Below are 109,113 nucleotides of genomic sequence, written 5' to 3'. Positions count from 1 at the left end.
CTCTGATCTCTGTTCTCTTCGAAGATGATTGATAGGGCCTCTCAACCATCGGTAGTGTCCCATACCAGGGCGGGAAGACCACCCAGTTATTTGATCATTGTTGAGGCCTTCATAACTTCCTTCAAATAGAATATTTGGAACACCATCAAGAGTTGTTCCTACTTCTAGCAAAATCACCAAACATCGGGAGTCCCTTCCCAAATCGTGATACCAAACGTGTTGTATCTCACCATCTATTCGAAGAAGAATATGTCGTTCTTGAGGAACTTCATCTCAATTGAGTCGTCTTGAAGGTTGTGACAATCGTAATGTCTCATCCAGCAGGTCAGCAAATGAAGGCTCTTGAGTTGAATCCGCTGGTTGTTGGTTCTCCATCTCCTAAGCGCCACTACTACAACGAAGCTACGAACAAGAATTGAAAATAGAATGTTATCTTGCGTAGATGTTGTTTTTTTTTAAAGAAGATTTTCATCTTGATTTTGATAGATGTCGTCGATGAAAAGCCTCCACTACCTTTGCTGCATTTGCAAGATTCTTTATTGGCTCCCATGTGCGTTCACTAATACCATATCCGCGCCAATGGATAAGATATTCTAATTTATTTCGGCGTCGCCTTGAATCTAAGACTTCTTCTACTTCAAACTATTCATTATTGTCCACTTCTATAGGAGGAGGTGGAGCTTGTCGTCTTCTTGGTATGTCCACTGTCTTGTATGGTTCAAGAAGAGACACGTGAAATACTAGATGGATTTTCATTGACTCCGGTAGATGTAAACGATATGCAACTAGATTGATTTGTGCAGAAATAGAAAATGGTCCCAGCCTTCGATAGTCCAACTTGTCACAAGGACGAGTGGTCTTGATATTACGACGAAGTAGCCATACCTTATCACCCAAGATGAATGATGGTTGTTCCTTTCGATAGACATCCGTATTGGCCTTTTGTTGTTCTTCAGCCTCTTTTAACTACGCCTTCATCGTTGCATGTAGCTCTGATAAATGAATTTTCATATCTTTCGCAACAAGATTATCAACTTTTGAAAAGTCAAAAATATCAAGTCGTGGATGATAACCATAATTAGCAAAGAAAGGTGTTTGTTTTGTAGAAGAGTGTATCGTGTTATTGTAAGCAAACTCTGCCAATGACAAAAGAGTTGTCCAATCATCTTATTGGTAATTAATGGTACATCTTAAATATTTCTCCAAAACTTGATTAACACACTCCGTTTATCCATCAGTTTGAGGATGGAATGCCAAAGATAGTTTTATATCCACTTTAAGAATCTTGAAAAGAGTCCGCCAAAATCTTGATACAAATTGAGTTTTCCTATCTGATATAATATCCTTGGGTAATCCATGATAGCGATAGATATTGTCAAGAAAGAGCTTAGCTGTTTCTTCACCTGTGATAGATTTTGTACATGGTACAAAATATGCCATCTTGGTAAAACGATCTACTATCACGAATATAGAGTCATAAGAACCTGAGATTGGAAGATCCGTGATGAAGTCCATAGAAACAGAAGACCATGGTTGTTCTGGAATGGGTAATGGCTGAAGAAGTCCAAAAGGTCGATGACGAGGAGTTTTCGATCTTGAGCAAACATCACATGATTGTACAAAATCTTTAACTTCCTTCCACATTTGAGGCCACCAAAAATCCCTAGATATCAGCTCCAAAGTCTTATTATATCCGAAATGTCCTGCTGCTGGGAAGTCGTGACGAGCTTGAAGAACACGTAAATGTGCTTCTCCTTCTGGAACAAATAGGCATCCTTCGAAATAGAGTAGGTTGTTCTTGAATTAAAATTTAGATGGATCATGAGATTTAAAAGAATTGTTCTTGATATCATGAACAAGAGGGTCTGAAGACATACAATTGGACTTCCTTAAGGAAAGTTAAATCAACAGTCAATGTTGATTTTATTACTCGGAGATGAAATTGTTCCTGATTCAAGAGAATCGTTCTTTGTTGCTCAAAAGCTGCATCTCCTTCTTTTGGTGCAAGATAAGAACGTCTAGACAAGGCATCGGATAAACCTTGTTGTTTTCTTGGCCGATAAGTGATAATGAATTCAAATCTTGATAAAGACATGCTCCAACGAGCTTGGCGACGATTTAATACGTGTGCCGACATAAAATATTCGAGGTTCTTGTGATCCGTATACACGGTGACTGGACTAGAAGCGCCTTCTAGATAATGACGCCATTCTTGAAAAGAATCCACAATTGCAAGAAGTTCTTTGTCATGGATCTCATAATTGATTTCTGTTGCTGAGAATTTTCTTGAATGAAAGGCTACTGGATGAAGTTTGTCATCTGTTCCCATTTGTGATAAAACCGCACCCAGAGCAAAGTTCGATGCATCTGTTTCCATAAAGAATGCTTTGGAAAAATCAACACAATACAAGATTGGTGCAGAAACAAACACTGTCTTCAAAGATTCAAAAGTAACTTTTGCTTCTTGATTCCATTGGAATTTGTCTTTACAAGTCAAACATGTAAGTGGAGCTACAACTCGAGAGAAGTCTTTGATGAAGATCCGATAGTAGTTGGCAAATCCCAAAAAACATTGGACATTTCTTATCGTTTTTGGGATCTTCCAGTCTATAATAGTTTGAACTTTCTTAGGATCCATCATAAGTCCATCATTTGAAATGATGTAACCTAAGAAATCGACTTGAGTAGTGTGGAATACACACTTTTTTATCTTGGCATAGAGTCCTGCATCTCTTAATTTTTGTAACACATGACGAACATGAAGTTCATGTTCTTTTGGATTCTTAGAATAGATCAAGATGTCGTCTAGATAACATACCACAAAATCATCCAAAAACTCTCAAAAAACATCATTCATTAGATGTTGAAAAGCTGCTGGTGCATTTGTAAGTCCAAAAAGCATGACATTGTATTCAAAATATCCATACCTAGTTCGAAACGTAGTCTTCCATTCATCTCTTTCTTTGATGCGTATTAGATTGTATGCTTCCCGAAGATCTATTTTTGTATAGATCTTAGCTTGATTCAGCTCATCAAGAAGTCCGGATATTAAAGGTAATGGATACCTGTTTTTGATGGTAATCTTATTGAGTCCTCGATAATCAACACACATCCGCATCGATCCATCTTTTTTCTTCACAAATAGAATTGGAGCTCCTGCCGGAGATTTAGAATGGCATATGAAATTCTTGGCTAGATTTTCTTCAATATACTCCTTGAGTTCAGCCAACTCATTTTGTGATAAACTATAGATTGGTCCGAATGGCGGTTGTGCACCTTCTTGAAGGTCAATTGAGCAATCATAGGGACGATGTTTCGGGAGTGTATCCGTATTTTTTTTTCAAATACATCTTGAAATTCTTGATATTGGCTTGGAATGCCACTTCAAGTCTTTTCACCAGTAGAAACGGGTGTAGCATAAATAATGTATGGTGATTCTTTCATAGCAGCATGCAAGAAAGCTTTTGCACCTATAAATATGGGTTTAATTGAACTGGACTTATGACTCTCTACTTGCTTAACTATACTGTTAGTTATACTTTTAGAGAAAGTGAGAGTTTGAAAAATCCAGTCTATTTGAGGGTTGTATTTTTCTAACCACGATAAACCTAAAATGACTGGATCAGAGGGAGATCTAATGATATTAAATACTACAAAACTATTATGACCATTGATTATTACTTCTATAGGAAGGGTTTCATGAGTAATATCTCCAGAAGACAATGGACGACCATCTATGACTTCTACATGAACAGGTTTAGTTTTCTTTACTAAAGATATGTTATGTCTTTTAGTAAATTCTTCATCTAAAAAACATGTTGAGGCTCCTGAATCTAACAAGGCAGAGACTTTGTAATGTTTAGGTCCTAAAATAACATTTAATGTAAAACAAGGAGAGGGCTCTGAGGAGAGAATAGGACCTTTACTAGAAGTTGTGCAAGGTTCCAGCCGCACGGTCCCTATTGTAGCTGGACAAACTCGTTTTCTGACATATTATCTTCTTTTACAGCCATACTCCTCATTTTGTCATTGCGTCGTTTCTTTGGACAATGTTGAGCAGTGTGCTTTGGTTCTCCACAATATAAACATAATCCTTCTTAACGACGATGAGTCTTTTCTTGCTCAGTAAGAGGTTTGAAACGTACTGCATCAATTTGCATATCCTCTACTTCCGAATGTATGTGTTGAAGAGGTGTTGGTGTTGCCATTGAATTATAGTAACGTTGAGGTCTACTTGTACGGTTCTCAGATCGAAATTCAAAAAGACGATTGTCGCACTTCACAGCAAAGTCAATTGCTTGACTTAATGTTTGAGGATCAGGTAAGTTGAGCATTAATTTTTTTTACCTCATATTGTAATCCGTAGAAAAATTGGCTAATAAGTGCAGCATCATCCCACTTGATATCAGTTGCAAGTTGTAAAAATTATGAAGCATATAACGTTATTGATCGATTGCCTTGTCGTAAAATATAGATCTTATTGGTTGCAACACGAATTGCATCATGTTCTCTATACATGGATCGAAACTCCGCCAAAAAAGCCTCTACATTATTCAATATTGGATCTCGTAGTTCAAGAAAAGATGAAAACCACGATAGTGTCGAACTTGAAAGAAGCGTACCAATGAATCTAACTTGTGATCCTGGAGTTGGATAGCTTTGGGGTTGAAGTTCAATCACAAGTTGCACTTGATTGATAAATCCTCGAAACTTAGATCTGGTGCCATCAAACTTCTCGGGTAGGGTAATTCTTGGTTCTCTAACATTTGAAGGGCGTTCCACCATAGGAGAAAGGACATGGTTTGGTACAGATGTTGAAGCAGCTCCAACCATTTCTATATCTTCACTTCTTGTCAATCTTGTTGCTCCTTGTGGTGGTAAATTGAGTTGATGCATTGCAAGCATTAACTCCCTCATTTGCTCTTGCATTTGTGCCATTGCACTCTTCATTTCAAGAAGTTCTGCCATGATAACACTTAAAAGAGAGAAGATGTCTAATATCGCTCAAGACAAATAGAAGAGAGGACTTGCGAACAAAGAAACTACTAAGGACAATATCAGTTTAAGAGAGGGTAATCTGCAACTTCTAATACGCTTATATCTTATCAAGAAAAAGGGGTAATCCACTCTTAATCAAGATTAGACAAAGCCCTGATATTGTAGGTGTATTCTTATCAATCTGTCAAGGACAAGAATTCGATGAAAAAACAATTCAGACAAGTGAGCCTTCAGTCAAAGAGAGGTAACAAAATATATATAAACAAGTATATATATTGAAAGAGAAACTGGAATGGCTATTGCCAAAAGACAAGAAAACTAAAGACCCTTGAAACTAGACTAGAAGCAAGAAAAGGAGTTGACAAGAGTGAAGAAGCCTTCACTCTTGTCTCTATATATACTCTCTAACTAGGGGCTACGTGGCGACATTCTATAGGACCTCCAATATGTATTGACTTTGTAGGGCACATGCCTTGACTTACAAGGCAAGTTTTTCTACGTGTGGGCCACATAGTTAGCTTGATCTTCAAGCTAATAACATGTGTGGCACATGGCCAACTTGTTGACCACGTTTCTAATCCAAAAAGTCAATTAAAGACACCTATGAAGTCAAAGCAGCATCTAGAAAGTTTTTAGGGAGCTTCCATATCAAATATTATAGAATTAACTTACTTTTATCCACTTTTACTTACTTCTACCTATTTCTATATGTAATTTTTAGCTTACATGATTATGGCCCTGACACCTTGCACCATCAATTTTATAAGTGCCTTTGCATCTTTTATCTTTAATTCTTCAAATTTTTTACAAATGTACTTAGTTTGGCTTAAACAAGATAAGAATAATACCATTCTTCTTATCTTGTAAGAAATCAATGCAAAAGAAATAACTAGGTTCACCAATATCTTTCATCTTGTAGTAGTTTTATAATTTATTCTTGTATTTTATAAATTTCTTAAAGTTTTTGTCACCAATTAATATATTATTAATATAAATAATTAATATAAGATTGTTGGTATAGAATTTATCTCCTTATCAACCATTTTTCTACTAAATCCATTATATACATATAATCCCAAGGCTTGAAATTTGAATATTTTTAATTCACATAGATATTAAGATTTAAGCAAACCAAGTTTGTTTCTATAACCTCCATCTTCTCTATTTTTGTTTTTAGAAATTGGTATCTCTCTAAAAAAATATGATTAATAATTGTCTTCTTTTCCTAATTAGAAATATTATTTTTTTTTGCCACATCTAAATATCCAACAAAAATATCCTTCTTTGCATGTACATCATGTTTTTGATGCGTTTTCTTTGTTATGTGATATTAAGTAGGATAACTTAAATAATAAGCATGATAAATATAATATTTTTTACTATAAAAAATTTCATGTAGTATTTTATTACCAAGTCTTGTAAGTGGAAGGTAATTGTGAATTCAACTTAGAAACTTAGCAATAAATGCTTAATACTGACAATCCAACTTTGCATTGTGTAAAAGTGTTTGTACTCCTTTAAAGATGGTCTATATCATATGTTCTACTATGGTGATAATTTCATGTATATATGTAAGAGTAATCATGTCATAAATGCCTTTAGCCTTAAAGTGAGAACCATACTTATAATTCAAGAATTCAATACTTTGAGTACTTCAGACTATTATTTAGATCCACCAAAATTAGTTATATTAAATTTATCAAGATTTGAAACTATTACATCTAAAATATTATTAATATACTTATATTTATCTAAAAAAGACTATCTATGGACCTTATTAATAATGCATAATTTATGTATGTCTATCTTATCTTTCTTATGCTTGATCTTCAATCCTTTAAAGCTATTCATTTGCTTTGCATCTCATTTTATGTGTATTGAAGCATGTGCTGATGCTTCATGCTATTCAATGAATATACAATCCAAGATAGATAAACTAGAAATTACAGCAACTTCTTCAATTTTACAAGGCATAAAGTAAGTTTATCAATTGAGCATGCCTTGCGTGAGTAAGTCATCCAAAGGAATAATTCAATTAATTCTATTAGTATCCAAACTAAACTTGCAATCTTTCTTGCACAAGATTACAACTGGCAATAGTGTATTATTTATTCTAAGAATCCATGTACATCTTTTATAACCACAAGAATGTGTTTTCTTTTAGAATCCAAAATTATGAGATATGTCTTATGTAAATTTTAAGATTTATTAATGCCACTATTATAACCTTGAAGTTAGATGGTTGCATTTTCATTGAAGTTGAAAAGTCTACTTATCTTATCTTCTTAGATGTGTATATCCACTATAGTATCAATACAAACATAACAACATGAATGAGACAACATTTTGATTGTTACTTGTTATTCTCATGATGTCTCTTAGATGATAGAATAATAACAACACTAGTACTTATTATACTATCATAATTTGTTTTAAGATACTCTAGATTACCTTATCATGTTCTTTTTATCCACGTATCCTATAACTACTTTTGGACTTATTAATCTTGGGCTTCAACTTTTACTGTGGATGATGCTTCCTTAAGACTTGCTTCCCTCTTACATACATCATTAAGGAGAAAATTAAAAAAACTAGTCTTCTCATTTTGTTGCATCTTCTCTTTAACAAATATAAAATATATTTTTTCATCTATATTTTTTTCTTATTTTTTTATGCAATTAATTGAATAAGCAGCTTCCATAATTTTGGCAATGCAATAAGTACAAAAAATATCATATTTTGTTTGCCTATTTTACTACTAGATTCAATGTACTAATTTATAAAATAAAAAAATTCTTTAAAAATATTTGCTTTAGATTTTCTATCAACATACTAAAAATTGTAAAGTTTCATTATTAAAATGATTTCAAAATAATTTCCAAGGACTTAAGAATCTTAGCCAAAACATCCAACATCTCTTTTGTTATATTATATTTGTATATGTGAATCAATTGCAAATGCTTGTGCTTTTGCCTTGCTTGACTTCTATTTTAATTTTTCATTCATAACTGCAAAATATTTCAATGTCTCATCTACATGCATGTAGAATTTATGTATGCACATCAAATATTTCATAACAAATGTTCATGTACCATAGTTCTTTTTATTTAATTAATCAATGCAATGGTTGGTTGAAATTGATGTCATTGCCAAGACAACTAATGGAATAGCAACAATCAAGAAGATTGTTCAACAACAATAAATTTTGTAGTAGAAATAGAAATACAATCAACAAATGCCATATAAAATGCAATAACAAAAGAAGATGATACCAATCTATAATGAAGAAAATAACACTTCTTCAATAATACCAACAATAGAAGGAATTGATTATAATAGAAATCAAAACTAGTAAAAGTACCATGCTTTATCAACATGGCAAAGCTCTAGTAGCAATTCCATTGCAAGGCTTTAGTAGTGGCGGGACATCAATAGTTTATTTGCAAAAGTTTTTTTATCTAAAAAATTCATCCAATATTATTATACATCTAAATATTTTTATCCACAAAATTCATATAAATTTATTGTAGATCCAAGCATTTACATCCAATAATTTTTATTCACAATACTTGTTTATTTATAGTATTTGTTCATCTATGGCTTTAATACCATGTCGAAAAATTAAGAAATTTATTCATGTTGCAAACATAAATGCACCAAAACAAAGGAGTGGCAGAACGTTTATGAGTTTTCATTACATGCTACACAAGTCCTAACTTGTGGAACAAACCATATGGTAATATTCAACAATATATATATATATATATATATATATATATAAGTCTTTAATGGTTTAGGATACTTTATTTTGAGGTGTTGTTAGAAATTTAAAATAATTAAAATTTTAAATTATTGTAGACATAAAATTTTTAAAGTTTCTTAAATAAAAATTAACATATCAATGAACAAAAATAAATAAAAAATAAGAAATTAAAACTATTTAGAAATCTGAAAAATGATAAAAAAAAAAAGTGATAAAAAACATTTGATAAAGATTTGAGTGTAAAAAAATTATTGGAGAAATTAAGAACTACCTGAATTATTTATAAAAAATATTTTATGAAGGTTATAAGGTTTCTATAATATTAATTTAAATTATAATATATTTTCATAGTTATTTTTATATATGAATATACATTTAGAAGTTATTATTTTAGCATCATGCATCAAAAGATACTTGTAAATGTATTATTTTTTTAATAAACTTTATTTATTTAAAATAAATATATTATAAATTTAAACTATAATTATTTAATTTATAAATTTTTTAATTTTATTCATTTTTATAACATAAATATTTATGTCATTACCTTTTAATTTAGAGATGATTTATATAAAGATTAATAAGACTATAAGTTGAATAAAATAAAATAAAAGAAAATATACTTTAATTTTTATAAAAAGGTGACTATAAAATCATTTAAACCATCAAAGATATTATATATTTGAATAAAAAGACTAGTTGATTTATTTTATTTTATTTTATTTTATTTTTAAAGGCATTTATAATTATCTTAAAATAAAATATTTAGAACATTATTATATATAGTACATACCTCCAATAATGTCACTAATGACCAAATTTTTTTTTCATAGATAATGCACCAAATGTATTGTATTTTATATTCTAATCAATAAAATAGTATTAATATAAAAGATCTTCAGCTTGATTTTTGACACAATAATGTAAGAACTTATAAAATTGTGAGTGGTTTATTTGAAAAATTTAGAATAACATATTTACAATACATTCATTGATTGTTGGCTCTTTATTTTATTAAAACACACTTAGATTTTTTTTAAACTATTTTTTACTATATTTCATCTTTTTATTGTTTTGATAGTTAATACATGATTTAAATAAATATTTTTGACATGAGATAAAAACCTTCTTTTATGAATTTTTAAGATTTTAGAATAAATTTTAAATATATTCATTGTTGTCATATTTTTGCTAATGTATTAGACGTGCTAATTTATATTGGGGTTGCTTCAAATCTAAAGAACAGAACCTTATCACAAATCTGAACTAAGATTGTGTTTTTGAAAAATATTAAATCAGTCTCACATTTTATTAAACTTTTTCAATTATATCTGTAAGGTTTTGTGTAGTTTTATGAAATAAAAAAATTTAATTATTTTTCACAAATATTTTAAATTTTTGAAAAGTAAATTTCACATATAAATACAATAAATTAATTAATAGAAGAAGTTTTTTTTGTCTAAAAAATGTATTATACTATTAAAAGAAATTGGGTAGTAGCAAATAATCTTTCCAATTATCTAAATTGGTTATATATATATATATATATATATATAGCTTCAAAATTGGATGAATTTATTAATTCTTTTTATTAGCTGATATATATATATATATATATATATATATATATAATTAATTAAAATGATTCAGTATAAAAAAGAGCTATTTATTACGTATAAAAGAAATTAAGATCATTAAATATTTTTATGTGTTATTAACAAAGAAATTGGTTATGTTTTTACTTAAAAGTTTTTGCACAATATGCACTATAAGTAAAGTTATTGTAATATATTTTAATTTTAACTCTTAAAATCTTATTTTATAATATTTTTTCTATTTCATTTTGTCTTTATAAATAAATTGTATGAACAGGGCAATAACTTTTAAAAAATCTATCATGAATATTTAGTAGAAATTGATAAAGTCTTAGAAAAAGTCAAATTTTGTACATTAAAGTATATTTTTTCAAAACACAATGCATCTTATTATAGATTTTCTTCTTTAAATGTTAATTTGATTGAATTGATTAAAGAACCTTAATTTAAAAAACAATATATAGTTTTTTTGGATATTTGATTTATTGTGTTTAAAAACATTTATACTTTTTTTGTAATGAAATCATTTTTTAAAAAAAACAAAATCAAGAAACATGTATATTTGTTTTAGTTATTGTTTAAGGACAAAGTTTTTGAAGTTGTTTAATTGACGCACTCTTTATAAATTTTGTATATATTATGTAATAGATTGTAGATTAATCCAAGGGGTGGTTGAGATTTTTTTTCAAAGTCAATTTTTAAATTAGAAAAAATCTAGTTTCCTAGAATATTTTTGATATATATATATATATATATATATATATAAGGATTTTAGATTTGTCTTAATAGTTCTTAATTTTTTTAAAATATTAGAAAGAAATTTAATTCCACAAGATTTTTTATCTACTTTAAAACTATAAGATGTTATCTAAAATAAATTAAGACTAAATTTTTTGATTGATAATTGAATAATATTTAGAAGAAAAACTATGTTGTCATGAGCACATTTAATTTCTTTTAGTTGAATAATATTGTAAGGTATATTTTTATATGACAAAAATTATTCAAATATAACTTTGGAATGTATTATTGATTTGGGATTTTTATACTTAAAATATTTTTAATGTTTAATATATGCTTTATAACTATTTGATTTATTAAATCACTAATCTCTAAATCCTAAATCCTAAACTTGATTTTAGAGAACTTGTTTTTTTAAAGATACACTTTTTATTTAATGATTTTACTCTTTTTTTGGTTAATATTAAAAAATATATGTGTTTAGATTTTTACAATATGAGCACAAACTGTTTTAGTTTGCTACATATTTCTTATATTAAGAAAAATTTATATTATTTTGCATAAAACTTCATATCTAGTATTTTTGATTATATAAAATTGTTTAAAATAATAACTTGCTACAAAATCATAAAAAATATTGAGATATACTTCTTTAACTTTTAGAACCAGAATTCAAAAATCAATTGATAGAAAATTTAATTTCTTTGTTCAATATACTTTTTAAGAACTAGTTTATTTTTTTCTAATAACATTTTTTTATTTTGATTTTATATACACCTACATTTGTCTCTAATTTTGACAGTTGGTCAGTGGATAACTTCTCTAATTTAATTTAATTTAATTTAATATTTTTTCTCTTGATGTAATAATTATTATTATTGTAGGATTACCACATAAACATATTTTACATTCACAAAAAGCATATTTCTTACTTGGAAGGCTCTATAAAATATAGGAAAAATATGATTTGTACCCATGAATTATGTTGAAATATCAAAAATACCCCTAATAGCAAATATACCCCTCACTTTTGTGATAATTGCAAAACTACCTTGAGTTTGATAAGATATAACTTTATTCCCATTTTAATGGAATCCTGGACCCAAACCGTGTGCCGTGTAAGTCTGGCCTCGCAAGTGTATCCCCAAATACGCGACGCCTAACGGCAAAATCGATCGCGGCGTACAATCCTCGAGGTGCGTCTGTACAGAATTCGAGCATGCGGATGGAAAAAGTCTAGACACCGTATCTGAATGATCAGCGAGCTTTGATGGGGTGGTTCGAGTATCGGGAAGACGTTTGCCACTCCTGCGACGCACTGGACAACTTTGACAACGCGAAGTTGATCTGTTTCACGTCGGGGCGTGACCTCGGATCCGTCTCCACGCACGACATCGGCAGGATGGCCACGCTGAGACCGATGTCGCTCGAGTAATCGTTTTGCAAGCCGGGGTCCATCCAAGCTTGCAGCTTTTACAAGACAATTGTATAGCACCCGCGAAACATGCTAAAACTGAGATCACGTTTGACACTTGATTAAATTCTTTGCCCATGCTGTGCTTTATTTTCTTTCTACGAAACATACGCCGTCACCTTTAAGTGGAACAAATGAAGATCATCGAGGTCTGTGTGTACAACTCAGCGAGTTGTAACCTACATTTGAGTATGCAAATGTTTGCATGCGCCATGTGTGCATCGGCGAAGCTTTTTCTCTCTCGTGCTGTTAATGTCAGTCTACCAAGCTTCCATTCTAGAAGGGAATTCACTTCACCTACTTTTCATGAAACCTGAATGATTCCTATAAAGGTCGAATGTGAACACACACAGGCAAATGTACTCTTATATATATATATATATATATATATACATGAAAATCATTTACGGTCTGGTAATTCGTCAAATTCAACTATTCATCAATCTTAGGGCTAATGACCATTTCTTTTCAAAGTTCCTTCCATAACACAAACAAACATAACAAAAAAAACTTTTACCAGTGATTCCCCAGATTTATCTTCAAATCTAAGTAACTGAAAAGAGTACTATACAATTCAACGCCTTACTTCAAGGCATCTCTTGACTTGACTTGAACAGAATTGATATAAATGAACACCTTCACTGTGAAAGATATGTCTCTGACCTGTGTCAATGTTACTCAGACACTCCCACTTTGTAGTCAAAATGCAAACGCTCAAACTAAGCATCTTCAAATCATCCACAACAATGTGAAAACAAACTTCAAATAAAATAGCTTGAAAAGAGCAAACAAGAATGCCGAATATGAGCCAGCACAAAGAGCCGTAGAATCAATTTCTAAAATGAAGCTAGTGTAATTCTAATGAACTGGGTAAAGACAACATATGGCGAGTAATATCACTGTTTCAAACATCTCCATGTAGTTTCAATTTGATATTATCTGGAAATCGCCACACTTGCAGGCCATATTTGCACTGCACCCGGTTAGGGTCCAGATTCATCTAAAATCGGAATAAAGTTAAAGGTAGTTTTGCAATTATCACAAAAGTGAGGGGTATATTTGTTATCACCAAGAGTAGAATATATAGGTGTTCTTAATATGTCAACATATTTCAAAGTTACAAATGATATTTTCCCAAAAATATATTTCAATCAAGGCAAAATATAGATCTAATATTTAGTATTTTATTGTTTTTTACATTATTCTTTACAATACATGAATGCATCTTTTAATATGAACAACTCAATTTTGTAATCTATTTTTTTTTTCACTCTAGTATTAAAAAATATCATATTCGATTTCAACCAAAAAAGATGCCTCTAAAATCTAATACCTACAATTTTTTCCTATGAAAATTCCTCACTTACATTACACAACACATAAATAAATAAAAAAATACATAAATATGTATGTATATATATATATATATATATAGATTCACGCACATTGAAAAGAAAAACACACTCACACACACATCGCTGAATGCGGACAGACTTCGCATGAGAAGAAAGCAACATGATTGAATCATGCAAGTGCAGAGAGCGCCACTTGAAATTTCGACAATGCCCAAATTCCACACACAAAATGGCTTGAATCTAATGTCGGTGATGAAGATCGGCACCTCTACCGACATCCATGTCGGTGGATCCCATCTCTTTCATGCCTGCCAGGGCGACGATTGAACCTCACCGCCGCACATTCCTCACTGATTGATATTCCTCATCTCACTCTTTCAGCCCTGCAATTGGGATTGTAAATAGGAACCCATTACTGTTAGTGTACATAAGGTGGTGGTTGACATGTAAGGAGCTTGCACAATGAGTTTTACTTCGATTCTCCTGCACATCATTCATTCATTAATTCTCTAGCAAAACAGATTATTTTGCATACCTGCTTTTGTGACTGTTGTCCCCTGGGGTGTCGTGAATCTGGACCTGCTGCAGCAGAATTGGGAGCGAGGTTTGGTGGAGTATGAAACAGGCGGGTCATGTCGTTGAGGGTGATGGGCTTGTAACACGACGACACCATTCCCTCACGAATGGTCCTTTCGAGATACAAGCGCATCACCATCAACGACATTGACAGACACTGGACATACAAAACCAACCTCGCATTGATCTTGTGGAAGAGAAGCTCCCTCCTCTCCTATCAAGCTGCGTGTTGCTTGCCCCCGGTGAGGAGGGAGGAGTGCGTCATGGGTGCTCCTCAGGACCTTTGGTTCTCAGTTCATGGCAACGGCCATTAATGCTGGGTCTCTGCAAAGATACCACAACACTTAACTGTGAAGATTTGCGTCTCGAGGAAGCACCTAGGGATGCACACATTTCTTTCGAGTCCGGCTTGTGTCCTAGAACGATGGCCTTGTGGGTTCCTTCTGAGGGCAACCATTCATCTCTCCAGATTTCCAGCTGCTCAAAAAGGTTCGACCGTGTTACGAATGTGTCATGGATTTCTGCAAAGGTACGTCAGACTGTAGCATTCCAAAATATACTTCAAGCACACACTCCACACCCCTCCACAGCACTGTGAAATACCTGCTTTTTTATAGAAAAACTCGGTCCACCCAGAAGCCAGCTGAGCAAACTTCAACACCCACTCAACCAAGAAGGATTCCAGAAGCATGATCTTGTTCGAAGGTCTATCAACAGGATGGGCATGACACGAGCAGCATATCCACCAAGTGAAGTTCGTTGAACAAACGTATGAGCAATGAATAGAAACAGGAAGTCGCTATGATTATGGTACTCAAATTTGTCTATTCAACCGCTGTGCATCAACGAAGACGGAAGAGATCTGCATACATACGGGGACCTCTGTTCCCGGACCAGATCACATTCCCTCGACATAACTTGGAAGTATGGGCCTGCGAATGTGCTCATGCTGGATTGTGCGAGTGGGATTGCTGTAAAGATGAGCCCCTCTATAAATAGCTCCCAGGAGGATTACGAATCTAAGAGGTTTCTTACCGCATTTGGACAATACCAGCCTGTCGCCTACTCCTGGGGGATGGGACGCGTTGCCAAGGACGCCGAATGACGAAAACGCGGAGGATGCGACTTTGGAGTCACTTTTGTAGACCCGCCACCAGTCCAGACCCTTGGGGTGTTTCGGCACTTGGAAGTGTGAAACGGAGAACACGATGCCCACATTTCGAAAAAAAGATATGTATAAATATGTTTGAGCCAATCCTAACGAAACCTAATGCATTACATGTGGTGCCGTTCTCGTTTGATAAAGAAAAGCTAACTCTAAAGGAACAGATGAATGGATGATTGTGTCTCTGCATTCAAATCTCCACGTGTATAGTGTTTTGGTGTGTTTTGATGTTTTTGTAAAATAAATGAAGGTCAAGCATGATTTCAAAGGTTGTAGCTACGTGCAACCATGAAGTCTGGCATGGCTCACAAGATGGTTGTCACCAAAAAGTCTCGGAGATCAGACTGAGTAGTGATCGTTCTTACTCAATTCTCCTCCACAATGTTTCAAATGGTTGTCCTTGAAAACGTGCTATCTCAAACTGAATTTCGCATACCCCAAGCAATCTCACGCGTCATGTGCAATGCTCAGTTAACTTCATAGCCTTGCAGTGTCCTCCACGGTTCGATGTCTCGAAATGTAACCGGATGCTGCAACCCACTTTCCATGCAATGGATTTCAAGTTAGTGAACAATTGTCCTCTTTGCATTTCAATCCATCGAAGGTTTCTAAAATGTGTCTGCTTTTTCTAATCGATTTCTCCTGTAGTATTACGCACGTAGGTTGACTTGCTTCACTTGTCCGTGTGAAATGGAACAGCGAAATGTTTTCACGCGGCCTCTTTGTGAATTAGGACCGGATATCCCCTATGGTAGACGTGAAGGCGGTTATGCAGAATGAGCAACATTTGACGCGCATACTGGGCCCAAGCTGAAAGATTCTTCCATGTTCTCGCCGCAAAACATTGTGTTGCAGTTGGTGTCGAGCACATCATCCGCAGCCCGGTGGGGTCTGTGCACTCCACACGCACATCCACAATCCACATAATTAGGGTTTAGTGAGTCACCTTTAGGAAGAGATGATAGAGATTTCATCGCGATTCGACAGCTACAGTGTTGCATCGACGGATTAATGAGCACTGTTGATCAAGCACAACCAATTCCGATTCATAATGGTTGTGGAACTTTTTGATTTTTTACTCCCCCGTAACAGGATTGCGTCACCTAACCCTCCAGCTGCCCCCTTGTTGACAATCTGCTTGATGCAAGGACAGGAACACGGTTTTGCAGGGCAGTGACACATTCGACAACAACAAATCCAATACAGTGTGCCACGATTTTCCCTGAAAATACTGTGCATCGCAGTCAGCGCAATGGTCACAACGCAAGACGTGATTGATACAAAACCAAAATCTTGGTTGCGGCTGAAACCCATCATTATTGTAGCTGAAACTGTAGCACTCACTCTGTGTGGTTCTACTTCAGCCACAGGGATCCCGGCCTTATGGTATACATCAAGACTTTTTCGTTTTTTCTTCGGTTGTTGGTGAGATTTCAGGTCACCCGGAACGCACCGATTGGCCAACGAGGAATGGTGGGTTGATCGACACTAACTAAGATGGGCTCATCCCGAAATGGATTCAATGATAACGAAAGCGAACCTTTGATGTATGGCCTCGTCTATCATCTGATGTCCCTGAGAATTCCATTTGCTACAAATCATCGTACCAAATCTCAAGGTTGGGGGCATTCAAATCCCCTTCAGCCAATTCGGCCACTAACGGCCATAATTTGCAAACCACGAGGTCACTCGAGGATAGAAATATATCCCACGATAACAGTGCACATATTTCCACGAACTATCTGAAATGTCCAGCCATGGAGCTATCGTTGTTCTATCATCACCAAATTACCAGCATCGGCTACGCAGTGATGCATGGAGGCTCGACTCGAACCAGATTCTTGTGTCGACGCAATCAATGATGCAACAAAGCAGGAATGTGAGCAAGAATGAAGACAAATCACAGCTGGAAGCAACGTTCATCCATGAGGGCACGCAGCAGCAGCAGTAGCAGTGACGAATATTGGAGGAGGGCCACGAGCGGTTGCAGTTGGCTCGGACGCACGCACCCAATCCCACGCCATCTTATCTGCTAGGCTCCAATCTGGAGCAAGGGTTACTGTCCTTGCAACTCCATCTCAATCTGTTCCCAGACTTGTCGTGCAGTTCAGGTGTCTTCATGGTGTGTGACATCCACACTCTTGATGCAGTAGCAGCAACATTGTCCGCCTCGACTCGTCCGCCATCTCCACCTTCAGCAGCTTGCACAGCGCAGTTGAAGCAGCGGCAGTAGTGATGGCAGCCCTCGCAGCTACTTCCGCGGCCTCCGTTGCCCTGATTGCACCCCAGGCCTCATCCGGTGCCGCTGTCAGCACCAGGGGTGTCTCCCTTCGCGTCTCTAGCCTCCAGGTGCGCTTGTGGTTTGAATGAGTTGGTGGGGTTCCGATGGAAGTGTGTATGTCAATTGTATGAATGTGTGTGTGTGTGTGTGGTTTCTGCGCATGCAGAGTAAGATTGTCCAATTTTCTTATCAGGGGTCGGTTTGTTGTTATTGTCGTTGTACATACATAGGGTCAGAGACTCGTAGCAGTGTGCAATAGTCACCGTGTGGTGGCTAAAGCCGCAGCCGCCCCGGATGCCGCCGCAGAGGCGCCCAAGGGTTTTACCCCGCCAACATTGAACGCCGACACCCCCGCTCCCATCTTCGGTGGTAGCACGGGTGGTCTTCTTCGCAAGGCGCAGGTTGAGGAGTTCTATGTCATCACCTGGGAATCACCCAAGGAGCAAATTTTCGAAATGCCCACCGGTGAGTTCTGAATTGAAATGCGGTTTATCCACTTGTAATTATCCACACCTACATCGCAGTGGTTTGGTTTCTGACGACGCAATTGTCTGTATATTTAACCATTACAACTAGATCATTGCATGAATTAGCATGTCTGCGAATGCGGCACTCTGACATCCAAGATGAAAGTGGAACGTCATCCACATTGTGGGTACTTGAATCTACCTCGTTAGAAGTGACCAGTGGATGTCGGTAACCGAGATCCGAGAGTTGACGATGTGTATTGTGCAGGTGGAGCTGCCATCATGAGGTCGGGACCTAACCTATTGAAGCTCGCAAGGAAGGAGCAGTGCCTTGCCTTGGGCGCCAGATTGAGGACCAAGTTCAAAATCCAATATCAGTTCTACCGTGTCTTCCCCAACGGTGAGGTGCAATACCTTCACCCTAAAGATGGTGTGTACCCTGAGAAGGTTAACGCCGGCAGGTCTCCAGTAGGAGTTAACAACAGGAGCATTGGAAAGAATGCAAACCCTGCGGAGCTCAAGTTTGCCCAAAAGCAAGCTTATGATTTGTAGACATCACTTTTTCTTGTAGAGTAGAAGGATCACTTGGTTGTAACTTTCTAATTTTTCTACAATGTCCTGTTCCTTCATTTCAATTGAGACCTTCGCCTGTCGGCATTGCTTCTCTTAGAGCAGACAAACTGGCATGACTCTTGCTTGCGTAAGTTCACTTCTGACTACTCACATAGAGAGAGTTTCAGCTGGAGGTGTTGTCATTTGGAGCCTAAGTATACAGTTCTGTTGGGCCAGATATTTGTTTTCTGAGACTTGCGGGTAAAATACTCCAATATCTTTCCATGCAAAATATTAGCTGAAATAATGGCGGGAATGATTCGCACTCTGCCCAGCTCAACCCTCGTCGATGTCATGACCGAGTGGCTTCGTGTACACTACGGAAATGAATGAGAGGCCTTGACCGTTGTTATTTACAGGGTTAGTTAACTCGAAGACAATTTCTGACAAAGAACTTAAACGAGTCGACAATGTAGTCTTCGAAAATCAATTAATTTTCTCAATATCCAGCTGAAACATTCGCACAAGTAGCTGTGACACTAATCTACTCACTATACCATTACATTCGATGAAGAAATTCTCAGCCCCGACTCTTTCATGAGCAAACTAACGTGAAGCAAACCTGTCGGAGATAACGTGTCAAAATATCACTATAATCTGACCTCTTAACAGTCGGACGATGGGGAAAGTTCTATATGTACAGAATAGCAAAATATCGCAGAATGGGGGGAACGAACGAAGGAGTTCTGTTGGGACGGGAAGCGGAGTTTGTCGTTTCTCCTTTTCCAGGGGCAGTGCTGTAGGTAACCTGTAGCTCTTGCTTTTGTTTTCCACTTCCTTTGCAGAGGGATTCCTTCGTTGCCTTCGAATCCTAGCCAACGTTATCTGTTAATCGCGAGCGTAGTTTTTTTCCCTTCTCTTAGTGTGTCGTTTTTTATTTTTATTTTTATTTTAGAAAAAAATTAGTTTCAGTTCTATCCGTTTCGTTTCGTTTTGTTTTTCCCTTTTTCTGGGTGTAATTTCATGCAAGATCTAAACCATTAATCGGGATTGTTTTGATTGTAGCGAAGAGAACTCCACCCAGTATCCAGTTTAACGAAGTCTTAGCCCACTCTGGACGTTCCAGTTTGCGTGTGGTTTTATGGGGCTCTGCGTCGAAGCCTGCCTTTTTTCAACGAAACTAAGATTTTTTGTTTGGTCATGGAATGGGAAGACGGGACGGAACAACTGCGCTTTATCTCTATGTCTTTACAGATCAGTAAATGCTTTTAGTTTATTTATTCATTTTCTTTTATTTGATTTCTTTCTTCTATTACGGCATAGTATTGTTTACTGAATGACTTTTATGAGTCTTTTAGCTGTTTAATTGGTCACGAACACAGACGTTTGTAGTTGTTACTTCAAACCATTTTGACATTTTAGAAAGAGGTGACTTCTTCCGAGCCGTTCCGATACTTGGAAAATTCTAGTGCTACAGCCCTAATTCTATGAGTTCAGTGCTCGTAAAACGGGCTGCGTGGATATGAATGTTTTTTTTATAACTGCTGCAACATGTATGAACCACCATCAAGCTCCGAAGACTCGTGAAGTATGTCCTATTTCCTTTATACGGCGTGGGAAATGTCTCTATTCTTTGTCTAAGCAATACTCAATGGACTTATCATTGATTCTTCATAGAAGTTCCGTTGACTTGGCCTATTCAAGTTCTCTCGAACTGCTCTCCACAATGCTATGTGTCTTTTGTACGATTGTTGATTGAATATGAGGGGTTATGAACCTCATAGAAACTGGTAACTCTCCAATTACTAGGATGGAAATTGAGTGCAACACAGTGCAGGGAGTTCTTCACTCAACCGTCGTTACTTCACCGATCCAGAAGGAGATTTTTGGCCTTCGAATAGTTTCGAATAGTTTCGAATGGAACTCTTACTGAGGCGGTTTTGTAAATTTTCAGAGGCAATATTTGTTTGATCTCTTCAATTTCAGTCATCATCGCCTTGTTGATATTTGTTCTTTTAGTCAATGTTCTCTTACCTTGGCAAGTGCCCTCTTTGAGCCCAATATATCTCACGCATCCCAGTGCTGGATTTGGTTAGTTTTGTTGAGTGTGAAAACGAAGTGGCCCACTGGTTGGTTAACGGTGGGTTTCCCTTAGGCAGGTCAGCTTGAATTCTGTGATTTGTACCCGCATTTCATGGATCGTGCGTCACTGGTTGCGTTTTTGTGATACAGAAGTATTGCTTATTCTGGAGCCATTGGACTTTGCTCCTCAATAGTAAAGTGACACAAGTCTTCGTACCATGCTTCATTTGATTCTGCACCTTTCAAGTTCTTCTGTAATGATCAGCCTCCTAAGCATGCACGGTCAGAATCAATGACATGATCTTCTACGCTGCCCACAAAGTTCTAGAAGGGTGGCCCTTTTTACTGATGTTCGCATGCAAGAATGCCTCTGACGAGCTTTTCGGAGGACATAACTGAGGACAGATCTGGCAGTACTTCACTGAATTGTTTCTTTTTCGCTTTACATGTAACGGCGCTCCAGATCAAAGTTACTCTCGTCGAAGCGAACCATTCTGTTGAACTTAAAGTTCAGGAAAACGTCGTTCCTTTCAGATGAAAGATCCAGGACAAGAATGCTGATGGAGGTCTGGCCGAAGGATGATGAGAGCTCCATTACTCTCCGTCTGGCCCCTCCATTGCGCCTCGAGGCAGATGGTTCGGGAACTCCTGTGGAAGTCTGGCTTAAAGAAGATGCAATTAGCGACGTAACGTTACGGTTGGACCCGTTTCAATCAATGGACTCGGATAGGTTCCCTCCAGAAGACTCAGGGAAGGGACCACCATGTAAAAACTCTAGAAAACAAGGCCCGAGGAATGACTTCCAAGAGCAAGGTCAATCATCAAACAAAAAATCTGACAGGGGATCTTCGATTGCAACTTTGCATGTTCACTCTGCATATCTTCGCAGGTAAGATATTTATTGCGACAATCGCTTCAGATGCGTGATCCACTCACGTTCTTCATTTACAACCGTCAGTTTGTGAAAGGTAAGCTTGCGTACACGTTGTTTGCCTTGATTCTTCCCGTGGAATGGGTCTGTTCACGCACTGAAATGGGGCTGATGTTTGCAGGTGCCAGTACTTCGATGCGTGCCTAGTCGAGCGGTGGTCAAACACTGATCTCCCTCTTGAGCTCACTCTCGAAGCTCGTTGCAACCCTCGTGCATATACGAGATGTATGCAGCTCTTGTATGGGCCAGAGATTTCTCCATCCTCCTTCGCGAATGTTGCCCATGCAATTGAAGTCCTCCCTGTAGCGGCGCAACTTGTGTTTCAGGAATGTGTGGATGCTTGCATGCGTTACTTGGCTGTCATGCCATGGAATGCAGCAAACTTGTTCGACATACGATCCGCTGTCGCGGCCTTTCAAATCGCTCCAACCTCTGATTTAGCTGCCCGGCTTGACACCTTCGGCACACTTGCCATGGAAAGCTCGTTGGATGCATTGAAACGGGTTCTATAGACTCTTTTGTTTAAGAGTATGTGAATGAATCAGCCAGAAATGATCGAGACCAAAGTCTTCGAGAACAGATCCGCATTTGAAAGACTACGGAAAGGCTCAATGCGAGGTCCAACGGTGTCAAAATCTGTGGCAGGTGTGGTGAAAAATGTAATGTATGAAGAACTTCGGAGAGCTGTTGAAGATTTTCGGCAGCATTGTAGGATTCCTCACTTGTACAAAGATGAAGAGTTTTCAGTAGCTGGGAAAGGGCTCTGTTGGCTCTTGAATTGTCTCGTAGATTTTGGAATTGCCGAGGAGGCGACCCGAACGATCTCCACAGACCGATCATTCTCACAGATGTTGTTTGGAATATGGCCTCATGTAAGCTCGGACTACACGTACCCCGGAATTACTTTCATCCAGGTTACATGCAATGTTCTTATTCGCTATTTGGAGATTGTGGCGAAGGGAGAGATATGGCTTGAGAATTCAGTTCGCCTTGCTTTGGTTAAGGCATGGTTACCGGCGCTTGTCGGAATTGACTTTTGTGTTTATGAGGATACTAAAAAGAACGTGGACAAGGCCCTGAATGGGGTTCTGGAGACACTCCCTCCCCTTGAGCCGGAACCTTATCTTTCAAAATGGCCAACCCAAAGCTGGCCAAACTTGTCTGAAGCTTTCGATGCTTGGTGCAGTACAATGTGTTCAAATCTTGCCTTCCTTGAAAGCAATTGTCAGCTGCAACATTACTGAGCATGTGGTTTTTCATCGTGGTATTGAAAACTACAAATTTCGTGCCCTTGTACATTTGGCGAAAGAAAAATAGATACTGATAAAATTGATCGCACATTAACTCAAACAGCAGTCCGTGTTCTGTGGTTGGATAGATGGTGACCAAAGATGACTCGAGATTGTTTACAATTCTGTCAGCTTACTCCAGCTTCTATTTGCAGTTCATTGCGAGCCTACGACGTAAGTAAGTGCTCGAAAGCACCTTCAATTCCAACCAAAGTTGACCATCTATCGCCCAGGATTAATTGTGCTGCACTATTTTTCTGAATATTGCATCTTTTGAGGAGACTAATCAGCAGCACTCTTGGCCGTGGCGATTCTGTCATCGTCTACACCTCTAGGTTGTTTTGCATCTTGTAAATTTGAGCAAGGTGACATGGTGATGGGCAAATTAACTCCAGCATCAGATTGAGCCATACCCTTGAACGGCATGGCGTGAGTCTGTATATCCACACCTCGTAAGATTTTACTGTACTCAGTAGAATGTGCTCAAGAAGATGGTGACAGAAACGACATTAATGAGCAAGTAACTTGTCAATATTGCATTTTGATTAAGTCTTTTGATCACATACTGGATGTAAATTTCTATCCCACCCTCAAAGTTCTGGAACATTTTCATGAAGTGCGGCGCGTTTCAACCTTTTGAGACACCAGCATTCTTGTGGTGTGAGGTTTTTGTTCCGTTGTGACTTCAATCTGACACTTACCATACATATTGTCCTAATGCTACCAGTTGTCTTTGCACAATTGTTCAGCTTTGCCTCAGCTACGGCGAACTTTAGTCACAAAATGAAAGCTAATTTTGGTATTACCAGATTTTTTTCGCCTGGCAATTAGAACCTAGAATACTGTTTTAAGGAGGGTGGAGGGGCTTGGTTCATGTCGACTCGCTCTGGGTTGTTCACCAAATTATGAAGCGGAAAACTGCATGGATTCTGGTGATATTGATGGTTCCTACTAGTGCTTGAATTTCATCAGAAATGAAAAATAGTCTGTGATTGTGTGAATATTATCCTTCGCTTTGATCAGCTGGTACTTCGCAATCGATCTACCAATTTTCTCAATAGAGCTGATCATTTGGTCCACTTCTTCTACTGGGCAGAATCATTCCTTGCTCATCATTTGAAGATGATTCTCCTGTGAAAGTTTGTCGACTCACACTCTTAAATCCTTAAGGTCAAGTATTTTCCGCTTCACTAGGGAGAATAATATTTAGCAAGCTAATAGCGCATTCAAGTTTTCTGCGCAAGTCAGATCAGAGTTACCAAGGACGGAGTCCAGCAAAGATCAAATATGATGCGGGAGATGTCAGACTTGCGCAGAAAACTCACTTTCACAAGTACCAAGGCCTTTTTAAAATACAAGCAAACACTAGCTCTGATCTTTCAAGTATTTAACAGTAGAATATCATTAACATCAAACGTGCCCTCTAAATTGCCTATGTAAATCAACAAAATACGCTCTCAATGCATTCCCAGCAAAGGACCTCAGGTAAATCCCTTGCAATTGAAATCTTCAAATGTTGTCATGTCCCTCTATAAAACACTATACAAGAATCCCTCATCAGACTTGGCGAAGTTCCAAGAATTCAACGGACAATATCCTCAATCAACCTTGTCGTAAACTCCCCATTTGATGTACGCGAGATTGAGATCAGCTCCGTAGGCAACAGACATAACACGCACTCGCTTGTCCTTCTCCACGTACGTAACATAGAAAGCAAAATCCTTATGTACAGCCGCTTTCTTAGGCGCAAATACTGTTACATTATTAGGCATGTGCACCAGGGTGTAGTTGGCCGCTAACTCTCCGCTCAAGCCTCCCTGAAAACCTTGCCACTCTGCCTCCCGCATCATCCACTCCATCCCTGGGGTAATGCTCTCTTCGTGCCCTCGATAAACTCCCTTTGGCTCCTCCCTGGTCTCTTCAAGTGGATCCCTGATATATCCCACATTCCTTAATAATCACATCATACTTTTTGTACGCATTTAACGTTGTTTGAACATTACAGCTAAATTAATGGCTGTAAAAGAAATTAAAAAATTAAAAGAGAGGAGGGGGTTGTGGAATGCAAAAATTATATGAATAGAGAACTTTTCTAGGAGACGGTGCGCACCTGCAGTGTTTCCAGAAGGTTCCAGACCATGTCGAGTCAAACCTTTCCTCTGTGTCATGTACCTCCTCCAGCAGGAGAGCCGTCCCCAGCATTCCTTCGCTGTCGTAGCCCACAGGAACTGAGATTCTCTGGTTTGGGTCTGTTATCAGCAGGTTACACACTGATCAGTTGCTAGATTCAAAACCAAATTCAGAACATATGTAAATACCACTCAAGATTCTAAAGCTAAACGTGGAAATTGTATTATGTAGTTGGGGAATGAGATACTTACTAACGTAAAACATGGGCTCACTAAAAATAACGCTGTTAGGATCATTTGGCTTCAAATACATTTGAATCCAACCCAGGTTTCCACTGGGAAATAAAAGCGTGCGATGATCTTTAGAACATGGGTGCAATATTCCATCATTTAGAAGGTGCTCCTCGATATTGAAGTGCCAAGGTCCGTACGCCCATTTTATGTCTTTGCCAAAACCCTTTGCATCATACCATTGGTTTCTATACAACACACCCAAAACAGTGTCAACTGAAATAAGATACAGCATCGCCAAATGAAGACAATTTTCGAAAAGAAAGAGGCACCACAATCAGAAGAGCAGGGAGAGTGAGCTGAATCACTTACCTTTGGTAATACTTTAAACGTTCTGGGTCAACCTTTTGCAGGGAACGAACTGACTTGTACTCTTTGGTTAACTCTTTCGTCTTTTGAGGCTGATAGTTGATCCAAAGCCCATGCCATGTCTTCCAATGTGTGTCGGCTTGCCAGAACCAGACGTCACGAGGGGTCACTTGCACGACGGTCTCGTGACCGAGTGGCTTGCTGTCGGGCATTGTCCATTTTTCAACTCCGACATCCGTGTCAAACACCTGCTAGATACAAAATCCCAGTAAACTCATTTAACAACTTATGCTCGAGTTCTAATATGCACATGAACATCACAACCTATGATTCAATCTGTAAACAGGTATCACTCACTTATGAGCTATTTTGTTATGGAGGAGTTTGAGCTGAAGGTTTCGGCACCCACAGAGAATGACAGCTACTCTACACCACGAAAAAGTGCTCGACTCTCATCTTCATTTTTTTCCAACCAAAGCGGAGAGTATAACGTACCTTTGAACTTGCCATCCGGATACAGCCCTTTGCCGGCTTTGGTCCTGATTTGAGTGTTTTGATTCCTGAGAAGGAAACGGGGATTCACGTTATTCGAAATAGTAATTAGTCATAAAACAGGGGTCGATTATCTTTACGAAAACCTCAGGGTTATACAAAGTGTAAATAGGAATTAATCGTGCTCTTCGATTTCGATGTGATTTGAACCACATGTTCCTCGAATTAGTTCCGTGGAAACAAGTTCATGGCAATCGGGACAGAAAGCTTGTCGTGGATGCGAACGCCATACCAGTGCTCAAGCTCTGATAAATCCGAACACGGCCAATTTCTAAAACCTTTTGCTTTCGGGAGCAGGCGGTTGAGGTAGATGCAGCCGACCAAGTTAAGGAGGTCGCTTCTATCAACTTTGTGGCCATCAATAGAATTACTGAAGACAAAGCTCCGCGTATACCGATGCACCTGGAATATGGAACGTCGCAAAAAGCACATGAGCAAGAGGTACTTCAAACGAGAAACGCAAGATTCTGTACAAAAAAATCAAAGGCAACACGTCCCTTAGAGGAAAAATCTAGCGATACACAAGAGGCCTGCATATGCAAGGTGGTGGCCAAATTCAGACAAGTATACGGATATGAGACATCACACCTGTAACCCTACAACGATTGAATAATTAGATAATCTACAAATTGACTGCAGAAACAAAGCACAACAAGCATTCCATCACATCAACGCCACTAAGAGCTTGCAACTACTGATAAATTTTGTAGAATGCCTTCGCTTATGAGGCCTAACTTACACTTCCAGAAAGAAGATAAGCACGCAACCGTTACCAAGTTTCCAAGTTACCGATCTTTTCAAACTATTACATCTTCCCAATCAAGCGATCATCATAAGTAGCTCAAAGCCTCGAATCACAAATAGCAAGTGACGGTGCAGACGAGCTACTGAATCTTCTCCCCTGCTGTACCTAGTATGGGCAACCTCGCAACATGGACTCCCAGAAAAGAAGAAGCTGATGTCATAAAGCGATGCAGGCGCGGAGATGGCGTGAGGCGGCACGCACAAGCAAAGTTCTTCCCAACGCAAGCTTCTGTGATCCGCGAAGTCAAAGAACGACGTGAAAGTGCTCCGTCGACATGGACTGATTACAGTGCATCTGTCAGAACGTCTGAAGATAAACAGATTATAGTTTTTGAGATCTACAAGGGCCTTCATAGATTTGAAGAATTATTGTAGATGCTGAACTGTGGAATAGTGTTCTGATTCTTAGCCTGATGCGCTGAATATCGATCTTACTTTTTCTCATTAAAATAAAGTATCACATGGTGCTCTATTTTAGTGTTATTGATATTATTCTTCTTCCATTTTTCTATTGCCATCAAACCATCAAACCTCGTGAAAAGTATGAAAATGAAAATTACAGCTAACATGAAATGGACAGAAAACACTACTGACCATCGTTAATACCTTTTTCAACATTCAGCAACATAAAACCAACATGTATTTAATATTTTTTAAATTGAAGATCAACTGTAGGAATCTGGTAAAGATAGGATGCCACGCGAGCTTTGATCAGAACACGCATCGCAAAGAGGAAAAGGACACCTCAAAAAAGTAGTTAAATCAGAAAAAGTATGTGCTTTTTCGAACAATTGCTGGGAAAATATCCTCCGACGTCGTTGAGCGGGATGAGCATCAATGCCGAAGGCACGGGTGAGATGCGGTGGTTGTAGTGGCAGCGTGACTCTGAAGCAATTAATTTCGCTCCACCGAACCGTAGCCTGCTTCGTTTACGGACACTCTAGCACGCATTTCAATTGTGCGCACAAACTAATTGACGCATCATGTGATCGTGAGTACTGTTCCATTAGTAAGTATACTCTTGGTTTACCCCCGGCATTGATTATTCGCTTAGTTAATGTTTTTGCCGACCTTGCGTCGATCATTAGACTGTAACCTGATGCTGAATACTGATCCGTGAGTTAGGAGAATTGTGTTGAGGTGCGTGTTGATCGGTTTTATTTTATGAGTACAGAGCTCGTGTTTTTCTTGATTCTTGGCCATGGCTTGCTGCAGTTTGTGGACATCACTTGCACATGTTTTCTTCCTTTTCTTTTCGTCTACGTTTTATTATTTAATTTTTAAATATTCTATATATTTTTTTGTATTTATACACACATCAGTTTCCTTTTTCACGTGATACAAAAGGTATGATCATAAAAGTGAACAATGGTGGCTGAAGGAAGTGCGGTCGATGACAAAATGGCTGAATGGAGGACTTTTCGATGACATTGTTACCAGCGATCGAGATTACAAGCATTTCATGAGTTACGCGTGGAAATAGTCCCGATCCGAAAATTACGCTGACGCAGATAGTCCATGTAATCTTCTGAACCTGTTCATGAATCATGGTGTTCGGCTCGACGTTTTCATCTAATTTAACCTAATTTTTAAGGGGGCGTCGTTGGAATTAGAAGTTGCTTTTAAGGGGTTTAACAAGAGCCGTCATGATGTCGCTTGTGTGGAAATTGGGGGTGAACATACTTGTAATGCGCTTGAAGATGCAGATTTAGAACTCACTGCCACTCAGATCATCAAAACGGGATTCGTCCATTCAGTAAGGATCACGAAGCTTGTTTTGCCTGCATACGGTATCCATGTGAGTATTAGAAAATAAATCTCTTATGATGCAATTGCAGTTGAACATTTGCAGTGGACAAAGTTTTGCTGTAGAGAAGGTGGGCTGCGTGGTGAAGTTGCAATCGATCTGGTGAAGGAAGTCGACAATTTGGGCAACATGACAGTTTGCTTTCCGAATGCCGAATCGTAGTACCACGTCAGTCATCAGTGAAGCAGCGACATAAGGCTAAACTCCATCAGGCTGAAACAATTCTGGTATTCGAAGCAATTCAAGCAGGCTTGGTGAACAATTTTCCAATTACAAGAATCGTCAATTTTACGAATGTCGATCGTTTGCGATCCTAGAAATTAGAGGAGGAGAAGTAGATCTGTTGTAGCAGCTCCAAATTTGAATTTGTAACCAAATATATGAGAATCAGTTGGGAGGATTCTCCCTGGCCTGTCATTCCCGTTTCTGCGGATCAAGTCTCCAAAGGGAAGACATCAATGATTGCAATCCTACTAAATCCCGTCTCCAGGTATCCATCATTTCGAAAGTTTAGTGAAAAGCCAAGGGCACAACTCAACTTTGCTACGTTCACGAGTTTGTTGTATCTTCTGATCCTGGTTGAGACACTCAACCTGAATATCACTAACTTTATCGGCAGGGTTGCATTCTTAACCATCATGCAGATCGATTGCAATGAACTTCGGAACCATGGATATTAACGTAATACTAGCATGAGGACCTCGTGATTCTTCTTTCCAGGTTTCAACTCTACTAGCATTCCATACCCCTTTATATTACTGGAAGAGCTGCTCTGTTTTTCATACGATTTATTGATGTGATGATAAACACTTTGGGTCTACATTTCTGTGGCATCGACTCTCAAGAAATCAGCAAACACCGTCACTCATGATGACAACGATCAAAAATCAACGTCCTCAGTCTGATGAAGGGATCTTCTACCGCCGGCTAGATCCATCGTTACTCATCCCATCTGTTGCGCAGTGCTTCGCGCTGGCATACTGATCAGAAGCTGTTTCGAATAGGACGCCTCCTTCATCCTTTCAGCTACACCGCATTCTGCAGATACGGCCTGCCCCATCACTCTAGGAACGTGTCGATGCGATGATTGAACAAAGCTTCTTCCGAGCTGGGTCATTTGGATTGGAGCACAAACGTAAGGTCACCCCCATTCACTTCTTAGAGAGTAGACTGGAATTGGATTAATTCGATCGCGGATGCCACATTCTCCATGGACGAAATAAATTAGATTCATCCTCCATTTTAGAACGAAGTGATATAAATTTTGCGAAAAAGATCTACTTACTAGTTTAAGTACACACCGTTGTTTCATCTGAACAGAAATACAAATAAAATACACACAAGTTAAAAATTTTGAACAACTTGTATGATAGCTCATTCTTTATTACAATCATGCATGAGTATAAATCATCTTGATTAAAAGTATCATTTGCTTAAATAACTAAGACCTGTGTAAAATTCATTGTTGATACCTGTTCTATAAATACGTTTTCTCCAAACAAAGTTTGATAAAGATCATTCTTTTTAAGAGTTATTTTTGAGTGTATACATACAAGCAATAAAAACAAGTTACATTAAATCTATTTTTAGTGATAAGAGCTATATATATATATATATATATATATATATATATCAATAAAATAAATTTGTGTGTTATTATATTTAATTATTAAAAGTTTAAATTTAAATACTGTTTATGATTTAAGTAATAAGAATAATAACTAGTGGCTATTGTTGTTACCTTTGAGAAATTGTGAAGGCTTAGAGACTTATGGATGGGTTCCAAACACTTTTCAATGCCATGATGTGAAACTTTCATGTACTTATGTCACAAATGTTAGAAAATAAACAAGTATTGCACTTTTGAGTCCAATGGTATTGGCAATTACATATATCTATCCAATCTTTACAAATAAAAATTTACAGTTGTACATTCTCCTTCTTCTTCTTCTTCTTCTTCTTCTATTTTATTTTTTGTAAAAATTACATATTGGTCATATCACAAGATATGTTGGTGGATAGATGTAACATAATATAAGATAAAGAGGTGTTTGGGGGGGGGGGGGGGGGACTTGAGATGTAGTTTGGGAGGTGGAGCTGCACATCCAGGTTGCGATAGCAATGGGAGCACAGGTGGGCTCTCTCTTGCACGGCTGGTCGAGGCTGGCCCCATGAGGTGTCCTGAGATGCCCAGCTGCAGCAACAACAACAACACACTCAATCAGCAAAGAAAAACTACAATTAGAAATGAAAGGAAGGAGGTGAAAGTCCTTTTACCCATTGATCTCTCCTTTCCTTCCTTGTGTGCTCCATTTCTATTCTTGTGTACTCTCTTTGTTGCATGCAGTCAGTGCACTTCAACATCACTCCTTACTACTACTACACAGCCAAACCCAATAGCAGCTACCTGCTTCCTTATTTTGGTAAATCCAAACATTTAAATATTAATGTGTGCATTTATTGAATGACATTTATTCCGGTTCCTAAAATGTGAATTTTCACAATAATGTTACTATTTTTAATTGCTGTGAAATTTGATAAGGGCATAATTTAAATGTAGATAATTTAGTTTTTGATGTGCCAGTTGTGTTTGGGTGCTTCTTGAGATTAAAAAGATACCTTGGTTGAATGAATTACATGTGCCATCTGTTTTTGATAATGATACTCACAGCTTGACTTTTGGATGGTGATACTCACAATCTGCCATGTCATAATGAAGTCTATACCATACTACTTCATAACATGTCAATCATTAAATTCAAGTGTGGTAATAGATAACAATCACCAACAAATCAAAAAATAAAAATACACATTTGAAAAACATTTAAAAAAACAAACAAAGAAAAATTGTACAGGATGTGGACAGGGTTAAGTGTGTTGGAAGTGGATAGGATAGGAATTAAAGATACCTTTGATTGATGGAATAGGACCTATATAAAATGAAGGAAGTTGGAGAGCAGTGGAGGTAGTAGGCTAGAGGCCAATGCTTCTCATGTGGTTTGAATGTACAACAGGGATGATAACAACAACAACAACAACAGCAACAATCCTTTTATTATTGTCATTATTTATTTATTTATGATTATTCTCCCCTCTGCGAGATGGAGAGGAGTTCCATCTCTTCTAACACACTTTGCACTGGGTGGGTGCAGCAAAGGGGGTTGGTAAAGGTATGAACACTCCTTCTTTTATCTTAAACAAAATTTCCCCACCAACAAGGGCGCCCCCACTGTAATTGAATGAAAACCAGAGAGTGTTGTATCTGTCTATCTATCTATCCCCCAAAACAAAGAAGAAAAGAAGAGGGGGTACCTTACTGATCCATCCATCCAAAGAGCAGAGCAGAGCAGGACATCAATCATGAGAGGCCTCCTAAAATAGTAGAAGTAGGAGTATAGAAGTAGGAGTGGTGGTGGCTGTAGTCATAGTAGTAGCATCAGCAGCTGTACTACTACTACTACTACTACTACTGACTGGCTTACAAGTGACAGCCCAGCAGTAGCACTCACTCACTATGTAAGAAGAGTAAGCATGTAAGCAAGTGAAAGAGGGTTGTGTGTTTGAGGAGGAGACACCACCACCATCACCACCACTTGTGCCTCTCTCTCTCTCTCTCTCTCTCTGTAGCAAGCAGAATGAAGGGAATTGGGGTAAATGTGGGAAGGAGAAAGAAAAGGCAGGAAAGGACAGGAAAGCAAAGCAAAAGGGGGTGGGGTTGGTTGATGTCCTGTCACATGCTTGACCTTTGGGGGGTGAATGAGGTGTAAGTTAATGTTAGGTTAGGTTGTGTAAGTAATGTTGTATGGTGCTGTGGTGGTGGTGGTGGTACCCTTCTCCCCCCCCCCATTCACCATAGTAGCTTTCATTCACTCTGGATGTGATAGGGGGCCCTGCTTCCCCACCCCTCCACCCCATTTATTATCTCTCCCTCCTCCTCCTCACTTACTGGCTTACTGACTGGCTTACTTACTGCTACACCCCCTCCCTCGTTCATTCATTCATTCATTCATTCATTCAGCTGATGACCACACATCCTTTCCATACCTTCCATCAGACCACAGCAGAAGAATCTTACACTTTGCATCATTTTTTATCCCAAGAGAGTTTGTGTTTTTGTGTTAATATCATGCACTTGGGTATTTTAACATGCTTTATCAACATTCTACAAGTTTAAAGAAAATATAATCGTTGGAACCTACAACAATAATATCTTTTGTATTGAAATTTAATAATTAAAGTTATTAATCAAGCATGAACACATTTAATTTAATTTAATTTCCAATCACGTAATTTAATATCTCAAGTTCAAGAAATTAATATATCTAAGTAATTCGGCTTTCCAACTTTCAATATATATATATATATATATATATACATACATACATGCATATTGAAATAAAGAAATAAATTACAATTATGCATATTATGTCTTAGATATTATCACTCAAAAATAAAGTTAAAAAATTATTCCAATTAAAGATAAAAAAAATATTTTTCTCTAATTCAATTCTTAAAATATAAAAAGCGTAAATGTAATTTAACTTAAATACCTCTTATAATTTATTTTAGCTCTCAATGAAAAGGACTATTTTAATTAGAATTATTGAAAATAATAATTGGCTTTATAAAAAATTCTACATGTTTTCAGAAAATACTTAAGATCTAATTTATAATAAATATAATCTAATATATAGTTAGTTATATTGAAAAAAATAAAAATATTGGTTTATGAATATTTTTTATTATATTTTAAATAAATAGATTGAAATTCATATATTGATATATAAATAATTTTATTTTTTTGGAAGAATAAAAATCTTCTTTAGAAAAATTATTGATTATTTTTTATTTTAGAAATTGGTAAAAAATATGTAAAATAGTTAATTTTAGTTTAGGTTATATAATTAATAATTTTTAATTTTTCTAAAGATAATCTTATCACATTTATCTCATTAAATTGATTTGAATATATATACATGTATATATAGAGAAAGAAATGTTAAAATGGTTAACCTATTTACTAAATCAATCCACCGTATCATAACTATCATTAAAAAAAATTGATCATTTCTACAAACCATGATTAAAATCATGGCTCTCATCTCAATCTCCCTTGTTCTTAGCCCATGCTCCCTCCACTCCCAACCTTCTTCAACTTAACTCCATCTTCTCCTCCTTCAGTTTCTAACTTTCATCTCAAGCTTCTTAATTTTCTACAATAGGATAAATCAATTTATTAAATAAGTGGATCATTTTAATATATATAAATATATATATAAAAATATTATAACAAATAAATATAATTTTAATAATTAAAATTATAACACAATTTAAAAGAAAGTTTATTTATTTATTTAATACATATTATATATATATATATATATATATATATATATTTTACTTCTAAAATGGTTAATGAATAGTCTTATTTTATTCTTAAAATTTAAAAAATATATACCTATTAATCTTTGATTTATTTCCACTTAGAATCTGCTAGCAATATTGATGTATTGTTATGAAGAATTAATACAATAGAAAATAAAGTAAAAATTTGGTCATGATAATAATTTGCTTTTTTATTTGATGTATTTTTATTTTTTAAACTTATCCTTTTAAAATAATAAATTTTTCTTTGTTAGTTTCAAATTTCACAACAACAATGTAATAAACAACAATTAAAGAAAGTTTGAATTATTTAATTAGATATACAAATTCATGTAATAAAATTATACATATCTTTTATATCATTATTAAATATTGAAATTTATATCGAAATTTTCAGTATTTTAATTTATAGAATATTTACTTTACTAAAATTTATTGTCTTTGTTAATGTCATTATTAAGTAATAATTTTATTAAATCATATTAAATTTATTGTCTTTGTTAATGTCATTATTAAGTAATAATTTTATTAAATCATATTAAATTTATTTTTTGTAATAAAGTAATTTTACTAATTATAGAAGAGTTACTTTTTAGTTTAAAATTCTATCTAATAGTTATTCAAAATTTCTAGTTTGATCATATTTTTTTGGTATTAAAAACCTTAAAATAAGTCATTTTATAAAAATAAATCATTAAGACTATGCCTAATGAAAATATGATATAATTGTTTTTACAAAAATATTATAATATTTTTAAAATTTAAGATTCAAAAGAAATTTTAAATATTATTTTAAAAAAAATAATTATAAAGCAATCTCAATTTTTATAAAAACAACCTACATGTTTAAACCATCATTACACCTTTGTAGGCTCTATTCCTATTTTAAGCCATTCCCTATTTCCAACCGTTGTTAAAGATAAGGATGGAGATTTGAAAATGTTGGAAATGGAGACAACAATTGAAAACAGAAGAATGGTTGGGAATAGAGATGAGGTTGAAAGGGTACAATGATGGTTTAAACATGTGGAACAATTTAGTAAAAATTTAGATTGCTTTATCATTTTCCTAAAAAAATAACACCAATATGAAAAATATGATAAGTGTTAATGTTGGAGTTAATATTGATCAGATTATAATTTGATAAGTAGAATTATTTTATGTGGTAGTATATATTACAACAATAAGATAAAACCTATTATAAAGAAAATCTAAAAATATGAGTTATAATACTTTGAATATAAGTTGTGATACTTTAAATTTAAATATTTTTAAAATCTAGTAGATTAGATTTTTTTTAAAATTAGATTTATATTTAAAATGGTTTGTTGTTACTTCAAATCAATACTATGTGATGATTCTTCTTTTCAAATATAAGTTTTTTAATATAAAATTTTAAATATTATTTCTTATATTAAAGTTAATAAATTATAATTAAAATTAATATTTAAAAAAATTCCATAATAACTACTAATTTTAATTAGATTAAATAAAAGTTAATTTAAATAGATGTAAAAACTTAAATTAGATTAAAAAATCCAAAAGAAAAAAAAATCTTAGTTATTCAAATCAATTGACTTTTTTGATTTTTATCCTTAGACAATTATATGTTGTTGATTTAGAAGACAAATGGTAGACTTCAACATTCTATATTAAAAATTGTAAACTTGACTAGGCTTAGACCATGTCCATATTTGCATCCATTAAAGTAAGTCTTCTAAGAGATGTAATTGTGGTTCTTTCTAAATAATTAAAGAATTCTACAATTTCATTTATTGAAGTCTTAATTGTGAGGCCTTTCTTATTAAAGACAACATATGAAGCATAAGATGTTTGATATAGATTGGACTTTGTCTTGAGAGGATGTCAATTTTTAATTTAAAATGAAATAATATTCTAAGCTAAATTAAATATCTAACCTTTCTTTTAATAATTGGAATAATTTATATTTTAGAATTAAATCCAATACGTTTATTTTTAATAAAAAATATTATATCTTTTAATAAGTGAATATTAAGTCTAGAAATTTTACCAAAATCTATTGTTTTTGATTTTGATTTGCAATGTCTCTAGTATGAAATGTTTAATAGTTTCTTTGAGTTTATTAGTTACCAAATCCAACTTATAATAAGTATTTTTGAGGTTGCATATGCAAATCTTAAGCAATGATACATAGGCATGAATATAGACTTATATTAAATATAAACCTCATTAAAAACAACTTAATTTTAAACTCATTACTTGCATTGATTTTACACTTTGATTTCTAAGGTCTTAATATATTTTTTCATTGTTGTTAGTTAAGCCATTAGGTATATAATTTATTATTAATAATCATTGCTAGCAATTATTTATTCTTAGTTTTGCTGCTATTGAGTCTAAATTATTCAAGTTCCTTGCTAAAGCATAAAAATATTTAGCATCATTGTAAGTAACGATGAAATTATAATAAAGACATTGTTTTATTCATAAACCAAAAATCTCAAAATATTTTTTGAGATCAAAGATGGTTTCATAAAAATACGGCTTATAAATAAAAAATAACTACCATTCAATCGAAATATTTTTTTATATTTTATTTAAATTTATAAATTAGAATAATATTTGGTAGAGGCTATTTTTGTTATTTTGATTTATGAATGTTTGGATTAGTAATGAAGGATGTTAATTAATTTCTTAAGATTAATATATAAATCAAATTAAAAAGATTGACAATCATATTTTATAAGATTGATTTGGTTAGGCAAAGATTAGAGTGTGGTGTTATCAAAATTGATGAAGTTTGACAAAATTTAGGACTTGGTGTGGCTAGGATTATTTGAATTAGATTAAAATTGGAACATGGTATTATTGAGGTTGATTAAGCTAAATTAATATTAAGACTTAATATTAAAAAAAAATTTAAAAAATCTATAAGAATAATAAATAGATCTATATAGTTGGATTTAATTCTATTTTTTATAAAGTTCCATAACCACCAAAGTTTGTAGAAATATTGGATTTGGTAAAGCCTATCATAAGCTAAATCAAATTATTATAGATTGTTATTATAAAGCCTATAAGATTTGACCATATAATTTTTTTGGAAAGTACTATCATAGGCAACTATCCAAATTTTATTTCATGGACATACATATTTATTCTAATATTTTCTTATATGATTAAATAGAAGTAAATAAAAATAGATTTATTTCATAATATTTTCTAAAAAAGCTTTTTAGACATAGCGTTGACTTTGTATGTTTTTATAGTTGATTGGTAGGTTAGAAACTTGATCAACAAGTTAACCACATATTCATGGCTTACAGAATAAGCTAACTATGTGGCGTATATATAAAAAACTTACTTTGCAAGTTGAGACATGTGTCTTACAAAGTCAACACGTTTTAGAGGTCATATAGGACATGACTACATAGCTGCTAGTTAAGAGTATATATGGAAGTAAAAATAAAGCTTTTTTTACTCTTGTCAATGCTTTTTTAGTCCTTAGTCTTCTTTCAAGACTTTTTGGTCTTCTTGTCTTTAGTAATAGCCATTCTAGTTTAATACTATATTATCTTTGAGTGATTTTTTTGTCTTTTTGAGTGACTTAAGAATGTATTGATATTTTAATTTATTGAGGTTCATGTCTTTCATAATTTAATAAGAATCCCAACTTATTATTTTTATTATTGTATTTTGTAAGTTACATATTATCCATCTTTAAATAAATTGTTTACTTTTCTAACACTAATTTTTTGTTTAAAGAGAGTAAATTATTCCTCCTCATGGAAATTTTAATTTGATATTAGAGGTTGTAGATTATCCTCCTCTAATTTGACTTTTGGATTTGTCAAATTATTTGAAATCAAAGAAAAAATTATAGATATTATACTTGGTAGAAGTAAGAACAAATTTACAACTATTACAAATCTTTACAAACTTGTCAATACTCTTAGGATGGAAATTTCATGTATCACCAATGCCAATGAAAGAAATACTAATCTTATGCTTATAGAAGAAGTTTAGAGTTTGCATCAAGAAGTTATGCAGTTGAAGAAATGAATTAGATTGACCTCACAACCAAATCTAGGAAGTTTTGCTTCTACAAGTATAATAGAAATAAGGATTAGTATGTCAAAGAAGTTTGATGGAACAAGATTAAAAATTTGAGGATTTCTACAACAATTCAAGCTCTATTTAAGATTACATTTCTTCTAATATCTTGATGGATTTACTTAAGTTTGATTTATAGGTGTATTTCTATTTAAAAGTGTTTTCTTTTTGTTTGCACTTTTGATGGAAAAAAATTCATGACTCCTGTATGATTTAAATTCATTCTTAGAAGTATTTACGGCTTTATTTGGAGAAAGTGATCATGATTAGCTATCATATATGCTATTGAATTCCAAAATCTTGCTTGCAACATAGATTGAAATGACAAAGCCCTTATCAATCAATTTTAATATGGATTAAAAGACAGCATCAAAGATTTATGATTTATTATGCTAAAAGTAGAATCTTTTGAATAATTTATTATTTAATCCATTATATAAGACAATTGATTATTTGAAAGGCATTAAGAACAAAGATTTGATCAAAGAAGAACAAATCAAATAATAATAGTTGCTTCTAAGTTTTTAAAAACTTATTCATCAAGGCTACAATGAATGCAAATTAATATAGTACATTTTAAACATCTTACTAAGCAAGAAAAGACTCATTGTCATCAAGAAGGATTATGTATATGAAGAATCCAAATACATTGCTCAATATTATTCAAAAAAGCAATGCAATTACAAAATGAGAAGCATACTTTCTAAAGAGGACAATGTATTAGAAAATAAGTCTCTCTAGCTATAATAGAGGTCGTTGTCAAATTTTGTGAAGCCTTACTTGAGAATGCATTGAATACTTGGCTGTGAAAGATAAAAGAAATGTTATAATAATAAGATTTAATTCTAATAGAATCTTAAATAATTCCAATTAAATCTTAATAATGTTAATTAAGTTTTAATCAAATATAAAAAAATTTCAAAAAAATTATGAAAGAAGCATGAAAAAATCCTAAAGAAATTCAAAAGAAGTATTAAAATAAAAACTTAAATATATCTTAAATAAATTCCAATCAAATATTAATTTAATCTTAATTAAAATTATAATAGTTCTTACTTAAATCCTAAATCAAAATTTAATTAAATCCTAAAAAATCTTAAATCCTAATCAATTCTTAAATCCTAAATCAAATCTTAATCAAATTAATTTAATCCTAGGATAGTTTAGAAATTCAATATCTATTGATTATATCATTGATCTTACTTAAGATTTTACACATCTCTCAAAAATTAAGTTGGCAATAAGCACACACAATTTGAAGAAGATTGAACTTATTTATTATATAGAAGATAAAATCTAAATTCTACTTAAGTATTGGCTGGCCACTTACTCTAAACTGAATGTTGAACTTCCTATGCCAATATCTCCTTCTTGAATCATTGAATTGCTTCTAAAATATACTTAAATTTTTGGAAATCAAGTCTTATTTTTATACAAAAAAATTCACTTCAATCCAATTAACAAATTATTAAAGATATTAAAAATATTCACTAACCTTCAAATTCCAATTTTTGAGACCTCAATCCACAAAAATCTTCACATATTTTGATCTAATTGTTTCATTGACCTCAAAATTTGCAAACAGATTAACAACTAGAACATCTATATATTGCCCAAGATTCATCTATACTTACACCACGAAACTCAAGGAATCTTCAATTTTATAAATATAAAATAGAAGCCTATTCTCTAAAAGATAGCATTAAAACTAAACCTTTTATTACCTTCTTATCATTTGTCTTTAGTTTTCTACTACATCTTTTTATTAGACTCTTCTATAACAACATCCATGTTTTCATCTTTCACCATATATTCATGTTGCTACATGATACTACGAAATAAGAATCTTATATAATTTTTAATAAAGATACTATTCTTTCCTCAAATCCTTCATCTTATTTTATAATAGAAGTTTGTTTAGGACCAAAAAATCACAAATTCTTAGCCTTATTAGATTCAAGAGCCTCAATCTCTTTTATAGATAAAAACTTTGTCAAAAAATAAGATATATTCTTAGTTAAGAAAATCAAACATGTACATGTAGAGATAATAGATAGTTATTCATTATCTTCTAAGGATATTATATATGAAACTATTCCTATAGAAGTAGCAATTAGTAGTTATAATAATTTAATAATATTTTATATAATTAGTTCTTCTTTTAATTCAATTATTTTAGAATTATTGTGGTTGAAAAGGTACAACCTTCAAATATATTAAATTTCTTGTAATCTTAATTTTTTCCATAGTTTAATCAAAGATTTTGCTATACAAGTAAAAATCCATAAGATGGATATATCTTAATGATTATTAGTAGATGCAAGAACTTTCACTCATGTTACAAAAGAAGGAAATTTTTTTGTTATATACACCATACCTATTATTAATGAAAAAAAGATTTTAAATGGCATTCTAAGCCAATATCAAGATTATCAAGACGTCTTTGAAAAAAATATGTAAATATTCTTTCAAAACATTGTCCTTATCATTGTTCTATTAATATTAAAAAAAAAGCTGAACCACCATTTGGACCAATCTATAATCTTTCATAGAATGAATTGATTACACTTAAAAAATACATTGATGAAAATTTGATTAAGAACTTTACATATCATTCTAAATCTCCAACTAAGGTTCCTATCTTATTTCTGAAGAAAAAAGACAGATCTTTGTAGATGTGTGTGTACTATCAAGAACTCAACAAGATCACCATAAAAAATAAGTATCTTCTACCTTTGATTTTAGAATTTCTTGATCAATTGAATCAAAAAAGATCTATATAAAAATAGATCTACAAAGAGCATACAATTTGATATGCATTAAAAAAGGAGACAAATAAAAAATTATATTTCAAACCAAGTATGGATATTTCAAAAATAATATCATGCCTTTTGGACTCACAAATGTACCAAATATTTTTCAACATCTAATAAATGATATTTTTTTGTGAATTCCTTGATGATTTTTATTTTATTTTATTTTATTTGTTTTTTTAATTATTTAGATGACATCTTAATCTATTATAAGAATATTAAAGAGTATGAACTTCATATTTTTAGTATATTACAAAACTAAAAAATACAAGATTATATGCTAAGTTTGAAAAGTGTGTATTTCATATTATTCAAGTTAACTTCTTAGGATACTTCATTTCAAGTGATGGTCTTATGATGGAACTTAAGAAGGTCCTTACTATCATAGATTAGAAGATCTCTAAAACAATCAAAGATGTGTAATATTTTTTGGAACTTGCTAATTATTACCAGATCTTTATTAAAAACTTTTTTTAAGTTGTGGCCCTTCCTATATACTTGACATGTAAAGACAAACTTGATTAGAATAAAGAAGCTCAAGCATCTTTTGAAGCTTTGAAGATAACATTAATTTTTGCACCAATCTTATATCACATTGACTTTTTAATGGTATTCTTTATGAAAACAAATACATTTTATTTTGCTATGGATGTTGTTTTATCACAAATGAGAACAAATAACAAGTTCTACCTAGTAGCTTTTCATTCCGAAAAATTTTTAGTAGTCAAGATTAATTATGAGATTCATAACAAAGAAGTTTTTATAATTGTGGATTCATTTCAACAATGATGTCATTATTTAGAAGGCGCTTCTAGTCCAGTCACCATATACATATATCATAAGAATCTTGAGTACTTCATATCAATATATATTTTGAATTCTTGTTAAGCTCATTGAAGTATGTCTTTATCAAGATTTGATTTCAAGATTATTTATCAATCCAAAAAATAATAAAGTTTATTAGACGCCCTTTTTAGACATTCTTATCTTATATCAAAAGAAAAAAATACATATTTTAATTAACAAAGAGAAATAATCTTCTTGAAACCAAAGCATTTTTATCTTGAAGCAATAAAATCAACATTAACTACAAATTCAATCTTTATCAAGTAAATTCAATCAAATATATCCTCTAATCTTCTTGTTTATGATATCAAGAATAATTCTTTTAAGTCTCATAATACTTTTAAATTCAAGTTTAAGAATAATCTATTCTATTTTAAAAAATAATTATATATTTAAAAAAACAAAGCATGATTACTGGTTCTTCAAGCTTGTCATAACTTTCTAGTTATTGGATATTTTGGATACAATAAGACTTTAGAACTAATATTAAGAGATTTTTAGTAGATTCAAATATAAAAGGCAGTTAAAGACTTTGTACAATCATGTGCTATTTATTCAAGATAAAAAATTCCTTGTCATTAATTTTATGGACTTTTTCAACCATTATCTATTTGAAAAAAATTATGATCTTTTGTTTCTATGGATTTTATCACAAATCTTTCAATCTCAAGTTTGCATGGTTTTATATTTATAATAGTAGATTATTTTATTGAAATGGCATATTTTTTATCATGTACAAAATATATCATAGATGAAGAAATAGCTAAATTTTTTCTTGACAACATCTATTGCTATCATGGATTGTCCAAAAATATTATATTAGATAGGACTCAATTTTTATGATTTTGGAATATCCTTTTGAAGATTTTAAAGGTGGATATAAAACTCTCTTTGAATTTTCATCTTCAAAGTAATGGACAAAAAAAACAAGTGAATGAAGTTCTAGAGCAATATTTGAGGTGTATCATCAACTATCATCAAGATGATTGGATAATTTTTTTGCTATTAGTAGAGTTTTCTTAAAATAATTTGATACATTTTTCTATTCAAAAATATCTTTCTTTGCTAATTATGGTTATCATCTAAGACTTGATATTTTTAACTTTTTAAAAGTTGATAATCTTTGGATAAAAGATTTGACAAATTGTTTGTTAGAGCTACATGCAATAATAAAGGCATAGTTCAAAGAAGCTCAAAAATGACAAAAAATCAATGGCAATGCCTATTACAAGCAATAATCACATTTCATCATAGGTGATAAGGTATGGCTACTTTGTTGTAATATCAAGACTACTCATCATTGTGATAAGTTGGACTATTATAAGCTTAAACCATTTTCTATTTGTGAGCAAGTCAATCATGTTACTTATTAATTATATCTATTTGAATCTATGAAGATCCATCCTATATTCCATGTGTTTCTTCTTGAGCCATATAAGATAGTAAATATCTTGAGAAGAAGATAAATGCTACCTCTTCTTATAAAAGTACATAATAATTAAAAAATTGAGGTAGAAAAAGTCTTAGATTTAAAATAGTGCCATAATAGATTTTAATATCTTTTTCATTGAGATAGATATGATATTAATAAATACACACGAAAGCTAACAAAGAATCTTACAAATACAAAAAAAATATTAATAGTTTTCATTGACAACATCCATCAAAACCAAGATAAAGAATAACAAATCTTTGCTATAAAAGAAATAAGATCCAAGGAAGATAGTATTCTACTTTTTATTCTTATTTATAATTTTTGTATATGTAATACAAAGGAGATGGAGATCCAACAACCAGTAGATTCAATTCAAAAACTACCATTTGCTGACTTATCGAATAAGACATTGTAATTGTTACAACCTTCAAGATGATGTAATGAAGATGAAGATCCTTAAGAACAACATATTCTTCTTTGAATAGATGGCAAGATACAATGTGTTTGGTATCACGACCTTGTGAGAGACTTCTAATATTTGGTGATTTTATTAGAAATAAGAATGATTGTTGATAGTCTTCCAAATATTTTATTTGAAAGAAGTTACAAAGGCCTCAAAAATGATCAAATAATAGGATAGTCTTCCCACTTTGGTATGTGACACTATTGATGGTTGAGAGGACATATCAACTATCTTTAAAGAGAATAAAGATCAGAATATATAGCAAACATAATTTGTTGCATCTTAGATTTCTTCAACACATGATGATTGTTCTTTATGAAATTCATCCCCAAAAGAGGGGATAATATCATGGACATACATATTTATTTTAGTATTTTCTTTTATAATTAAATAAAAATAAGTAAAAATAGATTTATTTTATATTTTTTCTAGGGAAGCTTTTTAAAAGCTTCATAGATATTGCTTTGACTTTATATATGTTTATAGTTGATTTATAGGTTAAAAAATTACTCAACAACTTAACCACATATTGGTTGCTTGTGGAATAAGTTAATGATATGATGCACATATAAAAAACTTACTTTATAAGTTAAGATACGTGTCTTATAAAGTCAACATGTTTTGGAGGTCATATAGGACATTGCTATATAACTCCTAATTAAGAGTGTATATGGAGGCAAGAGTGAAGACTTCTTCAGTCTTATGAATGCCTTTCTAGTCCTTAGTCTTGTTTCAAGTCTTTTTAATCTTCGCATCTTTGGCAATATCTATTCTAGTTTAATATTATATCATCTTTGAATGATTTTATACTCTTTTTAAGTTATATAAGAGTGTATTGATATTTTAGTTTTTTGAGGTTCATGTCCTTGACAATTTATAATCTTTATATGCATTCCAAAGAGAAAATATACTTGACATGGAAATGCAATAATTAGATAGAATAAAGATAAGATTTTACTAATAAAGACATTATGGATATTTATATATTTTTTAGATTATTGATTAATCTATAAATATATAATTCTTTTTATAATAATATTGAAATCTATATATTTTTTAAAAAATTGGCTTATTTTAAATAATTTTGTTTACAATTTTTATCACATCAATTATTTTTTTGTCTTAAAATATAGTCCATTCATTTAAAGTATTCAATAGTTATCATTTTTACTTTTTATTTTTTAGATAGGACATAAAAATTTATAAATGAAGTATTTTTTATAAATAAGTATTAATTTTTTTTATAGATACATAATGGATAGATAATCTCTAAAGCATTTTATTTTTTTTTGAGATTTTTAAATATTTATTAAAACTAACTAAAAAGCCTTAAATAAATAGATGAAATGAAAGACAAAAAGTATCGTATTATTAAAATAACATAAGTTTAGAGCCAAATGATTAGATAAATTTTTATTTAAAGATCTTATCTTAAGGTGGATCTTATTTTATATTGTAACCATCTTTTTATCATATTTGTATTTTCATAAAGTTATTGAAGAGCCTATATTTAATGATGATTTTAGTCTAATATAGACCAAAAGTGTGAAAAAAGTATTAGTAGAAATGTATTTGAATGTGATAGATATTACATCAATAAAAATGTATGTACATCAATATAGTCATCTTAGACATACAATAATTTTGATGAATATAGACAACAATAATTTTGATGAATACTTTGATAAAGTACATATGAAGCAACATCATACTTCTCTATTCTATCTCAAAGAAGCCTATAATTTTTGATTAAATATGTAAGTGCCATGTAATTTATATAAAAGACAAAATAATTTTTTATTAAATGAAGTTATTTTTTTTGGATTGTATAGAATATGGCCAAGGCTTTTTTTTTAGTGGTTGTAGAATTCTTTTTTATAGACGATGTAAGTGTTAGAAATTTATCCACAAAATAGAATGAAAAAGATATTCAGAAAAAAATTTGACAAAATAAAATTATAAAAAGATACTTTAAAATGAAAAAAAATAGGATTCTACACAAAAAAACATTATTTTCAAGAAAAAAAAACTTTATATATTTAAAAGATTAAAATCCTAAATTTCTATAAAGGCTTTATTTCTAAAAATCCTTATAAAAGAAAACATCTTTTAGCCTTGCCTAATAACTAGTTAATAAGGCTATAATATGATGAATTATTGCCATCTTTAACTCCCTTGTATTTCTTGTGGGCATGAATTAGGTTCTATAAAATAATAATTTTTTACTTGGAAATTAATCTCAAAAAAATAAGGCAACAACTCTCTTATAATCTTGTCTTCTTCTTATAATCTAAAAGTTGTCCTAGTCTATGTTTCTTCATCAATAATTATTGAGGCCAATTGAGGCTTTGCACAATCTAACTTTTTCAATAGTAACAACTTTGGTAAACATCTATATTGGATTCTTTGACCTTAAGATCTTCAAAAAAAAAATGTTCTATGATCTATAAGTTTACATATAAAATAGTACATTAATTGAATCTGAATTATCTTAGAATAAAATACTAGATTTTTTTAAGATAAAATAAATTTTTATTATTGCTAAAAAATAATATTTTTGACTTTTTTTTTCCAATTCTTAAAAAAAAAATTAAATCAAATTATTTTCTTTCCAACTTCAGAGATGGCCATATGTTCTTCTTTAGTAGCTGATAAGACAACTCTTCTTTGAAGTTTAGACATCCAACTCATAGTAGAACTACTCATAGTAAATATAAAACCTTTTGTGCTTCTACAATTGTCAAAGTCACCACTCAAATCAATATCAATAAATCCTTGTAGTTTTTTATTAATCTTTTTGAAACAAAGTATCATACTTGAAGTGACTTTTAAATATTGCAATAGCTATTTTATAACTTTTTAGTGCATCTTTTTAAGATTAGTTATATATTTGCTCACAACTTCTACTATATGTGTTATATTGAGTTTGATACAAATCATAGCATACATCAAGCTCTTAATTGCTAATGCAAATAGAAACTTTTTTCTTTACTTTTGATCTTCATTTTTTTTTGAGATTGCTTCTTTGTAAGATTATAGTGATTTTTTAAAAAGAAAAAAAAAATAGTCTTTGCATCATGAAAATTGAACTTATTCAATATACAATAAGAATATCATCAACGTAAAAAAATAAAATAATATATAAGTGATCAAACCTCATAAAGTAGCAACAATGATCTATATTACATTTTGTAAAGCCGTTGCAACACATGAAGCTATTAAAACTTTTGTACTATTGTCTTAAAGCTTGTTTTAAGCTACATAAGTTTTTCTTCAATTTGTACACCAGATTTTCTTTACTAAAAACTTTAAAGTCTTTTGGTTGTAATATGTTGTTATACAAAAATATAATCTTTACATCTAGTTATTTTAAATGCAAGTTCATTACAGTAACAATACTTATCACTTATCTTATAGTTATTAGTTTGATAACATGAGAAAAGATCTCAATGTAGTCAATTCCATTCATTTGTTGAAAACCTTTAACAACTAATCTTGCTTTATACCTTATGCTGCCATCATTTTTTTTTGATATAATATATCCATTTGTTATGCAATGCCTTCTTTCTATCTGATAAGTGAGTCAATACCAATGTTCTAATCTTCTCTAAAGAAGCCATTTAATCTTAAAAAAGAAATCTATTCTTCTTTTGTTGCTTTTTGAGTTGTGATATTTTTAAGATTCTCTTAGATCCAAAGAACCTGACTACTTTTTAATATCTCTTTCAACACTTTTTTTTTTTTTTTTTTTTTTTTTTTTTGCATTGTCAAATCCTATTGTAAGTTTTTTTTTACAAAATAATTTTTTATTAAAATTTATATTTCTGTTTCTAATGATTTTTTTACTTTAATCATCTCAAAAATAATAATCAAAATCATTAGAACTATAACCAATGAAATAATATTTTTTAATCTTAGAATCAAATGTATGACAAGGATATGAATCACAAAGAATTGAAAGTTCAATATACTCTTATGTCACTAGAAAAGAGTAGATGATTATTCAAAGATGATATGATATTAAATTACAATGGCTATTTTTAAAGATAAAAAACTAGAGCTCTTGAAACAAGACTAAAGAAAAAAAAAAGGCATTGATAAGAATAAAGAAGACTTAACTTTTTCTTCTATATATACTATTTAATTAGAAGCTATGTAGCAACATTCTATAGAATCTTCAATACATGTTGAGCTTACAAGACATATGTCTAATTTATAAGATAAGTTTCTTATATATGTGCTACATGGTCAAGTTGTACCACAAGCTACAATCATATGCAATATGTAGCTAACTTATTGGCCAAGTTTCTAACCTATGAATCAACTAGAAATATATATAAAATCAAATTTGCATCTAAAAAGCATCTAAAAAGCTTTATCATAAGATATTATCAAATCTAACGATATTTATCTTCTATCTAATATTTTTTTACCTATAAAATTTAGTATATCAATGATAATATATTTTTCTTATCAAAGTCTACTTATACATTTGAAATACAACTAAAATCTCTTAAGTGAGAATTTCTTTCTTTCTTTTTTTCTTTCTTTCTTTCTTTTTTGTCTATACTTCTTTCAATATGTTAAAGTTCAATAGAATTGAAAGTTCTCAATTTATCAAATAAGCTACTATATTGATGTTATTTGTCAAAAAGTGCTTTGACAATCTAAATATATTCTCATGCTTTCTATATGCTTATTCAATATTCTATTCATCTTTTCAACAATATCATTTTACCTAAGAGTTTTTAATTTTTATTTATTATTTAAATTCTAATTTTTATACAAAATACCTTGAATTCTATGTTTTTATATTTTTCTTTATTATCCAATCTAAAATATTTGATTTTTTAATTTTAATTTTCTACATTTTAAAAATAAAAAATACATCAGATTTTTTTAAGAAATAAATCCATGCCTTGAAAATATAATTGTCTATTAAAAAGATATTGTAGCATGAATCTTTAAGAGCCTGAATTGGAACAAGTCTCCATACATTTAAATACATCAACTTTAATTTTTTATTTATTTATTTCAGTTGCCTTTCAATTTTTAAAAAACTAACTCTTTTATGCTTGCTATAGATACAATCTTCATATAGGCTAATATCAACATCTTTCAAATTAGATAGTTGTTTCTTTGATATTAGTTGTTTCTTTTTTCACTCATGTGCTTAAGTCTTTGGTGCCATTCCTTAGAATTAACTTTATATTTGGCCACTACTATTGTATCCTTCATTCATGTATAATATTCTCAATTTTTTGTCTCTAGCTATAATTACAAAACTTTTTGAAATTTTCTATAAATAAATTCTAAATTTTATTGTATATTCTATATTATCTAGTTGGCTTATAAAAATCAAATTTTCTTTTCAAGCAAAGAATGTATCTTATATCTTATAACTTTCACTAAGTAAAATTTATAATTTATATATAAACATCACTTTTTTCCATAATATTCAAAGATTCATCATTAGCCAAATAAATCTTTTCAAACTTCTCAACAATAAAGTTGTACAATAATGTTTTTCATGGAATTGAATAAAATAATGCATCTAAGAATAAAATCCAAGACTCAATAGGATTTATTGCATTACAAATAAAAGTATCATATATCTCTTCAATAACATCATTTGCTCACTCAAATTCTTTATGTTTATACTTTTGATGTATTTGATTCTTCTTATTCTTCCTTGATTGATTACAATCATTAAAAAAATGACTTTTATTTCTACTATATCTGCAAATGATATCTTTGTGAGATTTGGATTTTTTGATTTTTTATTTTTAGACTTCAATTTGCCATTGTATGATTTATTTCTTTTTTGGTGACTCTATTTTTTATCTTTAGTATTTAAGAAAAAATCCAAAGATTCTTTTCACTTTATCTTACAAACATCCTCATTGAGAATTATATCTCAAACTCAATTAAGTTTCAACTTCTTACTTCTTGAACAAATACTCATCAACTAGTTGTGACTTAGCTTTTAAATTGAGAAGATAACAAAATCAAAGACTTCATTTTATTGATAAAGATTACTTCTACAAAATTCAACTAATTTATAATTAATTTTTTTTTTTTATTGTAATCAATAATAGACATGCCTTCTTTTATCTTTAGAATAAATAAACGATACATTAAATATACCTAATTAGAGATAGAAGGCTTTTATATATATATTCAATGGCACCTTCATCAAATTTATTATAGTCTTCTTATTGATGATATTAAATATAATTTTTTTTGCCAATGTCAAAAAAATTACATCTAAAGCCTAACAATCTAATAAATTTCAATCTTCTAACTTCATTGCAAATTTCTTGGTACCAGCCAATGATTTGTGAAGCTTCTTTTGATATAAATGCTCTTCAATTTGCATCTTCTAATAACTAAAATTCTTTCCATCAAATTTATTATTATTTTTTTTTTATTTGATGCCATTTTTTTTATTCAAATACTCAAATCAATATTTTCAAAATTACAATATCAATAAATTTATATAAAGAAATATAAGATTTATCACCTATTATATACTTAGATTATAGAAATAAAAAATCAAGCTTTGATATTATTTATTTAAAATTCACCTTTATAATATAATGAAAAAGGTATCAAAAAAGTGATTAACAAAATAAAATCAAAGTAAGAAATTATCAAATCTATAATAATAGAATTTTATATGAAGCAAGATTATTTTAAAGAAAAAAAACCTACTACGTTTAAAAGAAAAAAAATCTTAAATTTCTTTTGAAGGCTCTTGTGCTAAAAACCTCTACAAAAGGTGTTTCTTCTTGATCTTACTTGTTAATCATCCAACAAGACTGCCATAAGCTTATAAAAGACAAAAACTTGATATAAGCAAATAAATAAGTGAGACTTTTTTTAAAATAAGATGAAAAAATAGAAATAAGAAAGTATGAATATTATAAAGAAATTACAATGGCTATTGTCAAAAGACAAGAAAACTAGAGATACTTGAGACTAGATTAGAAAAGTAAAGAAGACTTCATTCTTACCTCTATGTATATTATGTAACTAAGAGCTATATAGTGACATTGTATACAACCTCCAACACATGTATAATTTGAAAGATATGTGTCTTAACTTGCGAGATAAGTTTTTTATATGTACACCACATAGTTAGCTTATATCACAAGTTATCAATATGTGTGACATATAGCTAACTTATTGGTCAAGTATTCATCCTTTCAATCACCTATAGACATGTTTAAAGCTTTATAAAGCTTTTCCATTAATAATATTTCATTTCAAAGTGAAAAAACCACCTTGTTATTTAATTATTCTTCAGGCCTTTATAACATCTTTCAAACAAAACATTTGTGATACCATGAGAAGTTGTTTCAATAAAATCATCAAATATCGAAAGTTTCTTCTAAAGTTATGATATCATATACATTATATCTTGCCATCTATCTAAAAAAAACATGTTGTTTTTAAAGATCTTGATTTCTATTATATTATCTTGAAGATTGTGATAATTACAATACCTCATTTGATAAGTTAGCAAATGATAGCTCTTAAGTTGAATCTATTGGCTATTAGTTTTTTTATCTTGTTAGCATTACTAATGCAAAGAAATTACAATGAAAGATAAAAGATAGAATATAATCTTTATTGAATATCATTTCTTTTATAACAAAGATTTATTTGATTCTTTATATTGATTTTAATGGATATTATTGATAGAAAGCTTTGATATTTTTTATTGTATTTATAAGATTTTTTTTTCTCCTATGTATATTTATTAGTAATATATCCATAATTATGAATAAAATATTCCAATCTAAATTTGTACCACCTTGAACTTAAGACTTCATCCACTTTAAATTCTTGATAAATGCCACTCCTTCTTGTATAAGAAGTAATGGCATTTATCTTCTTTCTAAGATATTCATTATCTTATATGGCTCAAAAGAACTTACATAAAATATTAAATGAATTCTCATAGACTCCAATAGATGTAAACAATAAGAAACTAGATTAATTTGTTCACACATAAAAAATGGTCCAAGTCTATGGTAATTCAATTTGTTATAAAGAAAATTAGTCTTGATATTACAATGAAATAACCATATCTTATTGCCACCATAGAATTGAAGTTGTTTCTTGCTATAGCCATCTAAATTGAGCTTTTTTCGTTCTTAAATTTTTTTTTAATTTTAAATTGATTGTTATATACAACTCAGATAAACAATTTATCAAATCTTTTTTCTCAAAATTATTAACTTTTAAAAAGTCAAAAATATCAAGTTATAGATGATAAACATAATTAGAAAAAAAAGAATATTTATTGAGTAGAAGAATGTACCATATTATTATAAAAAAACTTTGTCAATGGTAAAAAAAAATTATCCAATCATCTTATTGGTAGTTGATGGAATACCTCAAATATTTCTCTAAAACTTGATTAATTTACTCCATTTGCCTATTAGTTTGAAAATAAAAAGTCAAAAATAGTTTTATGTTCACCATTAGAATTTTGAAAAGAATCTTTCAAAATCTTCATACAAATTGAGTCCCCCTATCTAATATAATATCTTTAGATAATCTATGATAATGTTAGATGTTATTAAAGAAAATCTTAGATATTTCTTTACTTGTGATAGATTTTGTGCATAGTACAAAATATGCTATTTTGATGAAACGATCTTTTATCATAAAAATAGAATCATAAAAATCTAAAATTAGAAGATTTGAAATAAAATCCATAGAAATAGAAGACTATGGTTTTTTTGAAATAGATAATAGCTAAAAAAGTCTATAAGGTCAATAATAAGGAATTTTTGAACTTGAACAAAAATCACATGATTTTACAAAAATATTCACTATTTTTTATATTTGAACTCATGAAAAAATCTTTAAATACTAGCTCCAAAGTTTTATTATATCTAAAATATTTTATTTTTAGAAAATCATGTCAAGCTTAAAAAATATGTAATTATATTTTATTTTAAAAATTTATAAGTGGTTTTAAAAATATAATAGATTACTCTTGAATTCAAACTTAAAATTATCATAAGACTTAGAAGTATTATTTTTAATATCTTAAACAAGTAGATCAAAAGATATATTTGATTGAAATTACTTGAAAAATATTGAATCAAAAATTAATGTTGATTTCATTGCTCAAAGATGGAAATGCTCTAACTTCAAGAAAGTTGTTTTTTATTAAGAAAAAATTTAGATTAATCAATTTTTAGGTAATGATATTATTCCTAAAATAAACTTATATTTACAATTTTTTTTATTATAGATCTTATAATTGATATTGATTGTTAAATATTTCTTAGAATAAAAAAATCATTTGATAGAATTTGTCATTTGTTCTTAATTATAATAATATGGTACTCAAAGCCAAGTCCATTGTATTTGTTTCTACAAAAAATGTCTTAGAAAATTCAACATGATACAAGATTGGTGCAAAAATAAATGCTATCTTTAAGGCTTCAAAAGATAGTCTAATTTCTTTTCTCTACTCATGTTTGTCTTTACATGTCAAATGTATAAGTGAAGTTGCAACTTGAAAAAAGTTTTTGATGAAGATTTAATAATAAGTGATAAATTCTTAATTTTTTAATTATTTTTTAAACCTTCTAATCTATAATAGTTTAAACTTTTGAAAAATCCATCATAAGACTATCATTTGAAATGATGTATTCTAAAAAATTGACTTAAGTAGTATAAAATATATATTTTTTTATTTTGGAATATAATCCTATATTTTTTAATTTTTGTAATATATGATGAATATGAAGTTTATATTCTTATATATTTTTAAAATAAATTAAATATCATCTAAATAACAAAAAATAAAGTTATCTAAAAATTCTCAAAAAATATCATTAATAAAATGTTGAAAAGCAATCGAGATATTTGTGAGTTTAAAAGGCATGACATTGTATTCAAAATTTTGATACTTGATTCAAAATTTTATCTTTTATTCATCTCTTTTTTGATGTACATGAAGTTGTATGCTCTTCATAGATCTATTTTAATATAGATCAATTGAACAATCATAAAAGCAATGCTTTGTAAGGATATTTACATTCTTCTTCTCAAAAAATTCTTGATAATCTTAATATTGACTAGAAATACCACTTGAAGTCTTTTCACTATTAGAAATAAGTGTGGCATATATATTATAAGGTGATCTTTCTTTTGCAATATGTAAGAAAGCTCTTATATCTACAAATATGGATTTGCTTATATTAAACTATCTATAACTTTTACATAAATAGATTTAGTATTATATTTCAAAAAAGATTAATAATATGTGATATAATTTTAGTATTATTATAAATATAATTTCAATTGAATTTGGCAATATCATTGAATATGTTTTTTTTAAAGATGCTATATAGGCTAGGACTTGAATCTTCTATAAACTCAAAATCTTTTTGTATTTTAAAACAATGATATTAAAGATCAATCTAAAATATATTATAAATTATGCATTTGTCAAAATTAAATCTTTCTAAATCTTTAAGATTGGTAAAAATGTAGCTCTAATTTGAAAAGGTATATGTCTACAAATCTATAAAGTCTAAATTTAATTTAAAAAATAGATACAAAAACTTATCCATGTATGCTTTAATACTATAGTTAGATAATTAATTAAATTAAAAAAAATTGATAAATTTTATTAATTTAAGTAATATAAGAATTAATTGAAGTACTAAAATTGAGCAAGTATAGTATTATTTTTTTAGTTTGGTTCTAATTGATGATTTTGATGTTAAAAAGATATTTATGTACTAATTTTTTTTTATTGAGATATTTTTTAGAAAATGAAAGATTAATATTATAGAATAATTGAAATTCATTAAAATAGTAAAGTTTATATTTCTAACTAATGGAAATTTTTGACATCTAATAGTATAGATTCTCTTTTTTCAATGGATCTTTCAACCATATTATAACATAATTTTTTTTTAGATTTGAAATTAAATTGATGATTAATATTAATAATTTTTATTTATTTTTCTCTTATATTATAAATTTGATCATTAATAAAGTAGTTGATGACATGAATATCTTTCAAAAAAGGTCGACCAATATAAATTTTATAATTGAATAACTTATCTTTATTTTTAATCACTATAAATCTCATCTTGTATAAAGTTCTATGAATGTAGATAGTAGCATTATAGATTAGGCCTAATATGTAAACAATATATCTATTTGCTATCTTGATATTAAATAAAAAAGATACTAGAAGAAGAAGTCAAAGACATTGTACATCTTTTAAATAAAATTATTGATATAAGAATCTCCATTGGATAAATTTTTGGTATTTTCTTTACTATTAATATAAATTATAATGATAGAAAGGTGGCAATCTGAAGTAATTGTAGCAGCCATCAAAATTGGATTTGTATGAATGCATATATAAGATATAGGTGATTTTGTAAGAATTCTTCTACTATAGAGGTAAGGTTGATAAATTTGTATATGATAAGAGTGATCAATATGTCTTGTATGTTATCAATGAGGCACTAGAAAAATTCTTGATGGTAAAGTTTGCATTCTAAATTTAATAGTATAGAATATTGTTGGCACATCAAAGTGAGTAAGTACATGCTTGTAATTTTTTCTATCATATCATTATAGAATTTATTTATAATCTAATTATATATAGGTATTTTTGGCAAGGAAATAACTAAATTTAGGCTTTTTGTTTTAAGTATAAGGCTAACATAGCAAAAATTAATAGCATTGACCAAGTAAAAATCCAATATCAAGGTAATTTATTCTTTGTAGAAAATATTATTAAAGAAAGTATTTAGTTTTAGATTTCAAAATAAAATATACATACAGATATAATAGTTAAAAGACTTGTATAATATACATAAAAATTATTAGCATTATAAATTTTTGCATTATAAATAGAATTAAGTTTGTTTGTGTGATGATACTATTGCAAAAATCCATGATTTAAAAAAAAAAAATGTGATTCTAAATCTTTTGTATTGAGTTATTTGATTTGAAAAGCATTGTAGCTAAATATGGCCAATTTTGTTATAGACATGATATAATTTGCATAAAGTATTAAATAAAAGATTGATGGAAGTTCAGCATTGTTTAAATAATTTATTTTGGCTTGTTTTGCAAAGTATAAGGCATTGAATAAGGCATCTTATTAAAGGCCAAAAATGGAAATGCATATTTATTTAAATAATCTTACTTGAAAGTTACTCATAAAAAATATATTGGTAGATAGAATGTTAAATTTGATTACTAATATCATCATGCATTTGTAGTGAATATAAACGGATTTGGTTGTAAGTTGGTGAAGGTCACAAAACCAAATAAATGCTTGGATATCAATAAAATTATCTTACTACCAAAATTAAAAGATAAGTAATATATCATCAAAGAAGTTTATTATTTTATCATATTGTATGTTATAAATTATTTGTGATTTTGAATAACTTGAAGGTTGTTTTTGAATAACTTGAGCTCAGCACCTTTGTAGATTTTGCCATTAAGATCAATAGCATTACAAAGGCTATAAACAAGAGTAGTTGGTCACATACCATTTTTTTATTTAGATATTTTGGTCTTTTGGATAAAGTTAGATGGCACACTAATAATTAAATTTTATTATATCTATAAAAGAAGATGTATAGAAGATCTTAAATAAATTTGTTTAGATAGAATAGATTTTCAATTAACTTTGGAATAAGAATGAAATGCTCTTGTAAGGTTCGCCATTGAAAAAATCAATTGTATTTACAAAACATGTGGTAGTACAAAAGATGCCAAAGGTTCTTTTATGTAGTTGGTGATATTGCATTTAGGATTTTGGTGGTCAAGAATAGCTTCAAAATTACAAGTACAAGCATAACTGTATGGATAACTCTTACTTTATTTTAGATATAAATTTGAAATCAGTTATTTATGCATTTATTGCAATTAGAATTATGGATGTTAAAGTTTAAATTTAAAGCATAGTTGCCAAATGTTAAATTTTAATTTTACATTGATTAGATAGTAATTTGGACTATAAAAATATATATATGTTAGTAATATATGATTCCAAAATAATAATAATAAAAAAAAACTTATTTCTAAAAGATCTATAAGTTCAAATTATAATACTTTGAATACAAGCAAGTCTAAAATTTGATGGATTTGAAGTCTTTTTGTGGACTTAGCTTTAATTTGGAGACCATTTGTTTTCACTTCAAATCAATATTAAGTGATAAGTCTTCTTATCAAATATCAATTTAATCTTCTTTGCATCAAAATTGACAAGTTATAAGCTGAATTTACATTAAGAAAAGAATTGTACTAACTACTAGTATGAATTAGACTTCATACAACTCAACTTTAATAGTGGCTATGAAAACTAGACTTATATTTAAACAATCTAGAAGAGAGACAAAGTAGAAAGCCACAAAATAGCCTATATTCATAAACAATTTGATTTAGTTCTTATGTAATTTAGATACTTCTAGCCTATCTTTTACTACTTAAATCTTATTGGTTTGGATATTTTTATTGAGTTATTTTTTTCAAATACCCTTAGTTAATATAGCTAATTAATAAGACTAGACATGTTATTTTGAATACTTAAAAAAAAAATGACTGAGTATATTAATATTAATTTTAAAAATAAAAAATATTGAATTTAAATCTGATGACCTTATATCAAAATAATTTTTTTAAACTCAGAATATTAACAAAAAGATAATATTATATTAATTGATATATTTAAATATATATTAAATTTTAAATATATAAGAATCTTAGATTTTTTAAAGTGATAAATATATAATACTTTAATTATTAGTTATACAAAGTAAAAAAAAATCTAAGAAGCATGATAATGAGAATGTAATTATAAAGGTTAAAAATTAAAAAATTAAAAAATACAAAATATAAAAATTTTCTTTCAAATTTTTATATATATATATATACATGTGTGAATAAAAAGTGCTAATATGTCTTATATTTTATTTAAACAGCCATTAATAATTTAGAATTAATCAAAAACATATAAAATTTAAAATAGATTTTAAATTTATTATCATAAAAAATATAAATTAGAATGTTTCATCAAAATATATGTTAAAGTATATGAATAATTATTAGTTTGTTGAAAAAATACACTAATTATGTACAAGTTTAAAACAGATTAAAAATCAATATTTTGGCTAATTTTTGTTCAAATTTATAATTCTAATAAGAATAGAATAAAGCATAAATGCACAAAAATAATTTCATAATTACTGAAAAATCCTAAAAAATACATAATATAATAATATTTATCATAATTAATTTAATAATAATAATGATGTAAAAATAAAAAATAAAAAATTTATATATACATATACACCAATACTAGTTTTTTAAAAGTAATAAAACATAATAGTCTTATGTTTAAATATATTTAATAAATAAAGTATAATATATATATATATATTTCATTTAATAGAACCAAGTAATAAGATACATATCTTAGAAGTGGATTCAATTAGATTATATAGTATCCTTAAACATAGATGTGCTCAATCAAGGCTAAATTAAAATTTAAACTCTCAAAAAAAAAAAAAAATAGTGCAAATTGATGCATAAGAGAAACAATTTTAAGTTTTAATGAAATGAATTATTTTTCTAATTGGATAGGACTTAGAATCATGAAAATACAATTAATATTTTTTAATATAAAAGTATCTTTATCTTTTGATTGAGACAACTAGAAATAACACAAAGGTCCAAATTACTCATTATTATAGAAAATAGGCTAGTACAGTTTTATTTTATTTGTTAAAAACGTAAAAATATATAAAGACTAAATACAAACAATAAAATGATGATAATAATAATGTGTTGATTTTTTTAGTTTTAAGAAAAACAAAACATGTTATGTTAAGACTTTTTGAAAATGTATTACTAAATAAATTATTTCTTCTTCTATTTCTACAAACACAATATGGTTTGGCTACTATTTAAATCTAATTATTGATGATTTTGTATGTTTATAATTAAAAAAAAACCAAAAGGTGCCTATTTGACCATTACAAAGTATATAGCTATTAACTGGAGCAATGAAATCACTATAGTAGTGATGAAGGACATGATTGAAAGTGATTTAATGATAGAGTAATGCCATCTTAAAATCTCAAACACAAATAGAACCTCTTTCATAACCTAAAGACAAGCAAATGAATAATATTAATATAGAAGAAATATTATGATGTGTCACATGACAATGAATAGATCTAGAAGATTGGATAGTTAAGAACTTCACTGTAGCATGGCATACACAAGATTGGATGAAACATGGCAACTGTGTAAGAGGGAGGGAAGGAGAAGGGAAAGGGAGAAAGAAAGGGCCTCAACACAACAACAACACAATGCACGGAGGAGACAAGGGAAGAAGGAGGCCGGGCAGGTAAGCAGAGGAGGCGAGGAGGGAGGGAGTAAGTGAGTGAGTATGTATTGTGGTAGTGTTGGTGTTGGGCTCGGCGGGGGGGGGGGGGGGGGGGTGCGATTGGGATGGGACAGGAGGGGGCGGGGGCAACAGTGGCTCGCTAGGGGAGGAGTGGCCAGGGGTAAGGGGGCTGTCTTAATCGAAGAACTTTCAAGCCCGCCGCGGGGCCAGAGTAGCAGCCCCCTCCCCTCCTTCCTAATGCAGCTGTGCGCTGCTGCTGCTGCTGGCTGGCTGCCCTGCCCTTCCCTGGCACCATATTCAATGCATTTTCCCCCCTGTCAACTCATCGCAACGTCTGCATCTCATCGCGTGCCCCTCTCCCCCATAAGTCATGGACATTGTCGCCTTCCTGCTCACTACCCTGCCCCTCGCTTCCCCTTCCTCATCCTCCTCCTGCCTTCCCTCCTCTTCCCTCTGCCTCCTTTCCTTCTTCCGCCCTCTCTCGCTGCAGCTCTCGTCGCTCTTGCCCTTGAAGCACAATTCAACGCCGGGGCTATTCTCCCGAACCCGTCGCCTCCCAGGTACGACATATATATACATATATATTCCTCCGTGGTTTTTATCCGCGACTGCTCATGGATTAATCGCGCTAGGTCGCGTGTTGAATTCCTCCATCTTGCGCGCAGTTTCTTGGACTGTGTGCTGGTGAGTCGGCGAAGGGCGACGTACCCTGACAGAGACGTTAGTTCAGTTGCAGTATGCGTTGGTACAGCTTTGATGTGATAAAAAGATGCAGCCTCATTGCGGTGTTCTTGATTTTGCGATGAATGGAACGAAGTTAATTGACGGTTTGAAGGGCTTGTCTGCCGGGCTTGCTTCACTCAGTAGTGATCTCTCCCTACTTCATCGACGCCGAATGCTCATGAGCGCGTGCGATGGAAACAAGACACACAGACCGTTAAGATTCTCAGAGCTAAGTTTCACTGTGATCACTAATTGTGACTGCATCACGGCGCATATTTTTCTGTGGAGCGTAATACCTTATCATAAGGTTACGTACCATTCAGCCCTTCATTGTTGGTCTTGACGTTTTAGTCATTGTGTTGATTTGAACGAGACGCATGTACGCAAGCCAGATCTTACGTAAATCAAGATCGGCTATCTATGTCACAGTTGAGGTTGCTACGATGAGCTGACACATAGCGCATTTGGCATTCAGATTTTAAAGAACAGAGGAGCAATCAAGAACCTTCTGTATTTTATGGAGATTATCGAATATATTTAACGGTATTGAATAATCTTGCTCTAATAAACTGTGTTAACTAATCTGATTCAAGTGATATGATCACAGACAGTATGCATAAAGCAGATCATCATAAAAAATTCCGTGCAAATCCTGAAGTGTAAATCACCTTCACATTTTGCTCAAGACGAAAACTATATTGCAGCTTGCTAAATCAGATTCTTCGTGGTTTACTGTGCATCGTATGCACAGGGTTACGGTACTGCAATTGGCAAGTGCTGTAGACTTTCACATTTTGGTTAAAGAGGCGCTTCTAAGTATGACGTTCGACAATGACTTGTCGCAAGACGGGTCTCTCCAGCAGTTTTCTGAGCTTTGGGGCAGTTCACGATTCACACAAAGGCAGAGTTCTCTTGGAGGGGATCATGCAGAACATTATCTAGACCCACGTAACCTGAGGAACCAGCTGGATGGAGCTCCTCTGCCCAAGATTGAGGATGAAGCGAGAAAAGGGAAGGATCATCTGAGGGACTCAGAAGATGAAGATCATCACCGACATCTTCTTGAAAATGAGGGCAGCGATACAAGAGCTTGTGGCCCCCCTACTTGGCTAAGCAGTGCTCTGCTAAGGCAGCAAGCTGATCAATCGCTCGATGGTACTGAAAATTGCCAGAGTGAATCAGAGAAATGGTGTCCTGTTTGTTCAGCCAACGGCCGACAATCGTGTGTTTGCAACACACGAATGCATGCGGGCGACGGTAATGCTACGTCATTTCTAAATCAGAATACGTACACTCATTGGTTATCCATGCAGGGTACTGGCATGCATGGTCCTGGTCATGAACATCGACCAGGCCCCGAACTTGATGGGAAGGATAATGACTTCGGTGTTGATCGGCCGCAGTTTCGAATGGCTACAGAGCTGAATCTTTCAGCGGCACACGGAAGAGATGGACAGAGGTTTCTGGAGTTGCATCCTTCGTTGGGTGGGGCAAGATATGCTGGAGATTATGGCAGGGTAAGTGCTGAACGAGCAATTCGAGGATCATTTGTAAAGTTGAAAATAACGTTTCCTGTTTCCTTAGCCAGGTAATCATCTAGCAAGTTCTAACTGCACTAACTATCCCATTTAGTCTGCAAAGTTTAGCAGAGTAAGTCAATCAACTTATTGAACTAGTGAAAGGTATTACCTACTGTTATAAAACTTCGCGTTTTACTTGGAAGAGAAACCAGTAGTTTCAAAAGAATGGTGCATACAGTGTCTTAGCTGGGGTGACTTGATTTATTCGTTTGAAGACCTGGGTGAGTTCACCGATATCAAGACTGCAGCCAACACCGCAGCAGAACTTCAGAAAAGGATAACATACTTGAGTTAGATTTCGTCTTTTCCATGCATGATAATACGTGCAACCCCTATAAGATGTTGTAAAGTGATTTGCCCCCATTCACTGATCTATTGAGGAGAAGAATTTTATTCAGTTCTGACAAGATGCATGTCATGTTCAACACATAAGGTAACCTGAATGCGTGTAGACACTTTCTAGTTTAGTCATCTCCTTCTAAGGTATGATGTTTTCTTCCGGAATGAATTTCATGAACCATGTGGCATGTCATGTTGCTGCAGACTGATTGGGACGGTGCAAGGCATAAAGCGGAATGGGAGGAGATTAGAAACCGAGCACTGATAGTAAATCATCCCTTGTATCCAGAAATGCTCATGAATCATGCGGCTTGCCTTCGAGTTGGGACCCCTGTTGATCAACTTCCAAGCATTGAAGCCCAATTGGCTCAAGCACCTAATATCATTGAGAAGTACAGAGCTCTCCACGACCAAGTTGACATCACAGAAGACGAGAAAGTGGAGCTTGACCGCTTCATGGTAAAACCTCTACTTTCTGTGCCCCAAATTCTAGGACTACCTTTCGAGCGAACGCACAATCTATAAGAAATCTCTCCCTGCTGGTTATGTGTAGCAACTGCTATGGTACTTGTTTCTAGTTTCATCAAATGTCAGGGTTTCATGAGCTGTGTGATTAAACTATCATCACTTTGACGATTTGCAGACCGAATATACAGCCCTACTGGGTGATTTCAAGGACGTATTGCAACATCATGTCTACACAGACGTAGCAGAAGCAATGATAGGATGCTGGGAGCTGGAACAAGCGCTTCATGCTCTCACTGGTAAGTTGCACACGATTTTGTCGTGACTGGACCAATTTATAACTTGGCCTCATGTTGTATGTGCCTGAAGATGACCAGTAATCGACAGTTCAATGCGCCTGAATTAGGAGTATCTCCGGGAGAAGGATCGGGGGCAACTATGTCAGATGTTGATGATGACCAGGATTATGACAGTGACTATGCCGGTACTGCCTACGACCAAAGCATGGATTATCATGACAGTGGGGGCTATGGTCCTCTTGTGCCAACTGAAACGGAGCGTAGTTTAATGGAGCGGGTGCGCCAGGAGCTCAAGCATGAACTCAAACAGGCAAAAACATACCTCTGGCTAATATCAATTGAGTCCTTTTTGGACTATTATTCCTTCCTATCCAAGTTTAGCATATATATAAATTCACCTAGATTGTCGCATCTCATTACGAAACTGTCGCGAGTTTTCATTGAACGTCAACCGTTTTGGAAAAGGACAGATTACTGTTTCTTGGAGCATAAATAATAGAGTTGAGCGATTTTATTGAATCAGCATCTTGCTGTCTTCAGGGCTACAGATCTAAAATAGAGGACGTTCGTGAGGAAATTTTGCGCAAACGGAGGGCTGGGAAGTTGCCTGAGGGCACTACAACTGTCCTCAAGGCGTGGTGGCAAGCACATTCGAAATGGCCCTACCCAACGGTAAGTACCAATTAACCTCTGCTATATGCATACATCGAAATTGGTTTATATATATTTTTTTTCTTGGTGATTTACATCAATAAATACTCAAGCTTGGAAGGATGAGATTTTGCGAATAACCTCGTTGAGGAAAAATTAAAAATTGTAAGGGGTCATATGCTTATTAATGATCAACGTTATTTAACTGTGGAATTTGCACCTCTAAATTATTGTTTTCAGACTGCATAACCGGTAGACTCTTCTGAATGCGTGGCTTATGACGTTTCTAGCATATCATCAAAACGCCCAGTAACATTTTGTTCCGGGACACAATGCAATCAGGAGGATGAGAAAGAACAATTAATACAGGAGACAGGATTGGAGCTCAAGCAAGTCAACAACTGGTTTATAAACCAGCGAAAGCGAAACTGGCATAGCAACCCCCTCGTATCCTCATCAGATATGAAGAATAAAGTACGAAAGAGGTAATTGGATCGGCAAAGTCTTTTCTGTAATCTTGTGTACTTCTGTCTCTTTTTATCATCCAGTACTGATCAACGCGTCGAATTTTTGCTCGTCTCGAGCAGCCTGAATTGTCTTTCACAATGTTGAACTGTTCTACCGTGAACAGTAAATTGGCATTCTTTTAGACTGATGTTTCTGTTTGAAAGAACGTGAGAATTCCGGCAGCATGTCAACTTTCCCTAAAACTTAAGTAGACGTAGTTTCTTTTACAGCGTCAATAGAACCTGACAATTACGTTTGCCTGATGTATGTAGCTGGTGATGACGTAAGATCATGATTGAGCAACAGCGGGGAGAGGCTTTTGATGTTTCGGTGGTCAAAGCTATTTGGGATCCACAGAGCACTTAGAATTGGCTGAATAGAATGGTCAATCTGGACATTGTGGAAGTGCTCACTTTTGAAAATAGAATGATTTAATAACTAAAAATATGAGCTAGAGATGACCTTGAGGTGCTCTTTCTCAGCCACTTTCAAGAGTATGCTAGTGTGTTCTGCGTCTAGTACAAGATGTGAAGCCGTTCTTCAAAAATTCTTGATTCAAGAACGAAACTGGATGCACCAATCAGTGGCCCCGGCTATTATTTGAAATCCAAACTATATCTTCAACACTGATGTGCCATGATGGTGACATGAGGGTATCAAGTGCACTGTAAAATTCTTTTCCAGACCGTGGTTGATCTAGTTACAGTTCGAACTAAAACTTTCAGCAGGTGACACGCTGTATATTTCATGTTTTTTTAGTTACATGTTTCCTCTTCTGGAAAAAATCAATGATGAACACTGGCGGTTTTTCAAAATTGCCTCTGGTGCCTGATGAGTCGCCACGCACCTTGATGATCCTTCTGAACTAAAATTTTGGTCCCGTAGTCATGAAGCCGTAGAGTTGGACTTGCGCTTTGGCAACCATGAGATTACGGCGTCATTGCAACAATGAATTTGGGAGAAATATAGAAAAGCGACGCGAGAAGACAGTGATGAGTCGATCAAAACAAACTAGAGGTAAATAAAGCGAGACCATGACATCAACAGGGGTCGGCAGGGCTTGTATAAGGCTGAAGAAGAGTGCCGCATCTGATCTCTTGCACAGAGTTGACAGTGTGGATCCAGTTACTTCTTAGGTTTCTCATCCTGTTCTCTGAATACTGGAAGTTTTGTACTGACTAGTGATTCGGAAGCTTTCATGAATCCAAATGTCGGCGATTCGCCATGTCATCAGATGATGCTATTGAAGAAGATGATGCTGAGTAACTAATTTTGGGGATTTTAGCGATACAGACTTCCCCAAAACAAAGGATGTCGATGCAGTGAGATCCTTATTAGATGATCTTGTCCCGGAAACAATTTCTGGAAAACCGATACGTGAGGATTGTGAAGGAGTTATTGGGCATAATTGGAAACTTTCTGGGTAAGTCTGCACTCAGAACTACTGTGCGTGTGTTTTACATCAGCCAGGTATGTTCACGCCCCCAACATTGGCAATTCCGGTTGAAATACAACGTCGGCCTTTTACTTGCATTCAAAGATTGAGCCTAGAGTTTGATCTAAAACATTCGTTTCTCAACCTGCTAGTGGAGGGCGAAATAAGCAATACGTTCTGACATCGTGTGAAGTATCAATGAATACAGAGTACAGATTGATCATGTGATCATGTCAAATGCCAAGTTTTGTCCTCCGTTTCTGCTTTGGCAGATCTTATTTGTCTTAATGTCGATTCCAGCATGCATGCTAGATTGCGCAACAATTTCGAGCGAGTTCTTCGCATCTTTATGGTATTTGGTTGGTATCTTGCTAACTGAATATTTATTGATTGTTGATCAATGAACCGTTTGCATGGGCAAGAAAAGATATGCCCAATGAAGCGCTCAACGCAGCCCAGAGCTCTCATATTGCACTTACTGTCAGAAAAAGAAACTGGCTTATAATTCTTATCAGCCGAAGATAAAGGGTTTTCTTGGAACTTCTCAGATTCTCATTATCTCACCTCAGTGGGTGCCTTATATTTGTGGTAGTATAAGTTCATGCTAGTTGTGGGCAGCATATTTCTGTAAAGCCTCTACACATCCTAATGACTCAAGGCTGTTTGTAAATTCTACCCCAGAAAGTTAAGTTAAATGTTTATATTTTGACTCTTCAACAAGATTGTCATAAATATTGGGTCGCAGGGACCATCCCGATGACCCCCACACATGTTACAGTCACAGCATTGTACCTAACGTTGAGAGCGCTCTGGGTCTTCCAAGTTCTGAAACTCACATGGAAGTTGTTGCCATGAATTCAGTTAAAGTTTGCTCTAGTGAAGTTAGTTTGAACTAAAGATTCGGCAACGATCTTTACTGTTGGCCCCTGAAGACCTAGAAGCAGAATATCGCAGGAATCGAGCGTCACTGTTTGCTTGCTTCTTCAAGAATCGTGTCTGCATGCCTGCAATTTGTGGATCCCAAGGGAAATTAAAGTACTGCGGCATCCATCCGTGACCCGGAAACTGTGCAGTTTCCTCGACAGTCGATTGTTATTGTCAGGTATGCATCCTTGACAGTGTACACCTCTAGGAATGAGATAATTCTAGCTAAGAGCGATGTGTGATGACATAAACTCTCATTACCTTTAGGAGCCTGTGAAGTCTTTGAGAGTGGGTGTTAGCAGTTGTCAAGGATAAGAGAGCCTGGTGATGGGATCCGTGCTGATCACGAGGCCCATGTGGCGTTGTGTGTAGGTAGTACATTCTGCAAGTGCCACCGTATTTTAGCCAACCATGAAAGTGCGCATTTATGAAGCCTTGTACAAATTATAATTTTGGCGTCCTGCTGAGTTCAGCTGGCAGCTCGTAGCATCTGCCAAGTTGCAACTAAAGCATCGAATCTTGGGACTGAATCTTCGTCAACCTTTAAGAGCATTCTTCTCCATCATTTCGACATCAGAAATGGTTTGGCGTCAGTAATTTGAAGGCTGCGAGCAAGAAATTTCGTATATTTTTTGAGCAGTTCAAATCTTGAAACCAAGATAAGTTCTGAGATAAACCATTCGAAGATGAGCACTTCAGGTAGGAAGGGCTCGATCGCCATGACGGAAAGAAGTCGTGCTCTTGTAGAAACGACAGCGTTATCGACATCTTCGAGCCCTGATGGAATGGCGCCACCAGTGCAGCCCATTGAGAGACCTTTTATCGCTGCTCCTCCTTTCTCGTTTCCTACAGCTTCCGACACACCAACAGAGGCTTCTTCTGTGACAATGACGCCGGAGTCCAGCTGCGACCAAACAAATTTTGGGTCCAACCTTATAGCGTCGCCATGGCGAAGTCCCACAAATAGAGCTGCGGGCAGACCGCCGTCGAATTTCGTCTCACCGATTGGGACACCCCTTCACAGGAGCCTGCACAATCTGCAACATTACCTCGAAGAAGGTGGACATTCCACAACACTCCATGTGAGAGACACATGGCTTCCACTGACCGAGAGCCGCAATGGAAATATGGTATACGCAGCATTCCACAATTTGAATGCCATGATAGGGTATCAGGCTCTATTCCTCCCATTCGCCTTCATTTACCTTGGCTGGTATGTGTGATCTTCCTTCACAATGCTGCCTAGTTTTTCTCCCCGCATTCCGTTCAAACTTCTACATTTAAATGATATGACTAACTACGCTTCGCAAATGTTCGCATTACGTGATCTCTACAGACTTGATTTCGATGTTTGTTGCTGTCTGTGCAGGACATGGGGCTTGACTGTATTATGCTTGGCTTTCACGTGGCAAATGTACACAAAATGGCAACTTATCATGCTGCACGAAACCGAACCTGGAAAGCGAATCCGGAACTATGTTGAACTTTCGCAAGAAGCTTTTGGTACTAAAATGACTATTCTCTTGTTTTAATTTTCACGAAAATGTCTCCAGGGTTAAGTGGTCAGGGGGATCATTCATGCACTCTTCACTCGCATGAGTTGCATTATTAGCATATGCATATCTACAACCCTTTTTGTAAGTCCAAAAAGCATCAATTACTACCATTTAAGCTATATCTCTCATGTGCTGTGCTTACGCAGGGCAGACCATAGGGTTTCACACGACAATTCCTGCTGTACTGAACTTGACTGTAGGGACCTCCATAGGTCTTGTGGTTGTGGGAGGGAGCGCACTAGAGCTTTTCTACCTGACTGTCTGCCACAAGTGTGTCGATAATCCTCTGTCAATGATCGAGTGGTGCATCGTATTCTCTGCTCTTTGTCTTATCTTAGCGCAATTGCCGAATATGAACTCCATAGCCAGTGTTTCACTAGCTGGAGCTCTCATGGCTGTCTCATACACTACCCTAATCTGGATGATCTCCGTCTTCAAAAAACGACCCCAAGACATCTCTTATTCATTGGCAACGAAGGGGGATAGTCCGTTAGTGACAACAGTTGCCGTCTTAAATGCAATTGGGATCATAACCTTCGCCTTCCGAGGCCATAACCTCGTTCTTGAAATACAGGTTTGTGGTGTCCCACTATTTGAATTATTTCACAGCTCAATTATGGATGTGCATCAGTTTATGACAGCGAGTAAGATAACGTAGTTGAAGAGCAGTGTTGTGTGCTCAAAACGACCGTTGCATCTGTGCAGGGAACGCTGCCGTCTACGTTGAAAGAGCCATCGTCTATATCTATGTGGAAGGGAGCAAAACTTGCAAACTTGGTTCTGGTCTTTTGCTTTTTTCCATTAGCAATTGGTGGTTATCGTGGATTTGGAAATAAGGCAAACTATCCTCACCTTAAAGTTCTTCATTCGAAGGCAATGTTGCAAATCTGCGTTAATACTAGACAAGAATCTAACTAGACAATTTTATGATCTTGAAATTTGCTACAACTCGTACATGATTTTATTCAGTTTCGTGTGCAGATGCTCAATTCAGGAATCTTGTACTCACTTCAAGCTGCGGATTTGTCCAAAACTGCGAGAGGATTCCTTGCTTTAACCTTCCTCTTTGTAATGTTCAGTTGTCTGAGCTCCTTCCAGATCTTCTCCATGCCAGTTTTTGACATGATCGAGCAATTCTACACAGGAAAATGGAACAAAAAGTGTAGTCCCTGTGTGAGGTTATTCTCTAGATCGGTGTATGTTCTAGTGGTCTTCTTCATGGCGATTGCATTTCCCTTTTTGACAAGCCTGGCTGGCCTTATAGGAGGCCTCAACTCCATTCCTGTTACTTTTGTCATACCCTGCTTCATGTGGCTAAGTATTCGACGACCTAACAAGCGGAGTTTCACCTGGTGCCTTAACTGGTTCTTGGCAATCTTTGGGATAATCACAAGTTGTCTTGTCAGTGCTGCAAGCGTAGGTGTTATCATCCAAAGAGGGATTAAGCTCGAGTTTTTCAAGCCTCATGCCTGAAAGAATTCCCTCTAACTCCGTCCATAATTTCGGGTGCAGAGTCGCACTTTTGCCGACATATCCCATTCCATTGCTGGCATCATCCTGCTAGCATCAGACTTTATTAGATAGAAAGAGAGTTGGTGAGATTGATAGAATCACAGGTGGAGCCACCCACATGAAACACGCTGGTCCATTATAAGAACAAGAATTTCAAATTTATTGTCTATATCTTTTCATTCAGAAGAGAGAATGTGATCTATATTTAAAAATATATTTCTTTATAATTATTTTAAATTTAATTTATAATATTGCTAATATTATTGCACAAATTTAAATATAACAAAATTTTATTGTTAGCTATATATATTTTAAATATAGTTATAACATTCTTGACTTTAAATAATATTACTTCTACACATAAGCATCTTAAAAATAGGACGACTCTTAAATATATTGTAGGTTTAAAAAAAACATAAAAAATAATGTAGAATACTAATTAGACTACTTTATTAAAGATTGTATGTTAAATTGTACACTTCATAGTATTACTGTTTTATAATTTACTACTAAAAGTAATTTTCAGTATATTATATATATATATATATATATATATATAGGTATACGAGAAAGATAAATAAATTATGAAGCATCTCTTGTAAGTATTTAACAATGTCCATAATTTAATTTTCTTTTTATACAAAACATTATTAAAGGTTTAGCACGTCTTTGTTTTATTATCTTTTTTATATTAATTGTTAATTCAAAGCCACCAAAAATTTGTTAAAAGAATATATACATATATAATTAATTTCTATTAGTCATTATGCCAAAAATTGATAACTAGCCATACATTGTGGATGATAGTCCACAATATAGTTGAATAGCCATTGTAGCTATTTTAGCCTTCAAAACCATCATGTGGTCTAACAAGACACATATCCACATGGCAATAGGTGAATTAATTATTAGTGTGTTTGAAATAGAAAGACGATATTGTTGGACCATGAACTTTTGTTATATAAGAGCTAAAAAAGAGAGGTTCATTTTAAGAAAACAATTCTTTTGAATCCTTGATGGTTAGGCAATAAGATTGCATATATCAACATGTTACCATTTAAGATAAAAACATTGCATATATCAACATATTTGTAATACTTAACCCCATGTTTTATTTTTAAACAAAGCAATAAAAACCAATTCTTCTTTAACGACATTAGCCTGTTTGTAAGATAAAAATTTATTTCTAATAATTTTGTAACTAACTACATTTGTAACTAATACACCACTTATGTTTTGGGATAAATGTATCAGTGATTTCTTAATCTGAGAATTTTAAAAATACACATATCATGTCATTTAAAGAGTCAAATTGCAGTATCAAAAACCTTAAACACTTAAAATGTTTTATGTATTTACAATATCTAGTAGAATCTACTGATAGATTATTAGCTATTGTAATTAGTCATTTTCAGATTATGAATTAAGGTATTATTTGAGATTGATTTAAGAAATATGCGAGTTAAGAGTAAAAATTTTATTATTGTATTAAAAAGGTTTTACATGTGTAACTATATACACACATACACATACACACACACACATATATATATATATATATATAATATTATTGAATTGTTATAAAAATTGATCTATAATATTTGACAGTTTAGATTGATAAAAATTCCAAATACAACTGTTACATAATCCAAGAATATGATGAATTTAGTTTTGTGTTGAAGATTATATCAGGTTTCAGAATTTTAAATTAGATAATTATACCTGATAAAAATCCTTTCAAACTGAATCTAAAACTCAAATAGTGAATAGATATATAGTGAACTCATAAATCAATCAGAATCAAACTCTTTAATTAGTATGTTTCAGAATTGATTCTTTTTAGTGTAATAAGTTTATTTATGGGTCTTATTAATGTCAATTAGGATTTGAATATTAAGACAGAAAAACCTCTTGACTTGACATTCTTGTCAAGTCAAATATTGTGAGTGATTTTGAGAGAGAGGAAACTTATTGTAAGAGTTTGTTTGGCTATGATGATTTAGCTATTTTAATAAAACTTTAGAATTTTCTTTATTCTTCACACTTGCACTCTTGGATTCCCCCTTTGTGGTGTGAGAAGTAGCTTGACTTAGTTGTGTGTAGATTCATAATCTTTCATTTGATAAGTGTTGTGGTGCAGCAGATTGTGATTTTTTTGCAATATTGTGTTTTTTGTGTATCTGTTTTGGGTATTGTTGTATTGCGGCCATACTGGAGTGTAGTTGATTTGGTATGTAATGTTGCTCGGATACTGTACCGCAGTATGGTATTGAGGCAGTAATGGAACTTCGAGGCGGAGCTACGAGGTAGAGTTGCGAGGTGCTGGATTGCGAGGAGGGCCGCGGCGCAGGTTGGTTGTAGGTCGCGGCTGATAATTTCAGTGCGTGGTGGTTATGCAAGTCGGGTGCGGAACAGCAGGTGCATAAGTAGAAATTAGATTGCGGAGCTTGGCCACAAAGAGCTGGGGTGCGAGACGGTGACCATTGGCGCAGGCCAGTTTGGGTGCTAGAACGGCAGTGGGTTGCAGTGCAAGGCGCCAAGGCAGGTTGCTGAAACAGAGTAGAGGTTTTGGAACAAGTGCGGCGCAGTTTTGATTTTTTGATTTGCATTTGGTTACTGTTTTTGAATTGGAGTGCAAAGCTGTAGTTGCAAACCAAGGTTATAGTGCAAGGTTTAGTGTGAATTCGCGTATGAATTTACGAGAGAGAAAAAGGAAAAAAGAAAAAGAAAAAAGAAGCTTGTTGCGGCTCGTGGCGGCAGTTCAAGTCAAACGGTCATAGGCACACTCGGTGACAGGTACCTCGGCACTAGGCATATATGGTGAAAGTCTCTGTGGTCGCAGACTCCACGCGGTCAAAGGCGAACGGTTATAGATCCCATAACGCAGTCATAGATCTCCCAAAAAAATACACTCACATTTGTCTAGAATTCGTAAGTATCAAGTTTTGGAGTTCACTCCAAGGACATATGGAGTCCAAATTTGACCATTTTTGAGTCAATTTACATGGAAGAGGTCCAAGGAATCCATTGGAGTTTTTGATTTTTGAAGTGGAGATCATTTAGGGCATTGAAGTGACATTTACTATTTGCCAATTGCTTTTTAAATGAGTTTTTGATTTTCTTTCACTTTTTCACATTTCATTTTGTTGCAATTGTCTTTAATGGTCACAAGTTATGCAATTTGTGACCATCAACTGCAAGTGCCAATTGCTCTAGTTCACTTTCAATTTTTGCTTTTACATTGTTGAAGATGAAGATATAATGTAGATTTTTGGATTTTATTTTTGGTGTCTTTTCTTAGTTGAAGGTATTTTTTCTAAAGGTTTTCTATGGTTATCTTATTTTTTATTTGTACTAGTTAATGTTAATAGACGTATCATAGAAATGAGGTTGAGTTGGTACTTGATAAGATCTTCCTATTAGTAGGTATATTGGATTTGTAATGATTACTAGTGAATTGTAAAGCTTGGTGGTGGTTGTAGGTACATGTTGCCATTTTATCCTTTAGATAGTTGCAAGTATCCAAGTAGTTTTTTTTATGGTTCATACTAGAAGTTGATATTATTGATTTCTTTCCCCAAACTACTTAGATAATGACCACACTTAAGACTTTGGACCAACAATAGATACTAATATGACTTTTCAGCTTGTTTCAATTTTGGATACTATTATAGGAAGCTTTGGATCTTAAGTGCAAATACATTTTATATAATAAAAGACAATCTTTGCAACATAGTCTTGGATCAAATCTTAGAATGAGTTGGAGGTATTTCTTTGCTAGATTGGAAGCTTAGGTTCTAGACATGGATGAAGGAAAAATGCTAAATGTCTTCCACTTTCAATAAGTGGTATACCTTTGAGCTATTACCACAACATTTGGAGCAATGGAATCAAGAGATGTATTTACTGAGAGCCAACTTGTTAAGATTTTTTAATCTAAAACTAACAAGATACTCTTAATTTAGACATATTAAGAATTATTTTTAATTATGATAGCAAGGCAATATTAATACAAGTGTTCACTAAAGTTAAAAAATGTGATAAAGTCTTTAGTCAATATGATGCTATTTACATAGTTACTTACATGATAGATGTATCTAGATTCAAAAAGGTTGCAATTGCCACAAGTAGTTTGACAAAAAGTCAATTAGAAATGATTATATCTTGTTGGAGGTGTGGTGAATCTGATCACACCAAAAATAACCTCAATTGCTTTAAGAAGAAAAAAAATCTTATATATAGAGAAGCTTAAGCTGAAAGCAAAAATGGCTAAGAAAAGAGACAAATCTAAAAAGAAGCAATTAAAGTTTATTTATTGTGATAAGTTGTCAAGGACAAGAACTCGATGAAAAGCAATTTAGACAAGTGAGCCTTCACTCAAAGAAAGGTAACAAAATATAAATAAACAAGTATACATATTCACAAAATAATTGGTAGAAGACAAATATCACTGATCTTATAGAAGTAGATAATAATCAAGAATTTGAATTGAAAGAAGACGTAGACTCAAGGTGGTACCGACTTAGGTTGGAATATCTTCTTCATTAATATAGATATAATATTAGTAAATGTATATAAGAGCCAACAACCAATCTTGTAAATGCAATAGAGAAGGTCAAAACTTTTTATCAATAACATCCATTTAAATCAATATAAAGAGTCAATTAAATATTTTCTATAAAAGAAAAAATATTCAATAAAGATTATATTCTATCTTTATTTTTCATTGTGATTTCTTTATATTAGTGGTACTAATAAGATAGAAAATCAATAGCCAATAGATTCAAGTCAAAAACTTTTATTTTTTGACTTGTTAGATGAGACATTGCAATTATTATAGCCTTCAAGATGATATAAAAAAAATGAAGACCTTCAAAAATGACATATTTTTTCTTAAATAGATGGCAAGTTACTATACATTTGAAATTGAAACCTTAGTAGTAACTTCTAGTATTTGGTGATTTTATCAAAGGTAGAAACCACTCATGATGGTATTACAAATGTTTTATTTGAAAAAAGTTATGAAGGCGTCAACAATGATCAAATAATGAGTTAGTCTTTCCTACCTAAAATGAAACATTATTCATGGCAAAGAAAACCTATCAACTATCTATAAAGAGAACAAAGATCAAAGTATGTAGCAAATATAATTTGCTACATTATGGACTTCTTTAGTATGTGATTACCGCTCCTTGTAAAACTCGTTCCTAAAAAGAGAGGTAATATTACACACATATATAGTTATTTTATCATTATCTAGATAATATGAATAAATAGAAATATATAAAAGTAAATTAATTTTATAATATTTTATAGAAAAGCTTTCTAAAAGCTTTATAGACATGATTTCATCTTTATACATATCCACAAAATAATTGGTAGATTGAATATTTGACCAATAAATTAGCCACATATCAAATATTAGCATACTATGGTTTAGCTATTATGTAAAAATAATGCATATATATATATAATTTATTATACAATGTAGTAAGAGTTATGTTATTTGATTTTAGTTGATTACAAAATGTGGTTAGATTGCCACTATAAAATAGTTAGTCTAAAAAAGCTACTATTGAGGTTGATTTTTATATTGATAATAGTTTTTATATATTTAGAGCCACCTTTATTAAACATTAGTGGTTCTTAGAGTCTTATTTTGTTTTTTTATTTGTTATTTAAAAGACATATTATGTAAAACTTGTTAGAAAAAAAGATTAGAGAAGGATTTTTATATAAAAAGAAATAATTAGGCCAATTATACAAATGAATGGAGATGGATGATAAAATTCTCCATTCCTATTGGCCAAAAGTCATATCCAATGGACTTCAATGAGGTTGCCTGAGGCCTTAATAGAAATCAAGATTATTCTTTTGAGAACATCAAAGATTATGGTCATTTATTTTAGGATTTTGATATAATTTTGGTATAAATTTTGTATAATTTGGAGTTTTTATGAAGGAGATATAGGCGCTCAAAGTCAAGGTATTGATTCTATACCTATGATTACTCTTTGGAGCATAGCACCTTTATATAAAAGAATTTTGAAAATTAAATTATGTAATTAAAATTTTGATTTAAAAGGCTATATTTTTTATTTAAAAAGCAAAAGTTTTGGACTTGATTTGAAGGAGAAACGATTTCTTGAAGACAATACTTCCAAATTGAGGTTAGTCAATGAACCAATTTCATGAAGGGTTTGGTTCTAGCCATATCTTCGGCATTTCGATGAATGTTTAGCTAAATTATTTTATAAATGTGTTTTATTATATTATAAAGCTACATAAAAAATTTTGTGACATTTAAATTTTGGATTTTAGAGTTATAAAGAAATTAGTACTCGGATGCTTATAAATTCGGATTTCAAGTACCTACTAGGGATTTCTAAGATGTTAGAAAATCTATATTTAATTTATAATTTATTTTTTTGATTAAGCTTAAGAATAAATTCTATATTATCTAGAAATTTTTAAAAAATTGAATGATTGGATCAAGAGATATGAAATTCTAAAGTTCAAGGAAAAAAAAAATTTGAAAAAAAAATTAAAAATTAAAAAGGATTTATTATAATTTGAGCATTTTTTACAAAATAAAGGAATTTTTGGGAGCCAAGAATTTATGTTGGAGATATAGAGCTATAATAAAATTATGATACAAATATAAATTTTGTAAAAGATTATAATTTTTTTTTGAAATTATTGAAAACCTAACTTATCTACAAATGATTAGTTATGATTTGGTAGAGCAAAGCTAATCTCTCTACAGCTAGGTATCCAATGTATTTCCAAATCATAAATCACACCATACAACAACATGTTGGTAGATTTTAATATAAGCTAATCATGTGGTGGACATATAAGAAACTTCCCTTATAAATCAAGATAATAGTTTTATAAATTAGACACATGTTGAAGGTCCTATAGAATGTTGCCATATATTACTTAGTTAGATAATATATATATGGAGGTAAGAGTGAATTCTTCTTTATTCTTGTCAATTTTTTTTCTTCTTTTTAGTCTAGTTTCAAGAGTTTCTAGATTTTTAGTCTTTGACAATAGCCATTTTAGTTTCCTCTTGAATATACATACTTTCTTATTATTGTTTTGTCATCTTTTTTTGATAATTACTTCACTTGTTTATGTATCTTCTTTGAATTCTTGTCCTTGATATTATTTCTATTAACCTTCTTGGATTTGGAACAACTTAGATTTATCTCATATGCTTACAATAATATTTTTTAGAATCAACAACTTCTTATATATCAAGTTGATAATATCTTAGATAATAATCAAGTTTCTATGGTTTTTTTAAAGGTTGTTGAGCCTACTCTTGCCTTAATTAATAAGATAGGAAAACGTCATAGTGCATCTTGTATATTTGTAATATTTTAAGCATCATTTGTAATCCAAATACATAAATATGATATGGTTTGGGATGTTAATTTTCAAACTTATAAAGAATCTAATGCAAATGAGAGATAATGTGCTATAGGCTTTTCAAGTGACACCACAACTACTCATGACATGACAAAGAGGCAATGTCATTTTTTTCTAGACTAAGCTATAGACCTCAATACTTTAGTGTGGATTTTTGGCATATGTCTTGTTGTTTAAAAGAATATTCATTATCATTTTAGTACTATGAGGTCAATGAATAATAATCAAAGGATAATAGATCTTGAATTAATTAATTTTAAATTTGAAGAATTTGAGTTATTTTTTATTTAAAGAACCATACAACTAATGAGATATAATATTAACATGTTGTTGTTGCTTTAAACAAAGAATTTATATATATATATATATATATATAAGAGATTTTTTTATAAATTTTTTTATTGAAAGATACTTCATATTCTACTAACATTGTTAATTCATATACACATTGTCGTAATGAAGTCCTTCATTTGCTTATAAATGAAGATGTTGAGGATACAAGAATTATTTCTTCAACATATTAGTAATTAAAGGCCATGGTAGCATATAATAGTACTCTATTGATGAAAAAAGAGACCATACAATAAGATGTGCTAAAAAAAGAAGTATGCAAGCTTTTATTTTCTTATATTGTAATTACTTTGCTTTTAGCCTTAAAGACCTTCAAGGTTATAAATCCAAATTTATTCACATCCAATTGAAAGATGATCATTCAATCTTTTGATGACCTTACAAACTTAATGCCTTAGAAAAAAGTTGATATCTATACTTGTTGCCATGAATTATTGATTGCAAGATTAATTGAACTTTTCAATGACTAATATGCTTGCACTATAGTTATGGCTTTGAAATAGGATTTTTTTAGCAATTAGATAAAAAAAGCAAATATATAGAGACTATTATTAAGTTAATTATAAGACCAAGTCTCATTGATATCCAATACCAATGCTAGAAGAATTATTTAATATAATAAGATTTTTTTAAGTATTTAGCACTTATAATTTAAGATCTAGTTATCATCAGTTATCAATACTTATTAAAGATCAAGTAAATAAAATATTTTAGAGAATTAAGTAAGATAGCAAAGATAAATTCTATTATTAGAAATTTCTTCTATTTGGCCTAAAAAATGCATTAATTGAGTTTCAAAAGATGATAGGTTGAATTTTATCTAATTTTTTATTTGCTAGATACTATATTAATGATGTTTTCATTTGTAATAGTAGCCTACAACATCATGTGTGGCATTTATAAGCAATATTTGAGTGATTACAATAATAAAAATTGTATTTGTATCATGGAAAGTATAAATTTTTCTATAAATTATTACCATATTTGAATCATATAATTATCCTAAGAAATCTTTGTGTGCAATAAGCAAAGATAAAAATCTCAAGACCAAGTAATATTTTACAACTTGAAGCTTTTTTAAGATTAATAAATTATTACCAAAGGTTTATTAAGAACTTCAACTTGATTTCCAAGCCTTAAAATATTTTCATAGTCAAAAATCAGCAATGAACTTGGGATTGTGAGTAATAACATATATTTGACACATTGAAGCAAAATTTGGGTTTAGTTCTAATATTTTGACATTCAAATGCCATTGAAACTTTTCAACTATACATAGATTAAAGTGCAGTAGGATTGGAAGCAATCTTGACATAGAAAGATTATATGAGACAAGAATATGTCATTAAATTTTATAGAAGAAATAACAATATAAAATGCAATTATTCATCTTATGAAAGAAAAGCTTTGGTAGCATTTTGGGCTATTGCTTACTTTTAATCTTACTTGTATACTCAATAATTTATACTAGTAACTGACCATCAACCTTTGAAGTGGCTCATAGAATCATATAAGCTTAGTATCAAATTTGTTAGATAGACTTTATTGCTTCAAGAATATGAATTTTAGGTTGTATATTGCACATGCATTACCAATTTGGATGTTAATGGTCTTCCTTGTAATCCAAGTCATTTAAAAGAAGACTTAATTAAAGCTTGGTGGTAAAGGAATTGCAATAGAAAGGCAATTATTTGATGGTATGTAACTACATACTTGACTTATATGTCAAGTTCTACAACATTAATTCTTAATCAAAGCTCACATAAAAAATGGAAAAAAATCCAAGTGATTTGCAATATGTGAGAGAATCTTATAGTCTTATACAAGCTTCAACAAAGAATATTTCTTTTAACTATTTCTACTATAAAAATAAAAATAAAATAAGACACCAAACAACAAGGTTTTGTTGAAAAAATAATTAATTCTTCTATATATGGCTTCATAGAGCTAGACACAAAGTTCCAAGACAAGATAAAAGAACTTTCTTGGCACAACAAGTACATGGAGAATTTGATCATTTTGAGGTGTGCATAACATATTTTGTATTACAAAACTAATATTGATAGAATGATATGTATTAATAAGTGGCCATATATGTTTTTTGGTGTAAAATGTGTAATCGAGCATTATCATCTTATTACCTCGGTCGAAGCCCTTATGTATCATAAATTTGGATTACCATTGGTCTTTGGATTTTATGGGACTACTTATTGTTATTATACATATAGTTAAATACATATTATTGATGGCAGAGTATTTTAGTAAGTAGATTAAACTTCTGGCCTTATCACAAAATTCTTTAAAATTAAGAGCTATAGTTTTTCTTAATCATATTAGACCACGTATTGAAGTCTCAACAGATCAAAAGAGAAAATTTTTAAGGATATTTGAGGCTTTATATACTAAAGTTCTTTAAGAAGGCCATGCCTATGGCTATAAAAAACTTATTTATTATTTAACATTGCAATATCTTACAATATGCTTGTATTTGTAGTGGAACTTATTGATTTCAATTATGGATATTTTTCAAAGGAAATTATATATATTTATAATATAAGGTATCTACAAGACTTGATGTTAAGATAGGGCGCATAATTCTATATATATATTATGTTATCTAATAATATTTTATTGTTGGAAGGAAATGATAAATAAGAGTGTCTAAAAAATTTAAAGAATTATATTTTTTTATCATCTTCCTATTGATGATTTTGTACATCCTCAATTAATAACCATATCAATTGATCCTCTTTATTTTGTATATGGTAAGAAAAAAATAGTTCTTACCATACTTTTTTGTAATCAATACCAACAAGGGTGGCATATGGCATGCTTCACACCACCTCTTTTGACTATTTTGTTAGGAGATTTGATTTTTTCTTATTATAAGAAATCTTTTAGTCATATCTTATATCTTGATAAGAATTGAAGATTTTTTCTCCCATGTTTTTAATATATTTTGGTGGTCTAGCTACTACAACGTTGGTTTTGATGAATACATTTCTACAACAATATTATTGTGACATTCATCTTTGGATATGTGTATTTTATAGTCCTAATTGAGTGGAAAGGCTCCTAATCAATTAAAAGATGTATTTAAGAATATATTAGTTGTTCATTTATATTTTATTTAAATTACATACTTTGTAATTATTTTCTAGTATTTGATGTATTATGTATAACAAACTTTTTTTACACAACAACAATCACGTGATGTCACACCAAGTACCAAATCCCATCAAATATATATAATTTATGGTTTTTCCATCCATTAAATTTTTTTTGTTAGTTGACTTATTAATGTCAATTAGGGTTTGAATACTTAGATAGAAAAATCCTTTGATTTGACATTCTTGCCAAGCTAAGCCTTTTAAAAGAGAGAAAATTTGTTACAAAGATTTATTTATCTATGGTGATTTAGTTATTTTAATAAAGCTTTAGAATTTTCTCTATTCTTCACACTTGCACTCTTGGATTCCTCCTTTGTGGTGTGAGAGGTAGCTTAACTTAGTTGTGTGTAGATTTATAATCTATTATTGAAAGTGTGTTGGTTGTGCATTTGTATTTGATTTAGATTACATACTTTATGATTGGTTTGTAGCACTGGATGTGTTGTGTGTAACAATCTTTGTTTACACTATACTTTGGCTCCATTAAGAGAAGACCTTCACAACAATGACATGAATAAAGATTTTATTAATTATTATTCATGCTAAAAAAAATTTAAATTTTTACAAGAGAAAGAAAATTAATAGTATTTACTAAATTAATTGACATTTGGTTCAGAATTTTATTTTTAAAAAAAAGAATAATAATCATTAAAATTGAAACACAAAACTTGTTGCTAAGTTTTTAAAAAAATTAAAGAATGTTATTTTTTTTTGACAAATTCAATAGCATAACTCATTTGTGTTTGAGAAGCAATTCACTTCTCTATTAAAATTAATTAACTTTTTAACCATTTGGGAAGATTGATAGAATATGAAAAAAAGTATTGCTTATAAGAGAGTTACAATTCTCAAATCTGTAAACACAAATAAGCACACATTCATCTACGAACACATTCATTCATACACACATACAGTGGGTGCGAGGGGGGAAGGAAGCCCGGCCCAGCCCAGTCCGGGCTGCATCGCAGTGCAGAGATTGGGATGAGTGAGTGAGTGGCGTAATAAAAAGAAGTTTGCTTGCTTCTTCTTTTTTTAACTGTGTTGTTGTTGTTGCTTTTATATTATTGTTTTCGGCATGTGATTGAAGCTTTCACTGACACACACTCCACCCAGTATCAGCACCCCTGCTCCTGCATCTACAGGAGCTGCAGCTAGTGTCGACAAACTCACGGAAGTATCAAACAAACAAACAAAACAAAACAAAAGGAAAGAAAAGGAAGAAGAGAAAGATGCCGCAGAAGGCAGCTTTGGGATAGATAGTACGGGGCGAGGGAGGGGAGGGCACCACCACCACCACCAGCTATCTTTCTGTTCTACTGTAATGTAGCACGTATGCCTCGTGTTTTGTACGACTAAGGAACAAGATTTGGAGTAAAATTTCGTGCAGTTGAAGAACCAATACTTTTTGCTGGCAATCTTATGTCTGACAGGCAAGCAAACCCCCCCTCCCCATGCTAGACTCCCACCTAGACGCCAACTCTCACTCAGAACCAATTGATGGCCAGGAACAAAATATTTATATATATATATATATATATATATGTCCAATTAATCTACAAACCACTAGTAGAAATATCAGTGTCGTGATTGAGTGCATCATCCACGAGTTTAGTGGTGTGCCGATAACAGAACAAGAAGGGTTCACAATTCACTGGAAAAAAGGCCAAGTCACCCACTCATTTTCAACCCATTTCGCTAAAACACTGTTTATTTCACATCTCGAGGTGAGGAGGGCGATTGCCCTGCCAACCTCATGGATTCAAAGGTCCAGCGTATCCTGCCTCCTCCTGATAACAGTAACAATCCTAGCACCAAAAAATTATCTTTATGCTAAAGCTGTGAGATGGGCACTGTCATGTGCACTGCAGGTCGGGTCTGGAGCCCGACGAGCATGAACCTCTCGGAGCACAAAATCGCTGTGGATTGCTGAAAATTGAACGCGCCGACTTAGTATTTGACTTTCCGCAGAGACGCCTGTACGTGGAAAAATAATACATAGTCATACCATGCCAGAAAACACAATTCCAGAGGGTGGTTGTATCGATCAGTACTCGATGTGCTTCACGTAATTAGGGTTCCCGACGGGAAGACGGGAGAAGGACACTTGAGATCGATACACTGGCCGTTCGTTATAAGCCGTTGTGTACGCGCTAGCACCATTTTCATAGAATGTGCGAGGACTGTACTCACGGTCATTGATGTACTCGGCATCATGGTGTCGGTGCCGGTTGAAGGATGGCATGCGACGGACATTGGCAAACGCCACCCGCGTATCAGCCGCGTATTGAGGTCGCTGGTCATAGCTAGTGATGAATTCCGCCTCGTGATGTCGGTGTTTGTTGAACGATGGCATGCTGCGGAACCCCGTATAATCCTTGACCTCGTAGTCCTGGCCGCGCTGGCCGTATCCGTCGTATTGGGTCACTTTGCCACTGGCGAAAGAAGGTAGCCTCCCCAAGCTCGGCCTGCCGCTCTTGGAGCCGTAATCTGGGCGATAATGGCCGGTGCCCGATCGTTCGTCACGAACCGAATACCCACGGTATGAGTCATCCCTGCTCTGATAACGGCCCAAGCTACCACGGCGGCCAGACCCACGCTTGCTATCTTCGTCGTCATCGGAGTCGTTGCTGATCAACTCGCATTTCTGCTTCACGGCTCTCTCGGCCTTCACCAGGCATCTGCTCACGTCGATATTACTACCCGTAACTGTCACCCGAGAGTTCATGGGATCGCATTCCACAAATTCCACTCCCTCAACCTCACCCAACTCCTCCTCTACTTTCTCCTTGCACTTGTCGCAGCACATGGGCACCATCAACTCGATCTCATCAGAGTCGTTGTCCCCCAACCTAGAGCCACGGAAAGATTTGCGGTACTCGCGCGGAGACTCCTGGGCGGTTCTCCTGTAATCACCTCGGGGAGAATGGTTGCTCTGCCCACGCCACTTCCGGTCCGACCTGTCGTACCCATCCTGGTAATCATCCAAAGCTTGCCCGTATGGCCTTTGGTAACCGCTGCGCACTTCCGAAGTAGAGCTCTGTGGATAGCCGTAGTACTTCGTGGATCCCTGGGAGTAGCGCTGGTCGTACCCAGAGCGGTAACGATACTCTGGCTCGTCCTTCCCTTTCAACAACTGCAAGGTCCACGAACACATTAAGCGTCAAAACATACATCGCAGGTATTCGGACAAAATACCTTCAGAAACAATTCATTTCCACACAAATACGAGGAAGAGTGACCAACACTACGTGGACGATACAGAGAATTCCATCATATTCCAGAAAATTGCAGGACTCTTTCTTTGGGCTTCACAGACTTCGCAGTCCTCATGGCAATGGTGAAACAGACACTCAATAAAACGCGTGCCGACCAACATACAAGCCACTAACTCCAATTCACGTGCACATCACAACGAGGTCAACGAGGTCACTGCCAAAGAAAAGAAATGAAAAGAAAAGAAAATAACTTATGCGATTGTTTCTTGCATCGATGTGCACCTTCGAACAGAACGCACACAGAGATCAGAAGCACAAACAATCCTATCTTTAAGAGCAAACCGGTCACAGTAGCCGATAACATACCTCCTTGATGCCCTCCACGAGGCGAGACATAGTTAAAACCTGGCTCTGAGTTTGGGACTCTGGTGTGTGCTAAACCGTCAGCAAACACTAATCCCTGGATTCAACCAAAGCACTCACGGACTCAAGGTGCCAACAACTAACAAAGAAACAAGCGAAGAAGAGCCTCACGTTGGCCTCGAGGACGGCAACAGATGTAGACACTGTCCTGCAAGTCCTGAGCGGGACTCCTGCGTTCGAAAGGAATCTGAAGGAACAAGGCAATTGACCTGGCTCTTGACAGAGTGCGCCTCAGGTGGATAGATGGTGGGCCATGGGAATGAGGCTCGGCATTCTGATCTCTCTCTCGCTCTCACTCAATTGACTCGGTACACAGTTCTGGTGGGTGTGTCAGCTCTGATCGAGCTGCCCAACCCTACATGGGCGACAAACGAGGGTGAAGATGGGATCTTCTCTGCGGATGATGCTCCTTTTTTCCACGCCCCACTTTTCTTCTTTCATCCTGGTAATCATCCAAGGCCCTTGTTTTCCTGCTTCCCGCTCTCACATTAGGTCGCCGGATTTACGGAAGTTATTGCGATTCCCATGGAACTAAATGGATAATTCCTTACGTATGGAATTGACCTGTTGCCATTGACTGATTATGAAAATGCGTCTGATCGTCCTCTGATGCTCTGAATATTGAGGTTCCGAAGTTGGTCTGCTTTTTTCTCATCAAAAGATTCACGACCCACGCAGTCGTCAAACCTCGTAACTCATGGTCTTGCGACAATAATGATATCATCACGAAACATAACTGGATCATTTACTAGTAGTATAAATGGTAACAGTTTTCTAAGAGGACTCCACTTTCTTGTTGGTCAAGATTGAATCAGGTTGGACAATTCTCTAAATTTTGAGTGTGATTGACGAAAATAGTAAATCTGGCTTAATGCTGCCTTTTATCCGTTTTACAAAAAAATCTCGTGTGGAGTAAGGAGAGAAAGCAATAAGAAAAGCAAGAGTATAGGCTAGAATATCATCCACGTGAGAGAGCACTCCTCATCCCAAGACCAAGTCCTGTCGGGCATAGCACGAACTTTTTACGGGGGTCGAAAAGATGCAGGCTGTCAGAGGCCCCTCCACACTCTACTTTTAGCAATATGTTGAGCCTAATATGTGTGACCATTTAGTGTGTCGGACGCTTAGAACAACTGGTGATGAAGAGGGTTCGGTTCAGCATTTGGACGGTTGCGTGGAACAAGTGGATGAACGTTTCCTGGACTTCTCATGAGAGGTTACATCAAAATCGAACCATTTGCGGTGGCTCCGAGTGGGAGGAATGCTGAATGATTAACAGAAGGCAGCAACTGCTCATACAACTCGTGGTGTCAGAGATATTTCACTTTGCATCGTCGAAATATTGGCACGATTTCTTACAGGTATAGGTCTACCGGTGCATGTTCATTCACTAGGTCATGGCCCTTTGACCAGGGAATGCTTCTCCGAGACCCTTGAATAGCAAACGCCAACAATTCCACCTCGTAAGTTGATGGACGAATCTCAGCCTCACTTTTCACGGATTGTTAAATTCACCCAGTTTCTCACATCGTCACTAATTCTATATTTAATTAATTCCACGTATGATTCCATAGTGAGAGAATGTGCCGAATGGGCGGCACATAAAGTATGTTTTTTTCTGTGTTCTCTGTCGAGGTAGCGAAAACGCAGCTTCTCGCCATGTCCCTCCACGGGCCCATCACCTGAAGTATGCAATATCCAGAGCCGAGAGTCGCAACCTGACGCGGGGAAATTGGGCTAATTTCAGGACCAACCGACCATACCCAATGATGCAACATCTCTATCTCAGAAAACACGGAATTGCAGCAAAAACTAGGCCACATGGACGGAGCTCCAAAATTTTGGTTATCGGATCTTAACCTTAAATTAAAACATTTGATTAAGTCTCATGTACTGATGAGGTGTAATCAGTAGCAACTAATGTCTGACACAGGTGAGACTCATTGGGGCATTTGATTTCCGATTTTCTTTAAAAAGCCTGTGCAGAGTCATTTAACCAGGCCTATACTAGCTAAGAATTTTCATGAAATTCCATCAGTTTCCTTGTGACAACTATTTCACGTGAAACTGTAGTCGGTAATATAATTTTTAAATCATGTAGCTATTGCTTGATCTATTGAGGATAAATCTTCTCGACTAATTTTTTTGGTGGCTCTTTTAATCAACTCTAAAATTACAAGTTTAAATTGTTCTATTAAAAAGCATTATCAAATTTTTTTATTTTTTATTTTCTTTAAAAAACAAAGAAAGTACACAAAAAAATCATGATTTTGTACTTCTTAGTCATTAATCCCAACTTTGATTATAAAGACATTCTAGAACCAAGATACTACAAATGACCTTGGAGCTATCGAATATTTTATTTAGATTACATTAAAGATTTTTTCACATTAATTCTATAAAGCTATTTGATTCATGATAAGTAGCCTAAAGAAAACTTTAGAAGAAAAGACAAGATAATCCTTATTCAATTAAACTAAAAAAATAAATAAAAAAAATGATTCTAAATTCCAATAAAAGATGGAAGTTGTAAGTTTAAGTCAACAATCTTCTTCTTATTATTATTTTAAACATCTTCATAGACTAGAATACCTTGCTTGTTTGTAGTTGGTTTTATTTACAAAGAATTTATAATATTAGGTACTTATAAGAATTTGGTTGCAATAAAATTAAAAAAAAATATATATATATATATATATATATATATAAAATAGGATGATCAATGCTTGAATTCAACATCTAAGAGCCATGCACAATCAAATAGATTAAAAGATGAAATTTAAAAAGTATGTAGAAGCATGTTATTTGATTAGAGAATAAAAAAGAAAAGTGAAATAGCAAATGATAAATTTTTGGATTTATAAATAAATGTAGGTATATAATTGAGCTAAAACATGGATGATTACATTTAAAAGCATTAAAACATAAAATTTATTATCATTAATTCTATTAGTGCAATCAACAAAAAAAATAAAAATAAAGAATGTAGCGATAAGACCTAAAGTCCTAACAACATACAACATTATGTATATATACAATTAGAAAGTCTTGATAGCTATAGAAAAGTAACAAACTTGCATAGCCATCTCAAGCTAATTATACAACAAGATGCTTATAAGAGATTTTAGGTTACACTTACCTCCATTTTTCCAGCTTTGAATTTGCCTATTATTTCAATCTTTCAAGAATATAAGAATATTGTTGGTTTATTTAAGGAAAAAAATGCTAAACTTTGCCAATTAGTTTTAATTCTAAGAACATGCTACATAATTGGATAATATTTTATAGAAAAGACAAGATTTAATACAAGATGATATGGAAGCATTGATTGATGCTCTTCTACTCACAATTTAATATAAATAAAATATTAATTTATCATATAATAGTGTCTAATTAAAAAAATAAAGATGTTTGTAGAAAATTAATCAAAAAATTTATGATCCAAATGTAATATTGTTGTAATTATAGAAAGAAAAAACATTATGATAGAAGTGTCTAAGAATTAGATAGGAACTTTTGGCCCCATAAATAAAGTTTTTATTTTAGAAATATTGGTAGATTATACCAAAGATCAAAATTAGAAAAAATTGATAACAACGAATATGAAAGAAAGAGAAAGAGAAAAAAAAATAAAATAAGAAGTAGAAGGGTAATCGGAATGTCAAAAAGTGGTTAAATCATACACACTAGATGGCAATTGGCTGGATAATTTGCGTGTTATAGTTCTTATTCTTCGTCCTCTTAAGCCAACTCTGCATCAACAGTACCAGGATATTAAAAATAGATTGCTATGTCGTCTTTTCACCCTCTACATGTCAGATAAATAAGAAAGAATATTTGTAACAATATTCACTCAATGTAAAATGTACTGTCTGCTACATCTACTTCGATACCACAGAGTTACTCTGGAATCAACAAAACTGTGATTTTTGCTTAGACCATGTTGGGTCCAATTTCCGTGGCTGGGGATATGTTGGAAGTGCAGGCTTCTTACTACCACCATCATTCGGCTTGGGACAGAATACCTGAACCCACCTGGTGAAAGCACTATTTTGTTCTTTTTTGATTAATAGTTAAATTAATAGTTAGTCTAATTGTTCGTGTGCAAATTGTCGTCCAGATAAAGGTACGCATGTACGTCCGAGATTATTCTGCAATAGAACTTCCAAAGGAGGGTGTCATCAGCAACACCTCTTCACATCCGCCCAATTCAAGTCGCACTAATGTCTAGCGACGTTCAAGGTTACATATTTCATGTGGAACTTCCGAGGACACGAAAATGACTGGGATGTCATTCAAACTCCTACTTCGACACTACTTCAGATCAGAATCTATGAGAAGCCTTCAGAAATGGAGCCATTACAGCCTTGATCAGAGACTAGGATCAAAGCTCGTCCTTCAGCTCTGGCTGCTGCTGCTGAGTGACAGCCGGTTCGTCAATATGTGTTTCCTTTCGACCCTCGGAATCCGCTACATCATTGCCATCCTTCACCGGAAACGGAATGGCGACATTTTCTTTCAAGAATGCCAAGAGCTTTTTCCAGCTACCTTGTGACTTCGCCAATAACTGCAGAAACGACAATTCCGAGTTCAGGATCTTGATCATAACTGTTGATCGCTCAACTTATCAGCGTGAATTACTCGGTGTCTTTCACTTCAGCTCTTCAGAACATTTCTGAAAATTCTCAACGAAAGCAGCTCTACATACCAAAATAGCTAGTACCAAAATATTGCGTGTTGATGAGACAATCTACATTGTGCCATTTTTTCTCATTGTTTGATATGAAATTCATTTTCCCAACTAAAAAATATACAAAATAAAATAAAATAAAATAAAGCGTTCTAGAAAGGAATAGAGTTTTCAAGAAGGGTAATGGATATGTAGACACCGGTGAACTCGACTTCCGGCCAGCAGGATACAGTAAAAGCGATGGATAGTTGGGTACTTCCTGCAGCAAAAAAAATCCACGCATTGTAACCTACCATTAATCTAAACACTCAGCTTCGGTTACTTCACTAAACGAAACAAAGAAATTAATTGACCCATGCCGTTTCCGAGTATCTTAACATCACATAGTGCGAGTCGACGTCGGCATTGAAAACTTGTCCTTAACATTTGAGTATCAAAACGAACCCACTACGAAGTGAAATAAAAGCATATCGTCATTACTTGCGAATGACAAACTGTAAGGCTCAAAGAAGCAACTTCAGGAACATCTCAACAATAAAAAAAAGTAAATCTCAATTTTCTGCCAAAAACCCACAAGAGGAATCATATAGCTTACCATCAAAATTGGGTGCTCATTTGAGTTCGCATCGTACTTGGCCATCACAAGAGATGACACATCTTGGACATGCTTGGCCAACTTCTCAAAATTTCGACCAACTTTCTCACAGGTTGCGCACCAAGGGGCATGCACCTATCCGAAATTCAAACCCAAAACCAGTCATAAATTAGCACCCACTGGTAACTTCAGCAGCGACAGTCGAAATATGAACCGGAAGAACAGCTTGAAGGAATTAATGAACCCACACTTCACCACTCCTCTCCATTAATCTATATATTTGTACAATTTTTTCCTTATCTTTTGAATACAAAAAAATATTTAAAACACCTAAACATGTATATGAGCGAGCGCGCGCGCACATCTTTATCAACCATACTGGAATCATTAGCAAGTATAGAAAAAGGACATTACAAAAAGAAAAACATCCTTCGTGTCATCCATCACGATCTTCTCGACAGTCTTCCCCACAACTATCTTAACCAGACCATCATTCTGCAAATAACACCAAAATTCAAGCTAGAATCAGAAACTGGAAGTTTGGATTACACGCAACGCGTTCTACAATACTGATATATCATCCAAATAAGGCAGCTAAAAAATCAGAAAACATGCGCAGTTTAGCAGAAAAAGGTCCCCAAAATATGTGCTGAAATTAGTACAAATGGTTAGAGAACTAATAAATATTCAAAAAAAAAGAAAAAAAAAAGAAAAAAAAAAAGGTCAAATTCACCAAGATGCACCTGAGCAGGAACAGGATCAGACTTATAGTATAGAGGAAGCTTTCTAGCGTAGAAATCTGCAGCAAAATCCTGCATTACCATCGAAATAATCAAGTCACATGAATTTGCATGTATGATGCAACTTAACTACCTCATGTCACACAGAGATCACACGGCTGCAAACGTGAGGATTGATTAACAGCATAAAAGCATGGGAAATGCTTACTACAATTTGGAAAGACTAGCAGATACTCTTCAAAAGGTTCTACGCTTCAAAAGCTATGTAGGTCACAGAAAAGAATACATGTAGGTGGCTCAAACTGCTGGACAGTGTGAATACAAAGATGCGAGCTGGATTCATTCTATTTACCTTCAAACTCTCCACAGTGAGATCCGACTCCAAAAGATACCTTGATCCATCCTCATTGTCAAGACCAGCAACCTGTACAATCAACTTATGTAAGAAAACCAAGAAAGCCAATGGACAGTCAAAAAACCTGAAATTTGAAGCACCCAAGAGCAGTGATCAACTCAGACCATTTCTTCTGATATGTCGGATCCTGAAGCCTGGCAGATTTGGTACTTCAACTTGGTGACAAAACGAGATAAAGGATCAAGTAGGCACATCTAACAATTTGGAGGCAGTACTTACAACTGGTTTGGCTGTGTCTAAACCGTACACAGCAAGCATAGGCTTTGAAAACTCCTCATCCTTTAAATCAATCGCCAAAAACATGACCTGCGTGAAAACAGTACGATCGAATGTCAGGGTGGAAGTTCTATGCAGTTGCATAATCTGTCTTTTTAAATCTTTTAGAGAAAATTTACAAGAGGAATCATTATCTTGTGCATTTTAACATTGCTCCTGATTTCCTACTTGTCCTAAATGAACATCCAGAAGCCTCATATTTTTTTAAAAAAGAATGATTTTTCAGCCAACTTGAAAAGTAGTTTATTGAAAGTAATTTAAGAAAAATTGCTTCAAAAATAAGATTGTAGGATACTGCAAATGAAAGACCAAGTGATAGTACAACCTATTTACAAACCTTTCCCTTGAAGTGCCTCGCTGCTTCCAGATACAAAGGTTTCACATAATCATCCTTACTTTCCGCAAATAGCAAGAGCTGCAACAAAGAAGCACCTTTTTATCATTGCTTTCGAAGATCAATGCCCCGGTTGGGAGCAATATTGAAAGGAACTATACTTTCCTAAAGGTAGTAATGAGCCACTGTCTCACGCAGGAGGTTCCTTACAAAAATTCACTCTATTATATGGAGACACTAGGGACCTGACGACCATAAGCTTATCCTACTATAGAACAGATAACCAGGTATCGTAGTGTATCCTACGACAGCTCAAGTACTGAAATTGCATCAAAGGATCAATTTCAAACTGGTGCATAGGAAAAGTAGCATAATCCTGCAAGAGAACAGATTCAAGAGGAGTTGACGAAATTCTATACATGCAACTTCAGTGGGCTCGCATAGACCAAATTGGCATTCTTGGAATTCAATACGGTGACAAGAGGGTACTTGTTGAGCTTCACGAATGAATCGATCTCCTCTGCATTGAAACTGCCACCTGCATCATCATAACAAGGTCCCTTACATGACTCGTGAAGGTCTATTTTAGAGATCATCAAGGACGGGTACCTCATAAGTCCTAAAACTATGATGATTTGATCGTATCGTGATCCCCCAACCACTATATTTGGAAGACATTAGAAGACAACACACGTAACATTCTTGGTTTTACGAATATCTACAACCACAAAGAAACCAAGTAGATGAATTAAGAACCCATACCAAACACAGACAAACGCTCGGGTTCTTGCTTGCACAGTGCAATAAATGGAGGGCTGCTAATTGGTGCGCCTTGGGACAAAAGAAGAGTAACTTCTATATTTGTAGTTGACACAAACTCGGTGTCGAGATCTAATTTGGCCGCTGCAGCAAACGCATCATGCTCGGGGCTCTGCAGATACATTCGAAATAAGAGCCTCAATACCAAGGACAGCGAATTAATGTACAAACTACCACTTTTCATGCCCACATTGTCTAGACAAGTGACAAATGCCAAGGCAATGCGAGAGACTCACGTCTAGATTGTCGAAGTAACCAATCACTGCAGTCACATTCCTGCTCAAGAAAGACTCTGCCGACTCTTTGCTCAAAATAGTCGTAATAGCGGACCCTGTCTTCTTAAGTACCCAAAGAACAATCTCCTCCCTGCACACCTCCACAGCTGGATTAATTGAATAACTGCCTAGTAAGTTGGTAATGAGAAGCTCTAAATGGGTTAGCCGCGCAACAGCGCAATGCTCTCATTACAGAAGTGAGGTGCGTAGATTTCATCAACAATTAAAAGTAAGCTGAACATAACCTGGAGTGGCCTCCACTATAATCGTCTCGGGAACCGTTAACGAAGAGGATAAGAGTGGGATATCCGCGGATCTCGTATCGCGCCGCAGCGGATGGATTATTGACAGCATCCAGCTTGGCTAGCACCGTAGGATTTCCGAGGTCTGATAGCTGAACGGAAGCCGCCGCGAATTCAGGAAGAAGCTCCTGGCTTTGGGTGCACCAGGGAGCGTACCCCAACAACAAAACGAACTCATACTTTGCAATCACTCTCTCCACATCCTGATCATTCACATTGGCCACCTTGCTGGCAGCTATGACATCCGCGGAGGAGGAATAACTACCGGGATCGCCTGTAACATCCTCCAACCCTTCGTCTAAATCTTCCAGTTCGTCCTCCTCCTCAAGCCCATCCTCCACAGGGTGCATAATGTCCTCCTCTACCTCTTCCTCCAAAGAATGACATCTTTGGATTTCGACGGCGACACAAGCTAGAACAAACAGCAGAAGCAACAACCCAGACCACCGCTTCACCATTGCGGCCAAGAGGATAACCCCACCAAACCACTATTTCTGCGATCCAGGCGAATCTGCGCAACACCCCGTCGTCAGCACCAGTACACCGCAATCCGACCCAGGATTCGAGAACACTCACTCAAAAGATATCACAAGCAGGCTCAACATTCCTAAACCCAGAATCTAGACATCGCGGGTCGAGATTAGCGACCTCCCTACCACCCACGGCACACGCACATCCATAGGACCTCAACCACGCAACAGCTCGTGCATACATTCCCACCTCAAATGATCCTGAGGGTTCCAGTCGCCCAAATGCGGCAATCAACCTTGCAAATGCGCACCAAAAGCTCAAACAAAACAAAAAGGCATTGCCAAACGGGGAATCACCGAAAAATCCTCCGATAATGAAGACTAGCTCCAATGCGGCGAATCTGCGGAACTGCAAGCACCGAAACAGCCGATAGTCATGGGAGAACCAACAGGTTGCATTGAAAGCAAGGCAAGTAGAAACCAGGGGAGCGGATTGTTTGCTTGTTCGTTTCTTTGTTTGATTGTTGACCTTGGCGAGCGAGTGGATGATTCATTCGATCGATCGAGGAGGGTCTAGGGTCGCGGGTCCTTGTTTGTGATCTCGGCGACATGTTCCGGATGGAATGTGCCATCTCCTCCACCTCCAGAAGAGCCTCCTCACGGGTCCTCAGAGGAAGCCCCCTAGAAACTTCCTCTGCGAGCGGCGAGAGCGAGAAATTTCCGAACAAACGCCGTCCATGACGAGGTGACGTGGCGCCGTGTTCATTGCCGCCGTTACCAAGCTTGCGAGCTCCCGTTCCCTGACGTTCTCTCGGCACTGATAACCATATTCTGCCCTGTCTGGAAACCCTAAGCAAAGCTCAATTGTGTGAATAATGTGAGATAGTATTTATTTATGATATGCTGAGTTGGAGGTAGTTTTGTTGAAGTAAATTTTTCTATTTTTTAACATATTATTTGGAAAATCAAGCTTTACTTCTGTGAGTTATAACTCCTATGACAATTTCCTAAACAAGTAGCAATTATTTTTTTATATAAATGAAAATTATAATAAAGTCTACAAAGAATCATAATAAGAACTGTAATTTTTTTAAAAAAATCAATGTAGAATTTTTAAAAATTTAATGTGAAACCAAATTATTACTCTAAGTGCTATTATGATGATGTCATTAATTTAAATAACAAACATATACTAATAAGTGGGATTTTTTTAAAAAATAGAATTTTTATACATTATTAGAAATTTGAATAGTTTATAACCTTTAGGAAGCTCAATCAAAGCCTAATTCAATAATTTAACCAAAATTCGTTAATCATTTTTCAAATTATAAATCTTCTTAGGTGTTTTTAATTTATAATATGTTGAACTTTCATTAAATTGATTGACTTCAAAAATATAATTGTGAAATTATATTTTTATATTCTTTATCATTCATAAAATTTATCTTTATAAATATCAATACACATACATATATGTATAAATATACACACAAAAATAAAGTAATGGAAATTATTTTAATCTATTCAATTAAGCCTTATTTGTTTTCAATTCTTTTGTAAGTTTGAATCTTTTAAATTATACATGTACTAGATGAACCCATGTCATTGTCTCAGATAGTTTTTGTAGTAGTTGACAATACTTGGAAAATTCTAATAAAATTACATTGTTCAATAATTTTGTATATAAAATGATATGATATAAAATGTACTATAGCTGGTTCCATGTGAGCTCAAACACAACACTATCCAATTTTTCACCATTGACCACATTCTTCACCCACCTTGTGTTCTTTAGAATAAAGTTGTAACTAATTTTAAAAAGAAAATGTTATCTGCTAGAATTGTAACTATCTGTTAGATAATTACCAAAATAAAATAAAACCCAACACTACCAAAATAAAATAAAACATAATCTTTCAACACGAATCTCTTTGTCTCAGTAGACCCTATTTAACTTTCCTCTAAAGATTGATTTTCCTTCAATTGTAATCCACTCAAGAAGTTGCAATTAAAAAAGATCCTCCCTTCTATTTGGAACAATCATTACTTAACAGCAGGGCACATACTGCTATTTTGAATATTGTTATACATAATAGTAATTACATACTTCAAAGTAATTCAGAAATTTTCAGAAATTATATAAAAACTATTAAAAACTTTTATCAAGCTAATTATCAAGATAAAAACTATTAAAAACTATTATCATGATAAATATATATGACTACATTTGATGATTGGTAATTACATTTTTACTTTCATGATGAATACATTTGACTACATTTGACTGTAGACGTTGGAGGAAAGAATTGGTTCCAGGTTAAGAGAGTTGATGAAGCAAAAAAGCGTAACAGACAATTACAATATACGGCAGTAGAGTGGAGTAGAGAAGAAAATAGGGACTTCAGTCCAGACACTGTTGTGTCATGCAAGAAGTCAAAAAATGAACTTCTAATTATCCACAAAATACATCAAAATCACCACTGGAAGGCACTGTCCTCAACTGTAACGACCATTTGTGATTACCTTGACGGCCAACTCACGCAGAGGCGTTCTAGTTTCAAGGGTTGTTTAACAGCAACCTCATTCACATGCAAATTACGAAATCAATCTTATCCTTACTCAAGAATCATGGAACATCTGTGGATGTCTCAAAGTTCTCGACTTTTTTTCCCTCGACTTCGCTTAGGAACTTTCGTTAAGGCCCTTATTGAAGATTTCATGAAAGTTTGTTTATCTCATTGAATTTAAACCCAATGCACACACCAATGAGTAATCCAATAATAATGAGAGGAATGAAAAGGAGCAAACTAACAATGGAGAAGTTATGTTGAATGCATGTTTAAACACACTTGAGCTTAAAAATTGACGGAATCGCAATTGTTACATAGCCCTAGTCCAGATCAGCACACATCTTTGAATGTCAAAAACAAAACCACAGATCAACGAAAATTCACAAATTGACAAAGTGAAAACATCATGGTCACTACATCCTGTCGATCTCTGTAAACCTGGTCCGCACCACGCAACACGCTTGAGCTTGAAAATTATGAACGTCGCCGCTCTTTTGCTGCAGGTAATCATCTTCCTGCCGCTTCGATATCACCAGCAATCAAGTACAATGTAGTCTTTTGATACGATTTATGATTCTCATTGATTTACGATCCTTGAAAGCTTTAGCGGCACACCAAACATTAAAGTAACACACGGCAGGACTACTACGTAATGCGCGAACCAGACCAAGAAGCTAATCGATATCCAATATGTAAACCATCTTACCAGCAAGTATAAATGGGAGTCCATGAACAACCCTCAATATCTTCAAGAATTTTTCAACGTTGGAATTGCGCAACATTCAAAAAGCTCACGGTACACCTAATGTGGAGACTTCTCGAATCCAGAATCATTCTAGCAAACACTAGACCCTCAGGATCCCCGTACACAATCTGTGAGTTACACTCGCGAGCATCACTCCATGAATAACTTTCGGAGGACCAAGTCTCGAAGGTGCTACACTATCCGACTGGAGCACAAAATTCACAAGGCACAAAAAGATAGCGCAGGATGGCCTGTTTTATATACCATACTCGAATGATGATGTGCACAAAATAGCTCAAAGGACATGCGGGTGCATCCCAAAGGCAATAAAATTCCCTGGCACCGATGAATGACCCAAGGAGACGATGCATTCCGAGGAAGTCTACGGTGTGAGTTACTTCAAAAAGCTGCTATACCCACCTTCCCAAAAGTGAATGGCGCACTGCTTGCGAATGGTGCACTGGCTCTGTCTTCGTCCATGCAAGTGCCTCAGTCAACTTCAATACCTCATTTTACACAAAAGAAGCTTCAAGAAGTTTCGATCAACGTCCATCCTGCACATCAAAAAGCTTATGCGTGCTTCGAGCTATGAGCCAAGTATGCCCCACATCCCTCACTGTCGTGCCACATTTCTTGGGTTGGTGAGGCTCTGAGTGCAAGCGCGAGCGTTAAATCAAAGACTTCATTAGAAGATTCCTCTTGGGAATTTGTCTCCCAAAACTGGAGCTTTTGCGGTTCATCACAGCCAGCATTCCGTTAATGAGACGCCGATGTTGCATGCGATCCGTGACAACAACATGGATTCAACAACACTGGTTCACATTTCTGTTGAACTTCAGCAGTTATACTCGAAGAGAGAGTTAACAGCTAATGAAAACTTGGCATGTGAACTCCAGACAACGTTAAGCTTTTTGATGAAAACCAAGAGGGGTGCATGCCTGGTCAATGACAGCCACCAAGTGGTGGCTCTCATTAAAAGATGTACTAAAGTTAATAAATAAATTAATTAAAATATAAAAAATAAATTACTAATATTTATCTAATTAAATCTTTTGAAAAAAAAAATATTCAGTATAGAATTTAAATTGTTATTTCTAGGAAGAAGAATCTTGATAGAATGAGAGGAAGTGCATCAAGAGAATGCTACATAAAGTTGACCATGGAAAAAAAATAGGATGTTGTAGATCCAAACTAACATGTTTCACTGATTGTCCTTGGGATTTGTCTATTGTTATTGCAAATGCAAGACGGATTAGAAATTACTTTTTCTTTAGAATAAATAGAAGTTCTTTTGTTGTAGAAGTTAATGTAATCTATGGAATAAACACCAAGTTTCCAACAAATTTTCTTTTAAGAATTTTTGCTTCAAGAACTCGATCTCTTAGTTGTGTAATTTTCATGTGATTAATATTAAGACAAAACATTGATGTGGACATTCTAGATGGATTAAGCGACTTAATGAATTTGACTAGATAAATATTATTTTTATCGATACCATCTTCAACAACAACTTGATCAACATTTAAATATTCTTGTTCTTGTTTGAAAAATATGGCCATAATCTTCTCATTAATATCTTTTGTATCATCATTGCATATAGATAAAATGATTCTATTTCCAAAGAAGGCATTATTTTCTATATTGTCTTTTGCTAGTCTTGGATAAACAACATCCACAAAGGACATTAATTGTTGATTAACAATCATGTGATTAGAAAGCTTAACTATATTATTAGGCAATAAGTTTGTACTATTTTCAATCTAGCAAGTGGCAAATAGAAATATTAGTCAATAATAATATAACCATTAAGATTTTAAATGCACAACCATCTATATATACAATGTGTGTGTGCATTCTATATATAAAGAAGTCAATTAGCAAACTTAATATCTGATTAAAGTGCTCTTAAATTCAACCTTATATTTTCTTTTAATGTATGGATTTTTATTTGAGGCCAGAGTATTGATTGTTAAAAAGATGTTGCTACAATTTTTTCTTGAGTTCTTTTTACAATCGTTGGCAATATTTGGCAAAAATCTCCACCAAAAACTATTATAGTTCCTCCAAATGGGCAATCAATATCTCAAATGTCTCTAAAGGAGCAATCAACTACTTCTATATAATAATGATGTTATATTGAAAGTTCATTCCAAATATTAAGTAAATTTTGGAGAATAAATTTAGCATGATCAGAATTCTTAGTAATTGAAAAAATATATAATGGGTGGTTCTTCTTCCCTTAAGTAGCAATATAGCAATTCTTGATGATGCAACACATATGACAATCTTTTGCATCAATCAAACTTTGGTTGCTAAAGTATTATAGACAAATGTCTTATTAGTTTTTGCATGTGCATTTAGAAGAAACATGAATCCATGTTCTTCTATTATAGAAGCTACAATATCAACATATGCCTTTTTTTATTCAAGATTTAATTATGAAATATACTACTCTAAATTTGCTTCTAATTATTGAACATTTCATGTTCTTTCTCTAAAAATAAATCGATTTCCATTAACTATTGCATTTCAATTGTTTCTTGGTAATAGCATTGAAAAAAACTATATAAGCATTCTATTGAAGTCTTATAAAATCTTATCCAGCAAAAAAAATCCAAAATTCGTAATTTTTTTTTTTTTTGGATTGCCCATTCCATGTTTTCTTTGCAAACAAGCATTGAAATCATCCAAGATGCTTTTCCAAAATCTTTTTCATAGATTTAATAGATTTAATAGATTTTTGTATAATTACAAAATAACAAACAATGCCTTCAATTGAGACCTAATTTGTATTCTTAATGTCTCTTTTAAATATTGTTGCTACTTTCTATCATCTTCAAGTAATATTAAAGCTATACATGTATTTTTAAGTATTAGATGGAAAATTCTATGAATAGTCTTTAAATACTCAAATAATTATAGATCCTTAATGTAGATTAACAAAAGCTTCAAATAATATTTTTCTCTCATTACAAGTTTTTTAAAATATAATCTTTCAATAGAAAATCTATGTTTTTTTAATATCTACGTCCTTCTTATCTTATGCCAAATAAAATAATGTGAAAACTCTTGATATGTGTATTATCTTGCAATTATAATTACTACACATGTCTCAAAAAATGAAGTTAATGTTGTCTTTTGTTTTTTAGCACGTTGTCGTGATGTAATACGACTATATAGTGAAATTATAATCAAAATTAAATTTCTAATTAATATCTAATTATCTTAGTTTAATTATAATTTGAGTTATCTAAACATGGCTTTTATAAAAGCCTCTTAGGTTATTTTCTTATCTTAATAATTAGTAGGTTGAAGGTTAGTTAGTAATTTTACCTTCTAGGTTGTAGAGACTCTTCTACTACCTTAGAAAGACCATAAATTGATGAAATCAAGTTAGAAGAGGTAAATAATTAGTATAGTTGGTACTAAGGTTAAGTTGAAAGTAGGATTGGGCTAAAAAATCCTTAGGATAGGATAGATTGATACTCGGGGGTCGACCGTTTGTGAGACAGGGTCGAAATCAGATCTTTGGCTACTAAAATGACGGCCTAGGGCAAAATAGGGTTTCATTTGAAGATCGGAGGTTAGAGTTTGAGAGCTAGCTTGAAGTTCTTTCCAAAGACGTAAGAATTGTTTTGAAAGGGTTTTGGAGGAGTTAGCCATTGTTGTTCAAAGTCAGGGTTTGTATCACTGATTTGGGTTTTATATAATATAATTAGGGCTAGCAATTTTGGCTAGTTCGTGCAATTGGCATGACATCTATGGTTAAAAATTTGATATTGTTTGGATTATTGGGTGTGCTAAGTGTATACAAAATTTTGTGATAATCTAACAGCGTGGTTTAGAGATATCTAGTTTTTAGCACAAGAGGATTTCAGAAGGTGTCAGTTTGAGGTTGGGTAGGATTTCTTTGATATCTGAAGATCTACTTGTTGGATTAAGGTAAAAATTGGCATAGTATTGGAAGACTTAAAGGTCAAGTTACACACCAATTTTGAGACATAGTTAAAAGTTGGAAAAGGAGAAATCATTGCTGGGATTTCTGCTTTACTTTTCAAGTTGGCGGCTGAGTGACATTGGTGCAATTTTTGGAGATTTTCTCAAAATTTGTAAGTTGGATTGGGCTATAAATTCTTGAGAATTTAGAAGACTTGCATTGACAATTGCATACAAAATTCTACATTAAGTGGATAGTCGGATTGGAAGTTACAGCTTGTTAAAACTCACTAATTAGGATTGGGATTTACAAGAAAAATCTAAATTCCTTAAATATGAAAGTAACAAGGTAATTGGGATTTGTATATGGTTAAGACTACTAAAAAGATTTTTTTAAGCACTTTTGAATTGAAACTCAGATTATATTCTTCTCGCATGGATGAAACCTATTAGAGTTTCTCGGCAACTTGTGAAACATAATCTCACCTTCCACAGCTAAGTGCCCAGAGCATTCTTGAGCAAAACAACACATAATACAATAACGTTCTAAAATTGTTGTTGTCTTGTCATTTGGATCATATACCACTTAATACAATTTTAGAAGATGATCGGCCAAACAAAATACATTTGGTATTTCTTCATGGATTTGCATGCCAAAAAGTTTCCAAGCAACATATAGAGTTCTAATGTATCTTGTATTCAAATATTATTTGATATTATCTTATTGGTTTTTAAATTATATTGTAATGCAATCATGGCATTTATAGATATATTTGTAGATATAATTGACAACACAAATAGATTCACATACCTCAACATTAATATGAAAATTTTACTTTTTAGGTAGTTTTGGACAAAATGGAATAATATCCTTGTTATTAACAACTATTTTTTGAATTTCAAATATTCTTCTATCATTTCTTCATTGATATTAAAGATATCTATTAGCATCCATTGTTGTTTCTTCTACAAATACCTTTAGATACCTCTTTATACAACAACCATCTTCCATGCAAGGCACTTGAGGGTTTTGCATTCCACATAGATTATGTACTATGCATTATAAAATAACTTCAAATAGCTCTCAATTATTGTCTTTATCTTGAAACTTTGTAAAAACCATATAATCCATATCTCTAGTATATCTAATCTTGTTTTTTCTATCTAAAAAAATCAAAATGAGAATATGAAGTAGACCTCTCTTTTGAAACTCAATGATATAAATATGTGCAAGAACATGACCAAAGACAACTCCTTTCTTTATATCTTCCATAATTACACGTCTCTTGAGCTCAAATATATGGGCAACCAAATCTTGCTAGTTACTTACTCATTGTACTTGAAGCAATTCATTCTAGATTTTGGACCATCTTGGATTTGTTGTCACTGTCATAAAAATATTAAGATATTGATAAAACCTTGTAATTTCCATAGAATCTTAAAGTATTTTTGTGATATATCTTATACCTTTTAATATGTGATGATAGAAGTAAGATCCTACATTCTAAATTATTTAATTTATATTGTCTTTCTTCATATCCAATACTTTGATGAATTATAATAGCATTTACTAGTATAAATTAGTATATAGATTTTCTTAATTATAACATAGATATCACAAACATGATTGCTTAGTTGTTGCCTATTCATCAATCATAAATTCTTGTAATAGCTTTCCTCCATGAAAATTTTTCAAAAGTGATGGAAAGATTATATCAATGTCTATTGCTCTCATTCATGAAGTGCAAAGAAATAGCAAGATCTACTTCCACTACTCCTTCATTCTGTGCTTAAGAAAATATTTCATATGCTTGTCTATATAATCTAATAAATGGATTATTCTTCATAAAAACTTCTCCAATTTTTCACATAATTTGGGTCAATAATCTACAATTATGACTCATTCTTCTATCTTGTATAAATGATGCATTGTGAATATAGAGTTGTACATAAGTTGGCTCAATACCTTCTTTTGGTAATAATGCTCCTCCTAAATGGTGCAATTCTCTATTTATTCTAAAAATGTATGGAGCATTTTTTTGAAGCACAAATTGATCAATATTTGCACCTCAGCACATAAACACATGTGCAGCATTGTACTAATGGATATTTTCTTAGAACTCCCTTGTTCTTGCATCTTAGTCTTCAAAAAAGCATCTCAAAAGCAAAGGTGGAGAAAGTAGAGATAATAGAGAAACTTTTCCTTGATAACAACATTGTCTAAATAATAATAATTTCCTTGGCAAGTGAGCTAAATGTTCATTGAATCAATATAATATATTACAATGAGGATACAAAATATTCATCCTCCCTAGATTATGTGTGGCTTCATTACTTATAACTATTTCAGCTTCTCTTTGTGCTTTCTTACATTTCCTATGTTGTCGTTGAACAATTGTTCTCTGATTTATTGTTAAAACTAAACCATTGAAAATGGCACAAATTCTACTAGACAATTGGAGTAAGCTTGTAAGTGTCAAAATTGTACCTCCATAAAATTTCAATAAAATCTTATTATTCAATTATTTTAGCAAAATTTCATTGTACTTATATAATAAAAATAAGCATGTACATCTTAATTAGGCAATTTATAATGCCACAATGCTATAACAAAAATATTCTACATCTATGCATCCCTAAAAATTACAATTATACATATTTTTACAACTTGTTACAACATTAATCTCAATTTTTCTAAAATGTTTTATTTTGTAAATCAAAATGAATAAGTAAAATAATAAAAATTTAATTACATATTAAAAATATATTATTTATTTATTTTACATACATAAAGAAATAAATAAATATTTATTTATTTACATATAAAATTGAATATAAAAAACTTCATACAAGAGTAAGAAATGAAATTCTTACAATTTAATTTTTGTACAACAATTCTTGTTGTAATTCTTGTTGTAATTGAAATAAGACAGCCCAAAATATCTAATCCACAATGAAACTTCACATTGATTGTAATAAAGACAAAACCCAAATTTGAATGTTTGACCCTCCAATCAACAAATCAAAGGCAGTGTAAAAGCGGCTTTGGATACAACAACGGTTTTGGATGTATGCAGGATTCCATGTACTATGCAAATATCATTTGGGCTGACTTGCTGTGATTTCTAGTTTCTGAAAAATTCTTAATAAAATAAATAAATAAATTACTAAAACTAAAAATAATAATTAATAAAATTTAAAAAATAATGAAATAATAAAATAAAATATTATCTTTAAATAAAATAAAACAATAAGTAATAAAAATATTTTTAAAATAATTAAATTTAAAAATCCAATTTTATGCACACAACTTCAGTCCAGCCCACATTTTATCAGTCCAACAACAATTTCAAACATCAAATCAAAAAAAAAAAAAAAAAAAAAAAAAATAGAGAACAAACAAGCAAAGAAACAAACTCAAAAAATTAAACAAAAACACAAAAACAAAGCACTACATCATAAAAACAACTGATTCAATGCAACATCAATATCAAAAGCATTACAAAACAAAATTTACATTCTGCATTCATGCAACATTTAAAACAAAATCCTACAGACAATCCAGTTTCATACACACACATATAACCCAATAATATACAGATAGATTATGTTAATATAGGATATGTCAAAGAAACATGGAATCTTTTTACTAATGTGGCTTGAGCACCATGCTTTCTCAATTGAGTTCGATTGCTTGCTTCAATAAAGCTCAGGAAATGAGCTACAATCACTAAACTATATATCAATTCCGCTTGTTATTATATATAATGTGCTTACAGAAACCAGGTCTAGGTTTTCTGCTACTCACTGCAACATTTCAGCAATATTTTCACATTATAAAATATTCTTTGGGTGGCTTCTGAGGATATTATAAAATCTTATGGTTAATATAATGTTCTTTCAATCCATCACAAATCCTAGCATTAATATTATAAAATATTTGTTGATTTGCTTACAAAAACCAAGTCTAGATTTTTTGCCACTGACTGTAGCATTTTAGCAATATAATTCACCAAAATATTCATTGTAATACTTCATTGCAATATTTTTACCACATCATAAAATATTCTTGAGATGGATTCCAAGGATATTTTAAAATCTCACACTTAATACAATGCTCTTTTAGTCCATTACAAATCCAAACATTAAATATTTGTTGGTTTCAACTCCAGCCTCTTCAAAGAAATATGCATGCATCTTAAAGTTGATTATAGTTCCTAATTCCCAATATTTTCAATCAACAAGATTATAAGCCCATGCTATTGCTTCTTCCTCATTATAAGACCGTAGTGGGATAACAGAGAAACTTTAGTCTACAATCACAATCTTCCAAAAGCATTTCAAGCTAATCCACAATAAAATTCTTCTGAAATTCTAAATGCAAAGCACAATGATAATGTGTAATTCATAAATTTGACAAAACACCAATATTCAAAACACCAAAATTTGATGTACTATACTCACACAAGCTAGATGCAGATTGAAAATTATTAGAATATATACATAATATATTGCTCTTACCTAAAACACAAAACTTAAACACATACTAAGCCTTCTCTGATATCTTTGCCTTCCCAATTCCTATATGATTATAGTATAAAGTGCATAAATTTGAGAATGAAAAAATCAATGTGAAACGCCATAAAAAATATCTTATAGAACTCTCCCATCAACTATAAAACATGTTGTGAATTCCTATTAGTGACATTAATCTTTAAAAAAAATCCTCAATATACTCTTATGTCACTGAAAGAAACTAAAAAGTGACTCAAAGATGATATTATATTGAATTAGAATAGTTATTGCCAAAAACAAGAAGACTAGAAAGTCTTGAAATAAGACTAAGGATTAGAAAGGTATTTACAAGAGTGAAGAATGCTTCACTCTTGCCTCTATATATATTCTTAACTAAGAACTACGTGGCAATGTCCTGTAGGATCTCCAAACCATGTTGACTTTGCTATAAAGTGTGATAATTGATTTTTTGAGTTTCAATGTGAGAATTGCGCAAGATAACCTCCACATTATTACAATTCAATGACAATACCAATGACTTTTCAATCTAAACATTTGAAAATAGAAGACATGCAAATTGATGTGGTACATTTTAAATCTCTTATTCAATAAGAAAAGACTTGTCATTGCTAAGAAGGATTGTGTTTATATTATAGAAAAGCTAAGCATACTACTCAGCATTATCTAAAGAAACAATGCAACTATAAAATAAGGTGTACAACTGTTAAAAATAAAAAAATATTAGAAAACAAATTTGTTCAGCTATAATAGGGACCATGCAACTGAAATCTTATACAAATAAAGGTCCTAGTCTATCCTCAAAATTTTCTCCTTCTTTTATAATAGATATGCATTTAGGATCCAATAATTATAAAATCTTTGCTTTAATAGATTTAAGAGCCTCAGCTTGTTTCTTAGATGAAGAGTTTGTTAAAAGCCATTAAATATTATTAATATAAAAAACTAAACATATACATCTAGAAGTCATAGACAACCATCTATTATCTTCTAGAGATATTACTCATAAAACACTTCTTATAGATATAGCAATAAAAGATGATAATAGTTGCTTAATTTTTAATATAATTATATTTTTCTTTAATTTGGTCATTTTAGGTTTATTATGGCTAGAAAAGTATAATCCTCTAATAAATTGGATTTCTTGTAAAATTGATTTTTCTTATAGCATTATTAAGAGTTTTTTGGAAAGCCATGAAATTAATGCAATCAAATCCATACTCATAAGCACAAAAGCTTTTTTGTATATTGTAAAAAAAAGATAGCCTTTTGTTATTTATGCCACACCCATTTTTAATAAAAAGAAGACTTCAAGTAGCATTCCAAGTCAATATCAAGATTTTCAAGATGTTTTTGAAAAAAAGAATGCACATATTCTCTTAGAGCATCGTCCATGTGACTATTTAATCGACCTTAAAGAGGGGAGTTAGCCACCATTTGGTCCAATCTATGATTTATTACAAAATGAATTGATTGAACTCAAGAAGTACATTGATGAGAACTTGGCAAAGAATTTCATATGCCATTCAAAATCCCCTATTAGAGCTCCTATCTTATTTGTGAAGAAAAAAGATAGATCACTACAAATGTGTATAGATTATCGAGGACTCGAAAAGATTATCATCAAGAATAGGTATCCTTTATCCTTAGTATTTGGACTTTTTAATCAATAAAATTAAACTAAGATCTATATAAAAATAGATCTACAAGAAGCATATAATTTCATCCGCATTAAAAAAGAAGATGAATGGAAGATTGTATTTCAAATAAGGTATGGGCACTTCAAATATAATGTCATGTCTTTTGGAATCATAAATGTACCAGCTGTATTTCAACATCTTATGAATAATGTTTTTTTATGAATTTCTAGATGATTTTGTTGTTTGTTATTTAGATGACATTTTAATCTATTCTAAGAATACAAAAAAGTATGAAGTTCATGTTTGTCGTATATTACAAAAACTTAGAGATGCAAGATTATATGCCAAGTTAGAAACATAAATATTCCATACTACTCAAATTAATTCTTGAGGATATATCATCTCCATCAAAGGACTTATAATGGATTCAAAGAAATTTCAAACTATTATAGATTCAAAGATTCTAAAAAAAATAAGACATATACAATGCTTTTTGGAATTTACTAATTACTATCAAATCTTCATCAAGAATTCTTTTCAAGTTGTGGCTTTTCTTAGATATCTTACATGCAAAGTCAAATTTGATTAGAGCAAAGAAGCTGAATCATCTTTTGAAGCTTTGAAGTCAATATTTATTTCTATACCAATCTTGTATCATGTTGACTTTTCAAAGGTTTTTTTATGAAAAAAAATACATTAAGTTTGGCTATAGATGTTGTTTTGTCACAAATAAGAGAAGATGACAAGCTCTATGTAGTAGCTTTCTATTCTATGAAATTCTTAGCAGCCGAGATTAAGTATGAAATCTATGATAAAGAACTTCTTACAATCATGGATTCTTTTCAAGAATAGTGTTATAATCTAAAAGGTGCTTCTAATCCAATCACTATATGTATGAATCATAAGAACCTTAAGTATTTCATATTAGCACATGTTTTGAATTGTCACCAAGCTTGTTGCAGTATGTCTTTGTCAAGATTTGAGTTCAAAATCACTTATCGTTTAAAAAAAAATTAGATTTGTTCAATGTCATTTCTAGACATTCTTAAATTATACCAAAAAAAAATGCATCTTTTGATTAATAAAGGATAATTCTATTGAAGCCAAAATAATTTCATCTTTGAATAATGAAATCAACATTGACTATTGATTCAACTTTTTTCAAGCAAATTCAATCAAATATGTCATCTGATCTTCTTATTCATGATATTAAGAATACTTCTTCTAAGTCTTGTAATACTTCTAAGTTTGAATTTAAGAAAAACTTACTTTATTTTGAAAGGTGCTTATATGTACCAAAAAGAAAAATACTTTATGTGGTCTTCAAGTACGTCACAACTTTTGAACAGCAGAATATGTTTAGTACAAGAAGACTTTCGAGCTAATATCTAGAGATTTTTGGTGGCCACAAATGTGAAAGGCCGTAAAAGACTTTGTTCAATCATGTGACATTTTTTCAAGGTCAAATATTCCTCATCATTGATCTTATAGACTTCTTTAAGCATTGCTTATTTCAGAACAACCACGGTCTTTTGTTTCTATGAATTTTATTACAGATCTTTCAATCTCAAATTTAAGCACTTCTATATTTGTGATAGTAGATCATTTTATCAAAATGGAATATTTTATACTATGCACAAAATCTATCATAAGTAAAAAAACTGCCAAGCTTTTCCTTGATAATATCTAAAAATATCATGGATTGTCAAAATATATTATATTAGATAGGAGGACTTACTTTGTATGAAGATTTTAAAGAAGTCTTTTTAAGATTTTAAAGATAAACATAAAGCTTTCTTTGGCCTTTCATCCTCAAATTGATGGACAGATAGAGAGCATAAACCAAGTTTTGAAGCTATACTTAAGGTGTACCATCAGTTATCAATAAGACATTTAGACAACTCTCTTGATATTGACAGAGTTTGCTTATAATAATACGATGCATTTTTTAATGCAACAAGTATTTTTCTTTGCCAATTATGGTTATCATCAATGACTTGATAGTTTTGACTTTTTAAAATTTGATAATCTTGCATCAGAAGTTTTGGTAAATTATTTTTTAAAGCTACATACAACAATGAAGGCATAATTAAAGGAAGCTCAAGAACGACAAAAGATTTATGCAAATTCCTATAAAAAAGAATAACTACAATTCAACATAGATGACAAGATATGATTACTTTGTCATAATATCAAGACTACTCATCTTTGTCATAAGTTGGACTACCGCAAGCTTGGACCTTTTCTTATTTATGGATAAATCAATCTACTTGCTTATTGATTACATCTACCAAAGTCAATGAAGATTCATCCTATATTCTATATGTCTCTTTTTAAATCATACAAGATTGAGAATATACCAAGAAGAAAAGAAGTTCTACCTCCTCCTATAGAAGTAGATAATAATAAAGAGTTTGAAGTGAAAGAAGTTCTAGACTCAAGGCAGCACCAAAAATAAGTTAGAATATCTTATCCATTAGCATGGATATGACATTAGTGAACATACATAGAAACCAACAAAGAATCTTACAAATGCAGCAAAGGTAGTGGAGGCTTTTGATCAACGA

General features: G+C 32.8%; 7 protein-coding genes and 3 long non-coding RNA genes across 27 annotated transcripts; 6 read left to right on the top strand and 4 right to left on the bottom strand.

Moving 5' to 3' along the window:
- Positions 1-13,735: 13,735 nt before the first annotated feature.
- Positions 13,736-15,583, bottom strand: LOC149989105 (uncharacterized). Of its 2 annotated transcripts, none has more exons than XR_016503201.1 (3): positions 15,106-15,583; positions 14,462-14,979; positions 13,736-14,309 (listed from the first exon to the last, which is right to left on the bottom strand). It is a non-coding gene; the product is annotated as an uncharacterized LOC149989105 (long non-coding RNA). The 2 variants fall into 2 exon arrangements; XR_016503200.1 differs by having other exon boundaries at positions 14,462-14,826.
- Positions 15,584-17,815: 2,232 nt separating this feature from the next.
- LOC112284129 (photosystem I reaction center subunit II) lies at positions 17,816-19,095 on the top strand. The gene is made up of 3 exons (XM_024523713.3): positions 17,816-18,016; positions 18,179-18,413; positions 18,684-19,095. The coding sequence occupies exons 1-3, from the start codon at positions 17,903-17,905 to the stop codon at positions 18,965-18,967; spliced, it is 633 nt and encodes a 210-aa protein (XP_024379481.1). The 5' UTR covers positions 17,816-17,902; the 3' UTR covers positions 18,968-19,095.
- Positions 19,096-19,250: 155 nt separating this feature from the next.
- LOC112284128 (uncharacterized) lies at positions 19,251-22,492 on the top strand. Its single transcript, XM_024523712.3, has 3 exons — positions 19,251-19,766; positions 20,033-21,938; positions 22,102-22,492. The coding sequence occupies exons 2-3, from the start codon at positions 21,604-21,606 to the stop codon at positions 22,490-22,492; spliced, it is 726 nt and encodes a 241-aa protein (XP_024379480.1). The 5' UTR covers positions 19,251-19,766; positions 20,033-21,603.
- A 2,121-nt stretch (positions 22,493-24,613) lies between these two features.
- LOC112284125 (uncharacterized) lies at positions 24,614-27,723 on the bottom strand. 8 transcript variants are annotated; one of them, XM_024523704.2, is made up of 7 exons: positions 27,461-27,723; positions 26,783-26,952; positions 26,494-26,558; positions 26,002-26,249; positions 25,651-25,877; positions 25,380-25,518; positions 24,614-25,201 (listed from the first exon to the last, which is right to left on the bottom strand). In XM_024523704.2, the coding sequence occupies exons 1-7, from the start codon at positions 27,706-27,708 to the stop codon at positions 24,868-24,870; spliced, it is 1,431 nt and encodes a 476-aa protein (XP_024379472.1). In that variant the 5' UTR covers positions 27,709-27,723; the 3' UTR covers positions 24,614-24,867. The 8 variants fall into 8 exon arrangements, with proteins under 8 accessions (XP_024379472.1, XP_024379473.1, XP_024379476.1 ...); XM_024523705.2 differs by having other exon boundaries at positions 26,002-26,246; XM_024523708.3 differs by having other exon boundaries at positions 26,783-27,017; positions 27,290-27,472.
- A 430-nt stretch (positions 27,724-28,153) lies between these two features.
- On the top strand, positions 28,154-30,515 carry LOC112283403 (uncharacterized). 3 transcript variants are annotated; one of them, XR_012217763.2, is made up of 3 exons: positions 28,154-28,494; positions 28,702-28,874; positions 29,193-29,639. It is a non-coding gene; the product is annotated as an uncharacterized LOC112283403 (long non-coding RNA). The 3 variants fall into 3 exon arrangements; XR_002970092.3 differs by having other exon boundaries at positions 28,160-28,363; positions 28,736-28,874; XR_002970091.3 differs by adding an exon at positions 30,125-30,515 and having other exon boundaries at positions 28,161-28,874; positions 29,193-29,881.
- Positions 30,516-59,921: 29,406 nt separating this feature from the next.
- On the top strand, positions 59,922-64,809 carry LOC112283166 (homeobox protein knotted-1-like 2). Of its 5 annotated transcripts, none has more exons than XM_024521551.3 (10): positions 59,932-60,179; positions 60,484-60,649; positions 60,818-60,885; positions 61,094-61,859; positions 62,466-62,720; positions 62,905-63,025; positions 63,133-63,335; positions 63,566-63,697; positions 64,019-64,161; positions 64,456-64,809. In XM_024521551.3, exons 4-10 carry the CDS (start codon positions 61,161-61,163, stop codon positions 64,460-64,462), a joined length of 1,560 nt encoding a protein of 519 aa, XP_024377319.1. In that variant the 5' UTR covers positions 59,932-60,179; positions 60,484-60,649; positions 60,818-60,885; positions 61,094-61,160; the 3' UTR covers positions 64,463-64,809. The 5 variants fall into 5 exon arrangements, with proteins under 5 accessions (XP_090107033.1, XP_024377319.1, XP_024377318.1 ...); XM_024521550.3 differs by having other exon boundaries at positions 60,285-60,649; XM_090250905.1 differs by having other exon boundaries at positions 59,932-60,649.
- Positions 64,810-65,075: 266 nt separating this feature from the next.
- On the top strand, positions 65,076-67,397 carry LOC149989104 (uncharacterized). Its single transcript, XR_016503199.1, has 4 exons — positions 65,076-65,200; positions 65,477-65,606; positions 66,480-66,720; positions 66,915-67,397. It is a non-coding gene; the product is annotated as an uncharacterized LOC149989104 (long non-coding RNA).
- On the top strand, positions 67,084-69,822 carry LOC112283164 (lysine histidine transporter-like 8). Its single transcript, XM_024521548.3, has 5 exons — positions 67,084-67,755; positions 67,912-68,045; positions 68,245-68,672; positions 68,804-68,935; positions 69,080-69,822. Exons 1-5 carry the CDS (start codon positions 67,229-67,231, stop codon positions 69,569-69,571), a joined length of 1,713 nt encoding a protein of 570 aa, XP_024377316.1. The 5' UTR covers positions 67,084-67,228; the 3' UTR covers positions 69,572-69,822.
- A 12,436-nt stretch (positions 69,823-82,258) lies between these two features.
- Positions 82,259-84,384, bottom strand: LOC112283669 (uncharacterized). Its single transcript, XM_024522716.3, has 2 exons — positions 84,150-84,384; positions 82,259-83,701 (listed from the first exon to the last, which is right to left on the bottom strand). Exons 1-2 carry the CDS (start codon positions 84,177-84,179, stop codon positions 82,613-82,615), a joined length of 1,119 nt encoding a protein of 372 aa, XP_024378484.1. The 5' UTR covers positions 84,180-84,384; the 3' UTR covers positions 82,259-82,612.
- A 3,937-nt stretch (positions 84,385-88,321) lies between these two features.
- Positions 88,322-93,707, bottom strand: LOC112283920 (protein disulfide isomerase-like 1-5). 4 transcript variants are annotated; one of them, XM_024523323.3, is made up of 13 exons: positions 93,480-93,707; positions 92,596-93,163; positions 92,312-92,441; positions 92,019-92,187; positions 91,676-91,794; positions 91,260-91,337; positions 90,866-90,952; positions 90,584-90,655; positions 90,235-90,303; positions 89,906-89,986; positions 89,492-89,626; positions 89,096-89,155; positions 88,322-88,773 (listed from the first exon to the last, which is right to left on the bottom strand). In XM_024523323.3, the coding sequence occupies exons 2-13, from the start codon at positions 93,108-93,110 to the stop codon at positions 88,591-88,593; spliced, it is 1,698 nt and encodes a 565-aa protein (XP_024379091.1). In that variant the 5' UTR covers positions 93,111-93,163; positions 93,480-93,707; the 3' UTR covers positions 88,322-88,590. The 4 variants fall into 4 exon arrangements, with proteins under 4 accessions (XP_024379091.1, XP_090107030.1, XP_024379087.1 ...); XM_090250904.1 differs by having other exon boundaries at positions 93,373-93,674; XM_024523319.3 differs by having other exon boundaries at positions 88,322-89,155.
- Between the last annotated feature and the right edge of the window lie 15,406 nt (positions 93,708-109,113).

Source organism: Physcomitrium patens, chromosome 6, assembly GCF_059467195.1.
Source record: "Physcomitrium patens ecotype Gransden chromosome 6, ASM5946719v1, whole genome shotgun sequence".
Taxonomy (NCBI): Eukaryota; Viridiplantae; Streptophyta; class Bryopsida; order Funariales; family Funariaceae; genus Physcomitrium; species Physcomitrium patens.
The sequence above is the reverse complement of the archived record's forward strand: the minus strand, read 5'-3'. Positions and strand labels throughout refer to the sequence as shown.

What these genes read in the sequence shown, in the direction of transcription:
- LOC112284129 (XM_024523713.3), top strand. Translation starts at nt 17,903, where the DNA reads ATGGCAGCCCTCGCAGCTACTTCCGCGGCCTCCGTTGCCCTGATTGCA. An exon ending in TTCGCGTCTCTAGCCTCCAG is followed by an intron (nt 18,017 to 18,178) that starts GTGCGCTTGTGG and finishes GTACATACATAG; the next exon opens with GGTCAGAGACTCGTAGCAGT. An exon ending in AATTTTCGAAATGCCCACCG is followed by an intron (nt 18,414 to 18,683) that starts GTGAGTTCTGAA and finishes TGTATTGTGCAG; the next exon opens with GTGGAGCTGCCATCATGAGG.
- LOC112284128 (XM_024523712.3), top strand. Translation starts at nt 21,604, where the DNA reads ATGCTGATGGAGGTCTGGCCGAAGGATGATGAGAGCTCCATTACTCTC. An exon ending in CACTCTGCATATCTTCGCAG is followed by an intron (nt 21,939 to 22,101) that starts GTAAGATATTTA and finishes TGATGTTTGCAG; the next exon opens with GTGCCAGTACTTCGATGCGT.
- LOC112284125 (XM_024523704.2), bottom strand. Translation starts at nt 27,708, where the DNA reads ATGAAGGCCCTTGTAGATCTCAAAAACTATAATCTGTTTATCTTCAGA. An exon ending in TGAGCCCATGTTTTACGTTA is followed by an intron (nt 25,519 to 25,650) that starts GTAAGTATCTCA and finishes TGCTGATAACAG; the next exon opens with ACCCAAACCAGAGAATCTCA. An exon ending in ACCTTCTGGAAACACTGCAG is followed by an intron (nt 25,202 to 25,379) that starts GTGCGCACCGTC and finishes GGGATATATCAG; the next exon opens with GGATCCACTTGAAGAGACCA.
- LOC112283166 (XM_024521551.3), top strand. Translation starts at nt 61,161, where the DNA reads ATGACGTTCGACAATGACTTGTCGCAAGACGGGTCTCTCCAGCAGTTT. An exon ending in AGCGCTTCATGCTCTCACTG is followed by an intron (nt 63,026 to 63,132) that starts GTAAGTTGCACA and finishes CGCCTGAATTAG; the next exon opens with GAGTATCTCCGGGAGAAGGA. An exon ending in CGAAATGGCCCTACCCAACG is followed by an intron (nt 63,698 to 64,018) that starts GTAAGTACCAAT and finishes CAATGCAATCAG; the next exon opens with GAGGATGAGAAAGAACAATT.
- LOC112283164 (XM_024521548.3), top strand. Translation starts at nt 67,229, where the DNA reads ATGAGCACTTCAGGTAGGAAGGGCTCGATCGCCATGACGGAAAGAAGT. An exon ending in GCCTTCATTTACCTTGGCTG is followed by an intron (nt 67,756 to 67,911) that starts GTATGTGTGATC and finishes CTGTCTGTGCAG; the next exon opens with GACATGGGGCTTGACTGTAT. An exon ending in ACTTTCGCAAGAAGCTTTTG is followed by an intron (nt 68,046 to 68,244) that starts GTACTAAAATGA and finishes GTGCTTACGCAG; the next exon opens with GGCAGACCATAGGGTTTCAC.
- LOC112283669 (XM_024522716.3), bottom strand. Translation starts at nt 84,179, where the DNA reads ATGTCTCGCCTCGTGGAGGGCATCAAGGAG. An exon ending in TCGTGGAGGGCATCAAGGAG is followed by an intron (nt 83,702 to 84,149) that starts GTATGTTATCGG and finishes TGGACCTTGCAG; the next exon opens with TTGTTGAAAGGGAAGGACGA.
- LOC112283920 (XM_024523319.3), bottom strand. Translation starts at nt 93,110, where the DNA reads ATGGTGAAGCGGTGGTCTGGGTTGTTGCTTCTGCTGTTTGTTCTAGCT. An exon ending in TAGACACAGCCAAACCAGTT is followed by an intron (nt 90,656 to 90,865) that starts GTAAGTACTGCC and finishes TTGATTGTACAG; the next exon opens with GTTGCTGGTCTTGACAATGA. An exon ending in CGAAGGATGTTTTTCTTTTT is followed by an intron (nt 89,627 to 89,905) that starts GTAATGTCCTTT and finishes AATTTCGGATAG; the next exon opens with GTGCATGCCCCTTGGTGCGC.